Source organism: Sturnira hondurensis, unplaced genomic scaffold (assembly GCF_014824575.4).
Source record: "Sturnira hondurensis isolate 20B ecotype Veracruz unplaced genomic scaffold, ASM1482457v3 Scaffold0024651, whole genome shotgun sequence".
NCBI classification, from domain to species: domain Eukaryota; kingdom Metazoa; phylum Chordata; class Mammalia; order Chiroptera; family Phyllostomidae; genus Sturnira; species Sturnira hondurensis.
This window is the reverse complement of record NW_028097282.1, coordinates 355,374-489,374: the sequence shown is the minus strand read 5'-3', so window position 1 is coordinate 489,374 and position 134,001 is coordinate 355,374. Positions and strand designations below refer to the sequence as shown.

Sequence of the window (134,001 nt, the reverse complement as noted above, 5' to 3'; positions counted from 1 at the left end):
TGTCTATGTAACCAAAGGGACCAAAATTCTGCCACTCTGAAGCTGCTTTTGATGAAGCTGCTTTTGAGACATTGATTTTAAGCTTTTTTTAAAAAATATTTTATTTATTTATCTTTAGAGGGGAAGGGAAGGAGAGAGGAAGAGAAACATCAATGTATGGTTGCCTTTCGTGCGTCCCCTGCTGGGAGTTGGCCTGCAGGGAACCAGCCTGCAACCCAGGCATGTGCCCTGACTGGGAATCGAACCGTAATCCTCTGGTTCACAGGCCCGTGCTCAATCCTCTGAGCTACACCAGCCAGGGCTTTGATTTTAAGCTTTTTATTAAGGAAAAAAAAAAACTCAGAAGTTTTGACACCTCCCGCCCCCCTTTCCTGCCCAGGAGACTCAGACAGAGAATCTGCTTCAGGAAGTAGATCTTAGGTTGTAGCCTTAACCAAATTTGAATTCAGTGTGGTAAACAAGAGGGCTTCAGTCAGGTGAGGGAGATACCCGCTGTGTCCCACTGTTTCTGAGCCACCTATTAAGGATTTTTTTGCCATGTGTGTTCTGCTCTTCTTCGACTACCTGTAAATTCCCCTTTCTCACTTCTTAAATTTAATAGCCCATTCCAACCCCTTCTTTTCTCCTTTGTCCAAAATGTCTTACCTAGCCAATATTGCCTTACTGTCTTTGGAATTTTCATGGAATGATCATGCCTATGTGAATTCCCCATGGGCATGTATTAAACTTTGATTTTCTGTCAATCTATCCCTGATAATTTGGTTATTAGCCTAGCCAGAAGAACTTAAAAGGTGGAAGGGAAAGTATTACTATTCTTAGCCCACACATAATCAATAGAGGAAGTAAAATGTGCCTAGCAAGCTGCTGCTATGCCCTCTGCTAGACTGTTCTACAAGTTGCAGCTTTCCAAGTAGGCTTGACTGCTGGAGTTTTCCCTATCTGTATTGGTTGGGCCCTAGACTGTACAGTTACCATGGGGATTCTGGCAGCGTTTAAGATCTACTACTGAGGCAGGATAGTAAGAAGCTGTAACAGGAATAGACACTGGCATTTGGGCTGCCTATCACTACCAAACCCAATAAGCAATGACACCGATTGAATCTTTTATGGGTGCTTTATTCAGATGGCCGGCGACCTGAGAAGATGGTGGGTCCATACCCTAACAGACCATCTGGGCCTTCTCTTTTTAGGTCAAACTTTTTATAAGGGCGGGGGTGGGGCATAAACAAGGTGTGGTGAGGGCTTTAGGATTCAGAAGCTGCAGCATTCCTGTCCTGGGCAGTTAGCTGTCCCCAGGGGAGGGCGGTTGTCTGCTCCCCAGCAACACAAAGGCCTGATTTCTCCAACTTGCTCTGGGGTGGGGCGGGCTGTAATTTCTAGCAGTGCCCCAGAAGGTAGGCTGTTTTCCCAGAAGCCAGAATTGGCCTTATCTGTAGTTTCTGAAACAAAAGCTTTAACATACACATTATTTGCTAGACTTATGTCTTTTTACCTTAAGCTAAAATTTTCCAAGTCTTGAGTCCCCTGTCAAAGCCAGGAAAATTCCTTGGCAAGTAGAATGGGGAAACTGAGACAGATAGCTGATTCTAACAGACCTCATCTAGCACTCTGACTCACCTGCCTCCTTCTCCTTTGTGCGACCACTCCTTTAGTTAAGCATTAAGGCCTCAGGACAAGAAGGTTCTGATCAGCATCAAATCATCTCAGGAACAGAGCATCCGGGCTGCTGACCACAGAGACAGACTTTTGGTCAAATTAGAAATAACATCTAGGCCTGTGTTGTGGTTTAGCTCCAGGCCCAGAACAGCAGCAAAACCAGAGTGATGCCAGGGGCTGTCTCAGGACCAGTTGCACTGACTAATGAACCCCCCCCCCCAGTGCCAACTAATCAATAGAGATCAGGACCTTGAACAGAAACATCTGTAAAAGCTGATGAATATTTCATTGAGATTCTCCTTTGAGACCTCCCTAAAATTCCTGCCCTTAGAAAACAGATAAAACCCTTAAAACAAAGAACCACTGCATTCTCTACTCCCCTTCCCCTCCCCTGCCTTCCCCTCTTCTCCCCTCCCCTGTCCTCCCCTTTCTCTCCCCTCCCTTCCTCCTCCCCTCTCCTTTCCCCTCCTCTCCTCTCCCCTCCCTGCCTCTACTTTCTCCTCTCCTCTACTGTCTTAGCCTCCTCCCCTCTCTCCTTCCCTCCTCTCCTCCTGTCTGCCTTCTTCCCTTCCCTCTCCCCCTCCCCTCCCCTCCCCTCTTCTCTCCCATGGCTGTGCCTTTCCCACCATTCTTTCCTAAGGTGAGTTTCTTTGCTTTCTTTCTTCTAAGCCATAAAGGTTCCTAGGAGACTTACAACCAGGGGAGTTAGCAGGTGGCAGCAACTCATCCCTGGCCAAACTCCTGAACCAGTCTCCAAGGGCCCTTCTTTTGCTTCTGTAACTTGTTTCCTGAGTCCATGAAGCCCAGCTGATTCACATCTGCCTGTGACTTTCTTGCTAAAAGGCTAAACTTCTGGTGCTAAAGTTCTTAGCTCTAAATTCTTCCTTTGCCAAACTCAAGAACCAAGGTCTAATGCCACCATTAAGACTACCACTTTGTTTCTTTTAAATGCTTGGAAAGACACTTTTTTAGTGTGTGAGCTCAGTATAAATGCTTGAAGTGAGAATGTTTAGAGCACAGGTGTCCAACCTTTTAGTATCTCTTAAGCCAAAATGGAAGAAGAGAGTTGCCTTGTTCCACACATTAAATACACAAGCACTAACGGAAGCTGATGAGCAAAAAAAGGTCCGTGCGTAATCTTCATGATATCCACCACGACAGATAAGCAAAAAAGTCCTCACATAATAACCCCAATTATGCTGAAGCCCTTTTGATAATCGTAAAATTGTCAAACAAATCCCAAGTTTGTGGTCACTAATGTAGAAAATGTACACATCTAAGTAATAAAACATCATTGGATTTTTAAATATTTTCATTGTAAAAGTAAAAGAAAAGAGGGCAACATAAAACTAGTGGGATGTTTGCCATTGTATCCGAGAAACTAGTGCATCAGTATCTGGTTTGATAGTTGCAATTCTGAGTGAGTTCTCAAAGTGCTTGCCAGATATTGTTTCTAATAGTACTGCTAATGTGTTTCATTTTTTAAAATAGTTGCTGGCAAATGTAGGTTCTGCCAAATAGTAATGACATGAATAAGGCATGATTGTAAAGCAAGGGATATTTGTCTCTGGGAAGATAGGACCTATAAAAGTCCAGTAAAGAGCTCTCCTAAGCCCTGGCTGGTGTAGCTCAGTGGTTGAGCATGGGCCTACAAACCACACGATCGCAGTTCGATTCCCAGTCAGGGCACATGCCTGGGTTGCAGGCCAGTTCCAGGTTCCTGGCAGGTGACGCACGAGAGGCAACCATACATTGATATTTCTCTCTCCTCTCTCTCTCTCTCCCCCCCTCTCCTTCCCTTCCGCTCTAAGATACATAAATAAAAATCTTAAAAAAAAAAAAAAAGAGCTCTCCTTGCAGCCGCGGAGCAGAGCAGAGTACTAACTGCGGCGGCCAGAGTCATGGCAGGACAGGCATTTAGAAAGTTTCTGCCCCTCTGACCGTGTGCTGGTTGAAAGGTGTGCTGCAGAAACTGTGACAAAAGGAGGCATTATGCTTCCAGAAAAATCTCAAGGAAAAGTATTGTAAGCAATGGTAGTAGCTGTTGGATCTGGCTCCAAAGGAAAGGGTGGAGAGATTCCACCAGTTAGTGTGAAAGTTGGAGATAAAGTTCTTCTTCCAGAATATGGAGGAACCAAAGTAGTTCTAGATGACAAGGATTATTTATTTAGAGATGGTGACATTCTTGGAAAGTATGTAGACTGAAATGAGTCATGATTGAAATGGCATCATGTGACAAAGCCCATTCCTTTGAAGTACTGAAATCTTTCATCATGTAAATATGTTCCATGTGTCTTTTATAACAAATGAATGGTATCCAAAGTAATGACATCCAGTGTCTTTTAAAATTTAGTTTCACTGTATTGATATGAACATTTCCAAATAAAAATATATAAATGGTCGAAAAAGTCCAGTAAAGAGACATAACCAAATTTTTCTTTAAGTTGAGTGTCAGATTGTAGCTCTATACATTCCATTTGAAAATTGTCGGGTAACATATTTATGTGGACTGAAAATGAAATTGCAAATATAGCAAAGTATTGATTATTTTCCTGGAAATTTTGAAATTTGAAATTTTGAAATTCTTGAATCAAATCGAAGACCAAGGCTGCATATTTTTCACTGTTGACAGGACTGTGTTGAGCCAACACGTCAAAACCCATAAAATTGTTTGCCTTAATTTGAGTTAATTAGATTTAGTTAATCAGTTTCATTTGGAACACTATTATGGTTTGAAACATGGTATTGATAAGTTGGTTTTCACCTTGAGCACACATTTAACTCATTTAAATCAGCAGTTAAATCCACTAAAAATGCTTAATCTGTAAGCCAGCTTTCATCATCAAGTTCCAGCACAAATTTGTTTTTTGATACCATAGGTGACTTGGTAACATGTCACAAATCATACAATCTTTTCAACATTTGGCCTCGACTTAATCATCTTACTTCCAAAAAGTAATTGATTTTGCCATAGCCAGTATCAATACTTTTAAGGAATTCTTGGAATTGGTGATGATTCAATCCCTTGGCTCTTATGCAATTCAGTCTTGATGATGATTTGCTTGATGTTATCCACTTTTAAAGCTTTTGTGCAGAAATTTTCTTGATATACTCGTGCAATGACACTGCATCAAAGGTGAGCTTTGGGTGGCAACTGCATGCTCTTCTATTAATTTTACAAGTCCCTCTCCTTTACCTGACATCACCAGGGCACCATCAGTAACTGTACCAGATATGTTGACAATAGAGAAAATCACTTTGATATATTTTTTACTGCTTCATATAAATCTCTTGATTTAGTTGTCACTAAAGTCATTTCTTCAGTGACATTATATTCATCATCAATACCTCTAATAAAATGTCAAGTTGAGCCACATCTGTAACATCAGTGCTATTACCCATCACCAAAGCATAAAGTTAAAAATTAGTAGCTTTAGTCTCTAAAGTTCTTTCAATAGATTTTTCCAATTTCTTCAGTTAACCTGGCTATAGTCTGGTGAGACAAACTGATTTCAGAAATAATCCCCCTTTTTTTCAGGGCAAATTATATCTGCCATGCTTTCTATACATTGCTTAATAAACTCACCATCAGTAAATGGTTTTGATTTTTTTTGCTATTAAATATGCTACCGCATAATTAACTTTTATAATGGAATCCACCTGAGTTGTAACTTTTTGAAAAAATGTTTGTTGAGAAGACAGACTTTTTTTTTTCAGTTCCACTTATTTTGTCCTTATGACAATCCTTCCTACGCATTGACTTTGGCAGCATGTTTTTGCGTGTAATGCCTTTTCCAGTTATAGACTTTGTAAACTTGCACAAATGCCCCACAGTTTAGCAGAATGCCTTACTATTTGCCTGGACAAAAAATAGTCATCTTTCCACTTTTCATTAAACAATCTTCCTTCATCTGTAAATTTTATTTTGGGAGGAGTTCCTTTTCTTTTGAGATGTTGTAGAAGCCATGCTGGGATTAAAAAAATAATAGTAGATACGGGACTTTATTTACTTTTATTATGAAAATTGACAGGAAAATAGAAAGCAAGGTTTGGGCTCTTCCACAACCCTCTTGGCTGCCTATGCAGGACAAGGTGGAGGGCCAGTTGTAAAGAATGGCCGGTGATATGTAAGGTGCCACAGAGGTGTGGAAGTGTTACCGAACACAGGTCTAAGTGGGGGGCAATATTTGGCCCACGGAGGGAAGCCAAAAACTGCTACAGAAAACAGGGGCCCCTCCCAAGGACTGTATACTAATACCTACTGGGCTCGTCTGTCTGCTGCCAAAGGAAAGACATCTCTCAATGCCAGAATTTTGTGAAAAGGAAAGGAAAGGTTTATTTAAAGCTGTACGGACTTAAAGTAGTGACCCGATGTCGCCATAAAAATATCAAAGTATTTTAGGATAAAATGCCACAGATGCCCACAGTGCTTCCTTCTCCCTCTGCCCTAATTCGAGGTACCGTATCTCAGGAAAAGAAGCACACGTCTGTGTTTCAGGCCACTGGCATCATCAGCTGTGTTGACGTCCAGGCAGGATCTCTAATTAATCCAAAGTCATGCGGCACCTTCCACTGGCAAGAGTTCTTTGTACCAAGTTCCAGGCAAAGTCTCTCCTGCTTCCCGGGCCACGCAGCCAAATGGAGCGCCCCAAAGCCGTGTGGGCCTCTTCTACCACAGCTGCAGGGGTCTGCACTCTGACCAAAAGCATGTGGCTTTCTTCTTCACCTGGCTGCAGGGGTCCCCATTCTGGCAAAGCCAAGTGGTACTCTTTCACCTGGGCAAGAGGGAACCCTCACTCTGCTAGAGCCCAGGGACTCTCTCCTCAGTGGCTGCCGTGTCTGGGTTTTAAATCCCCGCACCAGCCCTCCTTTGCAGCCCCCTTTCTGACTCCTCCCACAATTGGTTACACCTGCCAGGACTCCCCTATTATTACAAGTTTACTGGGCTGCCACTGTGAGTCTGAGCAGGTGTGGCCCCATGGCTTGGAGTCAATCAACTCTAAGCTCTCACGCAGGCGCTGTAACTCAGGGGACCAGCCCCCAGTTACATCCTGGGTAGAAGCCACTAACTTCTCCCTGGCTCAAAACTTGGCCACAGCTTTTTAACATATCTATGAAACCAGTTAAAGGCTATAGATATGTTAAATGACTATGCCAGAGGTTAGCTGCAAAACTGTTGCTATGCAAAACAGCTCTCAATGGCCTTACTCCATTTGTCCCTTGCCCCTGGGGGTGGGGTGGGGTGAGAACATCTTAATATTTCCTGGACACCCTGAACTCTGGACCCCATCCCAAATCCTTTTCTGCCCCCCCCTTGGCTGCACCCTGTTACAGAAGTACCTTTAATAATCAAATGAGAATGCTTACCTGACTTTGAAATAACATTAAATGCTTAGTGTTGCGATGATAGGTTGAAACATTGTTGATAATCGCTGCCTCACTAAGTCACCACGAGCACATATAACATCTGATGGTGTCAATTCTACTATCTGAACTCTGAAGATAACACACTGGAAGTCGCACACCACTGTAAAACTGAAGCCACCCATGCGTACAAATAGCAAGAGTTTACATGTGTTTATTTTACATGATACTGTGAGATGTAATCACAAAAAAATCTCATAACGTTTTAGGTAAATTTATGATTTTGTGTTGGGCTACATTCATAGCCATCCTGGGCGACATGTGGCCTGCGGGCCATGGGTTGGACACTCCTCGTCTAGAGCATTACTTTTTTTTTTGCTACTGCTTCTTTTTTTTTAGACTTTATTTATTTACCTTTAGAGGGGAAGGGAGGAGAGAGGGAGAGAAATATCAATGTATGGTTGCCTCTGCCGGGGGTACACAATGTATTGTGTGTCTCCTGCCGGGACCTGGCCTGCAACCCAAGCATGTGCCCTGACTGGGAATCAAACTGCAATCCTCTGGTTCGCAAGCCCGTGCTCAATCACTGAGCTACACCAGCCAGGGCTTAGAGCATTACTTTTCAATATCAGTGTGTATTACTGATACACGCTGAGCAGTGGAGCTTGCTAAAATGCTGTTTCTCATGAACCACTTTCTGTTTCAGTAAATCTGGGATGGAAACCAAGAATTTTTATGCTTAAGAAGTAACCCAGCAAATGTACTTAAAAAAAAATGATACTCAGAGAAACAGTGCCTTACAGGCTTCATTTTAAAACAGCTACAATCTGAAAGTCAGAAACCTGATAATTCTAAAAACATTGAGCAGCATTTGACAAGTCTCTTCCCCATCTATAAGTCAGATGCATTAACTATTTGGTCTATAATTTTCTTTGCCTTTCAAACCGTCATTTCTGAAAATTTCTTGTTCGAAACAGGAGCATAAGCAACAGATGCAGAGATTCACAGAAAAATAACACATAACAAGAATATCTAGGCCTTTGATGGGACTTGAGCCATTTTATGTTTGTTTGTTGTTTTGGTATTAATATGATTTTTCTCCCTTTCTCTTCCATTTTCTCTGCTTTGTGACTGACCCTCTCATTCTCATGGCACATGTTGGATTGGCAAAAAATACCATATATTTTTGGTGTGCCACAGAATTTTTGTAATTAGTTAATATAAATATATTTTTTGCCAGTCTGACAATTTTGATTCATTCACACTGGATGACTATTGTTGTGTTGCCTGTTATCATTTTTTTTATTTGACTGTCTAAGGGAAAAAAGGTCAGTGACCCTGATGAAACAGTCAGGAATTGCATGTTTTACGAATTCTTGCAGCACACCTGTTGGAAATTGCTGCTTTAGGTCAGTACACTATTAGCTGTAATTATACAGAATTTAAATTTATTTTTAAATATTTTATTTATTTATCTTTAGAAGGGAAGGGAAGGAGAGAGGAAGAGAAACATCAATGTATGGTTGCTTCTCATGCATCCCCTGCTGGGAACTGGCCGGCAACCCAGGCATGTGCTCTGACTGGGAATCGAACCGCAAGCATCTGGTTCGCAGGCCCACGCTCAATCCACTGAGCTACACCAGCCAGGGCTGGATTTAAAGTTTATTGGCTCAGTAAATGGGAGAAAATTTAGTTAGACTTAGTGTTATTCCTGTTTACAGGTGAGAAAATTGAGACATATGAGTGTAATTTAGAGTTACATAATAAGTAGTAGACTTTGAAGAAGGCAAAAGAGAATTAATATTAATATTGAATGCTGTTTTTCTTGCTGTATGCTTTAGTTATCTCATTTAAACCTTAGGGGGTAGTGCAGGTGAAGGAATTTGAACACAAGTGTGATCAGAACAATTTGATTTTCTATAACCCAGGCCCTCAGATTAGTCCAGGTTATGTTCCTCTACTATATATGACACTTTTTGCTTATACTAGATATCTTACCTTCAGTACTAGAGTTAACATATGAACCAAGAATTAAACTATATGATTTAGCTGGGGAATCCTGATGTAATTTTTTATTAATACTTAGTCCTATGATGAACTCCTTAACAATCCCTTTGTTCCCTAAACTCCAAGAATTCCTTAATTTAAGTTGACTTTGGTGATGCTTGAGCCATTGCAGTATAATCTTAAATTTCTTTTTTTTAGAAATATATCCAACTTTTTAAAAAAGATTTTTATTTATTTATCTTTAGAGGGGAAGGGAAGGAGAGAAGGAGAGAAATATCAATGTATGGTTGCCTCTCATGAGTCCCCTGCTGGGAACTGGCCGGCAACCCAGGCATGTGCCCTGACTGGGAATCAAACCGCGATTGTGTGGTTCGCAGGCCCGCGCTCAATCCACTGAGCTACGCCAGCCAGGGCTATAATTTTAAATTTCTTATGAACAAAAATATATTAATTAAACTTTAGTCAATGTTCTGAAAATATTGATTCACTTTCTTTTAAAAATAAATAGCTGTATCACCTTTCAGACATATACCTTACCTTGGTTCTCGGAATTCCAATCATCTAAACATGTCCATTTGTATATCTTTTCAAACATATATCTTACAGTCTATACCATTTACTCCTCTGCTTTCAATTTTTCTATTTTCTATTTTAAATTTTTAAAAGATTTTATTTATTTACTTTTAGAAAGAGGGGAAGGGAAGGAGAAAAAGAGGGAAAGATCAATGCGTGGTTGCCTCACACGCGCCCCCTACTGGGGACCTGGATCGCAACCCAGGCATGCGCCCTGACTGGGAATGAAACTGGTGACCGTTCTGTTCAAAGGCTGGCACTCAATCCATTGAACCACAGCAGGCAGGGAACATTTTAATTTTTTTAATTACAATTTGCATTCAAGATTCTTTTGTATTAGTTTCAGGTGTACAGCATACTGGCTAGACAATCATATACTTTACAAAGTGCTCCTCTCCTCCCCTCTACCCCAGTATTTCTGATACCCACCTAGCACCATACATAGTTATAACATTATTATTGACTATATTCCCTGTGCTGTACTTTACACGCCTATAATTACTTTGTAAGTGCCAATGTGACTTCTTAATACCCTCACCTTTTCCACCTAGTCCTCCAACCCCTTCCCTTCTGGCAACTACCAATCGGCTCTCTGTATGTAGAAGCATTTCAAATTTGTTTGTTTATTTCACTTTTTAGATTTCACATGAGTAAAATCATAGGTATTTGTCTCTCTCTGACAGACTTATTTCACTGAGCAAATAGCCTCTGTTTATACAGGCTGTCACAAATGATAAGATTTCACTTTTGATTGCCAAAATGATATTCCATTCTATATATACACCCCTGCTTTTTTTATCCACTCATCTATTCATGGGCACTTGGTTTGCTTCCATGTGTTGGCTATTGTACATAATGCTGCAATGAACATTGGGGTGCATATATTCTTTCAAATTGGTGTTTTGGGTTTCTTTGGATCTATTCCCAGAAGTGGGATGACTGGGTCATAGGGCAGTTCCATTTTTAATTTTTTGAGGAATCTCCATACTGTTTTCCACAGTGGCTGCACCCGTCTGCATTCCCACCAATGGTGCATGAGGGTTCCCTTTTCTCCTCAGCCTGGCCAGCACTTGTTGTTTATTGATTTAGTGATGATAGCCATTCTGACAGGTGTGAGGTGATATCTCTTTTTGGTTTTAATTTGCATTTCTCTGGTGACTAGTGATGTTGAGCATCTTTTCAAATGTCTATTGGCCACCTGTATATCCTCTTTGGAGAAGTGTCTATTTGGATCCTCTGCCCACTTGTTTGTTCTTTTAGTGTTGAGTAGTATGGGTTCTTTATAAATTTTGGATATTAGCCCCATTATCAACAGATGAATCATTGGTGAATATCTTCTCCCATTCAGTAGGTTGTAATTTTTTGTTTATGGTTTTTTTTGCTATGCAAAATATTTTAGTTTGATATAGTCTTATTTGTTAATTTTTTCCTTTGTTTTCCTTGTCCAAGAAGATATATCAGAAAAAAATTTTGAAACAGGAAATATCCAAGATTTTACTGCTTATATTTTCTTTTCTAGGAGTTTTATTGTTTTGAGTTTTACATTTAGGTTTTTAATCCACTTTTAGTTTATTATTGTGCATGGTGTAAAAGCATGGCCTAACTTCTTCTTTTCTTTTGCATGTGTCTGTCCAATTTTCCCAGCACTTTTTACTGAGTAGACTGTATTTACTGCATTGTATGCTCATACCTCCTTTGTCAAATATTAATAAACCATGTTGGTTTATTTCTGGGCTCTCTATTCTCTTCTAAGGATCTATGTGTTTTTATGCCAGCACCATGCTGTTTTGATTACTATGGCCTTGTGGAATAGTTTGATGGTAGGTAGGATGATACTTCCAAATTTGTTCTTCTTTGTTAAGATCACTGTGGCTATTCCAGGTCTTTTGCCGTTCCATACAAAATTTTGGGGACTTCTGCCAAGATGAAGGCGTAAGTGGAAACATTGTGCCTTCTCCCACAACCAAGTTTGAATACAACAAAGGTTTAGTAAACAAAGACACTGCCAAAGAACAGAAAATTGAACTATATGGAAGTCCGACAACAATAAACTGTTCAACCAGGACGGGTAAGAGGGGTGGAGCCAGCAGTGGAGCGGGGTCGGGCAGGAAAGATCCCCCGACCCAGGCGTGCAAGCAGCTGGGGTAGCATCTTGGACCCAGTGAGGGTGCAGGGCAGACTGACCGTGGTCACACATTCTCGAGCAGATAAACCAGCAGAGGGAGCAGTGAAACGGACCGCGCAGGCCCCAGTGGATAAACCCCGGGGCGGAGGGCTGACCGCGGTCGCACATTCGTGCGCAGTGGGACGGAACACACGGGCCCCGGCGATGCTGGCAGCTGTGGCGGTGGCGGCGGCGGGAGGCGGCAGACGAGACCACCATTGCTCCTCTTTGACCCCACCCCCACATACAGCATCAAAACCCAGCAACTGAGTTGCCCTGCCCTGGTGAACACCTAGGGCTCTGCTCCTCATGCGTAACAGGCATGGACAGTCCAAAATATGGCTCAAGAAAAACTCAAAGCCCCAGAGCTGATAACTCTAAGCGACCAAGGAATAGCCAGCCTCTCAGATACACAGTTCAAAATACTGGTGATCAGGATGCTCACAGAACTGGTTGTTTATAGTCACAAAGTAGAGGAACATATGAAGGCTAAAGTAATTGAAATGAAGGGAAATGCACAGGAAACCAATAGTGACAGAAAGGAAACTGGGACTCAAATCAATGGAATGGACCAGAAGGAAGAACGAAACATCCAGCCAGAAAAGAATGAAGAAACAAGAATTCCAAAAACTGAGGAGAGGCTTAGGAACCTCCAGGACATCTTTAAATGTTCCAACATCCGAATTATAGGGGCACCAGAAGGGGAAACAAAACAGCCACGAGTGGAAAAGTTATTTGAACAAATAGTAAAGGAGAACTTCCCTAGTCTGGCAAAGCAAATAGACTTCCAGGAAATCCAGGAAGCTCTGAGAGTCCCAAAGAAGTTGGACCCAAGAAGGAACACACCAAGACACATCATAATTATATTAGCCAAGACCAAAATGAAGGAGAGAATCCTAGAAGCAGCAAGGGATAAGGGGACAGTCACCTACAAAGGAGTGCCCATCAGACTGTCAGCAGATTTCTCAAAGGAGACCTTACAGGCAAGAAGGGGCTGGAAAGAAATATTCCAAGTCATGAAATCCAAAAACCTACAGTCAAGATTGCTCTATCCAGCAAAAGTTTCATTTAGAATGGAAGGACAGATAAAGTGCTTCTCAGATAAGGTCAAGTTCAAGGAGTTCATCATCACTAAGCCCTTACTATATGAAATGTTAAAGGGACTTATCTAAGAAAAAGAAGATGAAAAATATGAACAGTGAAAGGACAGCAAACTCCCAGTTATTAACAACCACACCTAAAACAAAAGCAAACCAAGAGGACAGCTAGATCAGGAGTAGAACCATAGAAATGAAGAACACATGGAGGGTTAGCAACAGGGGAGTGGGAGGAGGAGAAGGGGGGAGAAGGTACAAAAAGTAGCATAGACAGTAGGTAGAAAATAGATAGGGGAGAAGGCAAGAATAGTAGGGGAAATATAGAATCTAAAGAACTTGAGACACGTGGTCATAAACCAAAGGGGAGAATGGTGGGGGAGGGGGTGTGCAGGGTGGAGGGGAATGAAGAGGGGGAATAGAACAACTGTAATGGTATAATCAAAAAATATATATTAAAAAAATTTTGGATTATTGGTTCTACTTCGGTGAAATACATCATTGGTATTTTAATAGCAATTGCACTGAATCTATAGATAGCTTTAGGTAGCACAGGCATTCAAAAGTAAACAAAGAATTCAAAGTAAACAAAATAGTAAAATGGATGTCCATATACCTACCACCCAGCTTCAATAACCATGAAACTTTTGCCACTCTTGCTTTATCTATATCTTCCTGATTCCCTGTACCACCCACAGCTTGTTTATTTTTATAGGCATTTTAAGGTATAGTTTAAATATATTGAAATACATTAATATAACTATACAGTTTTGGCAAATGGCTACATCTAACAATTTTTCTATACTATTTCCCAGTTTCCCATTGCCAGAGACAACTGTTTTAATGTTTTCACCATAGATTAGTTTTACCTCATTTAAAACAATATAAAATGGAATTATACAATGTATATACTTTTGTTTCCATTTTTCATTCATTTGGCCAAATACTTGCATTATATTGTTGCAAGTGTCAGTAATACTCCTTCTATAGCTAAGTAGTATTTTATTGTGTAAATTCACTACGATTTATTTATGCATTCTCCTGTTGGGGGACATTTGACATATTTCCAGTTTTGGGCTATTATGAATGAAGCTGCTATAAACAGTCTTTTAAAGTGATTAGTGGACAGGCATTTTTGTTTCTCTTGGGTAAGTACCTAGGAGTGGAATTGTTGGGTTCAAGGTAGGTGTATTTACAATTATGAGAAACTTCTGAAGCTACCCTAAAGTTGAACTATTTTATATTCCCAGCAGAAATGTACAAGAGTTCTGGTGGCTCCATCGCCTTTCCAGTATGTAATATTTTTAGTTTAAAAACATCTGCCCATTCCAGTGGTTGTGCCCTGGTATCTCACTGTGGTTTTTATTTGCTTTTATCTGAAGACTAGTGATGTTGAGCACTTTTTCACATGATTATTTGGCTTTTATAAAGCGTCTGTAAAGTTTCTTGCCCATTTATTATTCTCGCTTTGTCCACATACTACTTAGTTTTAGGAGTTTTTATATATCCTGGATATAAGTCCCATGTCAGACATATGTTTTGCATAGTCATTTTCCTAATGGTTCACTAGATTTTTTAGATTTTAATTTCAATTATCATATATTTTATTTCTAAAATTTTTTATTATTTATCAAAGCAGCTTGAATATCTCTTATAATTTCTAGCACATTATTTACATTTGGGTTTTTATTTCTTTAAACATGATAAATATTATTCATATTATATGTCTGATAATTCCAAAATATGAAGTCTTTATGGGTCTCATTCTGCTGCCTATATATTCTGCTCTCATTCATCTTGCCATATGTCATTAAATGCTTTGTAATTGTTCTCTGTGAGTTTATATTTGTTGGAACTTTGTGTTGATTCTTTGAGTGAGGAGATGAAAGTGAGTTCCTCCAGAGAAATGTGTTAGCTACCGCAAAGCAAGATTCCTGACTTTAAGTTTTTTAATTTATTAAGTGGTGTAAATGTAAGTCTAGTTATTGGCTTTTGCTTCATAAGTATTTTAGAGAGATTTTTTTTTCTCTCTTACTCTTCTCCAACGTTTGAGATAGGCAATTTTCCCAGTCAGGTGAGAGGAGGAAGACAGGTTTATTTCTAAATCAATGTTCTTTGAAGCTACAATGGGCCTTCTTTTCCATTTGAGACAAGCACTTGGCTTTTTCCCTTCTCTACCCAAATCTCGCCAGAGTGTAAAAACGGAAATCCAGTTTAACTGGGAACAGCATATCTTTCATTGTGAAAGCTAGTCAGTGTTTCACTTTCCTCTCTGTTTTCAACGTCATGTTAAAATTTTTATTATTCTTTGTTAATTTCTTTTGACTCAATGATGCATCTATCCAATATTTTTAGTTTTCAGTAGAAGAGTTGGTCAGGAACGTGGAGTGGATTCTTTAGATAAAGTATACCAGAAAAGCTTCTCTAAGCAGGTGATATCTGAATTATTAAAAAGTCTCCAAATAGAGAGACTTTTCTCAAGTCGAGGTGAAAGCAAGTGCAAAGGCACTGAGGTAGGAATAAATTCTGGCATTTTCTAGAAACAGAAAAGATCACCATGGCCTTCCTGAAGTACTCAACTATTTCTTCCACATTTCAGTTGTAATTCACTGAAAAGATCACTGTATTTTATAAAGTCATAAATCCTAGGGTTGGTTCTTAGTCCCATTAGTTCTGTGACCTCTGTCAGGTCACAACCTGTCTCTACCTTTTTCCTCATAAGTATGGGAATATTAGAAAATACTATCTAATCTCCAAGGTTGATGAGAATGTTAAATAAGGCATGAAAAAGCACACTGTAAATTGTAAAATATTATATCCATACATAGTATAACAGTTATGTAAATAGAGTACATGTGATCTGCATGTGCACTAGCTATGTGTAGAGGCATTTATTGTGTGCTTCTATGTTTCTTTTTTTATTAAATTATTGTTCATGTACCCTCAGTCTCTTTATTTCGGACACTTATGTGTCAGGTTGCTGCAGGCCAACTTGCACTGTCTGTTGCTGATGTTCTCCAGCACAACTGTTACTCTGCTTTATGTTCTATTTCTGGGTACACTGGAAACATGTTTTTTGGCCTATTTAGCTCATGTTTGCCCACTTTAGTTCATCATAGAATAACTACTTATGTGTTCCAATGTTATTCACGTTTCTGAATCAGAGGACTTGGTTCACAATGAGCACTACTTCAGTAAAAATATGTTCACTCCATTAAAAGACTTCACAACTGCTGTTCCATTCCAATAATGCCTATAGGCAATTCTAATGAAACTTCTGAAGAATCCTGAGAAATCATGCAACGGGTCAGGTGTTTCCTTACTTCAGGAATTCTGAGGTCTTGCCTGACTAAAAACCTTATGATTCTATATGGCCTCTGGAGACTTTCAATTAAATCTTATGCTTGAATGTAGGCAATGTCCTTAGTGTAAAGAACTGTGGAAGAGCAGCCAGAATACCAAGCAGGGTTCTAGTTCTCACTCTATCACCATGTGTCCCTGGTCGTCTTTATCTACTAGAAATGAGAAATGCCACCCCCTCCCTCCCAAAAAACTTATTATTAAGATCCAGCAACACAACATGTATGAAAGTTTCTGAATGTATAAAAGTTAGAGATTTCATTTTGTTACATTATATCTGACAAGTTCTCACAAGTTCTCACAAAATACAGGGCCCTGCAGAAGTCAGGCCGGCTTGAGTGTGGTTGGTAGGGTAGTAATATGGGTGTAATAATTTATAGTTTTAATTTGAACATTTCACCTAAAATGTCATATGGTGTGTTTGAGTGTGATACTGTAATGTTGCAGAATTACATGCTTATGGTTTTGTAATAACAGATTTTGAAATAAAAAAGGGGCATTATTTGTGCCAGGCTCTGTATATGTTGTATAGGTTCCTGCATTTTTAGAAAGTTAGAGCAGTACTGGACAATGCCTTGCCTGAGCAGAAAGAGTCAGTGGCAACATGCAGCCCTAATAGAAATCATTGGAAGAATCTAGGGTTTCTCCAGTGAAGAGTGTTGCTCTCTAACAGAACAGGTGCTGAATACACTGATGATACAGGCGTTAATAAAAGAGGCTACTACTGATCTATGAACAAGGCAATGATAAGCCAGAAACATCCAATTAGTCAGTAAGCTCTTTCAAGTCCAGATCCATAATACCTTAGGAATCGATCCACTGCCATTGTTACTGCCTAGTTAAGGCATTTATTTTATGACCTAATTCAATGTCATGACTCCGGTCTGAACTCTCTCCAGTTCCACTTTTCCACTTAAACATGAGTGGTTAAGTGTACATACAAATTTGATCATGTTACTCTCCAGATTAAAACACTTCACTGGCTATAGGATCAATTATTAACTTCCTAGAGGCCTTTTTTACCATCAGGCATCTGTTCACACAGGCTAATCTACTACTCTGCCATACCCTCCTTATACTCTGCCATACGCTCATTAAACTCCTGAATCTGGGAAAGTTTTCTTATGCCTTCTTGTTTTTTGACAGGTCATTTCATTTGCATGGAGTTCCCTTCCGTTGGAAAATTTATTCTTATTTAAATATCTCTACTCAAACGCCCTCTTACCTGAAAACCTGAAGGATAATGTGAATCTTGAAACAAAGTAAAGCTACCTGCCTGGGCCAAGCATATTCTTTGTCTTCATCAGACTTACCATTAGTCCAGGGTGCTTCTAGAGAAGGAGTTCATAATTATTTGCCTGTCTTGTGTGACAGGTTTGAGAACACAGCAACGAATATAAAATTGCAATTGCACTACCGTCTTTAGGGTTTCATGTAACATTTACACTCGGAAATGCAGTTTCCTAGATAACCGTAAACAAATTTAAACATCATTTCGTTTGATGACAGTAGTGACAAAAGGATATAAACCTGTCTTTAAACCTGAATTTCACATATATTTACACTTTACTATCCCTCAGTCAATCTAGCTATTTTTAAATAATTAAGGACTCTGCAGAAAACAAAGGGGAGAGCTAGAGAGGCAATGCTAATTTGTAAAGCTGTGCGGGTGTAACACTGTCCCAAAAGCGACAGACGAAAGGAAAACTGTCCCAAGGTTTGCTCAGTCAGCCAAATAAAATTGCTTACTGTATGGAGAGGCAGTGGATCCCTCGGATCAAGCCTCCTCCCTGGGGAAATTAATATTTGTAGTTTGATCTACCCTAAGCGTTTGTGAATAGGAGAGGGAAGATAAGACTGTAAATACAGAGTGGCGTGTGGCACTGAGTTGGAGGAGGTAAGAGAAGAGTGAAACGACGGACAAAGTTGCCAGATTTAGCAAATTCAATATTTGAGGCACACTTGTACTAAACAAACGATACATTGTTTATCTGAAGTTCAAATATAACTGTGCATCTTTTATTTTATGTGGCAAATCTAGTAAAGGAGAAAAAAAGGCAGTATTACTCTGACGTTCCCGGTTGTGTAAGAAAATCACTCCAAGGCCCGCCCTGGCAGGAAAAAGAGCGGTAGCGCTTAAGTACTTAAATCGTAAAAGAAAGTCACGGGCTCTTGGAAAACGGGAGGGGGGAGGGGAGAAAGGATTAAGGTAGCCGAGTTCAGTCCTCCGGCGTCCCACAATTCTCTGCTCTCGGTTCCTCTTTCCTCGCTCAAGATGGCGCTGCTCGCGATACAATCCTGGCGCTGGGCTGCCGCGGCGGCTGCTTTCGAAAAGCGTATGCGCCTCTCGGTTCTGATCCGGCCTCTAGTGTCTGTGCGCGGATCAAGTTCGCAGTGGGGGTCACGTCAGCCCGGCGTCCCAGAAACCGCTCGCACCTCTCAGGTGAGATGCCATTCACTTGGAAGAGTGGGGTGAAGGACGAGGGGACCTGTGGGGAAAATGTAGCCCTCAAAACCTCGGGTGAGAGAAAGAGCCAAGAAAAAGGTTGTCAGGGCTAACTCAGACCAGCAGTAAGTGAAGGATATTAGGATTAGTAAGGTGAGAAAGGGGCGAAGAAATCCTTTGGGGGTACAGCATATGGCAATGGGACAGGAGGTTCCAAACGGAGGTCACCTGGAACGCCGGTGACTCTCGCTGAATTTACGCTGTATTATTTTAGTTTAAGATACCCGTAGACACCATTCTCATGCTGCTCACCTTTGTTAAATGCAAGGTAAACTAGACTACTTTCCAAAGTTAGTGATGGAATTTGGAACCAATTTGCCGGTGCTTCAGGTTTTACTCAGTCGGAAGTAGCATTTGGAGAGCACTGTAAGGAGACGGCAAGCTAGGTATAAACAAGCGGCAAATTGAGTTGGCACCAGTTATCCCCCCCTTGCTGAGAGGGCTCCTTGATAAGCCCAAACCGTAATTATCTTTCTGTCCAAAACGTAGACCGTCCTAAATTTACATGTAAACACGATGGTCCTTTGATCTGAAAATACTGTTCTGTGTACACCGGTCGCTTTGGAAGCGCTCAAGCTACTTATCTTTAACTAATGAATGTAGTTATGGTTATAGTACCTCTTAATATTTGTGTCCCTTATTATCTCTCAAGAACAGGTTTTTATTATGTGTTCTTGCTCTACCTCAGTGTATCTTTTAATTTCTTATATATCGACAAAACATTTCATTGCCACCGCTTGTTCATGAATATTACTAACGTATTGCCAGCTTTGTATGAGAAACAACCTCATAAAATTTTGACTCTTCATCAACAAATATTTAATGTTTACTGTGTACATAGCACTATGCTAGATAATGGGGTACCGAGAGAAACAGATACGGCCCTGGCTGGTGTGCTCAGTGGATGGAGTCCCGGTCGCTGGTTGATTCCCAGTCAGGGCACATGCCTGGGTGGCGGGCCAGGTCCCCAGTAGGGGGCGCGCGAGAGGCAACCAGGCATTGGTGTTTCTCTTCCTCTTTCTCCCTCCTTTTCCCTCTCTAAGAATAAATAGAATCTTTAAAAAAGAAACATATGTTAATGCCTTCAAAATTGGTCAGTTTAGTTAAGGAGATTGGATCTGTGTATTATAAAACTAAAAAAAACAGGTAGTAGTTTAAATATAAAATGAACAGTGTAATCAACAGGGGCTGTAGACATCCAGACGAAATACTGATAATTAAGGACCAGATTAGAGAGCGAGTCTCGTGCCGGTGATGGGATTGGGGAGAACATTCCAAGCACGGAGAATAGGGGATGTTAGGCAAGTGGAAAGAATTTGTTTATTCAATAAGTAAGTAATGAACGCCTTTATAGCAGTGAACATAACAAAATATAGGCCCTGGGCTTAAAGAGTTTAAAATCTAGTAGGGGAGGTGCACTCCCCCTCTTGGGAGCATGCCCACGCCTTCTCCTTCCCCCTCTTCATCCCTCTCATGCACGCATCTCCTAAACTCTAAGGGTCCTCATGAGACTTGCAATCAGGGGAACAATGGGCAGCAGCAGCTCTTCCTGGGCTAACCCCCTGACCCTGTCCCTAAGGTCCCCTTTTCTCTGACTTCTCAATGAGCCAAAGTAGACCAGCCTAGGCTTATGTTGTTCCTAGAACTTTCTAGAGAACTAAAGCAGCCCTGCCTAGGCCTCTGTCCTGTTGCTTCTTCTATTCTAATCCATTCCACATTTCACTGTCCCCAGCTTTAATAAACATACTCAAAAAAATCTATTAGGGGAAATAGATGAAGTAAACAGGCAATAACAATAGTGCAATGATGAGGATGGTACAAAGTACTAGAAGATATTCATGGGGATCATTAAATCTAATCTTAAGGTGGGGAAAATTGCCTTCAGTGGTTGATAGTAAGCAAAGGCCTGTGAACATTAGAAGTTATTAACTAACTTCTAATCAATAACAAGTGCAAAGGCCCAAAAGTAAGAGAGAACATGGACCTTTTGTAGAATTGCATACAGTTTAGACTTGTGAGGAGTTCAAGATAGGAAGTGGCAGATGAGGGTAAAGAAGCAAATCCAGATGATTTTTATTAAGGTTTTAAAAACACTTTATGGTTGAAAATTTGTAACACAGGATCTCCTGGGAACCATTCTTGTTCTGTAGTCCTGTAATAAACCAAATGAAGTTAAGATTTGTAGGATTTTGTCAGGCTGCAAGAATGAGGGGGAAAAGAAGTCATTAGGCATTTCAGAGAAGGTGATGGCAGTAAGAAGTTAGCTTTCTCTCCTTTCATGGACCCTATCTCCACAACTTTCCCTACTCTCTTCTCTACACCCTACCATTTCCTTTGATTACCATTTATATAATGTGAAAAACAAGGGAAAGATGTTTTCTTTGTTTTCTACTTAGAGGTATGCAACTCTTGCCATCTTTAGAAAAATGTTAATTTAACATGGAGATACAGGAATACTTATAAGGCTTTAAAGTAGAGCCTGATATAATGTGAGGCACATTCAAATTAGTGACTTGTGATTAAGATTACAAAGTAAATATTGAATGCATACTTTTAGGACAATCATTATTAAATAACAAAATATTTTAGAGCTGAAAGAAGCCTTAGTACAGTGTTAAGAAATGATGTTAGTGGGTTGGATCAGCACTTTTTTAAGGATGAAATTCAGTAGAATAAGAGAGTATCAGTGCTTTGTACATATTAAGGGGAAGTATTGTTTTATGTACTTTTGTTTTCTAGATTTATATATACACGTGTGTGTGATTACTGGGATGCATTGTAGTTTTGTTTTTCACACAGGATTATGTCCTAGAGCATGTGTGCAGTATGGAAGTTATTAGCTTTATGTGGCTGTTTAAACTAAAATTAAATTAAATGAAAAGCTTAATTCCATAGTTGCATTAGCTGTATTCCAAGGGCTGAATAGCCACATAGATATGGAACATTTCCATCATTGCAGAAAGTTTTATTGAACAGTGCTGCTAGAAGAGAGAATGTTATACTTAGCATTTCTAATTTTGCAGATGAGGAAACTCAGTCCTAGATAATTTACAACCTTTAAAGCCATTGATTCATTTATTGTTTTCTGTGTATCACATATTTATAGAAGGCTAAATAAGACTCTGGCAGATACTAGGCACAAAATAAACATATTTTTTAAAGATTTTATTTATTTTTATTTTTATTTTTTTAATTTTATTTATTTATCTTTAGAGGGGAAGGAGAGAGGGAGAGAAACATCAATGTATGGTTGCCTTTTCTGCGTCCCCTGCTGGGAGTTGGCCTGCAGGGAACCAGCCTACAACCCAGGCATGTGCCCTGACTGGGAATCGAACTGCGATCGTGTGGTTCGCAGGCCTGTGCTCAATCCACTGAGCTACACCAGCCAGGGATTTTATTTATTTTTAGACAGAGAGGAAGGAAAGGAGAGAGGGAGAGAAACATCAACGTGTGGTTGACTCTCATGCGCCCCACACCAGGACCTGTCTCACAACCCAGGCCAGTGCCCTGACTGGGTATTGCTGACTGGGTATCGAACCAGTGACCCTTTGGTTGGCAGGCCAGCACTCAGTCCACTGAGCCACACCAGCCAGGGTACAAAATAAATATTTGTTGAATTGTAAAGATACTGTTTTAATAATGCTAGAGCACTAGGAATAGAGGGAAACACCTAAAAAAAGTTTTTCTTAAAATTGAAAGATTTTGTGTGATAAGATTTAAATTGTAATGATTTATTGTACAGTTGCCTCTCTACTACTTTAGTTAATATTAAAAGGTCTTATGGCTTTTGAATGATAGGATTTTGGGTTCATTTCATTAATATTTAAATGTTAGAAACTGAGGCATTATATAATTAATCTGTAGCACTTTATCTAAGTTTAAAGTGTCCTTGACTCTTGATCGTGGTATTGATCATATACTTTATTTCTTAAAATTAAATTTATTGGGGCCCTGGCTTGTGTAGCTCAGTGGATTGAGCGCGGGCCGGCGAACCACACGATCGTGGTTCGATTCCCAATCAGGGCACATGCTTGGGTTGCAGACCAGTTCCCAGCAGGGGACTCACGAGAGGCAACCATACATTGATGTTTCTCTCCTTCTGTCCTTCCCTTCCCCTCTGTAGATAAAGAAATAAAATCTTTAAAAAAAGACTTAAAAAAATTAAATTTATTGGGGTGACATTGCTTAATAAAATTATATAAGTTTCAAGTGTACAGTTCTATAATTTTCTATAATTCATCATCTGTATATAAGATGTGTCCAGAATGTATCCAGCCATGTAATTTGAAAAATGGAGTCATTTATTAAAGAAGATATAAGATACAGAGAACTTTGTACGTAGGACAATGATGCCCCAGTCCCCTTCAAAGTAGGCACCTTGGGACCTTACATGGTTCTCCCAATTGCCATCAGTTGCCCGTTGTATGTTCTTGGATCTCATTGATGGTCTGAAATCTCTTCCCTTTCAAAGGTGATATTAATTTTGGGAAAAGCCAGAAGTCGCAGGGCGCCAAATCTGGACTGTAGGGCGGCTGAGTCACCTGGGTGATTTGATGTTTCACCAAAAAACTCTGCATGAGAAGTGATGCATGAGCGGGCGCATTGTCATGATGAAGCTGCCAATCACCAGCTGCCCATAGCTGTGGCCTTCTGAATCATCGGAATAGTTTCCATGGAGAATGTTCGAGCTTAATGCAAAATTTGATGCAGATTTGTTGCTCTACTTGCTCAGTCATTTTGAATGTGATGGCCACACAGTACACATGCTTACTCAATGGTGTCTATTGCCCCCACTGACTAGTACAGTGAAGTTGTCTTTGTTTACACATGCACATCCCAGTCCACTCGCCTTGGCTGCCAGGTTACATTGATGTCACCCACACTGTTCTTGTTATATTAACAGTGGGGGAACTTCTTCCATACAGACCTCATATAGCATTATGCATTTACCACCCAAGGTCAAATCACCTTCTGTCACCATATATTTGACCCCTTTTACCCTTTACTACCTCTCCTCACCCCACCTTTCCTTCTGGTAATCACTATACTGTTGTCTAATCTGTGAGTTTTTGTTGTTTTTCTTGTTTGTTCATTTGTTGCTTTTAATTTTATACAGCATGTGAGTGTAATCATGTGGTTCTTGACTTTTTCTGACTTTTATTTTGCTTAGTGTGATATTCTCAGGATCTATCCATGTTGTTGCAAATGGCAGTATTTCATCTTATGGCTGAGTAGTATTCCCATTATATGTGTGTACCACATTTGCTTTTTATATCAAATTTATTGAGATTAATTCACATATCATACAGTTTACCCATTTAAAATGCACAATTCAATGGATTTTAGTATATTCAATGATATGTGCTACTGTCACCATAGTCAGTTTACTTTTTTATTACCTCAAAAAGAAACCTGTTACCATTTTGGCTATCACCTCCCATTCCTTTCCCCCACTTGCCCTAAGCAAATACTAATCTATGTTCAATCTCTATAGATTTGTCCATTTTGGACATTTCATATACATGGAATTAAGACTGGCTTTTTTCACTTAGCACTATGTTTTAAAGGATCGTTCATGTTGGGCATGTATGAAGTATTCTGTAGTTTTTCATTGTATAGTATTCCATGATATGGATATACAAGATTTCATGCATTGCTCAGTTGATGGACATTTGGGTTTTTTTCCATCTTTTGCCTGTTTTGAATAATGCAGCAATAAACATTTATGTACAAGTCTTGTATGGACGTAAGTTTTAATTTCTCTTGTGTATATACTTAGGAATAGAATTGCTGGGTCATATGGTAACTCTATGTTTAATTATTTAATGAACTGCCAGACTCATTTTCAAAGTTACTACATCATTTTGCATTGCCATAAGAAATGTACGAGGGTTCCAATTTCTCTACATCCTTGACAGTGGTTGTTATCTGACTCTCTTTAGTCAAGGCATCTGAGTAGATGTGAAGTGTTATCTCATTGTGGTTTTCATTTGTACTTCCCTGATGACTAAAGATGTTTATCCTCTATCCATGTGCTTATGGATGATTTATATATCTATTCAGGTTGTTTGCCCGTTTTTAAATTGGGCAATTGGTCTTTTATTATTGAGGTGTGAGAGTTTGTTATATATTCCAGATGCAAGTCCCTAATTAGATATATGGTTTATAAATATTTTCTCTAGTTCTGTGGGTTATTTTTTTATTCTCTTGATAGTGGCCTTTGAAGCAGAAAAGTTTTTTATTTCGAAGAAGTCAAATTAATTTTTTTCTTTTATTGGTCAAACTTTTGTTGTTATAGTTAAGAATCCATTGCCAAATATGAGGTTGTGAATATTTACCCATATGTTTTCTTCTAAGTATTTTATAACTTAATTCTACTGAGATATAGAAACATTTCTCTTGTATAGTTGTAGTTCCTTTTCTCTGCTTTGTTTTCTTTATATATTACAGTTAGGAACATTACAGTCCTAATAGTACATTGTCATAAATATAACTTTATATAATTTTATGACTTTTAAAGAAGCTAAGGACAAGTAAATATTTATGACTTTTGTTATATTAATCTTCATATTTATCACTTGTAGTTCTCTATTTGTTCTCTTGTTGAGTTACCACCTAGAGTCATTTCTTTATCTCAAAATAGGTGTGTTCCCACTCATCTTTGTGATGTTATTAGGAAATATATTGCATCTCTATAAGTTATAAGATCAACAATACATTATGTACATATTATTTTGTCGATGTAAGAAATCCAAACCTGTAGAGAACTTTTATAAGAATTTATTTAAGCCAGACTCGTGGCAGTTGCTGGGAAGCAATATCTCAAATGCTCCTGAGAATGACAATTTTGCAGTTTCTTTTGTACTTTTGGAATTAAGGAGGGAACATAAGGAAGATTACATGAAAGTGGAAGAAAGCAAGGGGAGATTGGATTACAGAATAGTTAACAAGATTATGTGTTCTCAAGGCCGTAACCTTTCTGAGGCACTTAAAAACTTGATTACTCTGGCTTTTCATAGGGTGTTAATCTAGATGCACAGAAATAATGGGCAGGGTTTGCTTAAGGCAAAAAATACCTTTTAGTAAAGTTGTATGTCTGTGGCATGACTACCCACCATGACCTGCCCAGTTAGGAATTTATAATCATATTATCCTGTGAGGTTAGTTTCCATAGAACCTCTTTTTTTTTTTTTTGGTCCACAGTTGTTAGCTGATGTCAACATAATCAATGTCCAAAGCTATAGAGAATTTTTATAAATTTATTTGTGCTAAACTGACAATTGCCAGGAAGCAAAATCTCAACAGCTTGAGGAAATGCTTCAGAGGACGGCAGTTTTTCAGCTTATTTTATACGTGAGAATCAAAGAAGGAGATGGAAGGGGGATTACATGAAATTCACTGGTAGAAGATTAGGGAAGTGGGAGAAAGCCAAGTGAGTAAACCTCTGTGATTGGATAAAGAGTAAAAAATGGAAAGACACTTTTACATTGGTAGATACAGGATAGATAATAATTAACATTTATAGCACACAGAGTTGGTATATGGGGAACAGATAGCAGTGTGGGGGTCTGGTGTGGTGGGTGTACTCTGAGAGGTCTGGAAAAGGAACGTACTCTTACATTCCAAAAGTATGTTATCTTAGATGCAGAAATACAATAAAAGGAAGCTACAGGCCCAGGACATGACTGTCTGCCATGACTCCCTTTTAATTAGGAAGGTTTTTTTTTTTTTAAGATTTTATTTATTTATTTAGAAAGAGGGGGAGGGAGAGAGAAAGAGAGGGAGAGAAACATCAATGTGTGGTTGCCTCTCCCTTGGTAAAGGCCTGCTCTTCTAACAGTGGTCCCTTATACCCCAATGCTTCTAGTGTGTCCAGCAGATCCCCCTCCATTGTAGGTTCGGGAACTATCTCCAGCCCTTTTGTCCAATTTCTTGGCATATAGTTGTTCATAGTATTTTCTTACAATCCTTTTTACTTCTGTGATATCAGGTGTTATTTCTTCTCTTTCATTTCTGATTTTATTTGGATCTTCTTTTATTTTCTTGATGAGTTTCGTTAAAGGTTTGTCTATTTTGTTTATCTTTTCAAATAACCAGCTCCTGGTTTTATTGATCTTTTGTATTGGTGTTGTTTAGTCTCTATGGCATTGATTTCTACTCTGATCTTTTTTATTTCTTTTAGTTACTCTGGGCCTTGTTTTTGTTTTTGTAGTTCTTTTAGGTGTAGGGTTAGATTGTTTATTTGAGATTTTTTTTTAAAGATTTTATTTCTGTACCTTTAGAGGGGGAGGGAAGGAGAGAGGGAGAGAAAGGTCAATGTGTAGTTGCTTCTCATGCGTCCCCTGCTAGGAACTGGCCTGCAACCCAGGCATGTGCCCTGACTGGGAATTGAACCACGACCCTTTGGTTCACTGGCCCACATTCAATCCACTGAGCTACACCAGCCAGGGCTATTTGAGATTTTTCTTGCTTCTCGGGGTAGGCCTGGAGTGCTATGAACTTCTGCCTCAGGACTGTTTTTGCTGTGTCCCATAGATTTGGGGTTGTGTGTTCATTTCTCTTTCTAGTTCTTAAAACATTTCCATTAACATTTCTTGTTAAAAAGGATGTTGATAATAAACTTCTTTATTCTTATCCTTTATCCTTTTTTTTTTTTTTTTGGTGTGTGAACTCTATTTCACCTTCAATTTTAAATGATAGCCTTACTGGGTAGAGTAGTCTTGGTTGCATGTTCCTAATTTTTCATCACTTTGAATAGTTCATTCCAATCATTTTTGGCCTGAAGTGTTATTGTTGAGACACCCACTGCCACCTTAAGGGAGCTACCTTGTAGGTAATTGTTTCTCTGTTGCTACCTTTAAGATTATCTTTGTCTTTACTTTTAGCCATTTTAATTATGATGTGTATTGGTATGGCTCTCTTTGGGTTCACTCTTGACTGGACTGTCTTGTGCTTCCTGAACTTGTGTGGCTTTTTCCTACACCAGGTTAGGGAACTCTTCTGCCATTATTTCTTCAGACATGTGTTCTGTCCCTTGCTCACTCTCCTCATGCTTCTGTGATTAGATGTTGTTATGCTTGATGTTGTCTCTAGACTTTCCTTGTTTCTCAGGTCTGGTTTCTTTTTCATTTTCGTTTTGGGTGGATATTATTATCTTCCTTTAATTTGCTGATTTGATCCTTTGCTTTATCTAACCTACTGTTGATTCTTTCTGGTATATTCTTCATTTCAGATACTTTATTTTTCATTTTTGTCTGGTTCTTTTTTTGTGTTTTCTATATCCTTTTTAATGCCTCCTATCTCTTTAAGTTTTCACTGGGATCATCCATTCTTTCCCTAAGATTCTTGAGCATCCTTGTAGCCATTATTTTAAACCCTGCATCTGGTGTTTTGGTTGCTTGCATTTCATCTATTTCATTTAATTCTTTTTCTGGGGATTTCTTTTGGTCTTTTGTCTGGAGCATTTTTCTTTGTCTCCCCATATGGTCTCTGTGTGTTAGGTAGATGTGCTATGTCTCCCAAAGTTGCTTTGATGGTTTTATGATGAAGGTGTCTTATCGGGCTCAGTGGCACAATTGTTCACATCACGTGAGCTCCAAGAGCATTTTTTGTGGGTTATTTGTTCCCCCTGTTGTAGTTAAATCTTGAATACTGTTGGCCCTTTCCTGGGTAGAGTTAACCCTTCAGGCTGGGAACCTGTAAGGGTAAACCTTGGCCTCTGGATGCGTGAGACGATGTACAGGGGCTGCCCCTTGAGGCATCATTGTTCCCAACAGGGTCTGGTGCCCGCAGGAATCTCCCTTTGGTGTGCTGCTTGTGTGGCTAGTTGGGTCGAGGTGTGGTGTGGTCTGAAGCCCAGCACTGGTTTTGTTCTGGTTACTAGGATGGGATTCAGCTCACTGTCAGATGTTGTGTGTAAACTGGCCTTGGGCTACCTGTCTGTAGCTACCACACTCTTCACTGTTTGTTTGTCTATTGGGCCTGTATGTGCCTATGAGGAGCCAATCTGTGTAAAAGAGTCAGCTTCTTCCTGCTTAGAGCTGGAGGAAGATCTATAAAAGAACCAAGGCTTCCTGAGGTCCAATTCTACCTTTCAGCTACTCTGCTTCCCACTCAGGGGGGAAGATGAAGCAGTTCACTTGCTTCATCTTCCTTCTGAGCCATTTGATGAGAGACTGTAGCTTGAGCCTCAGAAAAGTTGAGATAGAGATGGTGGGTCCCCTACTTGTGGGTACTCAATGAGGGGACAAAGCTAACCCCCTCATTCTCTGCCAGTTTCCAATGCTAGTTCCCTCAGAGGGGCTTGCTGATTCAGGATGGGTACAGCCCGCTGTTGCCTTTGCAAGAATGAGCTCAGGAGCCCTGGACTAAAGGGGATAGGTCAAACAAGTCTTCTGTTGGGATTGAGGCTGGCTCAGACCTCAGGAGGAGGCTAAGCTCTCTGTCCTGTTCCCAGGCAATAGCCTTCAATGGTCTCAGACTTTGAAAGTCCCCATTCTGAGCAGCTTTTTCCCCCCATAGAAATGTGCCTAGTGTGGGGGTATCTGGGACTTGGCAGACTCGATTGAAGCAGTTTCCCATTGGGGGTTTTGCCTGCAAACCTGTAGAAGGGAGATGGGTACTTCTTCCCCTTCTCAGGGTAGAGTGAGCTGAGACATGGTTTGCCTCTCTTCAAAGTATCCAAGCAGTTCCGCACTTGCTCATCTGGCTCTCAGATAGAAGCTTCTACAGGAGACACAGTCTGAAACTCAGCACTGTGTGGCACTCAGTTCACTGCCAAACCAAGCAGGATGGGACCCAAATTTCCGATCTCTCTGTGTGGCTGGGCTCAGCAGGGCAGGACCTGAAGTCGCAGCTTTGCATGGCACAACTCCGAAGACTGCAGAGTGGGCCAAAATTCCCAGCCCCGTGCCTCTGAACTCAGCAGCAGGAGCAGCCCCACTGTGGCTGGTGGGGTGCCTGCCTACGCACACAAGATGGGGTAGGCCAGTCGTCTTTCCCAAGCCATTCAGTTAAGTCACTGGCTGTCTGGGTCTTCAAAGGCCTCCTAAGGTCCCTGCTGGCTGTATCCAGCAGATCTCTCCACAGGACCCAAGTGTGGCAGTGTGGTCTTTCCAGCAGTAGGATTCCGAACCGTGATCTCCCCAGGCTGGTGCTTTAATAATACAAGTGCACTACACTGGGAATGTGCACACCGAATCTCCCAGGTGGGGTGAATCCCCACTGATTCCCACCACCAGACACTACAGTCTTCTCTTCCTGTCTCTGTTGCTCTGGGTTGGGGGTCCCTGCGTGGGATTAAGATCCCTCCCTCCTAGGGGGAGGGAACTTTGCAGCCAATACTGTCTGGTTTCTCAGCTGCCGCCTAACCTGTGTGCAGGACATTCCCCCTCCATGTCTCAACCCCTCTTACAATAGCATCTCCTGTACTCCTTAGTTATAATATTTCATATCAGGTTTCAGTTGATTTTCAGGTTGATTGCTTGGCAGATCAGCTGTAAATCCAGTTTGGGAGCAGGAGCAAGTGGACGCAGCTTCCATTTATTCTGCAGCCATTTTTGGAGTCCTAAAACTGACATATGAACTGATGCGGTAGTATGGAGAGCCCAGAAATAAACCCAGGCATATATGGTCAACTACTCTTCAACAAAAGTATCAAAAATACACAATAGGGAAAGGATAATTTCTTTAGTAAATGGTTCTGGGAAAGTTGGATATCCATGTACAAAAAAAAAAAAAAAGAAAGAAATTGGACCCTTAGACCATACACAAAAGTCAACTCAAAATGGATTAAAGATTTAAACATAAGACCTGACACTATAAAATTCCTAGATGAAAATGAAGGAGAAAGCTCCTTGACATTGGTTTTGGCAAAGATTTTTTGGATGTGACACCTACAGTACAGGCAACAAAAGCAAAAATTAAAATCCTCATACGTATGCATGCTAAGAGTTTTATAGTTTATATTTTTATAACTTGGTTATCAATCTTTTTTGATGGGATTTGTTGTGTGTGTGTAGTTAAGAGATTCATTGTTTTGCACAGGACTATCCAGTTGCTCCAAGACAACTGTTAAAAAGAATATTCCTCTCTTTTTTTTTGGCACACTTGTCAAAAATCAAGTTGATAGTAAATGTATTGGCTTAAGCCCTGGCTGGTGTCACTCAGTGGACTGAGTGCCGGCCTGCCAACCAAAGGGTCACTGGTTTGATTCCCAGTCAGGGCACATGCCTGGGTTGTGGGCCAGGTCCCCAGTGGGGAACCCTCGAGAGGCAACCACACATTGATGTTTCTCTCTCTCTCTTTCTCCCTCCCTCCCTCCCCCTATGTCTAAGAATAAATAAATAAGATCTTTAAAAAATGTATTGGTTTATTTCTGGACTCTCAATACTGTTCCATTGATCTATGTTTCTGTCTTTTTGCCAGTTCCACATTGTCTTAATTACTGTAGTTTTATAGTAAGTTTTGAAATTGAGGAGTGTACTTTTAATTTTCTTCTTCAGGTACATTTATTATTCATATGCTGGATCTTATTTTCCTATCTTTAATTAGGTCATTTTCTCTTGAATCCATTTTTTGTCTCATTTATTTTTAATTAATGCTATTTTCTTCCTTCTTCCCCTCAGCTTCTCTTAAGATGTTGTATGTTGAGTTTATTTGCCCTTATTTCCTTGTGTTCTCTCCAGTTTGGGCTTTATTTCTCAAATGTGGTTTTTCTAAAATTTATAATTGTTTTTGAGTTCTCTCATCTAATTCTGAATTTATTCAATTTTGATTTATATTCTTTCATAAACTGTTTCTTTTTCTTAAAATTTTAGCTTATTTTGCTTGCTTGGTTCAGCTAGCTTTTCTAACTTCACAGAGCTCCCTTTTGTGGTGTTTTCTGTGATATCCTGTCTCTTGCTTCCTTTCTTTTGTCTGGGCTTTCTTGCCCTTTGCTTCCATTGACCTTGTCCTGCCTAATTTTAATTCACCTTTTAGCAATTTCTCCTCATTGTGTTCCAAAAGGAAAATTTGTTGGTCAGTTTTAAGAGTTCATGGGATTAGACTTTTCCAGTTCCTTCAGAACATACTATGGCAGGGCTTTGCCTTCATCTACTATTGGGATGGAAAAAAGCCTTTTCAGTGTCATTGACTGTTCCTAATTTGGCCACTAAGTTTTACAACAAATACTATGTGGTTATTCTGGTCTCAGGTCTGCATGTGGCCTCTGCTTCTTATCACAGAATTGCTGACACCATGCAGATCATGTGGCTGTTGGTGGTTTCTCTCCTTGTACCTATATTTTGAGTGTCAAGGGCATTTCTTATATCCCAATTTTGTTGTAGATGTTGTTCAGAAATTCTGCCCTTGGATTCATATAGTTATTCTGTTTGTAAAGTGATAATTCAAGGAGATGAAAATGCTATGCTCACACCACCCAGCCACCTCCTTGATTATGTTTTCTATTTTTTTTCTTTGTGGTAAAAAATCACATTAATATGAGGTCTACACTCTTAAAAAATTTTAAGTGTTCAGTACACTATTAACTGTGAGCACAATGTTGTACAGGAAATCTATAGGACTTATTCATCTTGTATAACTGAATCTTTATACCTATTTTATAGCAACTTCCCGTTTCCTTCTCCCCGCAATCCCTTTCAACCACTATTCTAGTTTCTGCTTCTATGAGTCTGACTATACTAGATAGCTCATTAAGTGGAATCATGCAGCATTTGTCCTTCTGTGACTAGCTTATTTCAGCTAGCATATTCTCCACATTCATCCATGTTGCCATATGTGACAGGATTTCTTTTTTATGGCTAAAAATAGATTACATGGTATGTGTGTGCATTTTCTTTATTCATATCTTAATGGACACTTATGTTGCTTCCACATTTTGGGTGTTGTGAATAATGCTGCAATGAATAAGGGCGTGCAAGAATCTTTCTAAGGTCCTGATTTCAGTTCTTTGTTATAAATACCTAAGTCTGAGATTGGTGGATCATATGTTCTATTTTTTAACATTGTGAGGTACCTTCATGCCATTTTCATAGCAGCTGCACCAAAGTTTTTACCAACAATGCACGGGGTTCCAATTTTTCCACATCTTCACCAACACTTGTTATATATTTTCTTTTTTTCCATAATTGCCATCGTGACAGGTGTGAAGCGGAATCTCACTGTGGTTTTGATTTCTATTTTCCTTCTATTAACTTCTAGTTTTATTCTATCTGGGGTGGAAAAGATACTTTATATAATGTCAGTCTTCTTAACTTTTTAAAAATTTGTTTTGTGAGCTAACAAATGACTTATCGTGGAGAATGTTCTTTGTGCACTTGAGAAGAATATGTATTCTGCTGTTGTTAGGCAGAACGTTTTTGTTGGTCTGTTAAGCCCATTTTGTTTGTAGTGCTGTTCAGGTTCTCTGTTTCTTATTGATCTTCTGTCTGTATATTTTTCTGTTACTGAGAGAGTATTAAAGTCTCCTACTATTATTGTGTTGCTATGTATTTTTCCCTGCATTTCTGTCAGACTTTGCCTCATATACTTAGATGCTCAGATGTTGGGTCCATATATATTTATAATTGATAGTTCTCTCTGATAAATTGAAACTTTTATGATGTAATTCCTTGTGACTTTTTTTTTGTGTTAATGTTTATTTGGTCTGATGTGATAATCACTTGCATTGAATATTTTTTATCCTTTTACTTTCAGATTGAGTGTCCCAAGTCTAAAGTCACTTGTAGACAGCATAATTGGATCCTGTTTTTTTAAATCCATTCAGCCACTCTGTTTTGATTGGAGAACTTATGCTTTAAAGTTTAAAGTAATTATTGGTAGATAAAGACTTAACTATTGCTATTTTAGTTCATTGTGTTCTGTCTTAGCTCTGTACTGCTTTTTGTTTGGTGCTTCCTTTGTGTTTCATTGATTTCTTCTTTTGTATAGTGATACTATTATTTTTTTCTTTATGTATCTTTTATAGGTATTCCCGTTGGGTTATCAAAGGATTGTCATAAGACATCTTACAGTTATAGCAATATATTTTATGCTACTAACAACTTTCATCACTTATAAAAACCTCTATAGTTTTACTCTCCCCACACATCTTATATCATTGCTGTTATAATTATATCTTAATGTATGTCAAATATTGCTACTTATAGTTATTCATTGCTTTTTTAAAAAAGATTTTGTTTATTCATTTTTAGAAAGAGGGAAAGAGAGGGAGAAAGAGAGGGAGAGAAACATCGATGTGTGAGGTACATCATTTGGTTGCCTCTCACATGCCCTCAACTGGGGACCTGGCCTGTAACCCAGGCATGTGCCCTGATTGGGAATGGAACTGGCAACTTTTCAGTTTGCAGGCCGACACTCAATCCACTGAGCCACACGAGCCAGGATATGACTGCTTTTTAAAAAAATCTATGTTATTGATTATCCTGTTACAGTTGTCCTATTTTTTTCTTCCCTTTATTCCCATTTGCCCTGTATGCCCCCTCCCACCCTCATTCCCCCACCTAAGTTCATGTTCATGGGTCATACATATAAGCTTTTTGGCTTCTCCATTTCCCATACTATTATTAACCTCCCCCTGTCTATTTTTTACCTGCCATTTATGCTACTTATTCCCTATACTGTTTCCCCAGTTCTCCCCCCTCCCCACTGATAACCCTCCATGTGATCTGTATTTCTGTGAATCTGTTCCTGTTCTAGTTGTTTGCTTAGTTCATTTTTGTTTTTGTTTTCTTAGGTTTCTTAGTTGCTAATAGTTGTGAGTTTGTTGTTGTTTTACTGTTCATATTTTTCATCTTCTTTTTCTAAGTCCCTTTAACATTTTATATAATGAGCAGGGGTGTCAAACTCATTTTCAGCAGGGACCACATTAGCTTCGTGGTTGCCTTCAAAGGGCTAAAATAGCCCTGGCTGGTGTAGCTCAGTGGATTGAGCGAGGGCCTGTGAACCACACAACCGCAGTTCAATTCCCAGTCAGGGCACATGCCTGGGTTGCAGGCCAGTTCTCAGCAGGGGACTCACGAGAGGCAACCATACATTGAAATTTCTCTCCTTCCCTTCTCCTCTAAAGATAAATAAATAAAATCTTTTAAAAAATGCTGCTACAGGATGAAAAATGAACTCACATCAAAATATTTAAAAGCTTTCCTTTGGGAAAAAAAGGGCTAAAATAATTTTAGGACTGTATAATTGTAACTACTCCTTAACTGTTAAGGAGTTGAAATTACATTTGGCCTTTTAAAGGCAACCACAAGACCGATGTGGCCCCCAGTGAAAATGTTTGACACCCCTGTGATAAGAGCTGTAGTAAGGGCTTGGTGAGGATGAACTGCTTTAACTTGACCTTATCTGGGAAGCACTTTATCTGCCCTTCCATTCTAAACAAGAGCTTTGCTAGATAGAATAATCTTGGATGTAGGTCCTCACCTTTCATGACTTGGAATACTTCTTTCCAGCCCCCTCTTGCCTGTAAGGTTTCTTTTGAGAAATCAGCTCATAGTCTTATGGGAACTCCTTTATAGGTAACTGTCTGCTTTTTTCTTGCTGCTTTTAAGATTCTCTGCTTATCTTTAATCTTGGGCCGTGTAATTATGATGTGCCTTGGTGTGTGCTTCCTTGGATTCAACTCTGAGTTTCCTGGACTTCCTGGAAGTCTATTTCCATGGCCAGATCTGGGAAGTTCTCCTTCATTATGTTTTCAATTTCTTGATCTTCCTCTTCTCCTTCTGGCACCTCTATGATTTGTATGTTGGAATGTTTAAAGTTTTCCTGGAGGTTCCTAAGCCTGTCCTCATTTTTTTGAATTCTTGTTTCTTCATTCTGTTTGGGTTAATGTTTATTTTTCTTCCTGCTCCACATTGTTGATTAGACTCCCAGTTTCCTTCCTTTCACTCTAGGTTCTCTTTATTTCACTTTGTGTAGCCTTTACTTCCTTCTCTATTTTGCAACCATGGACAGCCACATCTGTGAGCATCCTGATGACCAGTGTTTTGAACTGTGCCTCTGATAGGTTGGGCTATCTCTTCATTACTTAGTTCTATTTTGGTAGCTTTGATCTGTTCTTTCATTTGGGCCAGTTTTTGTCTCAGCAGCTTGTTGTGTAGTAAGAGGTGGAGCCTTAGGTATTTCTCAGGGCGAGGCAACCCATGTCACTGTGTTGTGGCACTGTATGTGGGGGAAGGGGTCTGGGAGGGAACAATGCTGCTTGTTCAGCTCTGTGCTGGCTTTCAGTCACTTCCCCTGCTATCCAGAAGCAAATTGGGCCGTTCTGGTGCTGATTCCCACGTGGGTGGTGTTGTGTATGTTCTAGGACCCAGTGGGTCTCTCCAACGAACTCTCCTGTGAGGCTGGGAGTAGTTCATTGCCACCTCAACCCCCACAGGTTTTTTCAGTCAGAGGTTTTGAGGCTTTATTTTCCCACGATGGAACCTTGTGTTGTATTGTCTGTCTCGCTGCCCAGTTGTTCCTCCCTCCTGGTTTATCTGCACACAAATGTGGAACCGCCCACTCTGCCAATTATTGCCTTGTCTGGTCTGCCAGCTGCTGCCTTGTTCTGAGTCCTCTCCACCCTGGCTGCCCATCTCTGCCTCTCCTACTGGTCTAGATGAATGTTTCTTCTTTAACTCCTTGGTTGTCAGACTTCCATACAGTTAGATTTTCTGGCAGTTTTGATTATTTTTTTATTACAATTTTTTGTTATCCTTTTTTTGGTTGTGTGAGGAGGCAAAGTGTATCTACCTATGCCGCCATGTTGGCCGGAAGTTGACTGCTTTTATTTTTAATATCTATACTAGAAAGGTGAGGGTTTTCTACCACTTTTAGATTATTACAGTATTATTTATTTGTCTGTATATAGGATGGGACAAATGTAGCTTTATAGTTGTTCATATGGAAAAGAATAAAATAATTTTTTAAAGAATAAAATAATTAATAATAATACAAGAATAGCCCTGGCTGATGTAGCTCAGTGGATTGAACTGGGCCTGCGAACCATATGATCACGGTTTGATTCCCAGTCAGGGCACATGCCTGGGTTGCAGGCCAATACCCAGTGGGGGACTCACCAGAGGCAACCATACATTGATGTTTCTTTCCTTCTCTCCTTCCCTTCCTCTCTAAAGATAAATAAAAAATATATTAAAAATAATACAAGAATAAAGTCATTGTTTTGGGTGACCACAACTGTAAACCTCCCACCCTGTATTTATCTATCAGATAGAACCCAGCTATTTATCTATCTGATAGGTTTATATTTTCTTTTCTTTTTTTTGCTCTTTAGCTCTGTTTCATTTCAACTTGAGGAATGCCCTTTGTCATAACTTGGGAGGGCAGCTCTAGCATATTGATGAATTTCCTCAACATTTGTTTATATGAAAGTCTTTATCAGTCCTTCATTGGGCCAGCAAATGAAACAACGTAGGGGTTTAGGTGGCAAGAGAAACTCCCAGCCTCACAGGAGAGTTCGCTGGAGAGACTCACTGGGTCCTAGAACATACACAACACCACCCACCTGGGAATCAGCACCAGAAGGGCCCAATTTGCTGGACATTTGAAGGACATTTTTGCTGGATAAAGCATTTTTGTTGGTATTTTTCCCCTTTAATTGCTTTGAATATATCATTCTGTTTCTTTATGTTCTGCAAAATTTCTGACAACAAGTCCATTATTACTTTTATTGGGGCTCTTTTTTATGTGAGGAGTCACTTCTCTAAAAATTTGTTTGTCCTTGACTTTTGACAATTTAATTATAATGTGCCTTGGTGGGGGTTTCTTTGGACTCATGTCTTTGAGTCTTTTTGAGCTCCTTGGATCTGGTTAACCATTTCTTTTTCCAGATTTGTGAAGTTTTCAGCCATTATAATCTTTATGTACATTCTCTCTCTCTTCTCTTCCAAGACACCCATAATATGAAGAGTGATTCATATTATGGTGTCCCTTAAGTCCCTTAAGCTTTCTTCACTCTTTTTCATTCTTTATCCTTTCTGCTCCTCTTGACTGGATACTTTCAAATGACCTTTCATCAAGTTGGCTGATTCTTTGTTCTGCTTGATCAAGTCTGTTGTTGAACCCAGGTATTGAATTTTCAGGTCAGCTCTTGTATTATTTAGCTCCAAAATTTTATTTTTTATATTTTCTGTGTCTCTCTTGATATTCTTGTTTGTGAACCATTTCCGCAAAGTCATTGAGAAACTTTATGACAGTTATTTTAAAAAGTTTTCTTATCATATACCTCCTTTTATTTAGTGTCAATTTCTGGAGCTTCATTTTCCCCTTTGACTGGACCTTTTTTCCTCTTTTCATATTTCTTTAAAATTTGTTTTGGTATCTGAACATTCGAGGGAATAGGCATATCTCTTAGTGTTTACACACTGGCTCTGACTGGGAAAGACCATCACCATTCATTCTAGCTAGAGATTTTGGGGGCCTGTGGATGTATCTTCTATGGACTTGTATTTATAGATTTGTAATTAGAGAGATTTGTTGGTTTCTTTTATTTCAGGGCCTCATAATCTCTCAATTTCTCTCATGACTGTTACAGTGCTGGTTCTCTAAAACAGTAGCTAATCACTAAGGTATTTCTTGTTCTCAGCTCCCCTAGACATCTATGATATTCTAGTTCTAATTAGTGCTCTGAGTTGGGCAAGACAGAAACCAGTTCATTGGTCAGCCTCCTGAAAAACCAGAATGTTAGATATATACTTCACTTATTATTTTTCCAACCATGATATGAGCCTTGAGTAGTGCACCTTCTCTTAAAAAAAAAGAGATTATGTATTTATATTTAGAGAAAAGAGAAGGGAGGGAGGAAGAGAGGTAGAGAAACATCAATGTGTGGTGGCGTCTCACGCGCCCTCCACTGGGGACCTGGCCCATAGTCCAGGCATGCTTGCTGAGTGGGAATCGAACTAGTGACTCCTTGGGTCACAGTCCGGCATTCAATCCACTGAGCCACACCAGCTAGTATGAGTTCTGTACCTCTGAGTCCTCTGATCATACTGCATATGCAAGCCACTCACTGCTTTCCATTGTTCTAAGTGTCCTCCAGGCATCGAAACTATGCTTGTTTTGTCAGAGTTGCAAGTGAATCAAGATAGAAACCAACCCCTCAGGGTGGGATGTTGTACTCACTTTCCACTCTTCTCCCTCACTATCAGGAGGGAAGCTGTAAGTTGTATGTCTCCTCCCAATTGTGGAGAGCCATGTTAAATGTAGCAACGCACCAACTGCTTTCCTTTGTTCTTAGCTACTCCCAGGCATCCAAACTTTTCTGGTTCCATCAGCAGTAATTAGTGAGCTGAGATATAAGTCAATACCTTGGGTATCTTTGTGCAGTTCTGGAATGTTGGATACATGTTTCACTCTTTTCACCTGGTGGAGAAGTTGCAGAATGGGAGGATCTGTTTTGGTGCTGAATTCTGCCAGCTCAGGAGAGGGGTGTATGTAAAAAAAGTGAAATTGATCTTTTTACCCTTTTAAGTGCAATTGTTGTTGACTTTGCCATTGTCTAGGGCCCTGCAACATATTTTTTATAGAAAATATATTTTATTGGTTATACCATTACAGTTGTTCTATTCCCCCCTTCATTCCCCTCCACCCTGCACACCCCTCCCCCACCATTCCCCCCCTTAGTTTATGGCCATGTGTCTCAAGTTCTTTAGATTCTATATTTCCCTTACTATTCTTGCCCTACGCCCTATCTATTTTCTACCTACCGTCTATGCTACTTACTTTCTGTACCTTCTCCCCCCTTCTCCTCCTTCCACTCCCCTGTTGCTAACCCTCCATGTGTTCTTCATTTCTATGGTTCTGCTCCTGATCTAGCTGTCCTCTTGGTTTGCTTTTGTTTTAGGTGTGATTGTTAATAACTGAGTTTGCTGTCCTTTCACCCTTCATATTTTGTACCTTCTTTTTCTTAGATAAGTCCCTTTAACATTTCATATAGTAAGGGCTTGGTGATGATGAACTCCTTGAACTTGATCTTATCTGAGAAGCACTTTATCTGTCCTTCCATTCTAAATGAAAGTTTTGCTAGATAAAGCAATCTTGGCTGTAGGTCTTTGGATTTCATGACTTGGAATACTTCTTTCCAGCCCCTTCTTGCCTGTAAGGTCTCTTTTGAGAAATCTGCTGGCAGTCTGATGGACACTTCTTTGTAGGTGACTGTCCCCTTATCTCTTGCTGCTTCTAGGATTCTCTCCTTCATTTTAATCTTGGTGAATGTAATTATGATGTGCCTTGGTGTGTTCCTTCTTGGGTCCAACTTCTTTGGGACTCTGAGCTTCCTGGATTTATTTGAAGTCTATTTCCTTTGCCAGACTGGGGAAGTTCTCCTTTATTATTTGTTCAAATAAGTTTTCCACTCGTGGCTGTTTCTTTCCTCCTTCTGGTACCCCTATAATCCGGATGTTGGAATGTTTAAAGATGTCCTGGAGGTTCCTAAGCCTCTCCTCATTTTTTAAAAAATATTTATTTATTTATTTATCTTTAGAGGGGAAGGGAAGGAGAGAGGGAGAGAAATATCAATGTATGGTTGCCTCTCGTGAGTCCCCTGCTGGGAACTAGCCTGCAACCCAGGCATGTGCCCTGACTGGGAATCAAACTGCGATCGTGTGGTTCGCAGGCCCGTGCTCAATCCACTGAGCTACACCAGCCAGGGCCTCCTCATTGTTTTGAATTCTTGTTTCTTCATTCTTTTCTGGTTGGATGTTTCTTTCTTCCTTCTGGTTCACTCCCTTGATTTGAGTCCCAGTTTCCTTTCCATCACTATTGGTTTCCTGTGCATTTCCATTCATTTCAATTAGTTTAGACTTCATATGTTCCTCTAATTTGTGACTATAATCAACCAGTTCTGTGAGCATCCTGATCACCAGTATTTTGAACTGTGTATCTGAGAGGCTGGCTATTCCTTGGTCGCTTAGAGTTATCAGCTATGGGGCTATGAGTTTTTCTTGAGCCATATTTTGGACTGTCTGTGCCTGTTCCGTATCAGGATGGGAGCCCTAGGTGTTCACCAGAGCAGGGCAACTCAATTGCTGGGTTTTGATGCTGTATGTGGGGGCGGGGTGAAAGAGGAGCAATGGCGTCCTGTCTGCCTCCTCCTGCTGCTGCTGCTGTCACCGGGGCCCACGCGTTTTGTCCCACTGCATTCGAATGTGCCACTGCCATCAGCCCTCCACCACTGGGTTCGCCCACTGGGGCCTGCGTGGTCCATCTCACTGTGCGCGAATGTGCGACCACGGTCAGTCTGCCCTGCACCCCGACTGGGTCTGGGCTGCCTGCGTGCCTGGGTCGGGGCATCTTTCCTGCCCAACCCTGCCCGCTGCTGGCTCCGCCCCTCTTACCACTTCAGTTGAACGGTTCATTGTTGTCGGACTTCCATATAGTTCAATTTTCTGTTCTTTGGCTGCATCTTTGTTTACTAAACCTTTGTTGTATTCAAACTTGGTTTTTGGAGAAGGCACAGTGTTTCCACCTATGCCTCCATCTTGGCGGACATAGTAGGCCCTGTAACATCTTAACTGGCAGTGGAAATCATAAAGGTATTTTGGTTCATGTATCATTGTTAACTCAGTGTTTCCTTGGGAGAAAAAGTGCTGGTATTTCCTTTTCTAATATCTTGTGATGTCACTCCTTTAACTCTTTAAGCATGATATATATGCAGAAAAATGCTAATATCATATATATACAGCTTAAGGACTTTAAACAAACTGACCAGACTCATGTAAATTTGTATACATAATGCCATCATATTTGAAAGACAATTACTTGCATGTAAAACTCTAGGTTAGACATCTTTTCCTTCAGGGCTTTGAAAATCTTACTTTGTTGTGTTTTTGTATCTGGTCTAACTGTTGAAGAGTCTGATGTCAGTCTGATTCTTTTTACTTTGTTATTTCCTCTTTCTGGCCTCTTGTAGAATATATTCTTTCACTTTGGTATCTCAAAGGGAATATATATAGATGATCTTTCATTGTTGTTGTTATTTCTCCTCTTGGCATTCTGTGTGTTGTTCCAGTATGGGATCTTTCATCTTTAATTTTGGTATATTTAATCTCATTATTATAAATGTTTTTCTACATTTTAATTTTTCTTGACATCATATTAAATGGTGTTAATACTTACACTTTTGTGTTACTTTATTAAACTTTTGTTACTTTTAAAATCTAATATTACTATTCTCTTTTCAAAAACCTTATCCCCCCATTTATATCCTTCTCAGACTGTTCATTCCTAGGCTTTTTACTCTGTCTCCTGATTGCCCCTGGTATCCCCTGCCCAGGTCGCCTTAATATATTTAAAAGCTAGTATATGCCTTTATTTTTTTCCTTTTACTTATTTCAATCCTTGCCAGAGAATATATTCATTGATTTGAGAGAGAGACAGACAGAGACAGAGACAGAGAGAGAGAGAGAGAGAAAGATTGGTTGCCTCCTGTACATGCCCTGAAAAGGGATCAAACCCACAACCTTTCTGGTTTTCGGGGCGACGCTCTAACCAACTGAGCCACCTAGGGCAAGTATATGCCTTTATATTATTCCCAAAAAACCCCACCAAAGGCTGCTCCAACCCCATGGTGGTTCTGATGGATGCAAAACAAAGTAACTCAGGTGTTCAGGGAGGTGCCAAGCAAGTTCAAAACAAAGAATACAACCACAAGGTTTGGGAACGAGCCCCATTTTTCCCACTCTGGTAGCAGCAAGCCATACCAGAAATGAGAGATGTCCTCCATCCCCATGGCTACCTCTGGAACTGGGGAATGGTGTGTGGTATGTAAGTATGCAGAAATGTCCTAACACTCTCTACTGAAATTTAGTAACTTCTTTCTTCATATGTACTCTCTGGCTATTATAAGTTTAATTAGATTCCCTAGTTCTAAAAAGGTTGACTGTCAGTTTTTGACAACTTAATCATTGCTTTAGTGGAGGTATACATTTCTTTTTTAATGTTTTTCCTTTTTTGTTTTTTTATATATTTTATTGATTATGCTATTACAGTTGTCCCATTTTCTCCCCCCCTTTATTCCCCTCCACCCTGCATCCCCTGACCTGCATTCTCTTACCTTAGTTCATGTCCATGGGTCGTACATGTAAGTTCTTTGGCTTCTCCATTTCCCATACTATTCTTAACCTCCCCCTGTTTATTTTTTACCTACCATTTATGCTTCTTATTCCTGGTACCTTTCCCCCTTTTCTCCTCCCTCTCCCCACTGATAACCCTCCATGTGATCTCCATTTCTGTGATTTTGTTTCTGTTCTGGTTGTTTGCTTAGTTCATTTTTGTTTTTATTTTTTGTTTTTGTGTTCTTAGGTTCAGGTGTTGATAGTTGTGAGTTTGCTGTCATTTCAATATTCATATTTTTATCTTAAATAAGCCCCCTTAACATTTCATATGATAAGGGCTTGGTGATCATGAACTCCTTTAACTTGACCTTATCTGAGAAGCACTTTATCTGCCCTTCCATTCTAAATGAGAGCTTTGCTGGATAGAACAAACTTGGATGTAGGTCCTTGCCTTTCATGATTTGGAATTCTTCTTTCCAGCCCCTTCTTGCCTATAAGGTCTCTTTTGAGAAATCAGCTGATACTCGGATGGGCATTCCTTTGTAGGTGACTGTCCCCTTATCTCTTGCTGCTTCTAGGATTCTCTCCTTCATTTTAATCTTGGCTAATGTAATTATGATGTGCCTTGGTGTGTGCTTCCTTGGGTCCAACTTCTTTGGGACTCTGAGCTTCCTGGACTTCCTGGAAGTCTATTGTCTTCACCAGATTGGGGAAGTTCACTTTCATTATTTTTCAAATGTATTTTCAATTTCTTGCTTTACCTCTTCTCTTTCTGGCACCCCCATGATTCGGATGTTGGAACATTTAAAGTTGCCCCGGAGGATCCTAAGCCTCGTCTCATTTTTTGGAATTTGTTTCTTCATTCTGTTCTGGTTGAATGTTTATTTATTCCTTCTGCTCTATATCATAGATTAGAGTCTTGGTTTACTTCCTGTCACTGTTGGCTCCATGTACACTTTCATTTATTTCACTTTGTATAGCCTTCACTTCTTCCTGTATTTTCTGACTGTACTCAACCTTTTCTGTGAGCATCCTGATTACCAGTGTTTTGAACTGTGCATCTGAGAGGTTGGTTATTTCTTCATCACTTAGTTCTATTTTGGGAGCTTTGATCCTTTTTTTAAAAAATATATTTTATTGATTATACCATTACAGTTCTATTCCCCCCCTTCATTCCCCTCCACCTGCAACCTCCCTCCCCCACCATTCTCCCCCCCTTAGTTTATAACCATGTGTCTCAAGTTCTTTGGATTCTATATTTCCCCCACTATTCTCGCTCTCCCCCCTATCTATTTTCTACCTACCATCTATGCTATTTTCTGTGCCTTCTCCCCCCTTCTCCCCCTCCCACCTCCCTGTTTCTAACCCTCCATGTGTTCTTCATTTCTATGGTTCCACTCCTGATCTAGCTGTCCTCTTGGTTTGCTTTTGTTTTAGGTGTGGTTGTTAGTAACTGTGAGTTTGCTGTCCTTTCACTGTTCATATTTTTATCTTCTTTTTCTTGGATAAATCCCTTTAGCATTTCATATAATAAGGGCTTGGTGATGATGAACTCCTTGAACTTGACCTTATCTGAGAAGCACTTTATCTGTCCTTCCATTCTAAATGAAAGTTTTGCTGGATAAAGCAATCTTGGCTGTAGGTCTTTGGATTTCATGACTTGGAATACTTCTTTCCAGCCCCTTCTTGCCTGTAAGGTCTCTTTTGAGAAATCCACTGACAGTCTGATGGGTACTCCTTTGTAGGTGACTGTCCCCTTATCCCTTGCTGCTTCTAGGATTCTCTCCTTCATTTTCATCTTGGCTAATGTAATTATGATGTGCCTTGCTGTGTTCCTTCTTGGGTCCAACTTGGGACTCTCTGAGCTTCCTGGATTTCCTGGAAATCTATATTTCCTTTGCCAGACTGGGGAAGTTCTCCTTTATTATTTGTTCAAATAAGTTTTCCACTCGTGGCTGTTTCTTTCCTCCTTCTGGTACCCCTATAATCTGGATGTTGGAACGTTTAAAGATGTCCTGGAGGTTCCTAAGCCTCTCCTCATTTTTTTGAATTCTCATTTCTTCATTCCTTTCTGGTGGGATGTTTTGTTCTTCCTTCTGGTCCATTCCATTGATTTGAATCCCAGTTTCCTTTCCATTACTATTGGTTTACTGTGCATCTCCCTTCATTTCAATTAGTTTAGCCTTCATATGTTCCTCTTATTTGTGACTATATTCTACCAGTTCTGTGAGCATCCTGATAAATAGTGTCTTGAATTGTGCTTCTGCGAGGCTGGCAATTTCTTGGTCGCTTAGAGTTATTGGCTCTGGGACTTTGAGTTCTTCTTGCACCATCTTTTGGGCTGTTCGTGCCTGTTCCATAGCAGGATCAGAGCCCTAAAGTGTTCACTAGAGCAGGGCAACTAAGTTGCTGGGTTGTGATGTTGTATGTGGGGGCGGGGTCAAAGAGGGACAATGGCTCTCACCGGTATCGCAGGGCAAATAAGTTGCTGGGTTGTGACGCTGTATTTTGGGGTGGGGTCAAAGAGGGACTATGGTGTCCTGTTTGCCGCCTGCCGCCGTGGCCCTCACAGGTGCTGCAATGTCAGCCCTCGCCCCCTGGGGCCTGCGTGGTCCGTCTCACTGTGCGAGAATGTGCGCCCTTGGTCAATCTGCCCCACACCCCAACTGGTTCCAGGTTGCCTGCGTGCCTGCGTCAGGGGACCTGTCCTGCCCAACCCTGCTCGCTGCTGGCTCCGCCCCTCTTACCGTCCCCGTTGAATGGTTAGATGTAGTCGGACTTCCGTATAATTCAATTTTCTGTCCTTTGGTTGTGTCTTTGTTTCTCCAAACCTTTGTTGTATTCAAACTTGGTTGTGGGAGAAGGCATAGTGTTTCCACCTATGCCTCCATCTTGGCAGAAGTCCTGATCTTTCATTTGGGTCATATTTTTTTTTGTCTTGACAAGCCTGTTAGAAGTAAGGGGTAGAGTCTTAGGTGTTCACCAGGGTGGGGCAACCCATGTCACTGTATTGTGGCACTGTATGTGGGAGAGGGGCCCAAGAGGGAACAATACCACTTGTTCAGCTCTCCGTTGGCTTTTAGTCACTTCTCCCACTTCCCACAAACAAATTGCGCCCTTCTGTGCTGATTCCTGTGTGGGTGGGTTTGTGTATGTTCTAGGACCCTGTGGGTTTTTAGAATCATACATTTCTGAAGTTTGTTACTCTTTCACTTTTGTTGTCACTCCTTATTTTTAACATCACAATTTCACAATTGCATTGATGATTTTGCCAAAAGTAAAACATCATGTGTACCATGTTGACAATAGGAAAATTAACCAGATGTTTAAAGTTATCGTGCAGGAAGGTCATAGTAAGCTCACTAGCTCCAGCAATGTTACTGATCTTGTTAATATCAACAATGTTAGTAATGTACCTCTCCATTCCACCCCTTCCTTGCTTTGTGATCTTGAACGAACGAGGCAACATCTCTGAGCCTCAATATTTAGTCTATAAAATGGGAATAATAACAATAACATTAATACCTTGCAGCGAGAATGAAGTGGGATAATATATATATATATATATATATATTTATTTATTTTTTGAGATGAAGGGATGGAGAACGAGAGAGAAACATTGATGTGTTAGATACATTAATTGGTTTTCCCTTGAGCGACGCCCCCCAAGTGGGGACCTGGCCTGGACATCCAGGCAAGTGCTCTAACTGAAAATTGAACCAGTGACTCTTCAGTTAGCAGGTTGGCACTCAATCCACTGAGCCACACCATCCAGGGCAAGAAGTGAGAATTTAGTGTTAAGCAGAAGGCCAGGCAAATATGAGTGCTTAGTAAATGATTCTTACCAAAAATGATTATAGCATAGCTCTTTCTAATCCACATTGCCTTATGATGTAGAAAAGTACCAGCAAAACAAAACTACAATGAAAATATGAAAAGTGGCCCTGGCTGGTGTAGCTCAGTGGATTGAACACGGGCCTGTGAACCACACGATTGCGGTTCGATTCCCAGTCAGGGCACATGCCTGGCTTGCAGGCCAGTTCCCGGTGGGGGACTCACAAGAGGCAACCATACATTGATATTTCTCTCCCTCTCTCCTTCCCTTCCCCTCTAAAGATAAATAAATTAAATCTTAAAAAAATATGAAAAGTGGATAAAATACTAACTATCCTGGCCTTCAGTGAATTCTTATTTTTTCTAGGCTAAGCATCTCTAGGGATCAACTAAGATTGAAATTTATATTTTAGGTGGATGATAGTAGAAAGGTGATCAAGGTTTATCTTACCATTACATTTGTCTTACTGTGATATTAATACCTCCATTAGTCAGTTTTAGATTATAAATTTGTAAAGCATCAAGGAGCATGTATTTATATGTTTTGTTGTGTATAGTGTGTAAGATAAAAATCTTTGAATCTAAATCAAGGAGGTTGACATTTGCAATTTACAGCAAGATTTGTTTACTCTTGAAACATTTTGGAGTGACTGAGGCTCTACATGCTTCTCTTAAAGGCATGTAGAAAAAAAATACAGCTTTTAAAATGCTTTTAAGAGAGCTGTCAGTTTTCTTCCTGGCATTATGTGAAAATAAGTGTTCTAGTCATTTTATGAGTTATGGTCATCTTGTGGAATTTTCAAAGTGCCCTTGAAAAGAAAATTGAATCACTTTGTCTGCCCTTCCATTCTAAATGATAGCTTTGCTGGATAGAGTAATCTTGGATGCAGGTCCTTGCTTTTCATCACTTGGAATACTTCTCGCCAGCCCCTTCTTGCCTGCAAGGTTTCTTTTGAGAAATCTGCTGATAGTCTTATGAGTAGTCCTTTGTAGGTAACTCTCTGCTTGTCTCTTGCTGCTTTTAAGATTCTCTCTTTATCTTGAACCTTTGTCGTTTTAATGGTGATGTGTCTTGGTGTGGTCCTCTTTGGGTCCAACTTGTTTGGGACTCTCTGTGCTTCCTGGACTTGTATATGTATTTCCTTTGCTAAATTAAGGAAGTTTTCTTTCATTATTGTTCAGATAAATTTTTAATTTCTTGCTCTTCCTCTTCTTTTGGTATCCCTGTATAAAGTGCTTCCCAGATAAGGTAACGCTAAAGGAGTTCATCATCACTAAGCAATTATTGCATGAAATGTGAAAGGGACTTAATCAAGAAAAAGAAGACAAAATTATGAATGTTGAAAAGGCAACAAATTCACAACTATCAACAACTGAATCTAAAAAAAAAATAAGTAAACAACCAGAACAGAAACAGAATTATAGTTGTGGAGATCATTTGGAGAGGGGAGAGGGAGAAAGAGGAGAATGGGTGAGAAGGTGCAGGGATTTAAGAAACATAAATGGTTGGTACAAAACAGACAGGGGGTGTTAAGAATAGCATAAGAAGTGGAGAAGCCAAAGAACTTATGTGCACGACCCACGGACATGAACTAAGTGGGGGATTGCTGGAGGGAAGAGGGGTACTAGCCAGAGGGGGTAAAGGGGGGAAATTGGGACAACTGTAATAACATAATCCATAAAATATACTTAAAAATAAGATTGCTATTTTTAGATAATAGTGGCAGAATTTATGGCTAAAATACATAAATGACAAGAGAGGCAGCAAGATTAAGACATTTGTATGTATGTTTTAGAGGGTATAATATCTTTTGAAAGGTCACTGTTTTCATTTGAAAAGTAATGCAATTATTTTTGGCAATAATTGTGCTAACCAGAAATACAGTTGCATTCTATATCATGTCTGTGTTCAATTCGTCCATGAGGAGCTAATGGAATACAGGTTAGCAACCTTCTCGGGTGTGAGTGCTGTTAACAGTAGCGAACTCACAGTTTAAAAAATAGGCATCTAGAAGAGAAAGAAAAATCTACCAACACATAAAAAGAATTTTTATTTCTTTAACCAGAGCAGTAATATTAAGGCCTTTTAAAAAATTGTAATAGGCAAAATGCTTGTGTATTTTCAGGGCTAGTTGCAAGATTTGTAGATAGCTCTATTTTATAAATTAATCCGACAACCATTGAAATCTATCTTACTTATGTGCAAGATGCTGTGGTATGTACCTTGGGAGATATAAACTTTAAAGAGACTGCCCTGGCCTTAAGAAATATACCAGGTAGTAGGAGAGAGAAAACGTGTGCAAGTTACTATAGCATATGATAGACTGTGAAGTATTAAAAAATACTTTGTTTCTAAATGTATATATGTGAGGCAAAATAATAAGATCAAATCACACGTGTTGTATAAAATCAAATGTGTTGTAAAGCAAAACTGTATACACATGGAAAGCACATTGGATATCGTTAATTAACTGTATAATATGCTTTCCTTGACAATGATAGAGTAACAGATTACTCAGTACTGAGTAGCGAGTGATAGTAAGAAAGCTGATATATTGTACTAACTCACATTTTTATTTTTTATTTTTAAATATTTTATTTATTTATCTTTAGAGAGGAAGGGAAGGAGAGAAGGAGAGAAACATGAATGTATGGTTGCCTCTCGTGTGTCCCCTCCTAGGAACTGGCCTGCAACCCAGGCATGTGCCCTGACTGGGAATGGAACTGTGATCGTGTGGTTCGCAGGCCCGCACTCAATCCACTGAGCTACACCAGCCAGGGCTAACTCACATTTTTAAAACTCTGCTATTCTGTAATGGCTAATGGATGGCTTGGTTTCATCTTCAACTAGGCTCTCCAGGTGTGGCCGCTGATAGACAAGAGGACATGTTGGCATGGTCATGCAGGAGGAGGCCTCCACACAGACCCAAAAGAAGGGGTAAGAGCCAGTAGTAACAAGTAACTGGAAATTGTAATAGAGGATTGTGTTTGTATAGAAGTTGTATCCAAGATCATCCTATTCCAGAATATATTGATTGACTCGTGTATTGTAACTGCAGGGTTTCTAATACAAAACCATATGAATTGACCATTGTTATATAGAAGAGATTTTCCTCAGGCTTAAAACAAACAATAAAAATAATTGATTAAAAAGACAAAAAGTTATCAACTTGAACATTTTAGAGCTTGATTAAATTTGCATTGGTTAATGTTATTTGTTATATAATTTAGCCTTATAAGTAAACAGGCAAATTAGATTTAGCACTTATAAGTAATTTGTGTGCACACATGTATGTGTATGTATGTATTTTAAGGTTAACATTTTTCCCTTTTGTCTACTTATTTTACAAAGGTCCTAGAATGTTCCCAGCTTCACGGTAAATCTTCCATCTACCTGATACATTTATTTAATTGCCCATATTCTTTATTATTACTATTATCATCAAACAGACAAGTAAAACAGTAGGGCCACTGAAATAAAAAGATTTAATTGTATTATACTTTTTTAAGGAAGTGAAAATGTCATTTGAATACTGTTATACAATTTTCCATGTGGTCCTTTTACTCTGAGCTTGCCTTTCTTTTTTTCCTCTGACTTGACCCAACCAGAATGTATATAGTGTCTCTAAATAGAAATGACATTTTTGCAGTCATTGGCAATTGACAAATTTTATGTAAAGGTGCTCTTTAACTTGTAGAGAGATAATATTAGTTATTTTATTTGTGGGAAGTGATTGGTAGGAAAACCTTTCCAGTGCTTTTCTTCCTGTCTGTTTGATCTCCAAAATAGCTCCTTTCACAGAACTCAAAACACTTTACTTTCATATTTCTATCCCATTTTTTATATACTAATCTTCATGGCTGCCTTTAGAAGCCGCAAAATATTATAAAATATAATTTTAAAAAATACAAATACTAAGGTTTGTTTATTCATGTATTTTTCTTGGCATATTTGCCAGGTTTCAGGACCATCTATCACCACGGCCTCTTAAGGGCATTTATAAATAATGCTCTAAACATACCAAAAATAAGTTGACTAATAAAGAAGAAGCAATCACTTCTCTTAGGCTTAAGCTTTATAAACTTGGAGGTAGTTTCTTTATTCTCTAATAAAAGTAAACAAAGCAAAAATCACTAAAATACGCTATGTTTAGTCACTTCTTTATCTTTTTCCTCCTGCCAACTTTGTGTTACTTTAGCTAGAAGGGATTATAGAATAATAGAGCTTGAAGAAAAGAGGCAGTATGGAGTTCTTACTTAAGAGCCTGGACTCTGTCTGGAGCCAGACTGCCTACATTTGAATCTTGGTTCCACCATTTCCTAGTGGAATGACCATGAGCAAGTTACTTTATTTCTGTGTGTATTAATTTCTCCATCTGTATAATGGGGGTGATAATCATACCAAATGTGATTTAAATGTGTTAAGTCCTCACACCGTGTAAACCTCTTAAATAGTGCCTGGTACATAGTGTTCAATAAACAGCTGCTATTACTATAAGGTGATGTTGTAAATCCTATCCACTACCATTATCCATTCATTTGAAACGGGTCCCCACTCCCCGGGTTGCAGACCAGTATTGTTCTGTGGCCAGTTAGGAGTCAGGCCTTGAACCTGAGCTCCTCCTCCTGTTTTTGACTGCCCACCCCCATCTGTGGAAAAATTGTCTCTTTAAAAATAGATTTTATTTATTTATTTTCAGAGGGGAGAACAGAGGGAGAAAAACAGGGAGTGAAACATCAGTGTGTGGTTGCTTCTTGCCCCCTACCAGGGACCTGGTCCACAACCCAGGCATGTGCCCTGACTGGGAATTGAACCAGCAACCCTTTGGTTCGGAGGCTAATGTTCAATCTACTGAGCCACACCAGCCAGGGCTCCTTAAACTTTTTAACGTGCTTCTTTTGAAGAAGCCTTTGTTAGTAAATTTACTTAATCCTGTGCTCAGAACTTTCCCTGGCCAGGGTGTCTCATTTGGTTGGAGTGTCATCCTGTAAGCCGCAAGTTCACAGGTTCAATTCCTGGTCCAAGCGTGTACCCAGGTTGCAGATTTGATCCCTGGTTGGGGCAGTATGAGAGGTAACCAATCAATGTCTGTCTCTCTCTCTCTCTTCCTCTCTTTTTCTCTCTCCCTCCCTCTCTTTCTCTCTCCCCTACCCCTTCCTCTCTCTTTAAAAAGCAATGAAAAAATGTTCTTGGGTGAGGATAAAAAAAAGAATAATGCAGAGTTTAATATAAGGACCACGTCCCAGATTTTGCTTCATATGCTACTTTTTAATGTTAGAAACACATCCTCATTGACTGGATATAGTCAGAAGCTAGTAGCTCTAAAAGATCAGCAGTCAGATTTGGTGTAAATATTGACATAATCAGAAATGAAGCTTGGAGTATTAAACATTGGGGGATTGGGGAGGTAATGGAATAGAGTCTTCATGCTTATTAAAATCAATGTGCAGACCAGTGTGCACAATTGCCTGTATGACATGGAAAGGCTGCTTTCTACATTCAATTTTGTCCATCAAACAGCCTTCACTTTCCTTTTAAAAAAGGAATGACTTTTTATACCTGCTACAACCTGGATGAATCTCAGATATGTTTTGCTGAGCAAAAGCAGCCAGAAGCAAGATGCTACGTGCTCTTCATTCTATTAATCTAACTTTCTGGAAAAGGCAATGTTGTATGGATAGAGACATCAGTGGTGGCCAGAAGGTGAGAGGCCAGTTGGTGGCAAAAGGTAGCATAAGGGAGTGACATGATCGTTTTGCTGCCTGATTGCCATGGATATGTAAGACCCCTAGAAACTGATGCTGAAAAGAGTAATTTATACTGCACGTCAACTGTAGATAAAGAAATAATTGGATTTTGAACAGTGCACTGACTAGCCAACTAGTACTTGCTAAGCACTGGAATGGATGCAGAGGGGGCAGAGAAAAGCTGATGGAGGACCGTGGATTGGTTGGAGTTTTAAAGGTTCTCTCTACTTTCAGTTTCCATCACCTTGGACGTCTCCCTGCCCTGCCCATTGCTCAGGCCACCCGCAGAATGAACACCAGAGCTGCCCAAGCAGAAACACCAGAGCTGGGCTCAGCCTCACCTCCAAGTGCGGGATAAGCAAAACTCTAAAGCACCAGTGCATGTAGTGGGCTGGAAACCACAAAACCCTCCAACCCCAGAGAACCCCAGCCAGGAGGCAACATCACTTCCTGGTCGGTTCCTGTGCTCTGAACTTGTCTCCAGCCACGATGTTTGCAAAAATTGACACACTCAGAGCCCACACATGAGTGGGGGTGGTGTGGGCTTTTCTTGCCAGGTGGTGAGAGGGAGCCCCATGGCACCTTGCTGTGTTTTCTGTCCCAGTGGCATATTGCCCAGTCAAGCATGGATGCAGGTCCACCAACATGCATCATGTGGCCACCCATGGGAGAAGAGGCCTGGGCACCCAACCTGTGCCCTGCATGTTTAGAATTACCCAGGAGACACCTTTGTAAGAGTGACCCGGTGATCTTTATAAGATTTCTCAAATTGACTTATGTTTGAGATAGAGAATTCACCGACTGGCCAATGTGAATGTTAGTCAGTTGGGCAGTTTGTTTTTTCATTATAAATGATGAAATGAACAGTTGAGTACATATCCATCTTGTGTAACATAAACTGTTTTTTTCCCTAGGGACTTCTCACTGCTAGATAAGATCCTTATTGTGGTTTCAAACTAACACAGCTTGGAAAACAAACCTTGAGGTTTAGAGAAAGTGACAGTAATTGCAAAGCTTTTCCTTGCAATATTTGTTTACTCTTCCATCCATAGACTCACTATACCCAATAAGGTGGGGAAATTTTTCCACAGATCCTTTGGCTTTTTCCATTTACTCAGCCTACATCTATTTTGACCTAGCTTTCATCAAGTCACTGTTATCCCTAACAGTACTGATGCAGTGTTTAAAATTATTCCCTTAATTGCACTTAGTTATCTTTAGCTTGGATTGAAAAGAGTTATCTTCTCTGGAAAGTTTGCTTATGCCTGAAATTGTGAACACTTCCAAATTCTCTGCTAAATTAATTCTTTAGGGAGTGCTTGCTTTAGCAGCACATATACTAAAATTTCTTTTTAAAAAAATTTTAAAAATATTTTTGTTTTCTTTTTTCTACTTAATTTTTTTAATTATTATTTTTTAAAAGATTTTATTTATTTTTAGAGGGGAAGGGAAGGAGAGAGGGAGAGAGAAATATCAATGTATGGTTGCTGCTCGTGAGTCCCCTGCTGGGAACTGGCCTGCAGCCCAGGCATGTGCCCTGACTGGGAATCGAACCACGGTTATTTGGTCCACAGGCCCATGCTCAATCCACTGAGCTAAACCAGCCAGGGCTGTACTTTATTTATTTATTGTTTATTCTATTACAGTGGTCCCAATTTTCTCCCTTTCGCCCACTCGACCAGCCCACCCCTCTCTCCCACAGTCAGTGGGAGAAAATTGGGATTTTGATTCCCACACCATGAATCATTGTCCATGCCCATGAGTCATTCATAGTCGTCCTTTCACTAGTCCCTTCCTCTTCTTTCTCCCCTTCCTCCCCCCACTCCTACAGCTCTCAGTCTGTTCCATGTTTCCATGTCTCTGGTCCTATTTTTTTCGTTAGTTTATTTTGTTCATTAGATACATACACTAAAATTCATTAGGGAGAGCCTATTTAGCCGATAGACCACATTGGTATGAAACAAATGGCGTCTGTAGATTTTTGGCACATATATTTTTTCCTTACCACAATTTGCCCCCCAGCTGGTTTCTTTCTAAACCAATCCCTTGTTTCTGTGAGTTAGAACTTTTCATACTATTAGAATTTAGGAATATCTCTAAAACTAGGATTGGTAGTTAAATTCTTCATCAGCAAAAGGAAAGGCAATTCTTCCATTTTTAGCAGAAGATCATTTTCTGTTTACTTTTTCATTTCTCTATTAAAGCCCAGTGTTCTCTCATCCCTTGAAAGGAGTGGGCTCCTGGTAGAAAAAAGTTCCTCTTACTTCAGCTCTTGACAGCCTTTTTTCTCTTTAAAAAAATTTTACTATTCAATACAATTTACATTCAATAATGATTTTGTATTAGTTTTCAGCTGTGTAGCACTGTTGTTAGACAGTCATATACTTTACAAAGTGTTCCCCCTGATATTTCAATATTGTAATATTTTACATCCTGGTGACTATTTTGTGACTACCAGTCTGGACTTCTTAATCTGTTCACTTATTTCACCTATCTTACCCAGTCTCCCAACCATCAGTCTGTTCTCTGTCTCAGTCAGGCTGTTTTTATTTTGTTTATTTGTTTATTTTGTTATTTTCATTCCACATATAAATGGAACCATATGGTTTTCTCTTTCCCTGATTAACTTATTTCACTTAGCATAATATTGTCTAGGTATATTTATACTGGTGCAAATGGTAAGATTTCATTGTTGTCTTGGCGGAGAAATATTCTGTTGTATATATGTACCAGCAGTTTTTAAAACACTTGTCTGCTGATGGTCTGTTGCACTGCTTCCATATCTTGGCTATTGTAAATAATGCTGCTATGAACATAGGGGTGCATGTATTATTTTGAATTAGTGTTTTGAGTTTCTTTGGATATATACCCAGAGGTCAAATTGTTGTGTCCTAAGGTGGTTCCATTTTTAATTTTTTGAGGAGACTCCATACTGTTTTCCACAATGACTACAGAAATCTCACCAACAGTGAGATTTCCCTTTTTTCTGCATCCTTGTTAGCACTTGTTGTTGTTTGTTGATTTGTTGATGGTAGCCATTCTGACAAATGCGAGGTGCTATCTCATTGTGGTTTTGATTTGAATTTCTCTGATGATTACTGCCATAGAGCATCTTTTGTTATATCTATTGGCCATCTGTATGTCCTCTTTGGAGAAGTGTATATTCAGGTCCTCTGCCCATTTTTTTTTTAAAGATTTTATTTATTTATTTATTTATTTAGAGGGGAAGGAGAGAGGGAGAGAAACATCAATGTATGGTTGCCTTTTTGTGCATCCCCTGCTGGTAGTTAGCCTGCAAGGAACCGGTTTGCAACCCAGGCGTGTGCCCTGACTGGGAATCGAACCGCGATCGTCTGGTTCGCAGGCCCGCGCTCAATCCACTGAGCTACGCCAGCCAGGGCCCTCTGCCCATTTTTTAATTAGGCTGCTTTATTTTTTGGTGTTGGATTGTATGAGTTTTTTAAAAAACAAATATTGGCTATTAATTCCTTATCTGATATATCATTGGCAAATATCTTGTTCCATTCAGTAGGTTGTCTTTTCATTATGTTGATGGTTTCAATTAGCTTTGCAAAAACCTTTTAATTTGATAGTCCCATTTGTCTATTTTTTCTTTTTGTTTCCCTTGCTCAAGGAGGAATATTACAGAAAATATTGCTAAAAGAAGTGTCAGATTTTACTGCCTATGTTTTATCCTAGGAGTTTTATGGTTTTGAGTCTTACATTTCAGTCTTTAATTCATTTTGAGTTTATTCTTGTGTGTGGTGTAAGAAGGTGGTCTACTTCATTTTTTGCATGTTATCTGTTCAGTTTTCTCAACACTATTTATTGAATAGGCTGTCTTTACCACATTGTATGTTCTTGCCTCCTTTGTCAAATATTAATGACCATGTAGGCATATACTTATTTCTGGGCTTTCTGTTCTGTTCCATAGATCTATTATCTATATGTGTCTATTTTATGACAGTATCATGTTGTTTTGATTATTATCACCTTATAGTATAGATTGACATCAGGTAGCTTGATACCTCCAGCCTTCTTCTTATTTCTCAAGATTGCTATGGCGATTGAGGGTCTTTTGTGGTTTCAGGTAAATTTTGAGATAATTGGTTCTAGTTTTGTGAAATATGCCATTTGTATTTTGATAGAATTGCATTGAATCTGTAGGTTGCTTTGGGTAGTATGGGCATGATAATGGTGTTAATTTTTCCTGTCCTATATTCTTCCACTTGTATCTTTCTCAGTTTCATTCTTCAGTATCTTATAATATTCTGAGTACAGGTCTTTTACATCCTTGGTTAAATTCATTCCAAGCTATTTTATTTTTTTAGATGCAATTCTGAATCCAATTGCTTGCTTAGTTTCCCTTTCTGATACTTTCTTATTGGTGTATAAAAGTGCCCCGAGCTGCGTTCCATGCACAAATTGTTCAGTGAAGCCACAGAAACTGTTCCTGTTACAGAGCAGGTGTTGCCACCACCCCAGGTTGAGACAGGGCCTACATCAGAATCTGACAGTGATGAATCAGTATCAGAGCTCCAGGAATAAGATTCCACACAGGTAGCTCCACAACAAGTCCAGAGGGCAGCAGTAGCCGAAATTGATGAAGAAGAACCAGTTAGTAAAGCAAAACAGATCCAGAATGAAAAGAAGGCATGGAGCTATGTTCACACTGGGTCTTCACCAGGTTACAGGGGTGACTAGGGTCACTATCCAGAAATCTGAGATACGCTTTTTGTTATCACAAAACCAATGTCTACAAGAGCCTAGTTTCAGATGCCTACGTAATTTTTGGAAAAGCCAAGATTGAGGATTTATCTCAGCAAGCACAGCTAGCAGCTGCTGAGAAACTCAGAGTCCATGGTGTAGCTGTCTCAAACATCGAAGAAAACACACACACTCCAACTGTACAAGAGAAGAGTGAAAAAGATGAGGTTGATGAAACAGGTATGGGAGTTAAGAACATAGAATTGGTTATGTCACAAGCAAATGTGTTATGAGCAAAGGCAGTCTGAGCCCTGAAGAATGACAGTAATGATGTTGTAAATGCTATTGTGGAAATAATGTAACCATGTAAAAATAAGGACCACTTTTTTTGTTGTTTTAAGAGTTACTGCAGCTTGGTTTGAAATTTGTACTTTTCTGCCAGTAATAAAGTTACAACTTCTTGTGGGGGAAAAATGCCACTGATTTCTGAATGTTGATTTTGTATCCTGCTACTTTACTGAATTCATTTATCAGTTCCAGTGGTTTTTTGGTAGAATCTTGAGGGTTCTCTATATACAGTATCATGTCATCTGCGAATAAGGACAGTTTAACTTTTTCCACCTATTTGGATGCCTTATATTTCTTCATCTTATTCTGATTGCTGTTACTAGGGATTCCAGTACTATGTTGAATAAAAGTGGTGAAAGTGGACATCTCTGTCTTGTTATTTTGTTAGATACTTTTTCTGCATCTACTGATATGATCATATGATTTTTACTCTTCATTTTGTTTACGTGGCATGTCATGTTAATTGTTTGTGGATATTGTATCATCCCTGCATCCCAGGAATATACCACACTTGATCATGGTGTATGATCTTGTCAATGTATTGCTGAATTTGGTACTTCTTCTAGTACATTCTACATTGCAAATAGTCTGTTCTTCATTTCTGACTTAGTCTGTTTTATGGTTCCTGTGTCCTCATTATTTTTTCTAAATATTTTATTCATTTTTATTTTTAGAGAGAGGGGAAAGGAGGGAGAAAGAGAGGAAGGGAAACATCAATGTGGGGTAGCCTTTCGCATGCCTTCACCATGCAGTTCACCTTGTTTTCAGTTAGGTCCATCTCCCCTTTGACAGCTAGCTCTCTGTTGTTTCCAAACCTTTTCTTCCCAACTAATTTCTAGGGGGAAAATGCAATACAGTTTTGTTACTCAGAATTGTTACAGAGCCTATTTGAATTCCTTTTATTGTTACCCTTGTGTATTCTTTCTGAATCTAATTTTCCTTTTTTAGGGCTAGCTAATTCCACTATAAGAGTGGGCAAATGTAGGTTTACATAAGAAATGTAGGTTTACAGTTCTTATGGCAAACAATACAATTATTAATAAATAAAATGAGTAAACTCTGTTTTCTGTACTCACAACCGTAACCCTACTAAACCTTTTTTAGAAATGTTTATTGCATATACTAGCACAGTACTAGCTTTATATTGTGTTGGAGCTTAAAATGTCAGTTCTTTGTTTTAAATTTGAGCCTATTAACTACAGGAAAAAGGCCATATTGTATATATTGTTAGCAGAAAGGAAAGTAGATTCACTTTTACTTTTATAAGCCTTTTAATGATACTGCTGCAGTGGTCCATTTTAAAGAGCTTTTGTTATCATGATGTAATTATCACAGTTATGTTTGTTTATTTCTTTATTTATTTATTTATCTTTAGAGGGGAAGGAGAGGGAGAGAAACATCAATGTATGGTTGCCTTTCATGCATCCCCTGCTGGGAGTTGGCCTACAGGGAACCAACCTGCAACCCAGGCATGTGCCCTGACTGGGAATCGAACCGCGACCCTCTGGTTCGCAGGCCCGTGTCACAGTTATGTTTTTAAAATAACTTTTAAATTCTACATACTGTAAAAATGATGAGCAGAAAGGTTAAAGAATTCCAGGTTTTCCTTTTATTTATAAGGAAGGCTTGAAGAAAAAGTATTATGATATTAACTGTTGGTTACTCAGGGATTTTGACCCTTCAGAAAGACTTTCCTTTTCTTAAATTATTGATTTTTCCTATATTATAATATAATTACTGTTTACACAGTGAATTTTCACATATCCCAATTTATTTTCATCCTGTTTGACATTCCCTCCATTTCCCACCCCGTCTTTAAGAATTTGATCTTAAGGCCCTGGCTGGTGTAGCTCAGTGGATTGAGTGTGGGCCTGCGAACCAGAGTATTGCAGTTTGATTGCCAGTCAGGGCACATGCCTTGGTTGCAGGCCAGTTCCCAGCAGGGGATGCACGAGAAGCAACCATACACTAATATTTCTCTCCCTCTCTCCTTCCCTTCCCCTCTAAAGATAAATAAATAATTTTTTTTAAAAAGAATTTGATCTTAAAGGAAAGGGTATTGTGCTATTTGTGTTGCTTAGTCCAAAATAAAAAGATGACTTGATGTGAAGGTTATGTCTAATTCAGTCTCAAGCTTGTTTCTTATCTCTTTCAGCTTTAGATAACTCTTTTTACCATCGGGTATCCAGTATGAATTAACTGTGATGATTTTGAAATATGGTAGTTTGTCTTTCAGGACATGTGTTGAGGCCTTCAGTTTTATTTTACTCTTGCACAGCAGGAACAAGTTGGTTTAAAAATCTTTAAAAACGTGCCTCAGCCTCTGAAATGCCTTTTTGATTTGGCCTTTACTTTTAAAAAAGACATTAGTTTTCAAACTTTATAATTTATCTAACCTATAACTGAAGGCTTGTACTTTACAGCTTAATGGAATCCTAATTCATGATTATACAACTTCAGAACCCATTTTGTTACATAAAGTAGTGACATTTTGTGCCCTATTAAGCCAACTAGAATAATTTTCTTGCTCTTAGCTATAATTTCTCTGTGCCCTCATTGAAAAAATTTTGGCATGTGTTGTAGGAAGTATTGACATGAAAGAGTTTTTCCAGTGATATGTGGAAACAGGGCCTTTTGCCATCATTGTATCAAGAAAAATAAAAAACCAAAACTTGTGAATTGGGAAGGCTGTTGAAGCGCCCCTGTTTATGCTATAACATATTAAACTATATTTGTTTAGTGATAGTTAAATTGGAAAAATGAATTTTAAAATTACAGCTTCATTCCCTTTTAAAAACACCTTACCAATTAGGAGCACATGTATGAGTATACGTGTATATACAGTCATTAAGAACTGTACTTTCAGTATTTCATGTTTTTACCATCTTATATATTTAGAGCAGCTTAGGATGCTAGTCCTGTTTTGAGTACAATATGAACACTTTTATTCCTCTTATATTTTACTCAATAAACTAAAAGATGTTGGGAAAACAATTTGCTGAGCCTTAGGGGAAATAACCATAATAGAAAACTACCCTGTGTTGTCCTGGGTTTCTTATATTTTGACAGTTTTCCCCCATTCCTTGTTGTGCAAATCTACTTGAAATTATATAACTTCCCCCCTCAAACTATTTTTTGTTATTTGTGAACTATAGAGAATATAAGCAAGCAAAAGAATGTAAAAAATCGTCAGTGATTGCTCTTACTCTCAGCTACTGATGTTGACACTTTGGGGGGTATTGCTTTCCATGTATCTTTGTATGCATGTGTGAACTCTTACACACATCACGCTTTTTTCCCACAAAAATAACTTTGCCATGGCTGGTGTGGCTCAGTGGATTGAGCATGGGCCTGTGAAGCAAAGGGTTGCTGATTCAATTCCCAGTCAGGGCATGTGCCTGGGTTGCAGGCCAGGTCCCCAGTAGGGGACACATGAGAGGCAACCACACATTGATATTTCTCTCCTACTCTTTCTCCTTCCCATCCCCTCTGTCTAAAAATAAATAAATAAAATATTTTAAAATATAACTTTTTAACCCTTCTTTTTTTACCTAACGTGTGCCTGTGTCACATATATTTTTGAGTGGATGTATTTTGTTGTATGCGTTCACTGTGATTTCTTTGTAAAGTTCTGCATCATGGATTATTTATGCTGTTTTCATTTTTTCCTATTAATACAAGATGGGAATGAGTATCCTTATAGCTAAATGTCTTATTTCTTTATTCAGTAAAGATAATATTTGTTGAGTACCTAACGTATGTCAGCCACTGTATTTGTTATTGGGTTACAACAGTGATCACAAAACACAAAGTTACTAAGCACATGGAATTTAAATTCTAGCTGGAGAGCAAATATTAATCAAATAACCACATTGCTATATAAGTAGTTAATAACTGAAAGGAGTACTCTGAAAGAAAGGAATATTCTTCTGTGAGAAAATACAGCCAAGGATCCTGACTAGAGTTAGGGGGGACTGCATTGTGAAAATGCTGCTTGATTTGGCAATTAACTAGTTGTAAGAGGTTGTGGGTGGTGTGGGTTGGCATTGTGGAGAGAAAGATTATTACTGATCTAATGAATGGTATTGTGCAAAGGCCCAGTGGCAGAGGGGTTAGGGGACATTTGAGAAACTTACAAAAAGTCAGTGTGGTGTGAACACAGAAAGTAGTGACATAAGATACGGCTAGAGAGGTAGTCAAGGGCCTGGCGAAGGAGAGTCTCATAAACCCATGTTATGGACTTTATTCTAAGAGGGATAGGGTACCTTCAAAGGGTTTTAAGCCGGTGGTAATATCTGACTGCAGGATGAACTAATTGTATAGGGAACAGCATGGATACAGGAGGATCAGATAGGAGGTTGCAGTGATTTAGGTAAGAAATGATAGCTTGGACTGCCAAACTGGGAACTGGGGAGACGGCTGAGACTGACCCCCAGGATCATGCAGGATCTCACCTCGGTGGTGCAGACACTCCTGCAACAAATGCAAGACAAATTTCAGACTGTGTCCGACTAGATCATTGGAAGAATTGATGATATGAGTAGTCACATTGATGACCTGGAGAAAAACATTGCAGACCTCATGACCCAGGCCCGGGTGGAAGAACTGGAAGGGGAAAACAAGATACCTGCTACACAGAAGAGTCAGAGGCTGCTAATTTACACTGAAATCTGGAACATTGTGTTTACGAGCCAGGAGAAGACCAAATGGCTCTTTGCAACTAATTACTGTGCCTAGACAGGTCTGATATTGTAAAGTATGCATTCTTCTTATCACATACTATATAGTTAGTTGATAGAGTGATCCCCCCTCCCCCTGTTTCTCGAACTTGATAACTTCACATCTTGGATCTTGGTCAGTTGTGCTATTAAATATTAAACACTAAAACTTTGGTGGTTCCTACATAAAATTGTCAAATTAAAAAGAAAAATGATAGCTTGGATGAGGTTGGTGAAGGAACTAGAAAGAAATAGACAGATTTAAGAGATTTTTGTGAAATAAAATTGATTCAGCTTGGGATATTTCTGAAATATTTTTTTAAAGCATAAGTTTCCAGAAATGGACTTCTCAAAACAAAGGGTAAAATTATTTTAATAACTTATGGTAGATATCAAATTGCTTTCCAGAAAGATTGTTTCAGTGTATTCTCCCATTAACAGTATATTAGAATGCTCATTTCCATACATCTTTACCAACCATGAGCATTAACATTTTTGTTTTTTTCTTTTTAATACCTTTTCCAGAAATTGAGCAATTACTTCAATTTTTAAAATAGGGTTTGTTTTACCAATTATAATAATACAGTTGTTTTGGAATACAGTAGCCCCCCATCTACAACTTTTCTTTCCATGGTTTCAGTTACCCGAGGTCAACTACAATCTGAAAATACTGAGTGGAAAATTCCAGAAATAAGTAATTCATGAGTTTTAAATTGTGCACCATTCTGAGTAGCATGATGAAGTCTCTCACCCTATTGCCCATGATGTGAATCATTCTTTTGTCCAGCACATTCACACTGTATATGCTACCTGCCTGTTGGTCATTTACATCAACTATGTGATTGGTTATCACATTCAACTATGTGATATTACAGTGCTTCTATTCAAGTAACTCTTATTTTACTTAACAATGGCCTGAAAGTCATTCACATAACTTTTAGTACAGTATATTGTTATAACTGTTCTATTTTATTATTATTAATCCCTTACTGTGCATTATTAATATATTGAACTTTATCAGAGGTATGTGTATATAGGAAATAACATCGTATATTTAAGGTTTGATACTGTCCATGGTTTCACAAATTCCCTGGGGATCTTGGAACATATTTCCTGTGAATAAAGGGGGATTACTGTATACATGTGTTGATCTTTTTTTTTGAGAAAAGATTTTATTTTTAGAAAGAGAGGAAGAGATGGGGAAAGAGGGGGAGACAAACATTGATATGCAGAGAAACATCGATTGGTTGCCTCTAACATACCCCCACTGGGGACCTGGCCTGCAACCCAGGCATGTGCCCTGACCAGGGCTTCACAAAGGTGGAACTGTGGAAATGTGTATATTTTATGTAATGTTTTAATAGTTTAATAGGTAAAAAATAAATATATAGTACCTATCCCCTCACCCCAACTTACTAACATTTTGACAATATGAGGATAGCTATAACTGAGGTCAAGAAATTAGAAATGAATAACTTTTTCAAAGCAATTGAAAATTCCTTGTTCTCCAAAATAATTTGAGTTTGAAAGATATTGACCTTAGACTCAGAATATAAGTTATGTTTGTAAAGTTTTTATATTTTTGTGACATAGGTACATAATTCTATGAATTGAAATGTAGTTATATTTGAAATAACATGTTACTCACTGCTTTGTTTTCTCTCAACAGTTAAAAGATGTTGATACTCGGAAAATCATAAAAGCAATGCTTTCTTATGTGTGGCCCAAAGACAGGCCAGACCTACGGGCTAGGGTTGCCATTTCCCTGGGATTTTTGGGTTGCGCAAAGGTAAGAATAAGAGAAAATATGTGTTGTTTGTTGCTATAGGAAATCCTATGATATTTTCTAGTAATGAAACTTGGGCTGATGTAAGCCACTTTGGGGGGAACATTGTCAACTTTTAGGACCCTTAATTTACAAAACTCTTTTATGCAGTCAGCAGAAATTATATGGTAATGCGGTAATGCCTGATTCATCTGTGACTCAGACTTCAAACAGCTTCAACTTAATGGAACTCGTTGCTGAGACCAGTGTATGATGCAAGATTGCTTATTGTAGCAAGAAACTCCTCAGAGCCCTGTTGGCTTTTATTTAATACAAATTTATGGTAATCCTTGTTCCCAGTTCCCAGTAAGTTGAAAAGAAGGAAGATATTTTAGGCACATTGATAGTCATAGGTGGTAAATACCAGTGTGACGACAAGGGAAAAAAGGAAAAACTTGGGCAATTTGATACCATTCAGTATAGGCGCTCTCTACATCTGAGCAGCCTCCTTGGTTTGTTACTGTACTGTAACACATTTTAGTAAGGCAAACCTGCAAACTTACAATAATAACAACAACAATTATAACAAGAAGAAGAAGAAGTGAGCTTTCAGTAAAAATCCCTTATTTTTAATTTATTCACATTTTGAAGTCAGTGATGTATGAATCACTAGGTACAGTAGAGTAATGGTACACATATCGGTTCTGGAGTCAGATTCCTGGGGTCTTCCTTGTAACCTTGGGCAAACGGCTTAGTCTCTACACCTGTTTCTTAACTTGTAAAATAAAATAAAATAAGGTCATTATAAGAATTTAAAAAATTAATCTACGAAGGGCTTAGAACAGTGCCTGGCACGTAGTGAAACATAATGTACATGTGAAAATAAAAATAAATTCTAATTTCCATCAGAAACATGGTAAAAATCTGCTCAAAAGTCTAAATGAGGTTGGTTGTAATTTGATTATCACTTTGATATGTGTGTTAATATGTTGTTTTAGAACAGGTCTAATCACTTCTCTTATATATCATGTACATTCCCATTTATTTACTTATTCTTTCCCTACCTCAAAAATATTTATTGAGAACTTGTCATGCAAAGTACTGTTCTTGGCCTTGCAGGATATTCAAATATAAATAAAGCACATTTATTCTCCCAAATCATACAGGATAAGACAAGTTTTATTTTATTGCCATAATGCAAAGAGGGTCATAAATGATTTAAAGGAAGTGTTGGGGCATTTCAAAGGAAACCGCCACTATGGTGGGGAGTCAGGAGAGGTTCGGAGAGGAGGTGGTGTCTGAGATAGGCCTGGATTAATGAACAGGATTGTTACAGGTACAGGAATAAGGAAGACGAAGGTGAGAGGGAGCAGAGAGTATGCATAGAGATGTGAGTAGTGCAGCTTTGTTCCAGTGAGGGGATAATGTTTCAGAAGAATTTGAACTAATCTTGGAAAGAGAAATAGAGCTCCTAACGTGAAATACCTTAATTGTAAAGCAAAAATTTATTTAACTATGTGGGAAGTAGGAAACTCTATTTTTGAGTAGAAGAGTAATAAAGTTAGAACTTCAGTTTAGGAAATGAATCGGACTCTGTTGTAAAAGATGTATTGTGGTGGTGAGAGACCTAAAGTAGGGATACCCTTCATTTCAATTCATGAATTCATTCAGCAAATATTTACTGAGTGGTTATGATACTAATTTAATAGACTAGATGGGAAGTAGTAGTTTGTACTAGAGTAGTGGTGTAAATGGTAATATGGAGGGAAAAGATACCAGAGGTATCGTGAGGTAAAGAAGATAGAGTCAATAAGACTTAGCAATAGATCAAAAGATAAATGAGGTCCAGAGATGTTGCCAAGGATTAGAGAATGATAATGCCTTCATAACCGAAATGGGTATTATGTTAGGACATCTTCTTTGGAAAGATGAAAATTTTGGTGTTGGGCATGTTAAGTATGAGGTGCCAGTGGCGGGGATAGTGAGCCGATAATAACAAAGTGCAAGACAAACTGGGGAAGGAGACCAAGGCCTAGCGAGATTAAAGAGATAATTGTTGAAACAATGCAAATTAATGACTTCACTAAGGAACAGAACAGAAATAGAAATAGAAGACAACTGCAGGTAGAACCTGTGATAAATGTGTTCCTATAGGAGAGTCAAGTAAATAGTAATGGAAACATGGAAAGAATGACTGGAGAGTTAAGAGTAAAACCAAATAGTTTAGTCAGACTCTGTTCGTTTTTCTAGTCTCCTTTCTCATCTATGGACTCTGTTGAGAGCTGTCTCAATGAACCAGACCCTTCTCTGGGAGAGGACTTAAATCAAGATGCTGAGCAACAGACCAAGAATCCATGCTTTATTCTCTTTGTCTAAGCCGAAGAGAGAGAATAATATTACAAATCTAATGTTGAAATTTTTAAAAGGTGTATTTGTTTTTAGTACAGCAGTAGTTGCCGGATTTTCTACCCACAAATCACTTAAGTGTAAGGCTAGTTTTGAACTCTTGTGCAAGGTAGATTTAGGAAGTTGGCCTTTATACCCTTAGTAGCTGAATGTAAGTACCTTACTGACAACTTAACAGCAGACTGTTTTCTGGACTTACTTTTGATTTGAAGAGAACAGGTTAGAACATCAGCAATGAACGCAGTCAAAGGGAGAAGTCTTAAATAATGGTATTTGTATAGACTTTATTTTTAGAGTGAATTCCAGTCTTCTAAAACACAGATTTTTTATTTCTTTTGGATCAGGAAAAGGAAGACGTTGTCAGGTGTTATTATGTGTGCTTGCTCTTACTTTCAGAGAATATGGAAAAATAGTTTTCTTTTTTTTTTCCTAGACAGGAACTAGACCATAGAATAACTTTAGGAATGTAGTGCTTGGTAGCATTCAGTCATTTCTAACAGCAGTTTTCCATCTTCTGTACTGTCCTCACTTTAAAAGTGATACTCTCCCAAATCTTTAAAACCTGATCATTATTCATTCTTGAGTAGTATTGCACTTGTTATTTATAATGGATGTGCATAGATGGACTAATATCCTTCTCCTTCCTTGGCTTCTTGTTTTTTCTTGAACTTCATTCCATGCTTTGGCATCTGAGCACTTGGACCAATGTTATTTTCCAGTCTCCTCTCTCTTATCTCTCAGTGGCTGCTGCCTGGTCTTGTGAATAGTGTGTGGTGATTTCATAATGAGCCCTGAGGCATCCATGAGAAAGGTGGAAGACAAAAAGGGAAAAGTAAAAGGGAGGAGGATTTCATGCTTAACACACGGGGCTACAGCATACCATCTGCTTGCTTATTCGCCTTGTAATGCTCTTGTTAGTCTGAGGGTCTTCATTCTATCATCATCTCCAGCAAAGCTTTTTAAGATAAACTACTATGTACAGAGTTCTGTCTAGTGTATATTTTAAGGGTTCTGCTGCTAAGAGAGACAGAACACTGCCTTCATTTCTTAAATTCCTACAAGTAATATGCATTGCTTTTTCTTACCATCCACACATGTTATAGTAGCATCACATCACCCTTCATCTGGGGATTTTGATATCTTCGAAAGATTTTAAAAATTCGATTTATTAGTGTGTTACATACAACTGTGCCAAGATGTAAAGAAAATATAAAACATTTACTGAAGTTTGATTTCATACAATAAATATTTAATATTGTAAAAAGTTAACTCATATTCTCTAACTACCACCATCTTGTGAAGCACTTAGTTGCTGAGAAATTGGAGGCACATTAAATTAACATATCAAGTACAAAAAGATTCTGAATTAATAATATCTTGGGAATGAAAATAAGTCATACGATATTTAAAATTATAAAGTAATTTTAGAAAAGGATATGATTTATAAAAATACAGTCAATACTCCTTTTCTCCAAGAATGCATTATGTAAAGTAAGGGGTAATAATATATGTGTCTTAGTCCATTTTGACTGCTATAAGAAAATGCTATAAACTGGGTCATTTATCCACTGTTTTCTTTATTTCATTTCAACCTCATATGATGTAATGGGCAAAGAGGTTCTCTGGGGACTCTTTTATAAGGGTGTTAATCTGATCTTGTGAGGGCTGTACCTTTATGATTTAATTGCCACCTAATGGCCCCACTTCCTAATACCATCACCCTGAGGGTTAGAATTCAACCTCTGAATTGAGAGCGGGGTGTAGGGATAGGACACAAACCTTCAGACCATAGCGATATGTGTTGAGCAAACATTTTTTAATTGAGTGTTCAATACAAGGTACTGTGCTGTGCAGCTACGAATACAAATGAATAAAATGTGGTCCTTGTCCTTCTTGAGTTGAAGTGTACTGAAGGAGAAAAATATAGAAATAATGATGAAATATATATAACATTAAAAATACCCAAAGGAAGTCACAAGTGAAGCTGTATGGGAGTTTTACCGATTGGGAATTTTAGGAAAGGCTTCATGCAGAAGCTGCTTTTCAGTTACTGTGAACTTGACATTTGTAACTTCAAAAGATTCATGCACTTCTTGCTTTAAGTTCTTTAAAACTTTATGGAAAATAATTTTTTAACATGAAACAATGCTACCTGAATCCTTCAAGTTGAGAAGGATAATTTATATCCTGGAGTGCTTTTTAAAATTAAAGTAATATGTTTGAGGTTTACAGAAAAATGAAGCAGTAAGTACAGAAAGGTCTTACATATCCTACCTCCTAAAAACAATCAGTTTCTTTTGTTACTAACATCTTGTGTTAGTAACTACCTTTGTCACAACTGATATAACAATTACGAAAAAATACATTTTTCTTATTAACTAAGTTCGTATTTTACATTAGGATTCACTATTTGTGCTGTTGCGTACATGGGTTCAGGGAAATACATAATATCACATGTTCACTGTTAAAGTATTATACAGAATAGTTTTCACCATCCTAAAAATTCCATGTGTTCCACCTATTCATCTCTTTCTTCATTCTCCCATACCAATGGGAGACAACCAATGATTATTGACAACCAGTGATCATTTTACTGTCTCAGAAGTTTTGCCTTTTTCAGACTGTCATATAATTAGAATCCTATCACATGTAACCCATTCAGACTGGCTACTTATATGCATTTCAGAGTCATTCAGGTCTTTTTGTGACTTGAGAGTTTATTTCCTTTTATTCCTGAAAATATTCCATTGTATCAATGTACCATGGTGCATTTAGCCATTCACCTGTTGTAAGATATTTTGGCTGCTTCCAGATACGGGCATTTGTAAATAAACTGCAATAAACATTATGTTCAGGATTTTGTGTGACATAAATTTTTAATTCATTTGGGTAATTACTAAGGAGTGTGATTGTTAGATTATATGGTAAGACTATGGTTAGTGTTATGAGAAACTGCTAAAATGTTTTCCAAAGTGGCTGTACCATTCTGCATTCCCACCAGCAATAAATGAGAGTTTCTGTTACTCCACATCTTTGTCAGCATTTGGTGTTGTCAGGGTTCTGAATTTTAGCCATTCCAATATATAATAGGTAAGTAGTATAATCTCATTTTTGTTTTAATTCGAAATTGCCTAATGTGGCTTTTCATGTTCTTTGGAGGGCATCTGTATATACTCTTTAGTCCCCATATATCAGTATACACCCTAAATTTATATGGATTGAAATCACCAATAAAGGACACAGAATAAGAGGATGGATCGTAAAACAAGATCCAACTATATGTTTCCTTCCGAGACCTATCTGAGCTCCAAGACAAACATAGGCTCAAAGAAAAGATGTGGAAAATAATACTCCAGGCAGATGACAACCAGAGGGAAAGGGGTTGTAGCCGTACTTATATCAGACAAAGTAGATTTCAAGATAAAAAGGTAACAAGAGAGAAAGATAGATATTTTATAATGGTGAGGTGACAATTCATCAAGAACACATAATGTACACACAACACACAACCTGAGAGCACCAAAATGTATAAAGGAACTAGTAACAAACCTAAAGGGAGAAACTGACAAGAATATGATTATGGCAGGGGACCTTAGTATCCCATTGACAGCAATGAATAGATCATCTAACCAGAAATTGAGTAAGGAAATATTGGCCTTAATGACACACTAGATGATCACATGGACATAATCAATATTTATAGAACTTTCCACCCCAAGACAGCAGATTATACACTCTTCTCAAGTGCACAGGGGAAATTCTGAAGGAGATACACTGTATTTTGAGCATAAAACTAGTCTTAACAAATTTTAAAAGACTGAAGTTATGCTAGGCATTTTTATTGACCACAATGGTATGAAACTGGAAATTAACTACATGAAGAAAGCTAGAAAAAATACGACTGTGGATATTAAACAGCATGCTACTGAACAACTGTTGGATCAAAGATTAAATAAAAGAAGAGATAAACAGATACATAGATACAAATGAAAATGAAAATACTACAATATACCAAATATTTGAGATGCAGGAAAAGTAGTATTAAAAGGGATATTACTAATTTTTATATTAATGCAGGCCTACCTGAAGCAACAAGAAATATCTCAAATAAGATATTTAACATTACTCTGTAATAAGCTAGGACAAGAACAAATAAAGCCCAAAGTCATTAGAAAGAAGGAAATGATAAAAATTGGAGTGGAAATAAAAGAAATAGAAAAATGAAGGAAACAAAGAGCTAGTTCTTTGAAAGGATAAAGAAAGTTGAGAAACCTCTGCCTATACTTACTAAGGAAAAAAAAGTCTAAAATAAAATGAGAAATGAAAGAGGAGAAGTTGTAGTGGACACCATAGAAATACAAAGATTTATTCAAGAATAATATGAAAGGCTGTCTTTAAATGTCAACAACTATTTTTTCCCATTTTAGGAAATTAGTGCTTTTGAGCTGTCTGACTTCTGTTGCCATGTTCCAGGATTTCTCAGAATTATTGATGCAGATATTTTCATCACATCTAAGCACGATAGAAATGTTTTATTTTATTTTTTTTCATTAAAGCAGCACACACAGGTTAAGTTAAAAGGAAATAAATGTCCAGAGTTTAAAATCCCCAATACAGATTCAGGGATTTTCAAATCCTCTGGCAAAAATTTTAAATGTGTACTATTTTAACCATCCATATTTATTTATGTTTAAACAGCTTCAGTGAAGGGGAAATTGTGTATAATTGAATAGTAACTGCATTACAGATAAGGTTTCAGGGATTTTGGGGTGTTTATTCAGTAATCAAATTAAAGTATCAGATTTATGATTGGACCCAAAAGCATTAAAGCCACATGGTTTCTTTCAGACTAATGAGTTCCTGAATTCTTTAGACTATTGTACACCCAAATGCCTTGTTATGCACAACTGTGAATGTAAATTCCTTAATGTGACTTTTGTTCTGAGAGAAAAGTGGTAGTTTCTGCATAGGTGTTTGTCAGGCAAAGGTGATTAGAGTAGCCCCCCCTTATCTGCAGAGGATGCCTTCCAAGACCCCCCAGTGGATGCCTGAAACCACAGATAGCAGTGAACCTTATATGTATTATGAACTTTTCCTACATGTACATATGTATGACAAGGTTTAACTTATAAATTAGGCACAGTAAGAGGTTAGCAATAATAATTAATAAAATAGAATAGCTATAATAATATACTGTAATAAAAGTGATGTGAATGTGGTCCCTCAAAATATTTTTGTACTGTCCTCAATATCCTTCTTGTGAAAATGCAAGATGGTAACAGCGCCTATGTGATGAGATAAAGTAAGTTACTCAGAACAGTGCACAATTTAAACTTTATGAATTGCTATTACCAATTTGTGCTGCTTAATCCCTTCACCTTTTTCACGCAGTCCCCCAGTTTCCCTTGTCTCTGGCAACTGTTCGTCTGTTTTCTGTATCTATGAGTCTGTTTCAATTTTGTTTGTTCATTTATTTTGTTCTTCAGATTCCCTAGTCACAGGGACCTAGAGCATGCCAGGGGGAATATAGTCAATAATGTCGTAATAACTATGTATGGTACCAGGTGGGTACTGGAAATACCATGGGGACCTCTTTGTAAGTATATGATTATCTAACCACTCTTTTGTACACCTGAAACTAATACAAAATAATATTGAATATAAACTATAATTCAAAAATAAAATTTAAGAATATTAAAACATTAAAAAACCCAATAATATGAAAGGCTATACACCACCAAATTGGAAAAGCTAGGAGAAATATGCAAAACCTTAGGCATATATAACCTTCCCAGACTGAACAATATAGAACTGGAAGCCTAAATGGTCTAATCACTAGTAAGAAAATTGAAGCAGTAATGAAAAACCTCTTCAGAAAACAAAAGTCCATGGCCAGATGGCTTTACTGATGGATTCTAACAACCATTCAAAGAAGATTTAGTACCAGGACTTTCTTTCAAGAAAAATTAAACAGTAGGAAATACATCCTAATTCATTTTATGAGGCCCACATTACACTGATACCAAAACCAGGCAAGGACAACACAAGAAAAGAAGACTGAAGCCCTGGCGGGTGTAGCTCAGTGGATTGTGCGCGGGCCTGCGAACCAGAGGATCGCGGTTCGATTCCCAGTCAGGGCACATGCCTGGGTTGCAGGCTGGTTCCCTGCAGGCCAACTCCCAGCAGGGGATGCACGAAAAGCAACCATACATTGATGTTTCTCTTCCTCTCTCCTTCCCTTCCCCTCTAAAGATAAATAAATAAAATATTAAAAAAAAGAAAAGAAGACTGCACGCAAATATATCTCTGATGAATACAGATGCAAAAACCCTAACCAAAATACTAGCAAATCAAATACGACAATACATTAAAAAGGATCATCCATCACTATCAAGTGGAGTTTATTCCAGGAGTGCAGCATTAGTTCAACATTCGAAAGTCAATCAGTGTGATAGACCACATTAACAAAATAAGAGATTAAAAACCATATGATCATATCAATAGATGTAGAAACATATTTGAGAAGAAACAATATACATTTATTATTAAAAGACTCAATAAAATGAGTACAGAAGGAAAGTAACTCAACGTATGATAAATTCTCAGCCCGTGTCATATTCCATGGTGATAAACTGAAAGCATTTTCTCTGAGATCAGGAGGAAGACATTCACTCTCACCACTTCTTCAACACAGTATTAGGAGTTCCAGTCAGAACAGTCATGCAAGAAAGGGAAAGAAAAGGTATTCAAATTGGGAATGAAGAAGTGAAAGTGTCATTATTTGCAGATGATGTGATTTGGTATATAGAAAACCCTGAAGATACTACCAGAAGACTAAGAAACAATAAACAAGTACAGTAAAGTTATAGGATACAAAACCAATGTATAAAAATCCATTGTGTTTTTATATATTCACAAGAAAATATTAGAGAAATCCAATTTACAATTGCAATGAAAAGGAATAAAATTTAACAATAGAAGTGGGGGGCCTGTATAATGGAAAGTATAAGACTTTGTTTTAAGTAATTGAAGACACAAAGAAATGGAAAGAGATTCTGTGTTCATGGGTTGCAAAAATTAACATTGCATAAGTGGCCATATTACCTAAAGCAATACATGAATTTAATGCAATTGCCATGAAAATCCCAATGGTATTTTCCCCAGAAATAGGACATATAAAGTCCACAAATTTGTGTGGAACCACAAAAGACCCTAAATAGCCAAAGCACTCCTGAGAAAAACAAAGCTGGTCTTCAGAGAATACTACAGAGTTGCATAATCAAAACAATATGGTGCCCTGATCAGGTGGCTCAGTTGGTTGGAACATTGTCCCATATACGAAAGGGTTGAGGGTTTGATCCCTGCTCAGGTCACATACCTTGGTTGTGGGTTTGATCCCCCATTGGGGTGTGTACAGGAGGCAAGTGATCAATGTTTCTCATATCAAGGTTTCTCTCATTCTCTCTCTCTCTCAATCTCCCTCCTCCTTCCCTCTCACTCCCTCTCCCCCTCCTGCCACACCGCATTCCCTCCCTCCCTCCCTCCCTCCCTCCTCTCTTCCTCTCTTTACAGTCAGTAAACATATTCTCAGGTGAGGATTGGGGGAAAAAAACAGTATAGTATTGGCAGAAAAACAGACACTTGAACAGAATTGACAGCTCACACATAAATGGGCAGCTAATTTTCATCAAAGGAGTTAAAAACATACAAGGGAGAAAGGAACATAGTCAATAAATGGTGTTGGGAAAACTGGAAAGCCACATGAGAAAGAATGAAACTAGACTGTTATCTCATACCATACACAAAATACAACTCAAAATAAAGATTCAAATACCAGACCTCAAGCAATAAGATACTTAGAAGCAAAGATAGGCACTAAACTTATGAATCTTGCTCAGTGAATTTTTATGAAGTTAAATCCAATGGAAAAGGAAATAAATGCTTCCCTTCCCTAAAATGCTTCTGCATAGCAAAAGAAACCACCAACAAAACAAAATGGCCACCAACCAGATGGGAGAAGATATATGCAAATGATACCTCTGATAAGTAGCTGATATCCAAAATATGTAAAGAATTCATACAATTAACAAAAAATCTGATTGAAAATCTGCAGAGGACCTAAGTAGGCACTTTTCCAACAAAGACTTACAGATGGCCAAACAGATATATGAAAAGAGATCCCCTGCGTACTGACAGTAGGACTGTAAATTGGTTCAGCCACTGTGGAAGACAGTTACAGAGGTTTCTCAGAAAATTCAGGATAGAGCTTCCATTTGACCCAGCAATCTCTCTTCTGGGTATCAAGAATTTGAAAACACTTTTCATAAAGATATCAGAGGGGAGGGGATTGCAGGACTGGATGAAAGAAGGTGAAGAGATTCATTAAAAAACATACATACACAACGTAGATGCAGACAACAGTTTGGGATGCCAGAGGGAAGCGGGGTGGTGGCAGGTGGGGGGGGCAAAGGGGAGGGGGAGGGGGATGGAAAGAGACTATGCTGATGGAAGTATGATGCCATGTGCAGATGATATTTTATTCATTTGTACACTCGAAACTCACATGGTTTTGTGAACCAATGTCACCCCGATAAATTCAATAAAAAGACATTTCACCTATGTGTTTATTGTTGCATTCCTCACAATAGCCAAGACATGGAAACAACCTAAGTGTCATGATTAAGAAGGTGTGATACATACATATATATATACACACACACACAATGGAAGACTGCTCAGCCATCAGAGAAGATGAAATATTGCCATTTGCTACTCCGTGGATGGATCTTGAGAGTGTTACGCTAAGTGAAATAAGTCTGATGGAAAAATACAAGAGCCATATGATTTCACTCACATGTAAGATATAAAACAAAAAAAAGCAACAAAAAACAAACTCAGAGGTACATGTGGGAGAACTCCATCCTGCAGAGCTCCTCTGGGGCACCACAGATGAGAAATAAGTCCTCCAGACAAAATCTTGTTGTTTCGGTGGGAAAGCGGGAGGCGATTCCCTCTAGCGGGGGAAACCCCGAGCCCTTCTCCCAAATGGCATTTATTGGGAGTGGTGTGTGTAAGTGTGTACAGCATACATGCATAGCTCATCAATCAATGTCAAGAGGCTATAGTCATACAAAATGGGTATTATCTATAGATAACAATCGCAGGAACAGAGATTTGTCATAGGTGAGGGTCTGTTAGTCATGCTGATGCCAGAGGGTTTTTAAGATGAGTTTCATGAGATAAGGAGTTTACTCCTTATGCCTTGAACTTACACATCAGTTTATAACATTAGAGCTATACAAGACAAAGCAGAGCAAGCTTCAGAAGATACAGTATATTTTTCAGGACTGATTCCCATGGGAACCCTACGTGTTAGAGCCGGGTCATGTCTGCCACCTGTGTTACCTGGTTTTCCAGAGAGACCTACTTTTAGAGCCTGCTCTCGTGAGGCTACAGTCTCTGAAACCACACAAAGTGGTCCCCAACAGATACAGACAACAGAACGGTGGTTGCCAGATGGAAAGAGGAGTGGGACGGGGGACAAAAACGTAAGAGTTAATTAAATACATGGTGACAGAAGGAGACAAGGCTTCAGATGGTGAGCATACAACAGAGTTTACAGGTGTTGTATTATTAAACACCTGAAAATTTTGTAATATCATTTAACCCAATAAATTTAATTTAAAAAGCAGACACATTGTATAGTTATACAAAAGTATTTTCTTTATATCCTTATACTAAGTTTCATACACACACACGACTTTTTTGTTGAAAACATAGACTAACACATTAGCCTAGACCAACATGGGATCACAGTCATCAATATGGTCTCCTCCTTCCACATCTCATCTCACTTAAGGTCTTCAAGAGTAGTAACAATACATGCAACTGTCATCTCTATGGTAGCAATTCCTTGTTTTCTTAAAAAATGTTTTTAAAAGATTTTATTTATTTACTTTTAAAGAGGAGGGGAGGGAGGGAAAAAAACATCAATGTGTGGTTGTCCCTTGTGCATCCCCAACCAGGAACCCAGCCAACAATGTGGACATGCACCCAGGAACCGAACCTGTCACTCTCTGGCTCATAGGCCAGCGCTCAATCCACTGAGCCACACCAGCCAGGGTGCAACTCACTGTTTTGAAACACCTCTTGAAGGATCTCCCTGAGGCTCTTTCTGAGAAGGTGTCACTCTTTTCAGAAATACGTCCATGGTGGTTTCCTTTTTTTTTTTTTGTCATGAATTTGCTTGTAAGTAAGTAATGCACTTCAACACGCCTCTCTTTTAATGAGGACTTTTCAAATTTGATGTCCGTGTTTTCAAACTTTAAGGAGCTTGTTGAAGTTTTCAAAAGCTTCTGCTAAACCCTTCACTGTAAATTTTCTTGGGCATTCTTTTCCTTCTAAAGTTTCCTTTTTCTCTTGCTTCTTCACCTGTGTTTTTCTTTTCCAGTTCCAACAATTCTTTATTAGTGAATTCCTCTAATAAAGAGGAAACCACCCCTAGGAGCTCCTCAGTGTCATCCTCATCCACAGACAGGCTTAAAGTTGTGTGCCATCTCAACTACAGCCTTGTTGATTTTTGCAACTTTTGCTCTACGATGTTATGATGGCTACGACATCACTAGTCAGTAGTAATTTTTCAGCCAGGACCATCGTTATGTATGCTGTCTGTTGTTGACCTAAATGTTGTTACACAGTGCATGACTAACGGATTTTCAAATGTTGAACCGACCATGCATTTCTAAAATAAAATCTACTTGGTCATGTTGTATAATTGTTTTTATACATTATTGGATCTTATTTTTAATATTTTGGTGAGAATTTAAAAATCTATTTCCTAAGCGGTACTGGTCTGTAGTTTCCTGTCTTGTGAAGTCTTTGTCTGGTTTTGGTATTAGTGTAATGCTGACCTCACAGAATGAGTTAGGAAATGTTCTCGCTATCTCTTTTTCTGGAAGAGAGAGATGGTTTTAAATGTTGTCTGAGTACTTTGTCCCATTTTCTTTTTTACTTGTTTGCGTGGCTAGTAAAATTTCCCTTTAGTGCTTTCATTCTTTATTTTTCCCCCTCTCCTTCTGATTCTTTTGGGACTATACAGATAGTTAATGAAACTAAATTCTTTTTCCCATTTACATATATTAGGTCCTATTTGGCAGCAGTTGTTACAGATCCCTTAATCATTAGAGGCTACTGTAAGAAAGATTAATTATTGGTGAATTTAGGTATTAGAAGATCTGGAAGAATTTAATCCCTCAGATAGCACAGATAATACTTTCATGACCAGGAAGAGAACAGACATTTTAAAATCTGAAATTTGAGACCTTCAGTAAACTGACCATGTTGACCATCAATCTTTCGCATCGTGGAGATACAGCATACCTTTGGCTGTATTTTATGGTGATTTTACTTTTTCCTTAACTAACTCCTTTCTTCAATTAGTGTTTCATTTCTGTGTTGAAATGAATGTAGTTTTTAAATGGTATACCAGTCTCTGAGAATCCGAGAATTTTGCAGGTTATATGTGTGATTTAACCTTTTGATCTAGGAAAGAAAAATGTTGTTGTGATAATAAGTCCCCTTATTTCTGTTGTAGGTAAATTAATGGGTACATTGCAGGTAAATTAATGGGTACAGATGAAACATACCTTTTGTCACATGTTTATAATATAGTGAAAATAACCAGTTTCTTGACTTTTAGAAAGCAACAGGGGATAAAAGTTCATTTTGAGTTAATTTTGATTGAAATATACTATCACGTACCCTCACTTTTAGCCCTCTCCAGCCTCTAGGGAGCCCAGTTTGGTGTGACCTGAGAAAATAAATTTATTTTTAATATACACATTGTAAAATATACTTTTTGGTATGCTGTTCCATGATTTTTAACACATTTGTGTGTGTGTATGTATGTATGTATGTGTGTGTGTATGTGTGTATATGTGTGTGTGTGTGTGTGTGTGTGTATATATATATATATATAATCATTGCTGCAGTCAGGATACGGAAATGTGCCTTCACCCCCAAAATTTCATTTGTGTAACATATGTAGATATGCCTTGTCTAGACCCCTAACTGCTGAATGTTACTAATTTGTCCTCTATCACTATATATTTTTTCATTTTGAGAATACCCTATATGTAAATAGATTTATACAGTATATAACCTTTTGAGCTAGCTTCTCACACTGAACATAATGTCTTTGTTATTCATCCCAGTCATTGAGTATATTGGTAGTTCTTTTTCTTTTATTGCTGAGTAGTATTCTGTGGTATAGGTGTACTAGAATTTGTTTATCCAGTCAGCCACTGGTGGACATTTGGTTTCTTTGTACTCTTTGTCTGTTATAACTGGACGTGCTATAAATACTCAGGCATAGGTTTTTATGTGAACCTGAGTTTTCATTTCTCTGGTATAAATAACGAGGAGTGACTTGTCCTGGCCTCTGCTTTCTCTGCAGCCCTGAGCTCAGTTGTAACAGGGGAGTCTGGCAGGACACAGCAGTCTCCCTCTCAGTTTAGGAGGATCGTCCTGAGTTTATGGCTGGCTCTCAAAGGCATGAGAGGACAATAAGAATAAATAAATAAATAACTACGAGTGAAATTGTTGGGTCATGGTAAATGTATTTTTAACTATAAGAAACTGCCAGAATGTTTCACAAAGTCACTGTTTTTACCTTCCCACCAGCAATGTATGAGAATTCCAGTTGCTTCATTTCTTTGCCAACACTTGGTGTCGTCAGGCATATAATGATACCTTATGGTTTCAATATACATTTCTCTAATGCTAATGATGTTGAATATCTTTGCATGTGCTTAGTTGCCATCCATATATCCACTGTGAAGTGTCTGTTCAAGTGTTTTTCCCATGTTTTAGTTGGGCCATTGTTACAGGTTCACCCATTATCTGAAAGTAGAGTGTTCCTATGAAACCTTTCATATACTTTCTGAAACTTCTCATTATGCACTTGCGTTTTGCGGAAGATCTACGTTAGTACTGTAACAGGTTTTTTCCCCATAAAAGTGAAAATCCTTTTCAGATTTTTTTTCATTTGGCTAAAACGAGTACTAATGTAGGTCTTTCATAAAGGCGAGGTGGGAAAATACAAAAGTTCAGAAAGTGGATGATATTTGTTCTGAATATTTTCTCCCAGTCTGTAGCTTTTTAAAAAATCCCCTTCATAGTGTCTTACACAGAAGAAAAGTTTTCAATGTTGATAGTTCCAACTTACCATTTTTTCTGTTATGTGTTATGCTTTGATTGTTATGTCTGAGAAGTGTTTGGCTAACTCAAGTTCATTAAGATTTTCTGTGTTTTCTTCTAAAAGTTTTTTTGTATGGAAAAACTGGAGTCCACTCAAATTTATTTAAATTGCTTGTACAATACTTTATGACTGTAGCTGGTTTACATAACACATTTTAGAGCATATATTTTACGGTATAAAAAGAGTAAAATATTATGGTCTCTGCCTTATCTGCTGTTGATATGACTGTAGTATACTAGGAAAAATTGTGAATTTCGAGTCATACTTGGATTTTAATCCCAGCGCTGCTGCTTATCAGACCTGAGTTTTCTCAAGTATGGGGACAATACCTATTTCGTAGAATTGCTATTTCATTCAAATCTCATTCAACCATTTGTGAAGAATGCCTAGCACCATACCCAAGTCACATAGCTCTTTTAAAAATGTTTTTAGATATTTTATTTATCTTTAGACGGAGGGGAAGGGAGGAAGAAAGAGAGGGAGAGAAACATCAATGTGGGTTGCCTCTCGCATGTTCCCCACTGGGGACCTGGCCCACAACCCAGGCATCTGCCCTGACTGGGAATCGAGCCAGCAACCCTTTGGTTCACAGGCTGGTGCTCAATCCACTGAGCCACACCAGCCAGGGTCCAAGTCACATAGCTCTTGTTCACAAAATATTTTGCCAGAAAAGTTACACTGAAATTGAGAAGATAGTAAGTACTGAGTGGACTGTGGTTTTCAGAGAATCCATCGTGATGGGAATAGGATTCAAAGTGGGTTTTGAAGAATGGAAAGATCTGGAAGGTAAATCAGGTGGGAGACCATTATAAGGAAAAGCAAGAGCCTGAGGTTAAATGGTTATGTGAGAATCACAATGGCGTATTAGTACTACTTGAAACCTTCTATTCTATTAGATTGTATTCTGGAAATTAGAAATCTTAAAAGCTGTAAGCAGTTTATCTCATAGTGTTACATTCTTAAAAATATCTCAATATCTGCTGTGTATTTTAATGATATTGTTTGGTTGCTAAGACACTTGTATACCTTACTTTGAAATCTTGATAGCTCCTCTCAGTTGTAGGTAAATTTAGGCCTGTTGACAATAAATTCCTTATATTTAACAAAGATGAAAGACATAATAATGGAACATTGACAAGAGCTGGAATATCAGTGTTTTTGTTAGCCCTTAAACAATTGTTTTCACATGTTATTAATGTACATAAATTTAATCTCTTCAAAGAGAACTTTGGCAGTCTAACTGGTTTGCTGTTTATAAATGATGGCTGATGTTTTTGATTCTATAACTTTGCATACAAATGTGAGTGATTGAATATTTGCCTTTAATATAAGAAAGCACTCTTTCCTAATTTTCATATATTGGGGGTATTGTGGAGAAATAGGTTAGATTTTGAAAATTAGTTTGGTATTCAGTGGGTTTTATTTTGTATAGCATTGGAACAAAAGAATCTTTTTGTTGAGCAAATACATCTAGCAGTGTTATTTGTTTTTCCAGTGGTGAATCAGCCACAGGTAATTGTAATTTATTTGCTTTTGAGACTTTTTGCTATATAATGTAAATTTTACCATTATTTTGGTGAATGAATAATTTTATACACATTTATTGAATACCTGTTCTGTACAAAGTATTAATCATGGGCAGGACCAAAAGAGGACTATGACACAGACTACCAGGGATAATGGTAATAGGAAAGAAAAATATATACACAAATAACTGTAAGGCAGCTCACCATGCCATGAGCTCTGTAGGATAACGGAGAGAGCTTTTTTGAGTGGGATGGTCAGGAGTGATTTCGTGGACGCAGGAGCATTTAACTAATGCAGATATTTTGTGAATGAATATTAACATGGCGGTCAGTGTGAGGTAGGAATCCTGAAATGACAGCTCTCCCAATGCCAAAGATTTTATCTTTATAAAGTGGGAAAATCATTCCAATACTAGTAAATGGTTAATAGCAAACAGTCCTATAAATATTAATGTAAGGTAAATGTTTATACTTTAGTAAATAAATATTTTGCATATGATGGGTAATTGCTGCTTTTATGTTTTTAGGGCATGAATATTGTGGTTCCCTTCATGTTTAAATATGCTGTAGACAGCCTCAACCAGATGTCGGGAAATATGCTGAACCTGAGTGATGCACCAAATACAGTTGCAACCATGGCAACGGCAGTTCTGATTGGCTGTATGTGTGATTCTTTAATCTGTCTACAGGTGTTGACTTTCTTCAAGAGGGTTTCATCATATTTGAGCAGATGACCTTTTCACTACAAATACAACTTAGCATTTTGGATGTTTATCATTTTGTGTGACATTTTTTTATATGTGGTTTTTAAAAATTCGTTATATGATATACTTTCCAAAAATTCTGTTAATAAGAGTCTCATTCTCCAAGTCCTAGAAAACACTGAAATGAAACAAAGACATTAAATTTATAATAACCACTTCTAATAGTTAGGTTTCTATAAGATTAACTTTTCAGTAAGACTAGTTATTTTCTTGCTGCTATTGTTATTAGCTGTTAAATGGGACATAGGTAAATAATGATATATGTGCATTTAATGCTTTATTGAATTATATCCAGTAACTGCAACACGAATCTACAATTTGCAAAAAAGAGAACATTTTGCATATGATGCATTAGAAATGACATTTTATGAGACTCGGGAGACTAGAGTGCGGCCATGCTTTCAGTCAATGCACTTGATTTTTCAGGATTTCAGTTTTATTATTTGTTATTTAGGAGAATTGAATTAGATTTAAAAAACCACAACAGATACTATATATTTATCTACAGTAAGGCCATATGGGCTGTTATGTATTGAAAGGATGTAGTTGGAAAAAAATCTTTTAACACCTAGAACCTGTGAGGGGAATAACATTGATAGGGACCCATGGTGGTGGAAAGATTGGTAATGCTAAGTGAAATAAGCCAGGCAGTGAAAGACAAATACCATGTGCTGTCACCTATAAGTGGAACCCAGTGAACAAAACAAACAAGTGAGCAAAATAGAACCAGAGACTGAAATAAAGAACAAACTGACAGTAACCAGAGGGGAGGGAGGAGGGAGATAACGTGAGAAAGAAGGGGAAGGGTCATCACGGAACACATGTGAAGGACACATGGACAAAGCCAAAGGTGGGTAGGATTGAGGGTGGGAGGTGGGGTGGGTGGAGTTCGGGGCAGCGGGGTGGGGATAATGGGGACAACTGTACTTGAACAACAATAAAAAAAATTGAAATCAGGATCTTGGAAAAAAAAGAAAGATTGGTACTGTCTAAGCTAGATGCTTTTTAGGTTTCTTTTAGTGTAAAGGAAATAGACTTCCAGGAAGTCCAGGAAGCTCAGAGAGTTCCAAAGAAGTTGGACCCAAGGAAGCACACACCAAGGCACATCATGATTACATTAGCCAAGACTAAAGATAAGGACAGAATCTTAAAAGCAGCAAGAGAAAAGGAGGCAGTTACCTAGAAAGGAGTTCCCAATAAGACTGTCAGCTGAAACCTTGCAAGCAAGAAGGGCTGGAAAGAAGTATCCGAAGTCGTGAGAGGCAAGGACCTACATCCAAGATTGCTCTATCCAGCAAAGCTATCATTTAGAATGGAAGGGCAGATACAGTGCTTCCCAGACAAGGTCAAGTTAAAGGAGTTTATCATCACCAAGCCCTTTTTACATGAAATGTTAAAGGGACTTATCTAAGAAAAAGATAAAAACTATGCAGAGTAAAATGATAACAAACTCAAGAAACAAAAACAAAAACCAAGCAAATCAGTAGAACAGGAACAGAATCATAGAAATGGAGACCACAGAGAGAGTTTTCAGTGGGGAGGGGCAGAGAGGAGAAAGGGGGAAAAGGTACAGAGAATAAGAAGCATAAATGGTAGGTACAAAATAGACGGGGAGGTTAAGAATAATATAGGACATGGAGAAGCCAAAGAACTTGTATTTATGACCCATGGACATGAACTAAGTGGGCAGGGAGTGATTACTGGAAGCATGGGAGTATTGGGTGGAGGGGAGCAAAGGGAAAAAATTGGGACAACTATAACAGCATAATAAAATATATGTTAAAATATTCAGTGATATATTAATTCATTGTACAAACACTTTCTGAGCCTTTACCATTTTTACACTCCTATGATTCTAATGTTTCTCTACCCCATTTTTTCTCTTGAATGTATTATTAGATGGTATATCAAGAGCTGGAGCTGCCTTTTTTAATGAAGTTCGAAATGCAGTATTTGGCAAGGTAGCCCAAAATTCCATACGGAGAATAGCCAAAAATGTCTTTCTTCATCTTCACAACCTGGACCTGGCTTTCCACCTGAGCAGACAGACGGGAGCTTTATCAAAGGCTATTGACAGAGGGACAAGGGGAATCAGTTTTGTTCTGAGTGCTTTAGTATTTAATCTTCTTCCCATTATGTTTGAAGTCTCTCTTGTCAGTGGTGTTTTGGTAAGTAAAACATTTTCTTCTTAACAAGCTTTTATGTTCTCATTAGGAGCTATTTGGTGTTGTACTTGTACTTATCGTGATATTGTGTGTCCGTGGTTTGAAGGCAAAATTCCATGGTGCCAGAAGGAGTATGCAATTCATTTGATAATTTACTACAAGCCTCAAGGAATTGTCCAAATTCTTTACTGTGTTGTTATTATGAAGAGCTGTTCAGTTCTAAATATTGGTCAGCCATTTAGTTAGTGCTTGCAGTTTTTGTTAGCAGAGATTTTTGTAAAGAACTTTAGACTGATATGCTCAGATTATCTGGGTTTCTATTCACCACTCATTTTAGGCAATTTAATATTTTATAATTAAAATGTGTGCTTGTTTGTTTATTTGTCTCATGGCTCTCTGCACTATTATCAGCATTTGACAATAGCATCAGTGTGGCCAGTGTAGTTTGGCTTTCTCCTCTTGTTACCTAAAGTAGATTTTCTAACATATTTGATTTCTGACCCAAATAATTATTCATTTATTCACCAACATTTTGTTTAAATCCTTTGACTGAGATTTGCTGCTGTATATTATAAACTATTTGACGAGAACAATGACTGTTTCTCTTTTCTGTTTTTGCCTTCTTCAGTATTACAGATGTGGTGCCCAGTTTGCATTGGTGACTCTTGGGACACTTGGTGCATACACAGCATTCACAGTCGCTATCACTCGTTGGAGGTAAGGTATTCTGCAGAGGTTGGTCAAGGTTCAGAAATTAGTTATGCTGCTGTAACAGACATTTCATGCCTATGCAAATCTTTGTCTTCCAGAACTAGATTTAGAATAGAAATGAACAAAGCGGATAATGATGCAGGTAACGCTGCCATAGACTCGCTGCTGAATTATGAAACTGTGAAGGTACTATGTTTAATTACACTTTCCTCAGCCTTTCACACTGCACTAAGAATTGTTCTGCCATTTAGTTTAATAGGGGCTGGAAGTTAGAGCCTCAGATTCAAATAGTATCTGTAGGTGTGATAGAATAATAGTACTTTATTGTTTTTCTTTTATTTAGAAATTGTCCTTTATTTCTACCTGTGTTTTTTGTGATAACATCAGATTTTACCTTCTGAATTAATTTGTAAGTGATAAGAGTATGGTTAGCCTTTTAATTCAGAATGAACACTAAGCTAATCAATTTAGCATGCAAGTTCTTGACTCTATCCCTCAGAGTACCTAGCATAGTGCTGTCTTTTTTTGTGTGTTTCTTTCATTTATTTGTTCATTTTTCTCTTTAACAAAAATTCTTGAATGCCTCTTGTCTGCAAAACATTATGCTAAGCCCTGTGAAGGGGGAAGATGGTAAAAAAATGATTCATATTTAATCTTTGCCCTCTCAGAATTTACTAATCTACGGGGAGAGTTAAAGAAAGTATACAAGTGACTATACAAGAAGGCGTAGTGTAGTGGGAGCCTTGAGCACTGTCAGTTCAGTGTTCCGGAGGGTACGCGGGAATTTTGTGAAGGAAGTGACATTGATGGCTTTTTTAAGATATGGGTTTAATTAACTAGGCATTCCATAAGTGTTTGTGGGATGAATTTCAGGGACTTTTCAAGTACAGTGCTTTGTAGAAAACTGCAAGAGTACCCGCAGTCCAGTGTGTTAAAAGTCAGTTTTAAAAATTTCTCCATACATGAAGTCTGATAAAAGGATACTAACCATTTAACAGAAGAAATTCTAATTATATGTGTGTGTACTTACTGGTTTTGTATGTTTTGTAGTATTTTAATAATGAAAACTATGAAGCACAAAGGTATGATGGATTTTTGAAGACATATGAGATTGCTTCATTGAAAAGTACCTCTACTCTGGCTATGCTGAACTTTGGTCAAAGTGCTATTTTCAGTGTTGGTTTAACGGCTATAATGGTGCTCGCCAGTCAGGGAGTTGTGGCAGGTAATGGATCTGTGGTTTTTAACAATTCTACATGTCTCATTTAACCTTTATAAATAATGATTAATGTAAGGAATGTGTATATTAGTCTTAATTATAATGCATGTTCAGTGATGTGCTTTAATCTCCTTGGAGTACTTTCCTTTTTTGTGTCAAAATGTGTTCTCTTGATTGTATGATAATGTTTTCTTATTTCTTTCTAAAAATATATTTTATTGATTATGCTATTACAGTTGTCCCAATTTTTTCCCCATTGCCCCCTTCACCCTGATCTCCCATTCCAGCAGTCCCTTCCTTACTCCGTGTCTGTGGGTCATACACCTAAGTTCTTTGGCTACTCCTTTTCCTATACTGTTTTTAACATCTCTCTGTCTATTCTTCCTTTTTAAAAGATTTTATTTATTTGTTTTTAGAGAGAGGGGAAGGGAAAGAGAAAGAGAGGGAGAGAAACATCAGTGTCTGCTTGCCTCTCGCACACCCACTACCAGGGACCTGGCCCACAACCCAGGCATGAGCCCTGACTGGGAATCAAACCAGCGACCCTTTGGTTCACAGGCTGGCACTCAGTCCACTGAGCTACACAGCCAAGGCCCCCTGTCTATTCTGTACCTACCATTTCATACTTCTTAATCCCTGTACCTTTTGCCTCTTCCCCCTCCCATCTGGTGACCCTCCAAATGAGCTCCATATTTATGATTCTGTTTCTCTTCTGCTCATTTGCTTAGTTTGTTTTTTAGATTCAGTTATTGGTAGTTGTGAATTTATTGCCATTTTAATGTTCATAGTTTTGATATTCTTTTTCTTAAATAAGTTTCTTTAACATTTCACATAATAAGGGTGTGGTGATGATGAACTCCTTTAACTTGACCCTATCTGGGAAGTGCTTTATCTGCCCTTCCATTCTAAATGATAGCTTTGCTGGACAGAGTAATTTTGGATGTAGGTCCTTGTTGCTTTTTATCACTTTGAATACATCTTGCCAGTCACTTTTAGTCTGCAAAGTGTCTTTTGAAAAATCAGCTGTCAGTCTTATGGGAACTCCTTCGTAGGTAACTCTCTGTCTGTCTCTTGCTGCTTTTAAGATTCTCTCTTTATCTTTAACCTTTGGCATATGAATTATTCTATGTTGGTGTGTTCCTGTCTGTGTCCATCTTGTTTGGGACTCTCTGTGCTTCCTGGACATGTGAGTGCAGGATGGTATGTTCCCCTCTTACTAATCTGAATGGATGTTACTTCTTTAATTCCTTGGTTATTGGGTTTCCATACTGATTGCTTTTTGATGGGTTATAGTTGGTTTTTAGTTATACTTTTTTCTATGGTTGTGCGAGGATGTGTGCCGTGTTCACCTATGCCTCTATCTTGACTGGAAGTCTTTTTCTTTTTAACACTATAATTTTAGCCCTGACACTCTCATTGATTGAAATTACTATTTATATATTTTGTGGGGCTACAGTCTGATTCTTTAAAGAATAACTTTTTCAGCATCTAATATCACTAATTTCTCTTATTGACCTAAAAGCAGTGTAACTAATTTAATTTAGTGTGTAGTCTAAAGCACTAAAACTCAAGCAATCTTTTCTTTAAAATTACTGTTAACCTTTTAACCTTTCTAATGGTTTCTCATTTGCAAACATTTAAAAACTAATATCTGTTCTTTTTTTAATAACCTGCCCACTCAGGATTCATCTATTCACTGTGACATTAATATATAGTTTATCATTTTCAATCATGACAGCCATTTGCTCCAGTCTTTTAATATATACTCTTTTTTAAATTTCCATTTTATATTATAAATAAACTAGCTTAAGGAGAGATTTTTAACCCTTGGTTTCTATCCTCACTTAAGCCGTTCTTTTTTGTGTTTTTATGTATAGTGTATGAGTGTACTGTTCCCATTCTACTTAGCATATATCAAGTGCCCTGTATTCCTGAATTATGGATTAAAGGGTGAAGGGGGTCAAATATATGGTGATGGAAGATTTAATTTTGGATGGTGGGCACGCAGTGCAACATATAGATGATGTATCATTGAGTTATACCCTTGAAACCTATATCATTTTATTAACTAATGTCACGCCAATAAATTTAATTCTTAAAAAATGCTTTGAAATTTAAGTAGGCCGAAGTTGCTGATTTTGTACATTTTGAACTGTATTCCAGAGTCATAGATTATAAACTTCTCTCCGTTAAATTGAAACAGTTCATAACATCTAAAATATCCTTTTCTTCTTCTGCCAAATGCATATTAAGGTACCCTTACCGTTGGAGATCTAGTAATGGTGAATGGACTGCTTTTTCAGCTTTCATTACCCCTGAACTTTCTGGGAACTGTATATAGAGAAACTAGACAAGCACTCATAGATATGAATACCTTGTTTACGCTTCTTAAGGTAGACACCCGAATTAAAGTAAGTAATTTATTTAGTACCTTTTTAAAAGCATGTGAGCTTTATCCCATTAGAGGATTACTCTAGGGGAATATTTGTGCATCGCCATGTTAGCAAACCAATTTCTTTTTTGCAGAAATTGGAACTAACATGTGTATTAAGAGGTCGTTTATGGCTTTTACTTCTATGTTTAGAAACCTTACAATGTTAGCAAAGAATATTAGACCTAGAAGCTAAATTTTGTTAACTTGAATTATTTGCATTTGCACTTGATTTACTTTTAGAATAATGATATATAGTCTTTAATTGCCTCAACTTCCTTACGCCACTGTCCAGCATCCCTTTAACTACACAAACCTCAAAATTACTGAAAAATCAAACCATCCAGGATTTTTTACTTGAGCAGTGAGAACTGAAAAAATAAGTCTTAAAAAATTTTTTATTGTTGTTCAATTACAGTTGGACAACATTTTCCCCCATTACTCTCCCCTGCCCTACCCACAACCACCTCTCACACTCAGCCCTTTAAAAGCATGCTTAGAAGCGGTCTAACTCTACTTATAAACCTCCTTTTCCCCATCGTTTTCCCTTTCCTCTCTGTGAAGTAGAAAATTATCTGCATAGCTTTACTCTAGGCAGTATGTAAAGTGGCTGTTTTTTTCTCTTTTCTGCTAGGACAAAGTGATGGCACCTCCCCTTCAGATCACACCACAGACAGCTACGGTGGCCTTTGATGATGTGCATTTTGAATACATTGAGGGGCAGAAAGTTCTTAATGGAATATCTTTTGAAGTCCCTGCAGGAAAGAAAGTGGCCATTGTAGGAGGTAGTGGGTCAGGGTGGGTAATTCAGTTATTTATAAAATTCTGCATCACTGATGAATGATTCCCAGTGTAACATTTTTTCTTTCGCAAAATAGAATGGTTAGTGTGGTTTAAAACGGGTTCTCTAATGCCATGAGAAGCTAAATAACCTTTCCTTGTCTCCAATTTTAGGAAAAGCACAATAGTGAGGCTGTTGTTTCGCTTCTATGAGCCTCAGAAGGGTAACATTTACCTTGCTGGTCAAAATATACAAGATGTGAGTCTGGAGAGCCTTCGGAAGGCAGTGGGAGTAGTACCTCAGGTATTTAAATTAAAGAAGAAAACTACTTGGGGGGAAGGTTTATTTATTGAGTTGGTGGCTCTTTTGCTAGAATAATTTGAATCCAAGGAGTCAATATATGCTAATTAGGAAATGTTAGACCCTACAGGTCAAATTGTTACCAAAAAGACTGAAAAAAATGAATAGAAAATCTGTATATTAGAAAGATTTTTTAAGTTTTAGAAAAATAGTATAATACCAGAGGAAAGAGTCAACACTGGTGTCAAACAGAACCTGGTTCTTTTTTTAAATTATTATTTTTTAAGATTTTATTTATTTATCTTTAGAGGGGAAGGGAAGGAGAGAAGGAGAGAAATATCAATGTACGGTTGCCTCTAGTGACTCCCCTGTCAGGAACTGGCCTGCAACCCAGGCATGTGCCCTGACTGGGAATCGAACCGCGATCGTGTGGTTTGCAGGCCTGCGCTCAATCCACTGAGCTACACCAGCCAGGGCTCTTTTTTAAAATTATTTTTAATGGACTTTATTCATTGTACTATGTGTATGATACACCTGCTACATGCAGGCACATTCTGAGACAACTAGCAACACTCAGTGAGCCTGCAGTCTGTTAACTTCAGTTACAGTAAGAATATCTGACGGTCATAGGAGACATCATTTGAGGTCTCTTTTCTGTGCCACTCTGTGTCAACATGAGGATCAGGGGTTTGTGCCCAGAGTGCAGCTTTGCACTCTTGCTCTGCCCTGAGTGCTGAGCACTTTGGTTCAAACAGAACCCGATTCTAACCCCAGCTCTACCCTTAGAAATTCTGTGGTCTTGAGCCTCGGTTTCCTCATCTGTAAAATAAGGATATTATTACTCTTATAAGATAGAATTATTACGGGTTAGAGATAATGTGGATAAACCCCCAAGCACAATATCCATGACATAATTATTCAGTACATAAAAACTTAACTGTAATTTTGAACAGTTTTGGATGCAGTAAGTAAATTTGTAAACATTGCAAAGCAGTTTGGCTACCATCCTCAAGTTTGTATGCCTTGTTCACCACTCTCCCCTTGGAACGAAACACAGTCCCTAACACATAGTAAGCACTAAACAAGTACTTGCTGAATGCCTAATTTAAGGGGGGGGGGGAATAAATTTAGAGTAAGAGTTGAGGAGACAAGAAGGACATAGCTTTGTAGGGTGTGAGTTTTTCTTATGCTGCAAGCCAATAGAGAAACCTGGGATTTAGTTGCAGACTGCAGCCTAGAATGGGAATTAGATCCCTGGGAGAACTGTAGAAAAGGGATCAGAAAGGGCTGTGTAACTTGTAAGAGGGCCCCAAGTGATCTGACACATTCCATTCTACCCTGTCCTCCCTTTCACTGAGAATCCCAAATGTTAGTGTACATGAATCACTTGGGGAGATTATTGAAATTCCAGCTCACTTTTACATACCTCAGTTCTCATTTAAGATTGCAAGGTAGGGCCCAGATATCTGCATTTTTAAATATGCCACCTAGGTGATTCTGACACAGGCCATGTGTAGACTGTATGTTAGAAAACAGTGACCTAAACTGTATAGCAGGTGAACTGAATTCTTTTCTGTGCCTACTTAGTGCTCAGTGTCCTCATCCATATTAACTATGTGTAACTGAATTCTCACCATTTTCTTTTGACAAATAAAGCATTTTATTCATTAAGGAAGAATATATGTGGTCAATAAAGGAAAGAAATGTTCATTCTTTTTGGAGGTCTTAGCAATTTAAATTAAATCAACCATGGGATGCCATTTTTTACTTACTAGATCAGCAAGGATTTTAAAATTCCTAACATCCAGTTTGGGCAGGGCTATATAAAATGGCCACTCTGTTGTTTTGCTAGTGGTAGTATACAGCTTTCCTGATGAACAAATTGGCAATATGTATAAAGAGCCTGAAAAATACTCATACCTTTTATTTTTGATAATTTTACCCCTAGAAAGTTTTAGTCATGAAATAAACAGATATGAATAGATTTTTATATGCAAAGATATTCATTACAGCAGTATTTATACCACCAGAAGTTAGAAACAATATAAATGTCCAACAACGAGTAGCTTGTTAAATTATCATAACATCAAATGTCATACAGCCATTTGTAAATGCCATGTTTGTAAAGAATATTTAGCCCTGGCTGGCATAGCTCAGTGGATTGAGCGCAGGCCTGTGAACCAAAGAATCACGGTTCGATTCCCAGTCAGGGCACATGCCTGGGTTGCAGGCCAGTTCCCAGCAGGGGATGCATGAGGGGCAACCATACATTGATATTTCTCTCCTTCTCTCCTTCCCTTCCCCTCTACAGATAAATAAATAAAATATTTAAAAAAAGAATATTTAGTGTGAGCAAAATATCCTGAAAAAGAGGATACCAAAACAAAACATGATATCCCAGTTTTATAATATTAAATGAATATGTGTCAATAGAGAAAAAAGATAGGAGAAACATTTTGGTTAATAGTAGTTATTGCTGGCTGGTAGGATTATAGATTATTTAATTTTATTTTACCTTATTTTTTGTATTTTCAAAGTTTTTGTTAGCATTTGTTTTTGACTAGCATTTGTTAACTTTTTCTGAATATAAAATATTTTAAAATAAGTATTTTTTCTTTATAGAGCATTATGCTCATTAAGCTTAAGTACTAACACAATAAAAGAATGTTCTGTATTAGTAGTAGGAATATAAATGATTAAAATATCTGAAACTTGGGTTGATTATGATGTTAAAGAAGCCTTAATTAAGTGTCCTGGTTAATGTCAGCTAATGGATTCATTTTATTGGAGTCTTAAAGAGAAGCGGGAGATGGATGCTCTAATTGAATTAGGTTTAGTTTGCCATGTCAGAATAAGTTGAGATAGGGAATGGATATTTGCAATGAACTTTCTCCAAAAACAAAACCCACAGTCCCTAAATTCTTTGTTTTCGGTGTTTTAAGTTTAATTTAAAAGCTTCGAGAAACATATGAAGTCATATTCTACTTTGCTAGGAATTTGGGAAATGGTAATTTAAACAAAAAGCACATTTTACCCCTAAAGTAGCCACAACTAAAATTTAGTAATATCCAGGAATGCTGAGCATGTAGAGAGAGACCTGGTACCCTCATACACTGTTGGTTAGAATGCATACTTTTCAGAGCATTTTAAGGTAGTTGTGCCAAACCGTCAATGGGTAAATGTATGATTACCTTTCAACTCATCAATCTGCTTATAAGAATCCTTCCTACAGAAATACGTGGGTGCACAATGTCATATATACAGTGATATTTTAGTTCAACATTCTTTGTAGTAACAAAAATTTGGAAACGACATTGATGTCTATCCACAGAGAAATGGATAAATAAATGATATGTCCTAGTATTATACAACTGTTAAAAATAATGAAGTAGGTTTCTGTTACTGATATATACGATCTCCAGGGTATGTCAAGTGAAAAAAGCAATTTGCAAAGTAATGCATATAGTATAGCTCCATTTGTGTTAGAAAAAAGCTTGTGTTTAGGCATCTGAATGAATTGAAAAAAGATGTGAATGATACACAACAAATTGTTCATAGCGATTAGCTCTGGGAAAGGGAAATGGAATTGCAGGGATGGGGGGGTGGTAAAGGCACTTATCATGTTTTACTCGTTATGACTTTATGTCTTTACTGTTATTTTAATAATTTTTATGATGACCATAAATGTATGTGTGGGTATATATCTATATCTGTGTGTCTTATCTATCTATCTATCTATCTATCTATCTATCTATCTATCTGCTCCAGGATGCCGTCCTCTTCCATAACACCATTTACTACAACCTGTTATATGGAAACATTAATGCTTCACCTGAGGATGTGTATGCAGTGGCAAAATTAGCTGGACTCCATGATGCGATTCTTCGAATGCCTCATGGATATGACACCCAAGTAGGGGAACGAGGACTCAAGCTTTCAGGTAATCAGATTTTAAATCTGCTCACCCCCTTGGATACTCCCTTCAAGCTTTAATTTGTCTGAGCCATTTTCTAGAAAATGTAGTAGCAGAATTCAAACTTACTGCTCATCCAAATGCTTTCGACTAGGTCCCCAGTGTCCTGTCCATCACTGTAAGCAATCCAATATGTAGTGCTAGAAGTAACTGCTCTTAAGTCATGCAAGTTTTTTTTCCACGTGAAGCTGCAAGCATGTTAAATGCTTAAGAGTAAGTTATGTATATATGCTCAAGTCAGTATTAACTTATTATTCATATTCTTAATATTAAAGGAAAGCCCAGATCACTATTCACTTGGGAAAGTAGTAAGAGTAGAGAGAAGTAATTGGTGGTAAGTAGCATACCTCATCATAATTTCCTAGATTATGTTTACATTTTTTAACCTCACCCAAAGATCTGTTTTTTTAAAAAACTGATTTTAGAGAGACAGGGAGAAAGAGAGAAACATCAGTGTGAGAGAGAAATATCAATTGGTTGCCTCCTGTATGCACCCCAACCAGGGATCAAACACACAGCCTAGGCATGTGCCCCATCTGGGATTTGAACCCACAACCTTTTAATGTATGGGATGATGCTCCAACCAATTGAGCCACCTGGCCAGGGCAATATCCTAGATTATTATGTCATGTTCTCAGTACTTTAGACCTGCTCATAGTAGATATACGTAACTGCTAAATTTTTTTGTAGCTGTTTTCAATCACAGTTACATATAATATTATATTAGTTTCAGATGTACAACACAGTGGTTGGACTTCCATGTACTTTACAAAATAATCACCCCAGTAAGTCTAGTACCCATCTGACAGCATACACTTACCTGCTGTACTCTCCTTACAGCCATCTTCATTGTTACGCCCTTTTTCACTCAGCGGTCAGGGAAATTTGGGGGCTCGTACATTTCTATTTAAGTGTTTAGTTACGAGGTTGGTAAGGTTTAATGATGGCTGAATTATTTGGAGGGTCTATAAATATGTTTCTTTGTCCTCATTATTTGAATTTTAGAGTACAATGATATCTAATGCCTGAAAGTATTAATGTAATTTATGGAAACATACTACATCCTTTACAATTATTCTTCATCCTCTTTTAGTTTGAGGAGGAAGTGTATAGATTAGGGATGGGGATAAGGCAAAAAGGGAATAAAGAATAGTATGCATGAATTTTAATGAAACCTCATTCCTCCTTGTTACAACTGGCGTCATTTATTCACAACATTGATTAGGTATATACCGTGTACAATCTACTAACCCTTTGAAAGTTAAAAAGATGAAGCATGAGTTAATCTTCTCTTAAGAGATTTACGATCTATTAGAAAGTTTTGATGTAGGTTTCGAAAATGTTAAGCAAGTTTATTTTCAAGTTAAGTTGATTTGTAATAGTTATTTGGTCATTACCCAGTAGTATAAGGTGCCTCTATGATTCCAGTGCATGTTTATGCTTTAGCATTGCTTTTCATAGGAGTAGTTGTCAATTAGCTAGCCCACTCTCCCATTATTTGCCCGTTTGTCTAATTCTGGAAATTCCCAATTTGTCATGTAGTGTAGACTAGCTGCCCCAACTTCAGACTCTGACACCGATGGCTGTGTCACACTCCATGCCCCAATCATTTTTCCCTCTCAGCATGCCTTTGAAGGTAGGAATGGCTAAGGAAATTTTGCTCTTACTTAGTACCTATCACCTTACAAGCGGACATCTCAAAATGAGCAGTACATTATTTAGCATCTCTGATCATAATTCTGGTAGATATAAATATATGCTGTTCTTTAACTTCTAAAATTCTACTGAGTAAAATTGGAACTGGGTTGGTTTCCTTTTGAACTTTGGGACACATGTCAAAAACCTTTTGGTGGTAAAACCACAGCGCAATATATAGATGATGTACTATAGAATTGTATACTTGAAACCTATATACTTTTGTTAACCAGTGTCACCCCACTAATATTGATTAAAAATCTCAAAAACAGAACTAATCCTTCCTCTGAGTGTCTACTTATTTTTTTTTAATTTTTATTTTATCTTTAGAAGGGAAGGGAAGGACAGGAGAGAAATATCAATGTATGGTTGCTTCTGGCGCATCCCCTGCTGGGAACTGGCCCCTGCTGGGAACTGGCCTGCAACCCAGGCATGTGCCCTGACTGGGAATCGAACCGCGATCATCTGGTTCGCAGGCCTGTGCTCAATCCACCGAGCCATACCAGCCAGGGCAAACTTATTTTTTTTAATGTTTTATTTATTTTTTAGAGCAGGGAAAGGAGGGAGAAAAAACATCAATGTGTAGTTGCCTCTCATACTCCCCCTAATGGGGACTTAGCCTACAACACAGGCATGTGCCAGTAGGTAGACTGGGAATTGAACCAGCAACCCTTTAGTTCACAGGCCAGTGCTCAATCCACTGAGCCACACAAGCCAGGACTGAGTCTCTCCTTTTTTCAGAAGCTTTCTGTTGCTGCGTTGTTAGGTAGATAAGCAGATAGTTCTGTCATGGTGCCTGCTTTGATAGGAGGCTTTGGTCTTATGAAATGGGGAGGAATGTGGATAGTATGAATATAATCTTAGTCATTAATATTACATATAAGGAACCCCCTTTTCAAGTTGAAAATAATTGCAGAACAAATAAAAGTAGAAAGTACTTGGTTCAGATTTCCGCCAAGATGGAGGCATAGGTGGAAACACTGTGCCTTCTCCCACAACCAAGTTTGGATACAACAAAAGTTTTGGTGAACTACCACACACCCAGAGGCCAGAAAACCGAATTATACGGAAGTCCGACAGCTACGAACCGTTCAACGAGGACGGTAAGAGGTGGAGCCAGCAGCAGAGCTGGGTCAGGCAGGGCAGACCTAGGAGCGCAGGCAGCCCAGAACTAGTCGGGGTGCGGAACAGACTGACCAAGGTCGCACATTCGCGCGCAGTGAGACGGACCACACAGGCCCCAGGGGGCAAACCCAGTGGTGGAGGGCTGACAGCGGTGACACACCCGCGTGCCGAGGAGCGGGGCGCGTGGCCCTGGTGACGGTGGTGGCTGCGGTGCTGGTGGGGGTCGCTGCGGCGGCAGCGGGCGCTGGAGAGAAGCCATTGTCCCTCTTTGACCCCGCCCCCACATACGACTTCACAACCCAGCGACTGAGTTGCCCTGCTCTGGTGAAAACCTAGGGCTCCGTTCCTGCTACTTAACAGGCACAAATAGCCCAAAGGATGGCTCAAGAAGAACTCAAAGTCCCAGAGCCAATAACTCTAAGCGACCAACAGATTGCCAGGCTCTCAGAAGCCCAGTTTAAAATACTATTTATTAGGATGCTCACAGAATTGGTAGAGTACAGTCACAAATTAGAGAAACATATGAAGGCTAAACTAATTGAAATGAAGGGAGATGTCCAGGAAACCAATAGTGATGGAAAGGAAACTGGGACTCAAATCAATGGAATGGACCAGAAGGAAGAACGAAACAAACGACCAGAAAGGAATGAAGAAATGAGAATTCAAAAAAATGAGGAGAGGCTTAGAAACCTCCAGGACATCTTTAAACGTTCCAACATCCGGATTATAGGGGTACCAGAAGGGGGAAGGAAACAGCCACGAGTGGAAAACTTATTTGAACAAATAATAAAGGAGAACTTCCCCAGTCTGGCAAAGGAAATAGACTTCCAGGAAGTCCAGGAAGCTCAGAGAGTGCCAAAGAAGTTGGACCCAAGGAGGAACACACCAAGGCACATCATAATTACATTAGCCAAGACTAAAATGAAGGAGAGAATCCTAGAAGCATCAAGGGATAAGGGGACAGTCACCTACAAAGGAGTACCCATCAGACTGTCAGCGGATTTCTCAAAAGAGACCTTGCAGGCAAGAAGGGGCTGGAAAGAAGTATTCCAAGTCATGAAATCCAAAGACCTACAGGCAAGATTGCTTTATCCAGCAAAACTTTCATTTAGAATGGAAGGACAGATAAAGTGCTTCTCAGATAAGGTCAAGTTCAAGGAGTTCATCATCACCAAGCCCTTATTATATGAAATGCTAAAGGGACTTATATAAGAAAGAGATGATGAAAAATATGAACAGTGAAAGGACAGCAAACGCACAGTTATTAACAACCACACCTAAAACAAAAGCAAACCAAGAGGACAGCTAGATCAGGAGTGGAACCATAGAAATGAAGAACACATGGAGGGTTAGAAACAGGGGGGTGGGAGGAGGAGAAGGGGGGAGAAGGCACAGAAAATAGCATAGATGGTAGGTAGAAAATAGATAGGGGGGAGGGTGAGAATAGTGGGGGAAATATAGAACCTAAAGAACTTGAGACACGTGGTTATAAACTAAGGGGGGGAGAAGGGTGGGGGAGGGAGTGTGCAGGTAGAGGGGAATGAAGGGGGGGAATAGAACAACTGTAATGGTATAATCAATAAAATATATTAAAAAAAAAAGAAAGTACTTGGTTCAGATAATCAAAAAGTGGAACTTGTTTCCTGAAGAGGTTACTGAAGTAAAAAATAGGTTTTCAGACATTAATAAATTAATGGATAATGGACAAAAAAGAAGTGAAAATGGGTATATCCAGCAAAACCCCATTTTTTACATAATCAGACCTCGAAGATATTTTGGGTTTTGTTCCAGAGCCCTACAATAAAGTGAAATAACAAAACAAAGAGAGTCACATGATTTTTTTTTGGTTTTCTGGTACATATAAATGTTAAGTTTACATTACCCTATAATCTGTTAAGTACACAATAGAATTATGTCTTAAACCAATATAATACATTAATTTTAAAATATTTTATTGCTAAAAATACTAACAATCATCTGATCCTTGACATCTGATCCTTCAGTTACTCATAATTGTTTTGCTGATGGAGGGTCTTGCCACGTTGTTAATGGCTGCTGACTGATCAATGCTGGTAGTTTCTGAAGTTTGGGGGTGGCTAAATAAGATAACAGTGAAGCTTGCCTCATCACTTGACTTTTCCTTTCACAGACCGTTTTTTTCTGTAGCATGTGATGCTGTTTAATAACATTTTGCCCACAGTAGAGCTCATTTCAAGTTGGAGTCAGTCCTCTCAGAGCTGCTGCTGCTTCATCAACTAAGTTTATGAAATATTCTAAATTCTTTGTTGTCACTTCAGCAGTATTCACAGTATCTTCACCGGGGGGAAATTCCGTCTGAAGAAACCACTTTTCTTTGCTCATTCATAAGAAGTAACTCCCCATCCATTACAGGTTTATTATGAGATTGCGGCAATTCAGTCACATCCTCAGCCTCCTCTTCTAATTCTAGTTGTCATGTTATTTCCATCACACCTGCAGTCACTTCCTCTACTGAAGGTTTGACAGCCCCCTCAAAATCATCCATGAGCATTGGCATCAACTTCTTACAAATTCCTGTTAATGCTGATGTTTTGACCCCTTCCCATAAATCACGAATGTTCTTAACGACCTCTGGAATGGTGAATCCTTTCTATAAGGTTTCCAATGGACTTTGCTCAGGTCCATAAGAGGGATCGCTGCCTATGGCAGCTATATTAAGACTTGAAAGTCAAAATTACTCCTTGATCCATGCACTGCAGAATGGATTTTGTGTTAACAGGCATGAGAACAACATTGATCTCACTGTACATCTTCATCAGAGCGCTTGGGTGACCAGGTGCATTGTCAATGAGCAGTATTTTTGAAAGGAATCTTTTCTTCTGAGGAATAGGTTCAACAGTGGGCTTAAAATACTCAGTAAACCACGTTGTAAACAAATGTGCTATCATCCAAGTTTTGTTGTTTCATTTATCGAGCACAGGCAGGGTAATTTAGCGTAATTCTCAAGGGCCCTAGGATATTCAGAAAGGTAAGTGAGCACTGGTTTCAACCTAAAAGCAACAGCTACATTAACAAGTCAGCCTGTCCTTTGAAGCTCTGAAGCCAGGCACTGCCGGCACTGACTTCTCCTCTCAAGCTATGAAAGCCCTAGATGGCATCTTCTCCAATAGAAGGAAAGCCATTTTGTGTGCATTGCAAATCTGTTGTTTAGCGGAGCCACCTTTATTAATAATCTTACTTAGACCTGGGTAACTTGCTGCCGCTTCTACATCAGCACCTGCTGCTTCACTGTGCACTTCTATGTTATGGAGACTGGTTCCTTTCTTAAACTTCATGAACCAGCCTCTGGTAGATTCAGACTTTTCTTCCTCCCCTCTCAGCCTTCACAGAATTGAAGAGAGTTAGGGCCTTGCTCTAGATTAGACTTTACCTTAAGGGAATGGTGTGGCTGGTTTGATTTTCTCTCCAGACCACTAAAATGTTCTTCATCTTAGCAATAAGGCTGTTTCACTTTTTACCATTTGTGTGTTGACTGGAGTAGCACTTTAAATTTCCTTCAAGAACTTTCCCTGTTCATTCACAACTTGGCTAACTGTTTGGCACAAGAGGCCTGGCTTTCAGCCTGTCTCAGCTTTCAACACCTGACTGAGCCGAATTAGTGCTAGCTTTTCATTTAAAGTAAGAGATGTGTGAGTACTTCTTTCTCTTGAACACTTGGAGGCCATTATAAGGTTATTTCTTTTTTATTTTAATTGTTGTTCAAGTACAGTTTTCTGTCTTTTACTCCCATCCCACCCCCCTCCCCCATTATAAGATTATTAACTGGCCTAATGTCATGTTGTTGTGTCTCGGGGAGTTCCAAGGAGAAGGAGAGAAATGGAATGAATGGTCAGTTGGTAGAGCAGTCAGAACAAACATAACATTTTCTGACTAAGTTCATTATCTGATATGGGCGTGGTTCATGGTACTCCAAAACAATTATAGTAGTAACATTAAAGATCCCTGATCAGAGGTCACCACAACAAATATAATAATTATAATAATGATAATGAAAAAGTTAGAAATATTGTGAGAATTACCAAAATGTGACACAGAGATACAAAGTGAACAAATGCTTTTGGAAAAATGGCACCAGTTGACTTGGTTGAAGTGTGGTTGTCACAAATTTTCAATTTGTAAAAAAAAAAACTGCAGCATATGTGAAATGCAGTAAAGCAAAGTGCAATAACACAAGTGTGCCTGTACTTCCAACCATAGTTCTGTGTGAGACTGATCATGACCTTAGACCTACGGGAGTCCCAGTGAAGAGATTAATGTTGCTTCATTTTCACTGGAGCATATTGAGAAATAAATGTATGCTTGCACCTTGTGATAGGAAGAGCATTGGACTGTGAGTCCATTAGATCTAGTCTAGATTCTACCAGAGCCTCCTCTGTGACCTTTTAAGTGACTAAGCAAGTCACTTAACTTTTCTGGGCCTCTGTTTTCTTTCTGGTAAAGTAAGTTTTTATTTTTTCATTAAATTTATCCAGGTGAAATTTGTTAATAAAATTATATAGGATTTAAGCATACAGTTATATGATATATTACTTGTATATTGCATTTTGTTTACCACCCAAAGCCCTTTCTGTTCCAACATTCTGATGTGCTGGAGGCCCAGTAGCCAATAGCTAAGGTGAAATAAGAGGTATCTAGTACATACCCTTAACTTTCAAGAGTGCTGTGAAAATGACTAAAAATCCTTGAGCTTCCTGGCTGAATAGTACTTAAAAATTTTTTTTTATTGATTTTATTTTAGAGAGGGTAAGGGAGGGAGAAAGAGAGGAAGAGATACATCAGTGTGTGGTTGCCTCTCAAGCGCCCCCTACTGGGGACCTGGCCCACAACTTAGGCATGTGCCCTGACTGGGAATCAAACTGGTGATCCTTTGGTTTGCAGTTTAGCGCTCAGTCTACTGAGCCACACCAGCCAGGTAAGAATGGTAATTTTTAATGTTAAGAGATAAACTTAGATATTCATAGTTTTATGTGTGCAGGATTTCAGGCATCAGATATTGAATTTGTTCTTGGCTTTGTTAATTTTCTATTAGTGAAAATTTTTTATCTGAGTGCTATTCTTTGGAAAGTAATATAAAGTACATATAAAATAATATGTAATGAGCATATTTCTAGTGAAAGGAATATTGTGGAATCAAAGTTATTACCTCCCCTCTTCATTGTTTACCTGCCATGAACTCAGAGTCCAGAATTACATTTATGTTCTAGGGAATGTATTTTGTCAAAGGATGTCATATATAAACTTAGATTCTTACAGCTGAGTGAAACGAACAGTGGTCAGGAGTAGAGATAAATGTTCAAGGTATTAGTTGGTGGTTATATTCAATGGAAATACTAGAAACATAAAACATGTCTTTGTGTTATTCCTCCTTAAACTAACTTTTTTATTACCAGGGGGAGAAAAGCAAAGAGTAGCAATTGCAAGAGCCATTTTGAAGGACCCTCCAGTCATTCTCTATGACGAAGCCACTTCATCATTAGACTCAATCACTGAAGAGGTAAATGATTGGGAAAATACAAAGTTCTTCAATTATCTATGCTTACTTTTTCTCCTTGGAAATTTCAGTAAAATGGCTACATTCTTTTGTATTTTGAGTGAACTGACGTAGGAGGTACTATGGAGCAAAATATCTAGCCCTTTTTTCCCCAGATACCAAGTTTTGATAGTAAGAATGCCGGCTACCATTGAACAATTGCATTGTTAAGTCCATTTTCAAACATGTCTTCTTTGGGAACTGTGTGGCAGTTTATGCTCTTGTATTATCCTTGCATTTTGCAAAGCTGTAGGAATTCTCTAATGTGCTGACAAAGGAAGAAGGTTTTAGTTTCTCTGCTATTGCCACTTAATACTAATTAAAACAAATCATGTCAATGACTGTTATATAGTATACACCAGGCAACCTTTCACTTATCACAGAACAACTTACTGAGGTGCAAAAGAGGTGCACCCCGCCTGCAGTGCTGATACCAATTTATGTTCATTTCACAAGTATTGTGACATACCAAGATGGTGTGACACTGATGTCATGGCATTACCTGTCAACTACATTAGACTTCTTAACAACATCCTTGAATTAAATACAGAAGTCTTAACTGCGACGATAATTTCATGAATGAACGCCCTTAGTCTACCATTAAAGATAGCCAGATGTTATTTGTCAGTTGCTTCCATTCACTTATATCTTACTTGAATACATAGTTAAAACTTAATGTTGAAGGTTAGGCCTAATTTCAGTTTTTCAGCATGTATGACATAATATTTGCATATAGAGTTAAGACACTGGGCTCATTATTTGATATGCCATGTGTTTAAAACAGTTTAATTTCTGAGTGAATTGTTTGACATAAGAATTTGTTAAATTTAAGGAGAATCTTAAGCAGGACCAGACCCTACTCCTAGGCAGAGTAGGAATTTGTTTATAAGAACTTTATACTTAAACATGTGTCATCCACATTTATCAAAACTTAACAGTCATTATTTGAGACACTTAGGTTTATTATCTCACAGAGCATAGTGCATTAAGAGGTAGCTGAGACACCCCCTTCTCCCCTGTCAAGGGAATGAGTTACAGTAGATTCGGTAAATCTCTATGGTCCTTTTTAAGGTCCAGGGAGTTTAATTTCTTGATGGTTAGGAAGTAGAATCCCCAAAAACATCACAATATTTCTTAGAATTGGTACTGCACTTTCTTTTCAGCATGCAATAGTAAAATATAAGGTCTTCTTCTCCTGGGTAACCATGTACTCTTGATAATTTTATTTCTTTAATGAATATGATATTTAGAAATATCTGTAAGAAGCCATTTGGTATATTCACATCTTCCACTTGGCTGTTTGCAACTAGCTAGCTGTACTAGGACCCACGTTTCCAAATATAGTTTGAATCTATACACAAGTCCCTAATACTCTACAGGCAGTAAACAAAAATGTATTTTCCAGAATGCATTAGGAAGACAAAATGCTTTTGAAAAACAAGTTTTTTTAAAGATTTTATTTATTTATCTTTAGAGGGGAAGGGAAGGAGAGAAGGAGAGAAATATCAATGTATGGTTGCCTCTTGTGCGTCCCCTACTGGGAACCGGGAACTGGCCTGCAACCCAGGCATGTGCCCTGACTGGGAATTGAACTGCAATCCTGTGGTTCACAGGCCCGCGCTCAAATCACTGAGCTACACCAGCCAGGACTGAAAAAGAAGTTTTCTTTAAAAAAAACAGGAAAAACAAAAAGAAGTTCTTCAAGTTAGGCATACACAATTGTCTTTGTCATTCTTTCTGTCCTCTGAATTTGAACTAAGGAAAAGCAAATGCTCCTGTACCCTTTGACTCTCCTATTTTTTCTTCTCGAGTCCTCATTTCAGTTTTGCCCTCCTTGGCCAGGTAAGCATCATACCTGGCTGTGCTCCTAATGTCACTGGATTCATCACTGTGGTTTGTTTCTTTTTAAGTATAGAAAATATCCACCTTCTTTTAGACTGTGTAATAGAAAGAAATGTTGCCTATCTTAAAGGTGATTTTTTTCTATGATGATGTGGTCATATTTGGTTTTTGTTTTTAGTTGATTTTCTCCTCTTCTTAGTTATTGTTAGTTTAGGTCACATATTTGGCAGTGGTATAAGGTTTATATAATGTGAACTTTGTTGGCATTTAATATGTCCCTTTAAGGAATGTGTGAGGATTTTAATTTACATTTACCTAATATATAGACCTTTTCTCCCCTTCCACTCTTGTTGCCCAACTTGCAGATTATTCTGGGTGCCATGAGGGATGCAGTCAAACACAGAACTTCCATTTTCATTGCGCACAGGTTGTCAACAGTGGTTGATGCAGATGAAATCATTGTCTTGGACCAGGTAAGAGATTGAACTTTAAAGTTTAGTATTTTAACAACATTGGGAACTGTAACAGACACAAGCGAATTAAATATTTTTTGGAAAGGAATATACAGAATGTGTGTTCTTTGAATGAGATTGAATTTTGATAGGCTTCTGCTTTTGCTTCCTTTTGATAATAAATAATGTATGTCACATCCAAGAAGGAATAAACTGTATTAACTCACTCATTATTAAAGTATTAAAAGCAAAAGTAGATCAGGAAATCATTAAATCTTCATATGATAGAAGCAGGTTTTAAAGGATGTATGTATTGTAAGATAATTTTACTTCATTCATTTTTCCTACATAGAGAATCTTTGCTCAGAGTTTTTACTGTACTTTATATTTTCCTAATATCTGTGCATAATCTATATATAAAATAAAATATCACAAAGTAAACTGGTCATTTTAAAACATGGCCATTTTATCTTTTTCCTCATGGGGAAAGTAACAAAATGGACAACACACTTTCTCTCTTCTGAGGGAATTATTATAAAAGTGTACTTTCTTTTTTTTAACATTTTATTTATTTTTAGAGAGAGGAGGAACGGGGAGAGAGAGAGGGAGAGAAACATCAATGTGTCGTTACTTCTCCCATACCCCACACTGGGGACCTGGCTCACAACCCAGGCATGTGCCCTGAGTGGGAATTGAACCAGCAGCCCTTCAGTTTGCAGGCCGACACTCAATCTACTGAGCCACACCAGCCAGGGCTAAAAGTGTACTTTCTAAATGTTCTAAACAAGTCAGGGTACCACAGTTGTGATTGTTAGATTTGAAAAATATAATACATTTTCTCTTCTTGTTTCTGTAAGGACTTATTCCCACCCCCTAGTACTTGAGACGTCTAACATTGTTCGGTTTTTCACCTCCCATCGGCCTTTTATATGATGATTATCTTTCCCTTCTAATAAATAAACCTTCAATTCTTTATCATTTCAAAAGCTTGAAGACTGGGAATTAAGGGAGGAAAAAAATTCTCATATACTTTGTATATTAATTTATTGAGAGAATTTTTCACACCACTAAAATTTTTTATAGAATATTCAGTTCTGTGGTGTATATATTATTTCCTTTATAATTTACCTAGGTACTGGAGACCCTAGGTCTTTTTATTTATTTGTTCATCACAGCTTGCATTCATTAGAAAATAAAATGGGTTTTCCCCTAATATGACTGTACCAGAATGTTTTATGGGAAATTGTGTGAATATGCTTTATTATCTCATTGATGTTCAAGAATCTGAAAGAAAGTCTGCTATTTTGTGCTTTTTACTAAACTTTCCAATACAATGGAGTCCTTTCTTATAAGTATAAAATGTTAGAAGTATTTTAGCAGTCATGTGCTTACCTGCCTCATGCCATGAGGCTCGCAGTATATATAGTTATATCACAACATTGCCGCTTGGAGTTTGGATTATAATTGGAACTAATTTATTAATGATTATGGCACCTGTATCTAAAACCTCTTTGGGTTTATAATTTGATGGTTTTGTAATTGTTTCATTACGAAGATCAGAGATTTTTATTTTCTAGTGAAACTAATGTGATTTCATTTGCCTCGTCAGCAGTCTCTTGTAGTATTAGTGTTGAGTCTACTTAAGAGATATCATCCCCAAGGCCCTTCTTCATCCCCCACAGCCTGGTGATTACCATTCCCCAGCCTTGGCAAGAGGCTAGATTTTTTGCTTATTAGGAAATTGAGTCAGAGAAGCTCTGGACACATGAAAGTTACCAGGAAAATTAACCAAGAGGGGGGAGATTAACTAACTGGAAATCAAAAGATACCAAAAACAAGATTGCAGGCCCTCTTCAGCCACTGGGTCCAAGAACCTTGGAAACCATTGGTTTATTTCGATTATCATTACTCCTTCCCTCATCATCAGATAATTGGAGGATTCTTTTCTGAAAAAAATACTAGCCCTAGATAAAAAAAGTTTTTGAATTTGGGGAGCCTGACAAAATGACCAGGTACCCATGTGGTCATTCTACAGTGAAACCCAGCTGTTGAAAAGTCCACTCCTCTTCTGGCCAAGATGGAGGCATAGGTGGAAACACTGTGCCTCCTCGCACAACCAAGTTTAGAGACAACAAAGTTTTAGAAACAAAAATGCAACGAAAACAGACAGAAAATTGAACTGTATGGAAGACCGACAACAATGAACCATTCAGCCAGACTGGTAAGAGGGGTGGAGTCAATGGCTGGTGAGCAGGGTCGGGCAGGAAAAAGTGGCCAGACCCACCCAGGCGTGCAGGTGGTGGTTGGCAGATCCCAGGCCTGGAGTGGCAACAGGAAGACCCAGTTAGGGCACAAGGCGGCTGTGGTCCGTGGTCACACATTTGCATGCAGATAAACAAGGCAAAAGAGGGAGCATTGAGACAGACCATGCAAACCAGGGCCCCAGCAGCGGGAATTAAAGTCTAAAAGCACCAATTGGAAAAACTTTCAGGGGTTGAGGTGCAGGGAGAGGCTCCTAGACTCACAGAGAGTTCGTTGGAGAGACCCACAGGGTCCTAGAGGGTGCACAAGTCCACACATCCGGGAACAAGCACCAGAAGGAGCCAATTTGCTTGCAGGAAGCAGCAGAGGGGACCGAAATCTGAGAGAGAGCAGAACAAACGCCATTGCCCCTCTCTAACCTTGCCCCCACATACAGCGTCACAATCCAGCGTCACAATCCCGCCCTGGTGAACAACCTAAGGCTCCGCCCCTCGTACATAACAGGCGCGAAGAGGACAAAACATTATGGCTAAAGAAGAACTCAAAGCCCCAGAGCTGATACTTCTAAGCGACCAAGAGATAACCAACCTATCAGATGCACAGTTCAAAAATACTGGTGATCAGGATGCTCACAGAATTGGTTGATTTTAGTCACAAATTAGAGGAACAAATGAAGACTAAACTAAGTGAAATGAAGGCAAATGCAAATGCATAGGAAACCAATAGTGATGGGAAGGAAACTGGGACTCAAATCAAGGGAGTGGACCAGAAGGAAGAAAGAAATGACCAAAAAGAAAAGAATGAAGAAACAAGAACTCAAAGAAATGAGGAGAGGCTTAGGAACCTCCAGGACATCGTTAAACATCCCAACATCCGAATTATAGGGGTACCAGAAGGAGAAGAGGAACAGCCATGAGTGGAAAATGTATTTGAACAAATAATAAAGGAGAACTTCCCCAACCTGGCAAAGGAAATAGACTTCCAGGAAGTCCAGGAAGCTCACAGAGTCCCAAAGAAGTTGGACCCAAGAAGGAACACACCAAGGCACATCATAATTACATTAGCCAAGATTAAAATGAAGGAGAGAATTCTAGAGGCAGCAAGAGATAAAGGGACAGTCACCTACAAAGGGGTTCCCATCAGACTGTCAGCTGATTTCTCAAAAGAGACCTTACAGGCAAGAAGGGGCTGGAAAGAAGTATTCCAAGTCATGAAATCCAAAGACCTACATCCAAGATTGCTCTATCCAGCAAAGCTTTCATTTAGAATGGAAGGGCAGATAAAGTGCTTCTCAGATCAGATCAAATTCAAGGAGTTCATCATCACCAAGCCCTTATTATATGAAATGTTAAAGGGAATTATCTAAGAAAAAGAAGATAAAAATATGAAGAGTGAAAGGACAGCAAACTCACAGTTATTAATAATCACACCTAAAAACAAAAGCAAACTAAGAGGACAGCTAGATCAGGAGCAGAACCATAGAAACGAGATCACATGGAGGGTTAGCAACAGGGTAGTGGGAGGAGGAGAAGGCAGGAGAAGGTACAGAGAATAAGTAGCATAGATGGTAGGTAGAAAATAGACAGAGGGAAGGGCAAGAATAGTAGAGGAAATAAAGAGTCTAAAGAACTTGTGACACATGGACATAAACTAAAGAGGGGGAATGGTGGGGGAGGGGTGTGCAGGGTGGAGGGGAATGAAGGGGGGAAATGGGACAACCATAACAGCATAATCAATAAAAATATATATATATAAAAAGAAAAGTCCACTCCTGTGCATAAAGATTCCAGTCATCTTTAAAAATGCACAATTATTTTTTAAAATTTATTTATCTTTAGAGGGGAAGGGAAGGAGAGAGGAAGAGAAATATCAATGTATGGTTACCTCTCGTGTCCCCTGATGGGAACTGGCCTGCAACCCAGGCATGTGCCCTGACTGGCAATCGAACTGCGATCCTGTGGTTCGCAGGCCCGCGCTCAGTCCACTGAGCTACACCAGCCAGGTCTTAATGCACAATTCTTAAATGTCAGTGGATATTAAGGGAAGACCTCCAAAACAAACAAACAAAAGAATGCAGTAGAAAATGTAGACAGTGCAGTGAGCATAAGAAAACTTAAAAATTTAATTACTGTTGGAGGTCATGGAAAATATAGCATTGTAAAATAACGAAAAATTCTGTTAAAATAAGTAAGGGAGTGTTCTGTGGGGCAAGTTTCAGGATATGTTGTTAATTGAAAGAGAAGAAGATGCAAAAAAGTAGATGGTGTGTTACTTTTTGCAGGAAGGATGCGGGGAAGAACAAATGTATGTTTACTTATTCCTGAAAAGAGAAACTTGTGGAGGATAAACTGGAAACTAAAGAAACTGGCTACCTACAGGGTGGGGAGAGAAAGGGAAAGAAGAGATAGGAGAGAGAACAAGACTTTCCTGATTATACTTTTGATATTATTTTTACATTTGAACCATGCTAATGTTTTCATATATTCAAAGTTTAAAACTCAACAAGGATGGGGAAAAACAAAAACCGAATACAGTCAGAAAGAAATGAAAATAATTGCATAAGCAGGAAGTGGATCTAGGGTGGCAGCATAGGAATACAGTGAGCTCACCCTCTCCCTCGGACACACTGGTGTACACCGATGTTTACAGCAGTTCCTCCCGAGACAACCGAAGGCCAATTAAACAGCTTTTGCACAAGAAATGAGACAGACACCACACAGAGAAGATTGGGGAATGGTGAGACTGCTCTAGGAGCTAAGGAAACGCTCCAGGATAGGAGGAATCTTTGAGTGCCATTGTTTCCCTCTCCCTCCACTTGGATAATGCAGGTGGGAACTCTATCCATGTGCTCTGATGGACCTACAAGGCCACCTTAGTGCATTCCTGGCCACCTTACCCAGAGATGGCTCCAACAGTAACAACAGAGTGCTTTCATGTGCATACTCAGCCCTACCCTTGACTTGGAGCTTGATTCAGTGGGTCCAACAGGGTACTGCAGTAGTCACATTGGGACACTGCTTCATATGCCCACAGGGCTGTCCTGTCATGACTCCAGTCAGTGGGCTAGAATAAAAGGGAGCTACCACACATGTGTGCACACCAGACTGCCCTGCCCCTAACCTGCTCTTGGCCAGGCTGAAATTCTAGTGCCACACACATCTGGCCCAACTTGAACCAGCCTACCAAAATCAACCTGCACCCAGTCTACACAGAGTCCACTTCTACAGAAGACCACTTTTTCAAGATTGGGAGGGATACCTATTTCACTTATATTATAGGAACAAACAGAGAAAGTCAAACAAAGTAAGACAGAGTGCTATGCTCCAAATGAAGGAACAAGAATAAAACCAAGAAAAAAAATCTTTTTAAAAATATATTTTATTGATTATGCCATTACAGTTGTTCTATTCCCCCTTCACTCCCCTCCACCCTGCACGCCCCTCCTCCACCTTTCCCCCCTTTCGTTCATGTCCATGTGTCATGGGTTCTTTAGATTCTGCATTTCCCATAGTATTCCTGCCCTCCCCCTGTCTATTTTCTACCTACCATCTATGCTACTTATTCTCTGCCCCTTCTCCCCCCTTCTCCTCCTCCCACTCCCTTGTTGCTAACCCTCCATGTGTTCTTCATTTCTATGGTTCTGCTCCTGATCTAGCTGTCTTCTTGGTTTGCTTTTGTTTTAGGTGTGATTGTTATTAACTGTGAGATTGCTCTCCTTTCACTGTTCATATTTTTATCTTCTTTTTCTTAGATAAGTCCCTTTAACATTTCATATAATAAGGGCTTGGTGATGATGAACTCCTTGAACTTGACCTTATCTGAGAAGCACTTTAGCTGCCCTTCCATTCTAAATGAAAGCTTTGCTGGATAGAGCAATCTTAGATGTAGGTCTTTGGATTTCATGACTTGGAATACTTCTTTCCAGCCCCTTCTTGCCTGTAAGGTCTCTTTTGAGAAATCCGCTGACAGTCTGATGGGAACTCCTTTGTAGGTGACTGTCCCCTTATCTCTTGCTGCTTCTAGGATTCTGTCCTTCATTTTAGTCTTGGCTAATGTAATTATGATGTGCCTTGGTGTGTTCCTTCTTGGGTCCAACTTCTTTGGGACTCTGTGAGCTTCCTGGACTTCCTGGAAGTCTATTTCCTTTGCCAGGTTGGGGAAGTTCTCCTTTATTATTTGTTCAAATACGTTTTCCACTCATGGCTGTTCCTCTTCTCCTTCTGGTACCCCTATAATTCGGATGTTGGGATGTTTAACGATGTCCTGGAGGTTCCTAAGCCTCTCCTCATTTCTTTGAGTTCTTGTTTCTTCATTCTTTTCTTTTTGGTCATTTCTTTCTTCCTTCTGGTCCACTCCCTTGATTTGAGTCCCAGTTTTCTTCCCATTACTATTGGTTTCCTGTGCATTTCCCTTCATTTCAATCAGTTTAGCCTCCATATGTTCCTCTAATTTGTGACTAAAATCAACCAATTCTGTGAGCATCCTGATCACCAGTATTTTGAACTGTGTATCTGAAAGGTTGGCTATTTCTTGGTCACTTAGAATTATAGGCTCTGGGGCTTTGAGCTATTCTTGAGCCATAATGCTTGGTCTGCTCACACCTGTTATGTTTGAGGGGCGGAGCCTTAGGTGTTCACCAGGGCGGGGCGACCCAGTTGCTGGATTGTGACACTGTATGTGGGGGCGGGGTCAGAGAAGGAAAAAAAAATTGGCGCTTTGCTCCGCTCCGCTCTCTCTCAGATCTCTGTCCCCTCTGCGGCTTCTCACAAGCAAATTGGGCCCCTCTGGTGCTGGTTCCCAGGTGTGTGGGCCCGTGTACTCTCCAGGACCCTGTGGGTCTCTCCAACAAACTCTGTGAGCCTGGGAGCCTCTCCTGGCCCCTTGACCCCGAGAAAGTCTTTCCAGTAGGTGCTTTCAGGCTCTAATTCCCACTGCTGGGGCCCTAGCCTGAGCAGTCTGTCTCACTGTTCTCTCCTTCACTTGGTTTATCTGCGTGCGAATGTGTGACCGCAGTCAGCCAGCTGCCCTGTGCCCTCACTTGGTCCGCCCATGGCCACCGCACACTTGGGATCCACCAACCACCTCTGCCTTCGCTCCTGGGTCGGTAGGACCAATCTTTCCAGTCCGTCCCCGCTCCTCCACTGCCTCCGCCTCTCTTACCCATCTGGCTGAGTGGTTCATTGTTGTCGGACTTCCTTACAGTTCAGTTTTCACTGTTTTGGCTGCGTTTTGTTTCTAAAACTTAGCTGTCTTTAAATTTAGTTGTGGGAGGGGGCACAGTGTTTCCACCTATGCCTCCATCTTGGCTGGAAGTTCCAAGAAAAAAAATCTTAATGAAATGGAGATAAGTAATTTCTTTATAAAGAGTTCAAAGAAATGGCTGTAAGGGTGTACAACACACTTGAGAATACAGTAGAGAAACTCAGAACTTCAGCAGAGAGTTAGAAAATATAAGAAAGAACCAGTCAGAGATACAGAATATAGTAACTGAAATGAAAAATACACTACAGAGGATTGACAACAGATTTAATACAAAAGGATAGATTAGTCACCTGGAGACAGAATAGTGAAATCACCCAATCAAAATAGCAAAAAGAAAAATAATTTTCAAAAATAAGGATAGTATAAGGGACCTTTGTGACAACATAAAGCACACTAACATTTGTATTATAGGGATACCAGGAGAAGAGAGAAAAAGGAGGAGAGAGTATATTTGAAGAAATAATGGCTGAAAAAAGTCCCAATCTGGTGAAGGAAACATATTCAGGTCCCAGAAGCACAAAGAGTTCCAAACAAGATGATCCCAAAGAGGCCCACACCAAGACATTTTGTAATTAAAATGGCAGAATTTAAGGATAAAGAGATGGTCTTGAAGGTAGCAGGAGAAAACAAGTCACATACAAGGGAAACCCCAAAAGTCTGTCAGCTGATTCCTCAGCACTAACTTTACAGGCCAGAAGGGAATGTCAGGGAATGGTTAAAGTGCTGAAAGAAAGGAACTTACAACCTAGAAATACTATACCTAGCAAAATTATTGTTTATAATGGAAGGAGAGAGAGTTTTCCAGGGAGGCAAAAACAAAGGAGTTCATCACCACTAAACTGGCTTTACAAGTAATCTTAAAAGGTTTTTATTCAGAAAAGGTCATAACCTGAAATAAGAAACTATAAGAAAGAAAAAATCTGACAGGTAAAAGCAAATAGAGAATTAGCAGTGAATTAGCTTTAAAAGCTAATATGAAGGTTAAAGACAAAAGTAGCAAATTAACTGTAACTACAAAAAATAATTAGGATACATAAAACAAAAAGATATACAATATATCAAAAACATAAGTGCTGGAGTGGGGAATAAAAGGCTGGTGCTTTTAGGATGTGTTTGAACTTAAATGCATATCAGCTTAAAATAGACTGTATAAATATAGATATAGCTGGGATGAATGAATATATATATTCATTCATATTTGTGAATGATTTATCGTATTACATGTTGATACCCAAAATATATAAGGATCTCATCCAACTCCATAACAAAAATAACCCAGTCAAAATGGTCAGTGGACATAAGACATTTCTCCAAAGAAGGCATAGAGATGGCCAACAGACATGTGAAAACATGCTCAACATCACTAATCATTAAGGAAATGTAAATTAAAACCACAATGAGAAATCACCTCACACCTCTCAGAATGGGTATTATCAAAAAGTCAACCATTAACAAGTGTCAGCAATGACATGGAGAAAAGGGAATCCATGCACTGTTGGTGGGATTATAAATTGGTGCATCCATTATGGAAAACAGTATCAAGATTTCTCAAAAAAATTAAAATAGAACTATTATATGAACCAGCAATTCCACTTCTGTGTGTTTATCCAAGGAAAACAGATATACTAATTTGATAAAATATATGCATCCATATATTCATTTGGCATTATTTACAGTAGCCAAAATATGGATGCAACCTAGGTGTCCATTAAAGATGAGTGAATAAATATGTGATGTGTGTGTGTGTATACACGCATATATACACAACTGAATACCACTCAGCAGTAGAAAAAGAATGAAATCTTGCTATTTGCAACAACATGATGGACCTAGAGGCTATCATGTTAAGTAACATAAGTCAGAGAAATACAAACACTGTATGAGTTCACTTATGTATGAAATCTGAAAAAGTAAAACAAATAAAAAACAATGCAAAGCAAAAACTCAGAAGCAGAACAAATGATAGTTGCCCACTGAAAAGGTATTAAAATAAAACAAAGTGCATAACACACTGTAACATAACCATGCAGTACAAAAATTAGAATTAATTTTTGATTATATTATTCTGATTATTTACTCTAGTGGAATATATGGACATAAGTAACTCAAAATATGATAGTAGTCATTTTGAAATTTTAATGTATATTACAAGACTGAGTACATGAGTAAATATATTAATGTTTGGAAACAGGTCTCACTTGAGAGGAGAAAGATACAAATTCAGAATGGGAGAAAAAGAGGCGGACCCTTGTGATACTATATTGGGAAAGAATTATTAATATGAATTTGTGATTTAAAAAATTCCCTTACTCTATTTACTAAAATGGCCTAGAAGCAGTGAAATGCAGTAGCAGTGAATAATACTAGCAAATAGGTCTTGGGCACTAAGTACTATTTCTTATCAAAAGGAATCAAGACTCCTTAGAGAAATGAATGGCTGATTCTATCTTTGAGGCAGTGAAAATAATGGAGATATATAACAAGGACACAGGAACCATGTTGAATGAGCTCCCACTGGCCAAATGTAGGATAGTTTGAACATCAAAAAGAATAATGATACTAATAAATTACCATATAATAAATAAAAACTAATGTATAGTTCCATAATAATACTTTAAATAAAAGTATCATGGGGAAAGGGAAAGGTGTTTTTTAAGAAGAATGCTAACTAATACATGTTGAAAAGGCGATAAATTTAGAAAAATTACATTTTCCAACAACCGTTGTAATAACTGATTTAGGTGAAGATCATCATTGGTTGCTAAAACCGTACGGTGAAAAAAATATTGGGGAATAGATTATTCACACAGTTTTAAAATGTAACCTACAGATTAATTATTAATTACAAAGAGAATGCCTTTAAAGTAGAGATCTGCTAGACATAACCTTAACCAAGTGATTAAACAATTTTATTAATGGTGGAGCAAATTGACACCATTTACCTCCTGAGATAATTCACAGAGGACACCATCACCTGTACTGTATTTCTACCAAAAATATTTACTTTGGATCTAATAATCAAGAACTGTTAGACAAATACAATCTAAAGGGCATTCTTTAAATAAACAAGCCTGGATATTTTAGAGATGTCAGTGTCATATACATACCTGCAAAGACTAAGATGATTATAAATCCAATGTGTGGATCCTGATTAAATTCTGGCTGAAAAAAATATATGTATATAAAGAACATTGTTGAACTTCCAGTCAAGATGGAGGCATAGGTAAACACAGCTCACCTCATTGCAGAAACACAGAAAATTGTGTGTTTTTTTACAACTAAAAATTACAACTAAATTATGAAACAGCTATCACCCAGAATTGTCAGAAAATTGAGCTGTATGGAAACCAAGGAATTGAAGGAATCACATTCATCCACATGGGTGGGAGGGGGAAAAGCAGAATAGGTGGTCCCACACCCATGTGTGGTGGATAAAAATCAGGAAGGCTTCAAGAGTGAGGGATCTCACCCCACACCAGACCACCCAACCCAGGGTTCCAGTGCCAGGAATTTAAGTTCCCATAACTTCTGGCTGTAAAAACCAGTGGGGGTTAGGGCAGCAAAAGAAACTTCAGGATTCTCAGTAGTCTTCTCTTAAAGGGCCCACAGTGGTCTTAGGACTTATGAATACTCACTCTCTCTGGGCTCCAGTAGCCACACAGCAACTGAAAGTGCATCAGTGGCACACAGGGAGAAACAAGTATCTGGCATCAGGTGAGTGCCATGGGGCAGCTTCCTCCTGGAAAAAAAACCTCCAGAGTCCAGGCAGCAACATTGTTCCTTCTGAGCCCTCCCCAACACAGAGCCACAGAGCAGCAACACCATATCTGAGATTCCACCAACCTGGTTCATATGGGTTGACCCACCCTGATGATTACCTAAGGCTCCACCCCATCCAATGTACCAGTGCCCTTCTCTACAATAGGCTACTGTACTAAGACAGGGAGTCAAAGCATCTTTACCTAAAATGTGGAAACATACACAGAAAGGCTGCCAAAATGAGGAAACAAGGCCAAATGACCCAAGTGAAAGAACAGAATAAAATCTAGGAAAAGAACTAAACAAAATGGAGATGAACAATCAAATGCAGGGTTGAAAACACTGGTTATAAGGATGCTCAAGGAACTTACTGGGTACTTCAACAGCATAAAAAAGACCCATGCAGAAATGAAGGTTACAATAAGTGAAATAAAGAAAAATTTACAGGGAATCAACAGTGGAATGATGAGGTTGAGAATCAAATCAATGATTTGGAACGTGAAGAAAAAAATCAATCAGGACAATAAGAAACATCAAAAGAAACTAGAATAGGCTAAGGAGCCTCTGGGACAATGTCAAACGTACCAACATTTGAATCATAGGGGTGCTGGAAGGAGAAGAGAAAGAGCAAGAAATTGAAAATGTATTTGAAAAATGATTAAAGAAAACTTCCCTAATTTGGTGAAGGAAATAGACATACAAGTCCAGGAAGCACAGACAGTCCTAAACAAGATGGATCCAATGAGGACCACACAAAGACACAGCATAATTAAAATGCCAAAGGTTAAAGATAAAGAGAGAATCTTAAAGGTACCAAGAGAAAGACAGAGTTATCTACAGAGGAGTTTTCATAAGACTATCAGCTGATTTCTCAAAAGAAACCTTGCAGGCTAGAAGGGACTGGCAAGAAGTATTCAAAGTGATGAAAGCAAGGACCTACAACCTAGATTACTCTGTCCAACAAAGCCATAATTTTGAATGGAAGGGCAAATAAAGTGCTTCTTTAACAAGGTCACGTTAAAGGAGTTCATCATCACCAAGCTCTTATTATATGAAATGTTAAAGGGGCTTATTTAAGGAAAAGAAGATCATAACTATGAACATTGAAATGGCAATAATTTTACAACTATCAGCAATTGAATCTAAAAAGCAAATGAAGCAAACAAGCAGAACAGAAACAATCATAGATATATGGAGATGGAGATTATTTGGAGGATTGTCAGTTGGGAGGAAGAAGGGGGAGAATGGAGGAAAAGGTACAGAGATTGATAAGTACAAATTAGTAGGTCCAGAAAAGACAGGGGGATGTTAACAATAGTATAGGAAATGGAATAGCCAGAGAACTAATAGGCATGGCCCATGAACATGAAGTAAGGAGGGGGGATTGCTGGAGGGAATGGGAGATGCCCAGTGGAGGGTGGCAAAGGTTGAAAATTGGGACAACTGTAGTAGTATAAACCATAAACTATATTTTAAGATAGAACATTATTGGAACCATTTGTGAAATCTGGATATAGACTATACATTTTATATATATTTCTTTGGTGTGATATTGTTATATTCCAGCCATATAGGAGAATATACCTTATTTTAGGAGGTACATGTTAGGGAAATATTTAGCATTGACATGTAGTGATATATGTAACTCATCCTCATATGAATTTAGAGATAGGATACTATGAATACTATGAATTTAGAGATAGTATTGAATTTACCAAAAATACTATGAATTTAGAGATAGGATGAAGTAAGAGAAATCAAATATGGAAATATTCACATTTGCTAAACTAGGAGAAGTATATATATACCTTCATATTTTGTTATTATTATTGTAACATTTGAAAATTAAAAATGAGGGTGATAAATAAATATATAAATGAGCAACCAGAGTACAAGAGATTTTGGAAATGAAAAATGTCACTGCTGAAATAAAGTCCAGGGAATTTCCAAAGAGTAGAACAAAAAGAGAAAGACAATAAAGAAAAATACCATATGATCTCACCTGTAAGTGGAACCTAATCAACAAAACAAATAAGTAAGCAAAATACAACCAGAGACATTGAAATAAAGAACAAACTGACAGTGACCAGAGGGGAGGGGGGAGAGGGATAATGGGGGGGCCATCAAGGAACATGTATGAAATACATATGGATAAAGCCAAAGGGGGTGGGTTCGAGGGTGGGAGGCAGGGATGGGTGAGGCAGGGGGCATGGTGGGGTAAAAATGGAGACAATTGTAATTGAACAACAATTAAAAAAGAAGAAAATGAGAGAATTAGCCTGCGAGGTCCAATATCCCACTAATGGTAGTTATAGAGAGATCAGAAAAATGGGAGGAAATTGTCAAAGAAGTAATAACCCAGTATGTCCAAAACTTTAGAGAATGAATGTCCATTTAGAAGGTACCTACCAAGTAACCACTGCAATGAATGGAAAGGAAAAGAAAAGATAGCAAGACATGGATAGTATCATAACATTTCAAAATTTAGGATAAAGAAAAAATCCTAAAAGCTGTAAGAGGAATATCTCTAGGGGTGCTGGAGAGTTGAACTAATTGATTTCCTCATATAGTTGATTATGAGAAAAGTAGTGTTCAGTCAGGTTTTTTAATTCTGGGATAAAGTTTACAGAGAACTAAGTAAGTGAAAAAACAAGGTACTTACTAAGTCCAGGAAGACTGAAAAAGCATATAGAAAAAATATGTAAATCATAGTACTTGACTCAACATGTAATACTTACATAGTCATAATAAGATAAACTGCATATTAACTTAAACAACATCTATGATATAACCAGTTATTAGGAGAGTGAAGAAGGAGGCAGTGAGAATGTGAGATGCTATGAGTGTTGAATCTCATGTATGTATATGTGTGATACATATATACAGATAGTCCCAACTTACAGTGGATCAACTTACAATTTTTCAACTTCACGATGGTGCAAAAGTCATATGCATTCAGTAGAAACCATATTTGAACTTGGATTTTGATCTTATCTTGAGCTAGTAACAGGCATGCCATCATGAGGGTAAGCAACTGATGCTCTAGTGTATTATGTTGCCCATTCTTTTGGATATTGTGTTCTGAGCACATGTAAGGTAGGCAGGCTAAGCTATGGTGTTTGATTGGTTAGGTATATTAAATGCATTTTTGAATTACAGTATTTTAAACTTAGAATGGGGTTATCAGGACAGGACCCCATTATAAGTTGACAACCATTTGTGTGTTTCTGTGTACATGCATGTATATGTGTGTGTGAGTACCAGAAGAAATAGCTATGACTTTGGGGTAGGAAGGAGATATTCATGTGCAGAGAAGGAGGGAAAAGGCTGTTCTTTTTATTATAAGTTTTGCAATATTACTTGACTTTTTAGCTATGTGCATTTATGCTTTAATACAAATATAATTTAAAATATATTTTGTACATTTCATTGTAGCAAAAATTATTTGTGATTTGCTTCCTTGATGTTTCCATAAAAATAATTCCACTTATTCTAATAGGTTTTGATGATGTTTCCATTGAGGATTTTTATTTGTTTTTGACAGTGATAAATGGAAAAGTATAAAATATGAAATCCATGGATAGTTTTGTGCCAGTGAAACGGTCTCCACATACTAAGATTGAGAACTACATTCTTTAGGATCCAGAAAAATTGAAATAGCTGAGCAAAATAGTTCTTTCTGAGACTGCCTAGCCAGCAATCAAAGAGGAGCCTTAAATTGACCACTCAGAAGTGGGCACAAATTTTGGTTATTTTGCTTAACAATGTATTTGTAAAGGTCCTGTCACCAGGAATATCAGTAAAAGTGACAGAATGCCTTTTGTTCGTCAGCATATTTTAAGAGTAGCTGTCAAGAGACCAATTAATTGTAAATAAGAGTTTGGAATCTGTACCAAATCTCTGCAAGGTTAAGTTAATAGCCACTGTTAACACAAATAGCTACTGGAAAAATGAAACTTTCCATGGAGAAATCTTTTTTATTTCAAAGTACACATAAGGATTTGGGGATATTATTTTTAATTCTTTTAAATCTCTATATAAATAACAGTGATTTTGATTTAAATGTTGATTATAGAAAATATCACCTTTAAAATTTTTATATTCTTTTTCTGCCCTTCAAAATGTAAAATTAGACATTAAAATTTTATTGGCTTTAAGTGAAACAGTTTACATTATGTGGAATTTTATAGCTTTTTGTTTGTTCACTGAACGGATAGCTCACCAGTGAAGAAACCATTCCTACCTGGAATGTTCCCACTTACAGCATGGGTGAGGAATTGGGACCGGTATTTTAACAAATGCAAATCTTTCAAAACCCTTAAGTCCTTAGTTAGAAGATATTATGTATTTTCAGTTATTTTGCTAGTTTTATGGCCTTTCTCTATATGTCTCTTGTTTTTGCTTTTTTTAGGGTAAAGTAGCTGAACGTGGTACCCACCATGGTTTACTTGCTAACCCTGGCAGTATCTATTCAGAAATGTGGCACACACAGAGCAGCTATGCGCAGGGCCGTGATAACCCCAAATGGCAAGCAAAGAAAGAAAATCTGTCCAAAGAAGAGGAAAGGAAGAAACTACAAGAAGAAATTGTGAACAGTGTGAAGGGCTGTGGAAACTGTTCCTGCTAAGTCACATGAGACATTTTCTTTTTTGACTATACATTTGCACTGAAGCAAAATTGTTTTATTAGGAAAATTATATATTCCCATTATCTGTATTCCTCCTTCCAGATAAGATTGATTTCAAAGGTGATTTGAGTTTTATATCTTTCACAATCTAATTTAATGTGGTATCTTTGTTTAGCCCCAAATTGTTTTCTTGTTATTGCCTTCGTTTTGCTCAAATCACAATTTTTGTTACTATTTCACTTTACCCCATTTCCATTTTGGAGGCCCAGTAGTCATTTGATTATGAATCAGATTGTTTTCCAAATTTTGGTAGTTTCTAAAACCCTCTTTATGTTGACAGTTTAGATAAAAAGAGTCTTCTTCTTAAAATTAAAAAAAAAAGAAGACAGTGAGGTTCATTGTTTCTCCTTCCTTGCTACTCCCATTGAAATACTTCAGTGATAGATATCTGTACTCATGTTTCTTTAAAAAATATTTGCCACTATGTACCTTTTGAGGAAAAAACCTAATTCTCATATGACTTAGGTAGCAAGTGCATCATTAACTAGCATTATAACTGTCATCCAGTGGTGAGAATTTTATTTTTTCCCACCAAAATGAGATATCACTTTTGTCTTGGACAAACATTTATGTATTTCTCTATAAAAGCTTACAAACCCTGATGTAATTTGTGACATATCATACTGGAAGTGATCTAAAAAGCTTAAGAAGTTAATTGCCTTTTCTCTTTCCATCTTAAATACACTGTTTGTGTTATCCAAAGTTATAAAAAGAAACAAGTAAATGAGATGTGTGCATGCATGCATGTGTGTGCACACACATGTGTAAATAGCAACATCCACTTAAAAATTCTTAATGACCTTAACATAAATAGAGGTTGGACTGGAATCTGTATTGACACTTTAGAATTACTTTATCACTAGGTCTTCTCTTCCTTTTTCAGTAATTTAATGAGTCCCTTTAAGCTTGGTATAACAAAAAGTAGTCCAAATGAAATATACAAGTTTTACCTGCTAGAAATAATTAATAAAATGTTGCTATATGTTCACTGAGAATGCTCCTCTCTTTTATAATTTAAATTTGCTTTAGTCCGTTTGGTAGTAATCATTCAGTTTGGAAAAGTGTGTATCTCATGACTAACCACATGACTGTATGTAATGAGGCTTTATTTCTTGGAAATGTTTTTAAAGTAGTTATTTTATTGATTTATGGTTTTAATGTGTTTTAAATGATGATTTGGTATGGGTGAGACTAATGTTTTCATCTGCTTTGCATTGTCATTTGTGGGTAGATCAGTTTATCTAACTTGAGTGTCCAGTTTTGTTATATTAAGGTAATCTGATAAGTATCAGTAGCTTGAAACTAGTGTCTCACAGTCTCTGACACCAGAATAAGTGATGCAGGATCTTGCTTTTGTTTTTTTTAATGTAATCTTTATTGTATTTTTCCCCACTATCATTTAGTCCCCTTATACACCCTTCCCCTCAGCAATCACCACACTGTTGTCCATGTCCATGAGTCCTTTTTCCTTTTTGTTCAGTCAAGGATCTTTCTTTTGAACCTGTTGTTAAGACTGAGATGTGTAATCATCTGCAAAGTGGAGGGGGTGGGGATGAGACATTTCTTACTCTGAAGCCATAGACATTATTGCTCTTCCAAAGAGGGGAAAAGAAAACAATTCCTTTGAACAGATCAGCTGTATTGCTAGAAATGTGGTTAGTCTGGATAGAAATTTTGCTTATGTTAATTCCTTCTATATATTTCCAATGATGCTGATAGACAAGATATAGCTTAGTTTTATAATTAAGCAGGCAAGATCAAAGTAACCATTAGAAATATTCATTTTTAGTGTGATAGTTCTATTTAAAGTGATTCTGCAATATGAGAAACATTTAGTCAAAGAAAAATAGAAGTACTTTTAGGGGGGATAATTTCCCTGGTAAGAGATTTAAACCTTTTTTTTTTTCATATGACTGGAGGTGGTTCCTAGACCATTGGGTCATTGTGGTCATTAACCAGTATTTTCAACTAATAAAAAAGTGACCTAAAACATACAGTTTTTGTAGGGATTATAACTAAGTTTTAAATATTTTTCTCTTAACTCCATCATATTAAGGTGATTCCATACAGGGAAACAATAGACAAATTAAAGTGAAAGAAAAGTGTTCTGAAGAAAGGGCAAGAAAAAGGGGCCTTTATTATAATTACATTACAGTATTACATACACAAAGGGATAAAGTGTATACATTTTTAAATCAGCACTGCAGCATAGTTTTTAATGTATTGTGATAGATAAGCTACAGCTTTGGAATATGTGCCATTAAAATGGAGCAAGATGATAGGGTTTAATCTCTCAGATCCTGCTATTTTAAAGACTGAAAAATTTACTTTCTTCGTAAGGGAATTCCAGTTGACAAAAATTAAATTAAAACCAAGGTAATTTGGGATAAAACAAAAACAAAAACTGTGCCAGATGTCTTCCTGGAGGTTTTTAATGTAGAAATATTTTGGTGAGCAGATGTGCTCATTTGGAAATTGAGGGTCATTTCTTAGAATCAGAAAGAAACTTGAGCATTTGGACAAACACAAAATATGCACTTGCTTTTCCTCTGCAGGGATTTGTACCTTTTATATGCCTTAAGATCAATATTTTGCCTTTTCCCTTAGTTACTGACAAAGCTCAGTTTGTAAGGATAGCTAATTCAAAAGTACATTTTGCAACTTCTGGCCAAGATGGAGGCATAGATAGATACACTTTGCCTCCTCGTACAACTGAATGAAGAAAAACAACAAATTTAAAAAACAAAAAATAACCAGAACTGCCAGAAAATCTTACTTACATACAAAGGAGTTCCCGTAAGACTATCAGCTGATTTCTCAAAAGGGACCTTGCAGGCAAGAAGGGGCTGGAAAGAAGTATTCCAAGTCATGAAATCCAAAGACCTACAGCCAAGATTGCTCTATCCAGCAAAGCTTTCATTTAGAATGGAAGGGCAGATAAAGTGCTTCCCAGATAAGGTCAAGTTAAAGCAGTTCATCATCACCAAGCCCTTACTACATGAAATGTTAAAGGGGCTTATTTAAGAAAAAGAAGATGATCAAAATTATGAACAGTAAAATGACAACAAACACAACTATCAACAACCAAACCTAAAAAAAAACAAAAACAAAGCGAACAACTAGAACAGGAATAGAATCACAGAAATAGATATCACAAAGAGTTAGCAAGGAGGAGGAGCAGGGAGAATAAGGGAAAAGGTACCAGGAATAAGAAGCCTAAATGGTTGGTACAAAATAGACAGGGGAAGGTTAAGAATAGTATGAGAAATGGAGAAGGCAAAGAATTTATATGTACGACCCATGGACGTGGACTAAGGTTGAGGAATGCTGGTGGGAGGGGGGTACAGGGTGGTGGGGAATAAAGGTGAGAAAAAAATTGGACAACTGTAATAGCATAATCAATAAAATATATTTTTTTAAAAAAGGAAAAATATCTCGTAGGTCCATCCATGTTGTTGCAAATGGTAAGATTTCATTCTTTTGTATGGCCAATCAATAAAGTATACTTAAAAAACTACACAACTCTATTTTGCTTTACTTTAAAGGCAAGATATTTTAAAGATTACACGATTCCTTGTTTCTGGATTACTTTGCCCATACTGCTGTCTTGCTCCTATATTTCCTAATTGCTGGATGTGTTAGTGAGTAGCAATTTTTGCCAGTGCATATTAGTGATTCTTATTTTATCTTGATGCTATATCATAGGACATTTGTTGTGGATTAGTAGTTCCAGTCATTTAAATGTGTTTGCAATGGCAGCTTTCTTAAATTAAAGAAAGGTCCCTTTTCTCCTTGCTTTGAATACAGTGTATGCATTTTGAATATAAATGGTAAGTTAAGTGACAAGTCAAAGAAGCAGGTTGAAACTGATTGGGTAAGACAAAATTAGTTAAGACTTAGTAAGTAAGGCCCTTTATGACAGTTTACTGTCATAAAGTAATAGATAATAGATAATCAGTGCTAATAGACAATATGTGTGTGTGACTAGCAGTGGGTGTCCCAATGAAGCAACTTTTTTCTGCAATGCATGGGGAGAACTGATATTTTGTCATTCACACACTTACAATAAGTACCAATAATTAATAGACACTCTGGGAGTATGGCCTTACAGTCTTGTACAGAAGGTGAAAATTTGGAATTATTTGAGAAAGTAATTGCTTGAATAGCTTTTAATGTGGATTAAATGGTAGGGAAATTTACTTCTTTCCTTTAGCATTGAGCTGTCATATTTTTTTTCTTAAAAATCAGTGAAAGGCAACTTTCCGTTGCTTTCAGTTTCTCAGTTCTAATGATCAAGAAGGAAATCTTTGGGGTGGAGAAATGTCTTCTTAACTGCAGCCATTCATTAAACTAACATTTGGACTGGCTAGGGGCAGTTAAAATGAAGTATATGTTTTAATTACAAACAGGTTAGAACATTTTTTATTTTAAAAAGTCATTGGATTATTTCCATATTTCCTATTTTCAGTTATGGTAGAATGTTTTTCACCAATTTCTTTCTATTCTATTTCATAAAATCACAGGATTTTGCAGTCAGGAGGAATTTACAGGTCTATTAATACAATCCTCACTCTACAAATGTGAAAACTGAACTTTAGAAGAAATCACTGAGCTTGCTAGAGACATGTTGGGATGAAAACCCTGATTCCTGACACCTAGTCCATTTCCCTGTTTTCTGGACCACACTTCCATTCAGAAGTTATGTTCAAACATACAATTAACCTTTGAACAGCACAATCTTAGTATAAGTAGACCCACACTCAAGACATCAGACTACAGCGTGAGACAGACTTAAAAGCATCTTCCAATACATGCAGACTCATAACAGGGCAACAGGTTTGCTAGCGCAAAAAACAGCCAGACTGAGCCAAAAGTTCTCTGATCCAGAGCTGACACAGGCTTAAAAACAAAATCACACTTATCTGTGACCACCTGAAAAACTATGATTATGACCAAGGCTTTGCCTTCTCAGAACGGAAGGAACCACCAAGCTGCAAGTCCCTGGCTGAATATCATTCAAAAGTAAACTCCCTGAAATGTTCATGGCCTCCAAGCACACACACATCCACAGGGTAAAAATCTTACCAACCAGGCCTGGCCAGTGTGGCTCAGTTGGTTGGAGTGTTGTCCCAAAAGGTTATGGCACGTATGGGAGGCAACCGTTGATGTTTCTCACATTCTCTCTCTCTCTTTCTCCCCCACCCTCTTCTGCTGTCTCTAGAAAATGAATAAATGTATCATCAGGCAAAGATTTAAAAAAATTTTAGTGACCACTAGTGTGTTTTGCTAACTCAGGAGAAACACTTAGAATAAAAGAGATAACATCACACTATACACTGCAGGAGAGATAAACAACCAAGCAAATAATGATCCCTCAGAGGAGGAAGATCATTATCCAGAGTTATTTTATTATATAAAATATCCAGTTTATAACAACAACAACAACAAAAGAACACAAGACATGCAAAGAAACAGGGAAGTGACACCCATACACAGGAAAAATAAAAGCAGGCTATAAGCACTGCCTTAGAAAGAAGGGGCCCAGGTGCTGGATATAGCAAAGATACAGCAATAAAGAAATAGAAATTATTTTTTTAACAACCAAATGGAAATTCTGCAGTTGAGAATTACAATAACTGAAATGAGAACTTTATTAAGCAGCTTAATACTATATTTGAGCTAGCTAACAATCAGTGAACTTGAAGGTAAATCAATAGAAATTAGGCAATCTGGAGAACAGAGAAAAAATGGCAAAAAAGAATCTCAGAGATATGTGAGGTATCATTAAGTATACCAACATATATACAAAATGAGAGTACAAGGAGAAAAGGAATAGGAAAAAAGATATTTAAAAATGGATGGAAATGTTTAATTTGATGAAAAATTTAATCTATACATCAAAAAATTAATCTATACATCAAAAAATCCTCAGCAAACACTAAGTAGGATTAACAAAGAGATCACATCCAGACACATGAGTTCAAAGTTGAAAGCTAAGATGAAAAAAGCATGAAAGTATAAAAATTGCTCAAGCAGACAGGGGAACTCTAGTATGATTAACAGGAAAAGTTGCATCAGGAACAGTGAAAGAGATGACATATTCCAGTTGCTGAAGTGAAAAAAACTATCAAATAGGAATAATATATCCAAAACTATCATTCAAAAATGAAGGTGAAATAAAAATGACACCAGATAAAAAGAAAATCCATTACTAGTAGACCTGTATTATAAGAAGATTTAATACCTATCCTCAAACTCTTCCAAAATATTTTTAATATTTATTTTTGGAGACAGAGGGGAAAGGAGGAAGAAAGAAAGAGAGGGAGACAAACATCAATGTGTGGTTGCTTCTTGCATGCCCCCTTCTGGGGACCTGGCCCGCAACCCAGGAATGTGCCCAGACTGGGAATCAAACTAGCGACCCTTTGGTTCGCAGGTCGGTGCTCAGTCCACTGAGCCACACCAGCCAGGAGCTTACCTGTTTCTTGATTTCATCCGCTCTACTCTTGATTCCCTGTGAAGTGTTCTTTATTTCAATTAGTGTATCCTTCATTTCTGACTGGATTTTTTTTATGTTGTAGAGGTCTTCAATGCCATAAAAAGATGCTTCCTTGAGTGTCTTTATAACCAGTGTTTTGAACTCTGCACCTGATAGATTGCTTTTCCCCATTTTATTTAGTTTTTATTCTGTTGTTTTGTTCTGTTCTTTCATTTGGGCCATGTTTCTTTATCTTCTCATTTTGGCAGCCTCCCTGTGTTTATTTCTATGTATTAGGCAGAGCTACTATGTCTCCCAGGCTTGATAGAGTGGCTTAATATAGTAGGTGTCCTGGAGGCTCCATTGGCACAGCCTCCCCTACTAACCAAGCTTGGCACTCAAGTTGCAGCCACTGTGTGTGGCCTGTGTATACCCTCCTTTTGTAGTTGAGCCTTAATTGTTGGCATATCCAAGATCAGCCACTGCCTGTGTTCTGTCTGGGGTCACATCTGTCCGGGGTCACAAAGTGATCTACAGATAGTTGCTACTTGTGCTGACTTGGAGGTGCCTAGGAGAGGCCAAGCTGTGAACCAAGGTTGCCTGCTGCTACTGCTGGACCTGGGGCAACTTAACAAAAGGTATAGGGCTTGCTGGAGCCAGATACAACTTGTTTGAGAGAATTTAGGAAAATCTGAAGAATGGGTTAAGACAAGTCATTCATATGGAAAAGCCACTGGAAACAGCTTGGGTGGGGCTGAAAGCTAGGTAGACCTGAAGGCTGGGTGGGCAGGGCCTCAGGGAATCACCAACATAGGGCAAACAGTGTGAGTCAGGTGGGTGGACTCTCAGATGTGATTATTGCCTGCTGGTTCTGTTGGGGGAGGACTCAGAAAAGGAACAGTGTCCTCTGCCAGCACTTCTGTCTGGGAGAAAGCTGCCCCCCAGCTCTCACCCTCATGCCAGAAAATTCAGTTCCGGCCCATACGTGTCTGATGTCTTTCAATCTCCTTCCCTGGTGCTGGAGCTTAGAGGGAGTGAGTCCAAGTAAGTCTGTATGGGGGCCCTCTAAGAGGAACTGCCTGGGACTCTAGCAGTTTATCTTCCACAGCCTCAATTTCCACTGATTTTTGCAGCCAGAAGTTATGGAGACTTATCTTCCTGGCACTGGAACCCTGGGCTGGGGGCCGTGGTGTGGGGCTGCAACCCCTCAATTTTGATATATCTCTCCCAAATTTATCTGCCACATGTGGGTGTGGGAATATCCCATTCTGTATCTCTGCCCACAGCCTTAATGTGATTTCTTCTTTAATTCTGTAATTGTAGGACTTCCATTCAGCTCAATTTCTGATGGTTCTGAAGGATGGTTGTTTTATAGTTTAATTATAATTTTGATGTGGTTGTGTGAGGAGGTGAACTGTGCTTACCTACACTGCCATATTCCTGTGCCACAATTTTTAATCCAGGCATCTATAGATAGGCATTTTTGTTGCTTCCATATCTTGGCTATTGTAAATAACGCTGCAATGAACTTAGGGATGCATAAGTCTTTTGAATTAGTGTTTTTCATTTCTTTTGCTAAATCCCCAGAAGTGGAATCGCTGGATTAAAAAGTAGTCCCATTTCTAATTTTTTGAAGAACTTCCATATTATTTTCCACAGTGGCTATTGCAATCTCATCAATAATGTGTGAGGGTTCCTTTTTCATCACATCCTCAACAACCCTTGTTGTTTGTTGATTTATTGTCAATAACCATTCTGACAACAAGTGTGAGATGTGGTTTAAACCACATGTCTCAATGTGGTTTAAATTTTCACCTCTCTGATTATTAATGATGTTGGCCATCTTTTTATATGGCTTTTGGCCATCTTTATGTCCTCTTCACATAAAAGTCTATTCAAATCCTCTGTTATAATTGGTATGTTTGTGTTTCCAGTGTTGAGTTGTATCAGTTGCTTTTAAATTTTGGATAATAACCTTTTTTTAGGTGTATCATTGACAGATATCTTCTAATTGGTAAGTTGTATTTTAGGGGGGGGGGTTAGGATTTCCATTGCTGTACAATAAATTTTTAGTTTGGTGCCATTTCATTTGTTCATTTTTTGTTTTGTTTCCCCTCACCAAGATGATATATCAGAAAAAATATTGCTAAGAAAGATGTCAGAGATATTGTCCATATTTTCTTTGTAAAATATATTTTATTGATTATACCACTACAGTTGTTCTATTCCCCCCTTCATTCCCCTCCACCCTTCACACCCCCTCCCCCACCATTCCCCCCCTTTAGTTTATGACCACGTGCCTCAAGTTCTTTAGATTCTATATTTCCCCTACTATTCTTGCCCTCCCCCCTATCTATTTTTCTACCTACTGTCTATGCTACTTACTCTCTGTATCTTCTCCCCCCTTCTCCTCCTCCAACTCCCCTGTTGCTAACCCCCCATGTGTTCTTCATTTCTATGGTTCCACTCCTGATGTAGCTGTCCTCTTGGTTTGCTTTTGTTTTAGGTGTGGTTGTTAATAACTGTGAGTTTGCTGTCCTTTCACTGTTCATATTTTTCATCTTCTTTTTTAGATAAGTCCCTTTAACATTTCATGTAACAAGGGCTTGGTGACAATGAACTCCTTGAACTTGACCTTATCTGAGAAGCACTTTATCTGCCCTTCCATTCTAAATGAAAGCTTTGCTGGATAGAGCAATCTTAGATGTAGGTCTTTGGATTTCATGACTTGGAATCCTTCTTTCCAGCCCCTTTTTGCCTGGAAGGTCTCTTTTGAGAAATCAGCTTGACAGTTTGATGGGCACTTCTTTGTAGGTGGCTGTCCCCTTATCTCTTGCTGCTTCTAGGATTCTCTCCTTCATTTTAGTCTTGGCTAATGTAATTATGATGTGCCTTGGTGTGTTCCTTCTTGGGTCCACCTTCTTTGGGACTCTGTGAGCTTCCTGGTCTTCCTGGAAGTCTATTTCCTTTGCCAGACTGGGGAAGTTCTCCTTTATTATTTGTTCAAATAAGTTTTCCACTCGTGGCTGTTTCTTTTCCCCTTCTGGTACCCCTATAATTCGGATGTTGGAACATTTAAAGATGTCCTGGAGGTTCCTAAGCCTCTCCTCATTTTTTGAATTCTTGCCTCTTCATTCTTTTCTGTTTGGTCATTTCTTCCTTCCTTCTGGCCCACCCCCTTGATTTGAGTCCAAGTTTCCTTTCCATCACTATTGGTTTCCTGTGCATTTCCCTTCATTAGTTTAGCCTGCATATGTTTCTCTAATTTGTGACTATAATCAACCAGTTCTGTGAGCATCCTGATCACTAGTGTTTCGAACTGTGCATCTGATAGGCTGGCTATTTCTTGGTCGCTTAGAGTTATTGGCTCTGGGGCTCTGAGTTCTTCTTGAGCCATCTTTTGCATTGTTCGTGCGTGTTACGTATGAGGAGCGGAGCCCTAGGTGTTCACCAGGGCAGGGCAACTGCGTCGCTGGGTTGTGACGCTGTATATGGGGGCGGGGTCAAAGGAAAGCAATGGCAGTGCCCTTTGCCGCCTCCCGATGCCGGGCTGTGCGCAGTCCGTCCCACTGCGCGCAAATGTGCCACCGTGGTCAACCCGCCGCCTTTCGCACTCACTGGGTTCGTCTGCTGGGGCCTGTTTGGTCTGTCTCACTGCTCACACCTCTGCTGGTTTATCTGCGCACGAATGTGTGACCGTGGTCAGCCTACCCTACACCCTCACTGGGTCCTTGCTGCTACCCCAGCTGCCTGCGCGCCTGGGGTCGGGTCCTCCTTTCTGCCCGGCCCTGCTCCACTGCTGGCTCCGCCCCTCTTACCAGTCCCAGTTGAACGGTTCGTTGTTGTTGGACTTCCATATAGTTCAGTTTTCTGTTCTTTGGCTGCGTCTTTGTTTGCTAAACCTTTGTTGTATTCGAACTTTGTTGTGGGAGAAGGCACAGTGTTTCCACTTACGCCTCCATCTTGGCGGAAGTCCCCCCATATTTTCTTTTAGGAGTTTTATGGTTTTGTGTCTTCCATTTAGGTCTTTAATCCACTTTGAGTGTATTCTTGTTTATGGTATAAAAAAGTAGTCTGGCCCTGGCTGGGTAGCTCCGTTGGTTGGAGCATTGTCCTGTACACCAAAAGGTTGTGGGTTTGATCCCTGGTCAGGGCACAAACAGGAGGCAACTGATCAGTGTTTCTCTCTCATGTTGATGTTTCTCTTTCTCTCATGCGTGCACATTTAAAAAATTTTCTAGTTGCATAAAATATTTTTCATTCCTTTACTTTCAGTTTGTTTCTTTTTATCTGAAGTAGGTCTCTTATAGACAGCTTATGTATAGGTCTTGTTTTTTTAACCATTCAGCTGCATCAGGTCTTTTGCCTGGATCACATACTCCATTTTCATTTACAGCACTGTGATGCAAGCTGTGGCCAACTACCACCTGTGCCAGGTTTGTCGCTCCTTAGTTGGAGCTGTGTTACAATCCAGGCCTGGCTACCACTTATGTCAGCACTGGGGCTACCTGATGGGAGTATTAGTGGAAATTGAGACTGGTCACTGCTTGTGCTGGGCTTGGGGCCATTTGGGGGACCTTTACTGGACACCGAGGGTGGTAGTTATTTATGTGGGTTAGTGTACCTTGGAGAGAGTCTTCTGAGTGAACCAAGTGTAGCCTCTACTTGTGTGAAATTTACAGACCTTTGAGAATATCTGCAGTGTAAGCCTAGGGTAGCCATTACTCATGTGGGGTTTGCACTCCTTTGAGTGATTCTGCAGCATGAACCTAGGCAGGCTGCTTGTGTGGAGGAGCCACTAAGAGTCTAAGGGTGGGTCACTGAAAGAGTCTTGGGATGGGCACCTGCATTGGGTGGGATGTGGCATCAGGGAATCATTACTGCAGGACAAGCTGTGTTAAGCCAGATTAATGTAGAGTTCATATTTGGTGCCTGCCTTCACCTGGCTGGCTGGGTTTAAGGACCTCAACAAAGATACAATGGCACCTACCAGGACTTCCATCTCCAGAGAGAATTGCCCCAACCCCTTTCTTTCTAACCCTTACCCTGAAGATAGTAAATTTAGTTTCTCCCCATATGCCTGTGGTACTTCTTGAGCTGCTGCCTCTGTGCTAGAGCTTAGAGTATTATTGTGTAAAAAAAAAAATGACTTTGTTTGCTGGGCCTTTAAATGTAGCATGTCATTGCCCTGGCTGGTGTGGCTAGTTGGTTAGGTGTTATCCCACAAAGTAAAAGGTTGTCGGCTCAATTCCCAGTCAGGGTACATGCCTGAGTTGCAGGTTTGGTCCCACTCGGAGTATATATGAGAAGCAACTAATCGGTGTTCCTCTCCCTCTCTTTCTCCCTCCCTTCCCCTCTCTCTAGAAATAAGTAAATACAATCTTTTTTTAAAAAAGTAGAATGTCAGCCCTGGCTGGTGTAGCTTGGTGGATTGAGCGCAGGCCTGCGAACCACATGATCGCAGTTCAATTCCCAGTCAGGGCACATGCCTGGGTTGCAGGCCAGTTCCCATCAGGGGACTCACGAGAGGCAACCATACATTGATATTTCTCTCCCTCTCTCCTTCCCTTCCCCTCCAAAGATAAATAAATAAAATCTTTTAAAAAAAGTAGAATGTCCTGGTCTCCTACAGCCCTTTGTCTTTCTTGGACACAATTCCCACTGGTTTTCACACTTAGATGTTGTAAGGACTCTTCCTTCTGGCACTGGTGACTTGGAATGAGGAGCCTGGTAAGGGGCTGGGGCCCATCACTCCTCATGGGTTCTTCCACAACTGAGATAGTCCTCCCAATTCTTAATCACGACACCGTGGTTTGGGACCTGTCTGGTCTGCATCTCTACTCCACCTAGCAGTCCTAACATGGCTTATTGTTTATATCCTTAGTTATACAAATTTTGTTCAGCTAATTTTTAAAAAAGATTATTTATTTATTTATAGGCAGAAGGGAAGGGAGGGAGAAAGAGAGGGAGAGAAACATCAATGTGTGGTGGCCTCTTGCACACCCCCGACCAGGGAGCTGGACCGTAACCCAACCATGTGCCCTGACTGGGAATCAAACCAGCGACCCTTTAATTTGCAGGCCAGCACTCAATTCACTGAGCCACACCAGCCAGTGCTCGTTCAGCTAATCTTCATGTAGTTCTAAGCAATAGTTGTTCTATAATTTATTTGTAATTGTGTTGTGATCATAGTAGGAGGTGAACTTAGAGTTTAACTACTTCACTATCTTGACTGGAAATCCCTGGTTTTCTTTCTATTACTGATTTTTAGTCTTGTTCTACTGTACTTGGAGAACATCTTTAGATGATTTGTCTTTTAAAATGTATTCAGACTCATTTTGTAAATGTTGTTTCTCCAGGATTGTTTCCCTGTGTACTTGAGAAGCGTGAGTATTCTGCTGTTGTATGGAGGGTTCTGTATATGTCTGTTTCTGTTAGGTCTAGTTGGTTTATAGTGTCACTTTAGTCCTCAATTTACTTATTATCTTATGCCTAGTCATTCTATCCATTATTGCAAATGGAGTATTGAAGTCTTAAAACACTATCATAGAAATTTCTATTTTTCTCTTCAGTTTCATCAATTTTTGCTTCATTTATCTCAGGTCTCTGTTGTCAGACATGTGTGTGTTTATAATTTTTGTACCTTCTTGATTGATTAATTTTCCATCAACATATAATATCCTTTGTCTCTTGTAACAATTTCTCCCTTAAAGTCTATTTTATCTGATATAAGTATCACCACCGCAGATCTCTTTTGGTTACTATTTGCATAAGATATCTTTTCCATTTTTTCACTTTCAATCTATTTGTGTACTTGGATCTAAAGTGAGTTTCTTATAGGCAGCATATAGTTGGCTCATATTATTCATTCTCCTGTGTCTACCTTGTAACTGCAACATTTAATTTATTTGCATTTAAAGTAGTTACTGATAAGAAAGGAATTATTTCAGCCATTTTGCTGCTTGTTTTGTGTGTCCTATACCTCTTTTAGTCTTCAATTTCAACATTACTAGCTATTTTATGTTGAATTGACTTTTGTACTGTAATATTTTGATAACCTTTTCTTTTCCTTTTATGTATTTATAAAGTTATTTTATTAATGTTTACCCACAAAACTACAATCAATATCTTAAGTTACAGCAATCTAGGTTGAATTAATACCAACTTTGCTTTAGTCCTATACAAAACTCTCCTCCTAAATAGCTTCTTCCCAAATCATTTATGTTTTTATTGTCACAAATTATATTTCCATACATTGTGTATGCCTATTAACATAGTTTTATAACTATTTATGCCTAGTTTTTCAATCATATAGGAAAAATTTCTAGCTTTATCTGAAGTATAATGCCTCTCTTACACACAAATCTTGGGTAGCTTGTCTGTATTCTAATGAGCACCTTGCAAACTCAAGGAACTCTTAAACATCACAGTGT

At 38.4% G+C, this 134,001-nt stretch overlaps 1 protein-coding gene, 1 non-coding gene and 2 pseudogenes across 2 annotated transcripts; all 4 read left to right on the top strand.

Moving 5' to 3' along the window:
• The first annotated feature begins 3,510 nt into the window (after nucleotides 1-3,510).
• On the top strand, nucleotides 3,511-4,058 carry LOC118981767 (10 kDa heat shock protein, mitochondrial-like; annotated as a pseudogene).
• Nucleotides 4,059-18,467: 14,409 nt separating this feature from the next.
• ABCB7 (ATP binding cassette subfamily B member 7) lies at nucleotides 18,468-122,240 on the top strand. Its single transcript, XM_037038602.1, has 15 exons — nucleotides 18,468-18,661; nucleotides 49,469-49,555; nucleotides 63,808-63,927; nucleotides 81,621-81,753; nucleotides 83,757-84,025; nucleotides 84,651-84,739; nucleotides 84,832-84,919; nucleotides 85,784-85,958; nucleotides 88,206-88,363; nucleotides 89,018-89,181; nucleotides 89,338-89,467; nucleotides 93,233-93,404; nucleotides 101,687-101,790; nucleotides 104,034-104,141; nucleotides 119,815-122,240. The coding sequence occupies exons 1-15, from the start codon at nucleotides 18,494-18,496 to the stop codon at nucleotides 120,028-120,030; spliced, it is 2,181 nt and encodes a 726-aa protein (XP_036894497.1). The 5' UTR covers nucleotides 18,468-18,493; the 3' UTR covers nucleotides 120,031-122,240.
• Nucleotides 56,507-57,612, top strand: LOC118981775 (nascent polypeptide-associated complex subunit alpha-like; annotated as a pseudogene).
• Nucleotides 78,737-78,874, top strand: LOC118981780 (small Cajal body-specific RNA 11). Its single transcript, XR_005065417.1, has one exon.
• Nucleotides 122,241-134,001: the final 11,761 nt, after the last annotated feature.

What these genes read in the sequence shown, in the direction of transcription:
- ABCB7 (XM_037038602.1), top strand. Translation starts at nt 18,494, where the DNA reads ATGGCGCTGCTCGCGATACAATCCTGGCGCTGGGCTGCCGCGGCGGCT. An exon ending in CTCTTGTCAGTGGTGTTTTG is followed by an intron (nt 84,026 to 84,650) that starts GTAAGTAAAACA and finishes TGCCTTCTTCAG; the next exon opens with TATTACAGATGTGGTGCCCA. An exon ending in TGAATTATGAAACTGTGAAG is followed by an intron (nt 84,920 to 85,783) that starts GTACTATGTTTA and finishes TATGTTTTGTAG; the next exon opens with TATTTTAATAATGAAAACTA.